At 51.7% G+C, this 138,997-nt stretch overlaps 12 protein-coding genes and 1 pseudogene across 13 annotated transcripts; 6 read left to right on the top strand and 7 right to left on the bottom strand.

Annotated features, from left to right (window-relative positions):
• Positions 1–2,322: 2,322 nt before the first annotated feature.
• Positions 2,323–3,586, bottom strand: LOC310890542 (olfactory receptor 14A16-like; the record flags this gene model as incomplete). The annotated part of the gene is made up of 1 exon (XM_083852870.1): positions 2,323–3,586. The coding sequence occupies exon 1, from the start codon at positions 3,283–3,285 to the stop codon at positions 2,323–2,325; it is 963 nt and encodes a 320-aa protein (XP_083708996.1). The 5' UTR covers positions 3,286–3,586.
• Positions 3,587–13,125: 9,539 nt separating this feature from the next.
• Positions 13,126–14,124, top strand: LOC310890541 (olfactory receptor 14C36-like; the record flags this gene model as incomplete). The annotated part of the gene is made up of 1 exon (XM_083852869.1): positions 13,126–14,124. The coding sequence occupies exon 1, from the start codon at positions 13,240–13,242 to the stop codon at positions 14,122–14,124; it is 885 nt and encodes a 294-aa protein (XP_083708995.1). The 5' UTR covers positions 13,126–13,239.
• Positions 14,125–35,589: 21,465 nt separating this feature from the next.
• On the bottom strand, positions 35,590–50,373 carry LOC310890540 (olfactory receptor 14C36-like; the record flags this gene model as incomplete). The annotated part of the gene is made up of 2 exons (XM_083852868.1): positions 49,626–50,373; positions 35,590–36,258 (listed from the first exon to the last, which is right to left on the bottom strand). The coding sequence occupies exons 1-2, from the start codon at positions 49,917–49,919 to the stop codon at positions 35,590–35,592; spliced, it is 963 nt and encodes a 320-aa protein (XP_083708994.1). The 5' UTR covers positions 49,920–50,373.
• On the top strand, positions 41,223–43,567 carry LOC310890566 (olfactory receptor 14C36-like; annotated as a pseudogene). The gene has a single exon. The product of its transcript is annotated as an olfactory receptor 14C36-like (transcript).
• Positions 50,374–65,429: 15,056 nt separating the features above from the next.
• LOC310890503 (olfactory receptor 14C36-like) lies at positions 65,430–67,027 on the top strand. Its single transcript, XM_083852839.1, has one exon. It carries the CDS (start codon positions 65,444–65,446, stop codon positions 66,377–66,379), a length of 936 nt encoding a protein of 311 aa, XP_083708965.1. The 5' UTR covers positions 65,430–65,443; the 3' UTR covers positions 66,380–67,027.
• Positions 67,028–71,893: 4,866 nt separating this feature from the next.
• On the bottom strand, positions 71,894–74,917 carry LOC310890662 (olfactory receptor 14J1-like). The gene has a single exon (XM_083852974.1). The coding sequence runs from the start codon at positions 73,224–73,226 to the stop codon at positions 72,297–72,299; it is 930 nt and encodes a 309-aa protein (XP_083709100.1). The 5' UTR covers positions 73,227–74,917; the 3' UTR covers positions 71,894–72,296.
• A 6,489-nt stretch (positions 74,918–81,406) lies between these two features.
• Positions 81,407–83,118, top strand: LOC310890641 (olfactory receptor 14C36-like). Its single transcript, XM_083852953.1, has one exon. It carries the CDS (start codon positions 81,488–81,490, stop codon positions 82,424–82,426), a length of 939 nt encoding a protein of 312 aa, XP_083709079.1. The 5' UTR covers positions 81,407–81,487; the 3' UTR covers positions 82,427–83,118.
• Positions 83,119–89,937: 6,819 nt separating this feature from the next.
• LOC310890638 (olfactory receptor 14J1-like) lies at positions 89,938–91,916 on the bottom strand. Its single transcript, XM_083852950.1, has one exon. The coding sequence runs from the start codon at positions 91,769–91,771 to the stop codon at positions 90,821–90,823; it is 951 nt and encodes a 316-aa protein (XP_083709076.1). The 5' UTR covers positions 91,772–91,916; the 3' UTR covers positions 89,938–90,820.
• Positions 91,917–97,537: 5,621 nt separating this feature from the next.
• Positions 97,538–99,265, top strand: LOC310890642 (olfactory receptor 14J1-like). Its single transcript, XM_083852954.1, has one exon. It carries the CDS (start codon positions 98,328–98,330, stop codon positions 99,258–99,260), a length of 933 nt encoding a protein of 310 aa, XP_083709080.1. The 5' UTR covers positions 97,538–98,327; the 3' UTR covers positions 99,261–99,265.
• Positions 99,266–104,668: 5,403 nt separating this feature from the next.
• On the bottom strand, positions 104,669–108,664 carry LOC310890645 (olfactory receptor 14C36-like). The gene is made up of 2 exons (XM_083852957.1): positions 107,755–108,664; positions 104,669–107,035 (listed from the first exon to the last, which is right to left on the bottom strand). The coding sequence occupies exons 1-2, from the start codon at positions 108,468–108,470 to the stop codon at positions 106,792–106,794; spliced, it is 960 nt and encodes a 319-aa protein (XP_083709083.1). The 5' UTR covers positions 108,471–108,664; the 3' UTR covers positions 104,669–106,791.
• Positions 108,665–113,959: 5,295 nt separating this feature from the next.
• LOC310890640 (olfactory receptor 14C36-like) lies at positions 113,960–117,220 on the bottom strand. Its single transcript, XM_083852952.1, has one exon. The coding sequence runs from the start codon at positions 115,470–115,472 to the stop codon at positions 114,534–114,536; it is 939 nt and encodes a 312-aa protein (XP_083709078.1). The 5' UTR covers positions 115,473–117,220; the 3' UTR covers positions 113,960–114,533.
• A 3,470-nt stretch (positions 117,221–120,690) lies between these two features.
• On the top strand, positions 120,691–123,960 carry LOC310890643 (olfactory receptor 14C36-like; the record flags this gene model as incomplete). Its single annotated transcript, XM_083852955.1, has 1 exon — positions 120,691–123,960. The coding sequence occupies exon 1, from the start codon at positions 123,055–123,057 to the stop codon at positions 123,958–123,960; it is 906 nt and encodes a 301-aa protein (XP_083709081.1). The 5' UTR covers positions 120,691–123,054.
• Positions 123,961–130,730: 6,770 nt separating this feature from the next.
• LOC310890639 (olfactory receptor 14C36-like) lies at positions 130,731–133,491 on the bottom strand. The gene has a single exon (XM_083852951.1). It carries the CDS (start codon positions 132,901–132,903, stop codon positions 131,965–131,967), a length of 939 nt encoding a protein of 312 aa, XP_083709077.1. The 5' UTR covers positions 132,904–133,491; the 3' UTR covers positions 130,731–131,964.
• Between the last annotated feature and the right edge of the window lie 5,506 nt (positions 133,492–138,997).

Here is a 138,997-nt window from a genome sequence, read left to right as displayed (position 1 = left end):
GGGATCCCACAGGCAGCATGCCAAGCAGGGGCCTTCTGCTGGCCTAGCAGGGCCACTGGCAGATGTCAGCCCCAAAGTGCACATCCCAGGGAGAAGCCAGGGCTGACCTGCCACCTCCAGACACAAGGGACCTCACAGTCCCTTTGCGTGACACGTTCCTGCTGCTGCCCTATCAGCTGCAGAGACAGAAGTGACCTCCCCGTCACTGCCCCAGTCCCATTCGTCCTGCTGGGGCAGGAGATCCTGAGGCAGAGCTGAGCTCAGCAGAGCATTCCCACCCATCTCCTCCTTGTGGCCCAAAAGCTGATTGGATCCATGGCCCCTCACATCCATCTCTGAATGCCATGGGACTGCACGGCAACCTCATGTTTCCTGCCTTGCTTCAAGGGAACAATAACCTAAAGTTAAGGGCTAGGAGAGGGCTTGAAGTTGAGGAGGTTAATGCAAAGGAACTAGGGTTTGGATGTTAGTTCTTCGTGTATGGCATTAGGGACTGCGGTGAACGTTTCTGGGTGAAAGCTTAAGCAACTATTGAGTGGGAGGGTTTGGTGTTGTGCTTGGGGTGTCAGGTCTGTGGTTAGGGTATAGGCAAGCTCTTTGGTTTAGCATTTTCTTTATGTCTTCAAGAATATTAGAGTTTATGAGAGCATTTAAATACTAGTGTTAAGGTCAGGGATCAGGGTGAGCAATAGAGTAAAGGTAATGGAAAAGATGTGATGGACTAGTCTTTGCTTGAAGGGATATTGTGGTCAAAAATTAGAGCAGTGGATTCCTGTCAGGGTGTGGAGTGGCATTTAGATTTAGGTAGTAATGTTACAGGTTAGACAAGGGCCTCATATGACTGCTTTAAGTCTGCGTTGTGGTGGGATCGACATTACCTGAGCATTCTTACCTCTCCAAAATCATTAGCTTCGGCTGGCCAAGCTCCTCTTCCCTCCCCCAGATCTCACATCTCTCCTGGCCAGGCTTCTCCTGACTTCCCCTTATCAGTCATCTTCTCAGGGGCAGCTTTCTGATGGCTTTCATGAACTCAGAGTATCTGTCTCACCTCTGTTGGCTACTCTTTTTCTGGGAAAGAAGCAGCTCCTAAGCCAGCGTGGAGAAGGACACAAAGGCTGTAGGAGCACCCTGCACAATGTGCCCAGCAGCTCTGCACCACCACAAAAGCAGCCCTGAAGGATGAGTTCAGGCAAAAGCTCAAAACTTTGACATGACAACCCCAATCCAAGACCCCTTCCTCTATGGGGCTTACCCAATACTTAGGAAGAGAGGATCTCACAAACTGTGTGCAGAGCAGATGCATCTGGTGTCCTATCATGGAGACCAGCAGATGTGAGCCTAAAGGCACAGATCCCAGCCAGGAGTCCAAGGATGACCTGTCAGCTGCTTCAGAAAGAAGTCACCTCACAGGCCACTTAACAGCCATTAGCTTCCTACTGGACTTGGAGCTTCGGAGGCACTACTGAGCTCATAATACCACACCTACAAAACACCCCCTTTTTGGCCCAGAATCTGCCCAGGTAGAAGTGATCTGGTTGTGATCCTTCCAGCCCATGGCACACCTCCTGGGCTCCCAGCCTCTCTGACACACAGGAGCCAGTGCCGTGCCAGTTCTGGGAGGTGCTAGGGCATGAGGGACCTTGCAGTGAAATCACTTGCCAGACTCCTTGGCTGGGGCTGCTGCGTGCCCTGGGGCTGCAGAGCTCTCCTCTGCCTGCTCACAGCAGACTGAGCCCTTGAGCTGTGCTCAGCCCACCTTGGAGGAGATCCCCCCTTAGGAGGGAAGTGCTGCAGCGCAGGCCGGCTGTGCCACTGCCGTGCCCACTGCCTGTCCCTGCCTGCAGTCCCAGCACAGCCCCACAGCAGCACTGGCACCAAGCTACAGGAGCAGCCGGGCCTGACCCCACCAGCAGGGCTCAGCACCAGAGGGTGGCAGTGGCAAGAGAGCAGCTCGGCATGCCCCAAGCGCTGGTGCTCCCTGCCCGTGCTGCTGGGATGGGACTCTTTTCCTCTGCAGCCCTGCACATGGCACTGCCCCTGCAGAGCCAGAGCAGCTCTCAGAGGAAGGACGTCACACAAGGTAGGCAGTGCAGGCTCCTTCACTTTGTTTATGTTCACAGAGAGACGGGCTCCTCGTGTACAGAGTCTCTGAGCTATACTCGACAGGTACATACTGTAAAAGAAATGAGATGAATCATGTAATATTAGGGGACAACTTTAGCCGTAATAAAACAAAGTCCTGTAATGGAAACACTCATGAATACACAAACACAAAAATAATCATATATATAATATTAGTTGTTCTTGCAGTCATTGACATTATTAGTCATCTGCAGAGGTAGAATGAAAATTTATTGCTTTCAAAACACATCCAGTCATCAATTTCCACAGAGCATGCTTGAGCTCCTTGCTCTTCATGCTGTAGATGAGGGGGTTCACTGCTGGAGGCACCACCGAGTACAGAACTGCCACCAGCAGGTCCAGGGATGGGGAAGAGATGGAGGGGGGTTTCAGGTAGGCAACCACGGCAGTGCTGACAAACAGGGAGACCACGGCCAGGTGAGGGAGGCATGTGGAAAAGGCTTTGTGCTGGCCCTGCTCAGAGGGCATCTTCAGCACTGCCCTGAATATCTGAATATAGGAAAAAACAATGAAAACAAAACATCCAAAGACTAAAGAAACATTAAACACAAGTGCCTCAACTTCCCTGAGGTAGGCATCTGAGCAGGAGAGCTTGAGGATCTGGGGGATTTCACAGAAGAACTGGTCCATGGCATTGCCTTGGCAGAGGGGCAGGGAAAATGTAGTGGCCGTGTGCAGGACAGCATTGAGAAAGCCACTGGCCCAGGCAGCTGCTGCCATCTGGGCACAAGCTCTGCTGCCCACGAGGCTCCCGTAGTGCAGGGGCTTGCAGGTGGCAATGTAGCGGTCGTAGGACATGACAGTGAGAAGGGAATACTCTGCTCCAAGCAAGAAGGCAAAGAAAAAGACCTGTGCAGCACATCCTTGATAGGAGATGGCCCTGGTGTCCCAGAGGGCATTGGCCATGGCTTTGGGGAGAGTGGTGGAGATGGATCCCAGGTCGAGGAGGGCGAGGTTGAGGAGGAAGAAGTCCATGGGGGTGTGGAGGCGGTGGTCGCAGGCTATGGCGGTGAGGATGAGGCCGTTGCCCAGGAGGGCAGCCAGGTAGATGCCCAGGAAGAGCCCAAAGTGCAGGAGCTGCAGCTCGCGCGTGTCTGCGAATGCCAGCAGGAGGAACTCGCTCACAGAGCTGCTGTTGGACATTTCCTGCTTCTGGGCATGGGGTCCTGCCAAAGGAACAGAAATACAGTAATAATATAGCAAAGTGATCTGAGAAAACTATTTCCATTTCTAAATTGATCCCCTCAAAGCACTTGCCCAATTACACGCAAACAACTGGGAGATCCCTTTCCTGCAATGGATTCAGCTGCTCTGTGCTGGCATCTCTTTGACTGCAGGACAATTCCACTAAGGAGGTTCTCCTCAGAAGAGCTTGAACACTGCTGAGAGCAGGGGAAGCCAGGCTCCAAGTGCCCATCTCCAGACCCCTCACCCTGTCCCCATACTCCCCTTCCCCCAAGCACCCCGAGGGCTCACTCCATGGGCACATGAAACCCCCATCCCCAGGCAGCCTGGGAACAAGAGCAGCAGCAGCACGGCCAGGTGGAGAAGCCAGGAGGAATGGCAGCGTGCTGCTGCTAGGGGAGGCAAGGCCAGGGAGGGACAGACGGACACTCAGCACACCCTCCTGTGCTGCAGCTCTGCCTGCAGAGGAGGCAGCTCCTGCTCATTGCAAACGATCTGTGCTCACCTCAAGCCTGCAGAGACCTCCCAAAGGCAGGGCATTGGGCTTCAGAGAGTTTGTAGCTCCGAAAGATCAGCTAGGATAAAACCTGAGACGACAATGATGACGTTGGTGCAGTGTGTGGGCTGAGGTGTGGGAAGGGACTTTATGAAGTTCATTGATGACATACTGGTCCCTCACCGCAATGCTCTAAGAGTCTCAGTCTCCAGTACAATCCTGACCACTCGTTACCCTGTAACCTGCCTCCCTTCCACTGCAGGAATCTGAAAGCACAGCCTACAGAAAAAGGCTTGCCTTTCTGGTAGCCCCTGCCTTGGTCTTTCTCTTGAAAAATCCAACCATAAATGCCATTCTCTAAAGCATCTTATACTCCTCGCTGCAGAAAGAGAGAGACCCGTCCCAACAGATGCTATCAGGAATCGGATGTGCCAGCTGTAGAAGACCCCTCTGGCAACCCCACCTGCATGGCCCTGCAGCCAGAGACTCACGGTGCCAAGAGCCTGCAGATCTGTCCTGCCACACGCTGCCCTCGGTTGCTGCGCTCCTCACTGCCTCCAAGCCCTCTCTCCTTCTCTCCTCTCCCTGTGCCACCTGTGGTCAGAGCCCCCAGCCCTGCTGCGCTGTGCACAGGAGCTGTTCCTGAGCAGAGCTGTCTCTCTGCACCAGGGCCCTCTTGCCACGAGCTCTCTCTGTCCCACGAGCCCGGCCCAGCTCAGCACCAGACGCCCAGCCCAAGGCATTGGAATCCCCCCTCGGGGGGCTCTGCTGAGGAGCCCACGAGCCTCAGGCACTGAGAGACAATTGAAGACATCTCTCAACAAGTCCAAGCCAGAGGCAAGTTTCCTGCAGTGTCCCCCTGAGGGCCAGCACTGACACAGCCTCCCTTGGAGCTCGTTAGAGCAGAGCATTGGAGGCAGTGAGGACAAGGAAACAAAGGCAATGTGAAGGTGACCCTGATGTGTAGGATAACTGGATGTGTGTCACCAAGCACAAGGGTCAGGCCTTGTCCCCCAGCCCCTGCGAAGGGAGATCCTTTCCCTTCACACACTGCTCAGGGCTCTTCGTGGGGCAGGAGGAGATGTGGATGTGCATGGCCAAGTGCAGGGAATGGTACGAGCCCTGCCTGGTTCATGGGTGGGGGCGAGGAGGCAATGAGGCCCTGGTGCTTTACCGATAAGCTGTCTCCTCCTAGGCCTCAGGGGCAGAGACAACAGCCAGAGCCATGGACACAAAGACCTGGGTCCTGATGGGGTTCTCCGCCTTGGTAGAACCCTTGCTCCTCTCCACACGAGACGGTGCTAGCGACTCCCAGACCTACAGATCTTTGCCTGCTGGCTGTAGACCCTCATCTGTGTGGTATCTCACAGGATCTGAGCTGAGTCTGGTAAATCAGATCTTCTTGGTGGCCATGCTCCTCGTATGGCAGCTCTGTAGGGAGCTTGCCTGGTTCCTGGGGAGCAGCACCACTGCTCGTATGGCATCCCTCATGGGGGATGTTCACAAGTCTATGGAGCTAGATGGGATCCCCCTCTTGGTACTGAGGGATCTGGCAGAAGTGCTCACCAAGCCACTTTCCATCATTTATCAGTGTTATAAGTTATTCTTTTAGCCAGAAAGAATTAGTTTATTGAGTAAGCGATCAGCAAGCAAAACAGCACTGGGCGGCCGGGGAGTCCGTTCACCTCAAACGGTGCGCACTCCCCCCCCGCTTCACAGTCCCCTTTTATCATCGAGTTCTTCCGGGGTTACGTAGCCCCCCTTCCTGCTACTGCGGCTGCGTCGACTGTTGCTAGGCGGTCGTCTCCGGTCCCTCTGGTGGTCGCACGGATGAAGGCCGTAGTCTTTCTCCGCTTGGTATGTGGTGTTTTCCCCTCCTTAACCGGTCATGCTGTTTTGTCTTCAGATAGGACAGTGGGTTATCAATTTTGCAGTTATAGTATTTACACAAAGTTCTCTCAACTCTCCGTCCGAGACAGCAACAGGCAGGGAGCCTCAAGGTCCTTACAGCCACCTGGCAACTCCCTTTGTTCCTTCTTAATATAGCCATGGGAAATAATGAACAAACATGCTTCATACACCACAATCAGCAGTCCTGGCTATCAGGGGTGTTCCCAGCCAACTGGTGACTAGGAAATATTATGCCCACCTACCAAATGGCTGGAAGGAGGATCTGGGGAACTACAGGCCTGTCAGTCTGACCAGTGACGGGGAAGTTCATGGAGCAGATTATCTTGAGTACCATCATGCAACACTTAGAAGACAACCAGGTAATCAGGAGCAGTCAGGAGGGCTTTATCAAAGTCAGGTCCTACTTGACAAATCTAAACTCCTTCTATGACAAAGTGATGCACTCAGTGGATGACATAGTGGCCGTGGATGTGGTTTATCTAGACCTCAGTAAGGATTCTGAAACTGTTTCCTACAGGGTTCTCCCAGAGAAACTGGCTGCTCGAGGCTTGGACGGGTATCTGCTTCCTTGGATTAAAAAGTGTCTGGGTGGCTGGGCCCAAAGAGTTGTGGGACATGGAGCTAAATGGAGTTGGAGGCCGTTCTGTAGTGGTGACCCCCAGGGCTCAGTTCTGGGGCCTGTTCCCTGGAATATTCTCATCAATGATCTGGACAAGGGGATTAAGTGCACCCTCAGTATGTTTGCAGACAACGCCAACTTAGAAGAGAGTGTTGGTCTGCTGGACGGAGGTGGGCTCTGCAGAGGGTCCTAGATAGGCTGGACTCATGGGCCAAGGCCAAATCTATGAAGTTCAACAAGGCCAAGTGCTGGGTCCTGCACTTGGGGCACGACAACCCCATGCAATGCTGGGGAATGGCGGGTGGAATGCTGCCCATTGGAAAGGGACTTGGTGGATAGTCGGCTGAATAGGAGCCAGCAGGGTGCTCAGGTGGCCAAGCAGGCCAACAGCATCCGGGCTTGTACCAGGAATTCTGTGGTCAGCAGGAGTAGGGAAGTGATTGTGCCTCTCCACTCAGCCCTGGTGACGCCACACGTCAGGTATTGTGTTTAGCTGTGGGGCCCCCAGCATAAGGACACGGATCTATTTGAATGAATCCAGAGGAGGGCCACGAGGATATCAAGGGGCTAGAGCACCTCTCCTCTGAAGACAGGCTGTGGGATTTGGTGTTGTTCAGCCTCGAGAAAAGAAGGCTCTGGTGAGACCTTATGGCGGCCTTCTAATACCTAAAGGGGGCTGTAGGAAAGCTGGGGAGGGACTCTTCATCAACTAGCGTAGTGATAGGACTAGGGGAAATGGTTTTCAATTGAAAGAGGGTAGGTTTAGATTAGATATTAGAAAGAAGTTCTTTACTCAGAGGGTGGTGAGGCACTGGAACAGGCTGCCCAGAGATGTTGTGGATCCCCCCTCCCTGGAAGTTTTGAAGGCCAGCTTGGATGGGGCTTTCAGCAACCTGGTCTAGTGGAAGGTGTCTCTGCCCACGGCAGAGGGGTTGGAATTTTAGGATCTTTAAGGTCCTTTCCTACCCAAACTACTCTGTGATTCGCTGATTCTGTAAATCCAAGGCACAGCACCACAGCAGCTCCTAGGAAGAAAAATTCAGTCTATCCCAGCTAAAACTCGGACTATATCCACCCCTTACTCCATACCTTTGTTCCTATGTCATACTCAGGTCTGACACTTTCTAAATAACTATCACCACTTCTCCTCTCTTTTGATATACACACAGAGATATCTTGCCCTTAGTCTATTTGTGTCCTGGTTTTGGTTAGGATTGAGTTAATTTTCATCCTAGTATCATAGAATCGTAGAATGGCTTGGGTTGGAAGGGACCTTAAAGATCATCTGACTGAACTCCCCCCAGATTCCACCCACTAGATCAGGTTGGCCAAGGCCTCATCCAGCCTGGCCTTGAACACCTCCAGGGATGGGGCATCCACAACTTCTCTGGGCAACCTGTTCCAGTACCTCACTACCCTTACAGCGAAGATTTTCCTCCTGATGTGTAGTGTAGATCTCCCCTCTTTTAGTTTAAGACAATTCCCACATCCTCCTGTCATTACCTACCCGAATAAAGAGTCCTTCTCCATTGTTTTTAAAAGACCCCTTTAAGGATTGAAAAGCTGCAAGGAGGTCTCCCTGGAGCCTTCTCTTCTCCAGGCTGAACAAACCTAACTCCTTCAGCCTGTCTTCACAGGCGAGGTGCTCCAGCCCTCCGATCGTCTTTGTAGCCCTTCTCTAAATTTTGCTGTGAGACGTTTACATCTTTCTTGTGCTTGTGGCCCCAAACCTGGACACAGTACTCCAGGTGAGGCCTCACAAGGGCAGAGCAGAGGGGGACAATCACCAGCCTCCACCTGCTGCCCACTTCTCTCTTGATGCAGCCCAGGATGCAGTTGGCCTTCTGGGCTAGAAGCGCTGACTGCTGGCTCTTGTTGAGCATTTCATGCAGCAGAACCCCCAAGTCCTTCTCTGCAGGGCTGCTCTCAATGAGTTCTTCTCCCAGCCTATCCCCATGTCTGGGATTTCCCCGGCCCACGTGCAGCACCTTGCACTTGGACCTGTTGACCCTCCTTAAGTTAACATGGGCCCAAATTTCAAGCTTGTCCAGGACCCTTTGGATGGCATCCCTTCCTCTGTTGCATCAACTACACCTCTCGGCTTGGTGTCATCTGCACACTTGCTGAGGGTACACTCTACCCCACTGTCTGTGTCACTGATAAAGATATTAAACAGTACCGGTCTCAGGATAGACCCCTGAGGGACACCACTCATCACCAGCCTCCATTTGGACATAGAGCCATTGACCATCGCTCTCTGGGTGTGACCTTCAAGCCAACTCCTTATCCACTCAATGGTCCACCCATCAAAGGTGTATCTCTCTAATTTGGAGACCAGGATGTCATGTGAGACCATGTCAGAGGTCTTACAGAAGTCCAAGTAGACGACATCGGTCGGTCTTCCCTTGTCGTCTGATGTGGTCACTCCATTGTAGAAAGCCACCAGACTGGTCCGGCACAACCTACCCTTTGGTGAAGCCATGCTGGCTGTCTTGGATCACCTCCTTGTCTTCCATGTGCCTTAACATTGATTCCAGGAGGACCTTTTCCATGGTCTTGCCAGGCACAGAGGTGAGGCTCACCATTCTGTAGTTCCCTGGGTCCTCCTTTATACCCTTAATCAAAAGGGGAGTGATGTTTCCATTTTTCCAGTCACCAGGGACTTTACCCGACTGCCAGGACTCTTCAAATATGATGGAGAGAGGTTTGGCAACTACATCAGCCAGTTCCCTCAGGACCCTGGGATGCAAGTCATCATGCCCCATAGTCTTGTACTTGTTGAGTTTCATCAGGTGGTCCCGAACCTGCTCTTCACTTACAGCAGGTGGCACTTTGACCCCCAGCCTCCATCTCTGGGTTCAGGGAAATGAAAGACTTGGGAAGCCTGACTGTCAGTGAAGACTGAGGAGAAGACGTTGCTGGGTCCCTCAGCCTTCTCCATGTCTGTCATTACCAGTTCACCCTTCTCATCCATCAGAAGGGGAACACTCTCCTTGGCCTTTCTTTTCTGAGCAATGTATCTGTAGAATCTCTTCCTGTTATTCTTTGCTTCACTTGATAAGCTCAGTTCCATCTGTGCCTTGACTTTCATTATTCCATCTATGCACATCCAAAACTGAAGCATGCATGAGGGCCTGGGAAAAGGAACCCTGGATCCACAGAAGCCATTTGGGAAACAAAAGTTTTAGGTAGGAAGTGTGATTCTGTGGAGGTGCAGAGCTGATGGGCCCATTGTTCAGGATGATCCTAAAGACCTTTGTGTCTTTTTTGCTCCTGGCAACAACACCACTCCTTCTTAGGAATAAAGTAGACAAAAGAGGTGAGACAGATACTCTGAGATCAGGAATGTCACCCGAAAGCTGATCCCAGTAAGATATGGGGAGGTCAGGAGCAGCCTGGACAAGAGAGATGTGAGATTTTGGGGTGGGAAGAAGAGCTTGGCCAGCAGAAATTAATGATTTCATAGAGGTATGAGGGTTCATGTAATGTTGATGCTGCGGTAACACTGACTTAAAACAGTCGTGTATGGCCCTTACCTTACTTGAACCAGGAATTTTAATCCCTAAACATAAATGCTACTACAACACTCTGAACGGAATCCATTTTCTCTCTTGCTAACCCTAATGCCTTCCCTTAACACTAACATTAAAACGGTCTATTTAACCCTAGACTCCTTGGCAGGCCTAAAAAAACCCTAAACCACAGATCTTGCCCATACCTTAACCACAGACCTGACACCACAAGCAGGACACCAAACACTCCCAATAAAACTTTGCTTAATCTCTAACCCAGAAAGTGAAAAACAGGTACCGAGGGGGCTAGAGAGAGGTCAGCTCTGCCTCAGGATCTCCTGCCCCAGCAGGAGGAATGTGACTGGGGCAGTGACTGGGAGGTCACTTCTGTCTCTGCAGCTGATAGGGCAGCAGCAGGAACGTGTCACGCAAAGGGACTGTGAGGTCCCTTGTGTCTGGAGGTGGCAGGTCACCCTTGGCTTCTCCCTGGGGTCTGCACTTTGGGGCTGACATCTGCCAGTGGCCCTGCTAGGCCAGCAGAAGGCCCCTGCTTGGCATGCTGCCTGTGGGATCCCCTCTGCCTCCATCCCCAGGACGACCCAGACAGAAAGAAGGCCCGCACAGGGCTTGTCCTGTCCCTTCTGCTTGAGGCCAGGACTGGACAGCAGGAGGCCCAAGGCTTGGCTGTGTCTAGCCAAGAAGCTGCAAGGCCAGCAGCAGGCCCAGGCCTTGGGAGATGCTGGTGAGGTGACTTCTGTCTGCTTGGCTGACAGGCCACAAGGAGCCTGATGGGTTGGGATGCCTGCTTCAGGAGTAGTTTCCACCCTGATGGAGCTTTGTTTTGTTGTGGAGATGAGCAGGAGAGAAAAAACTGCCACAAAGTGCACCTTGGAAGGTTGGCACTGGCCATGAGGAGGAAGAAATGTCCAGGGGAACAACTGGTCTTGCTGCTAGAGCCTGAGGCAAAGAAAGCATTAAGTGCCTCAGCCTTCACCTCATCTCTTGTCACCAGGTTTCCTCCCACAGACAATAAAAGATGATGAAGCTCCTGAATCCTCCATTATTAGAGTGTTTCTATAAAGATTTTTTATTGTCTTTGACAGTAATAGATGGATTGACATCCACCTGGGCTTTAACCCATCTGTATACTTCCCTGCACAGCTCCATAACTTTTAGGACACAGCTCCAGACAAAAGAAGAGCACAGCACAGAAGAGGTGCACAGCACAGAAGAGGTGGAACCTGGCAGCCTTCCATCCCCTGCCCTTCTGTGACTCTGTGCTGCAATTCCATTCAGCTGGTTACTCCTGTATTATCCAAACTTCCCTGCAGCTCCTGATGCTGCTGTCTTGTCAAATATAGCACAAACACAGAAAGGTGGAACTGTCTGCCTGCAGACATGAACACCTGACAGAATGGAGCATCAGAGTGGGGGAACCTTGAGAAACTGCAGGATTTTGCCTACAGAAACCTCTTGACCTTTACAAGGAGAAGAGCCCAGTCCTGCAGCAGAGGAAGAGGAACCCCACACATCAGGGCAGACTGGGACCCTGCTGAGTGAGCAGTGCCCAGGAGAAGGAGGGCCTGGGCACCACGAGTGGTCTCACACGAGCTACTCAGCTAAGACACCATATGACAGCACATGGACAAGGGTCTACAGCCAGCAGCGAAAGAGGTGCATGTCTGGGAGACGCTACGATACTCTGGTAATCAGAGGAGCAAGGAAATAGGCAAGGCTGAAAGTCCCAACAAACCGAGATCTTTGTGTCCAAGGCTATGGCTTTTGTCTCTGTCATGAGGCCTATGAAGAGACAGCGTATTGCTAAAGAACCAGGACCTCCTCATCCCCACTGATTAACCAGGCAGGGCTCGTACCATTCTCCTGCACTTCACCATGCACATCCCCATCTCGTCCTGCCCCGCGAAGAGCTCTGAGCAGTGCGTGAAGGGAAAGGATCTCCCTTCCCAGGGGCTGGGGGTCAAGGCCTGGCCCTTGTGCTTGATGACACACATCCAGTTTTCCTACACATCAGTGTCACCTTCACACTGCCTTTGTCTCCTTGTCCTCCCTGCCTCCAACGCTCTGCTCTAACGAGCTCCAAGGGAGGCTGTGTCAGTGCTGGCCCTCAGGGGGACTCTGCAGGAAACTTGCCTCTGACTTGGACTTGTTGAGAGATGTCTTCAATTGTCTCTCAGTGCCTGAGGTTCGTGGGCTCCTCAGCAGAGTCCCCCGAGGGGGGATTCCAATGCCTTGGGCTGGGCGTGTGGTGCTGAGCTGGGCCGGGCTCGTGGGACAGAGAGAGCTCGTGGCAAGAGGGCCCTGGTGCAGAGAGACAGCTCTGCCCAGGAGCAGCTCCTGTGCACAGCGCAGCAGGGCTGGGGGCTCTGACCGCAGCTGGCACGGGGACAGGAGAGAAGGAGAGAGGGCTTGGAGGCAGTTGGCACTGGGAGGATGCTGGGAGGTGCCTGCAGGAGAAATCTGCACAGCCCTTGACAAGGTACGTCTCTGGCTGCAGGGCCATGCAGCTGCACGTCCTGGAAGGGTCTCCTGCTGGGTCTTGTTTCTGGGAGGGCAGTGGGCAATGCAGTAGGCTTTGGGAGTCCTGCTGGATTGCACTGTGAGGTGAGGAAGTCTGGCAGAAGTGCCTCGGAGTGCCCTAAGCCAGGTGTCCCCGGTCAGCCCAGAACACCGTGCCCTGCTTGGCCATGCCGGGCTGTCTGCCAGCTGCCCTGGAGCTCCTGCAGCCATGGAAAAAAGAGAAGCTCCCAAGCTCCGTCTGGCTTGCTGTGGCCCTTCTTCCTCAGCAGCATTCTCCTGTTTCTTCTCAGGGAAACACCTGAATGGGATGACAGTGCAGCTCAGAGAGGGGTGACACAAGGCAGCTGAGAACAGGACTGGTGGACAGAAGTGCTCTTCTCAGTCTTCACTAATGGACACTCCCATAAAATATCAGCAGGAGTGTCCAGGAAATGCGAGGGCATTCAACCATCCAATACCTATCCTAAGCATTACAGGGGCTACTGGGATAAAATAAAGCAAACAAAATCCCTACAGCTCAGCTCTGCGTTCAGATGACTTGTTTGCAACAACTGATAAGTTGAAAGGAGTTGAGTTTCCCCCATGTTCCTGCTTCCCTCCTGTTGCGCAGCAGGAAGGACTCCTCTTTGATCCCACAGGAGCCCCTGCCCCCAGCGCCACTCTGAGCCAGCACGAGCTACAGCTCAAGCAGGGGAGATGCAGAAAGGTTCTCCTGCAAAGAGAGAGGCTGTTGCTAGGGGTGCTGTAAGAATGCAACAGGTTTTCCTCAGAGAAGTCTGCTCTAACTATTTTCTGCCTTTTCCTCTCCAACAGACAGCAGTGTCCAAAGTCAGGAAATGGCCAACAGCAGCTCCATCACCGAGTTCCTCCTGCTGGCATTCGCAGACACACGGGAGCTGCAGCTCCTGCACTTCGCGCTCTTCCTGGGCATCTACCTGGCTGCCCTCCTGGGCAACGGCCTCATCCTCACCGCCGTAGCCTGCGACCACCGCCTCCACACCCCCATGTACTTCTTCCTCCTCAACCTCGCCCTCCTCGACCTGGGCTGCATCTCCACCACTCTCCCCAAAGCCATGGTCAATGCCCTCTGGGACACCAGGGCCATCTCCTATCAAGGATGTGCTGCACAGGTCTTCTTTTTTGTTTTCTTAGTTGGAGCAGAGTACTTCCTTCTCACCATCATGGCCTACGACCGCTACGTTGCCATCTGCAAGCCCCTGCACTACGGGAGCCTCGTGGGCAGCAGAGCTTGTGCCCAGATGGCAGCAGCTGCCTGGGGCAGTGGCTTTCTCAATGCTGTCCTGCACACAGCCACTACATTTTTGCTGCCCCTCTGCCAAGGCAATGCTGTGGACCAGTTCTTCTGTGAAATCCCCCAGATCCTCAAGCTCTCCTGCTCAGACACCTGCCTCAGGGAAGTTGGGGCACTTGTGTTTAGTGTTTCTTTAGTCTTTGGTTGTTTTGTCTTCATAGTGTTGTCCTATGTGCAGATCCTCAGGGCTGTGCTGAGGATGCCCTCTGAGCAGGGCCGGCACAAAGCCTTTTCCACGTGCCTCCCTCACCTGGCCGTGGTCTCCCTGTTTGTCAGCACTATCATGTTTGCACACCTAAAGCCCCCCTCCATCTCTTCCCCATCCCTGGACCTGGTGGTGGCAGTCTTTTATGTGGTAGTACCTCCAGCAGTGAACCCCCTCATCTACAGCATGAGGAACAGGACCTGAAAGCTACGCTGAAGGAAATGATTCTAGTGGTAACATTTACTTAGCAATGATTTGGCTATCTCAGTTTTCTAGTTTTATTCAAATTAATCTGAGACATTTTTTGACCTTTATGTGTAGTATTGTTTGTAATTCTGTCTGCAGTTAAATGTTTGCTTTCATTCCTCTTTTCCAAATGAGCAACCCTCTGTTTGACCGAGAGGTTTTCTGTAAACATGTTTATTCCTAAATGACACCTGGCCTCCATTGTGGCATCTCAGTACTAAAAGTGAAGTTGCTCAGTGCTCATGGCTCTTCTTCCCAAACTGGAGTGCAGAAGACGCTCAGGGAATGCCAGGCTCAAGGCCTCACTCTTGTGCTTGGGTGCCACCTGGACACAGGGGCATGAGGGCACGGGGTGCTGGGTGAGGGAGTCAGGGCTGGACTGAGTCGTCACTGGCGGATTCCCAGTGCCCCTGGAGGCCCTGACTGGTCAAGAAGCGTATTCCTGGGATTGAAACGTGACAGGGCTGGCGGCATCAGGGAGGTATCGGGAACCACCAGGATATCCTACGGGTTCTCCTGGGATGCCGTGTGCCTGGTGTTGGGTGGGCAGTGAGTGGGTCCTCACAGTAAAGCTAAGCCAAAGGATGCCCGGGCTGATGGGAGCTCTGCAATGCCAGGGCACACAGCGAGGCCACAGCACAAAAGTCTCAGAGGCCTTCAGTGAACAGTAGGAAAGGGCCAAGACTGGGTGACCAGGCAAGGTCCGGGGGGTGGGGAGAGGTGGGCAGGGGCTGGACTGGGCTGGGCAGTTCCCGGCAGAGGGCACCAGCAGCGTCAGGGAGCGGTGGCAGCATGCAGGGGAGGGCTCCCAGCAGGGCTTGGTGCTGCAGAGCCAGGGCTGGGGAAGGGAGCCCCGAGCTGCAGGGGCAGGGGACACGAGGCCGCTCGGGGCCCTTGCTGGCCTGGGCAGAGCAGGAAGGGGGCCCAGGGCATTCGTCCCCTCACCGCAGCCTGCCACGACCTGCACGGCGCTCACGCAGTGTCCAGGGCCAGGCTCTTCCCCGTGGTGCGCAGGGAGAGGGCAAAGCCTCTCTGAAAAAGAGGCTGAAAGTGAAAAAGTTCCCTCCACTGCCCCGTGGTGTGACAGGGACAGGGTGGGACAGCTTACCTTTATTTGATGTATTTTTTGTGTAATTTGTATTTGTGATGGCACAAAAAAGAGAGTTCCTTCAGCAGTGATGTACATCCTTCTTCATGTTAGGGCACAACTCAACGTCCTTCACTCTGCTTTATCTCACAGATGAACTGGATTAGGTCTCCTTGGTTACTCTGAGGCACAGTGCAGTGGTTTTTGCCTTCTGACACTCCAGCACAATGCCCATGCCTTTCCCTTACTCTGCGCATTGACCTGACGGGTCATTTCACACTTTTCACTTTCATATCCCTAGTTGGAAGGGGATGATTCCCCAAAGTGGGGCAAGCTGATGGGTTCTGCCTCAGCCCTTTGAAGTGTCCTGCTCTTGAGTCTTTCAGCCTGAGTTTTCCACACATGACCCACGATTGTAAATGGATATTTAGGTGTCTCCTAGGAAGAAGGGAGAGTGTCTTGGGATCCCAATGGCCATTTCAAATTTAGGTCTATCTCAAGAAACGGCTGACGAAGGAATTTGCCTTGAAGGGGTTTCCTGTGCTGGGCTGGGCTGGGCTGCAGTTTCAAGGAGAAAGAGCACTGCTGGCAGTGGAGGTGCCCGGGAAACATCATCTGTCTCCACCTTATCCACCAACGGGCTCTGGTCTCCTGCAGGTCCTTTCAGACAGCTTCCATTCCAGGGAATTACTCTAAATGCACCAGAGCCTCTGGAGGCCTAATGATTTCATTGAAAGCAGAACCAGGAAATGGGATTTCAAGGAAATATTTCAAATGTGAGTAAACTACTCTGAAGACCTTGGCACTGGTTGCTTATGGTCAGACAGCAAAGCTCTGCCTCAGTACCCAGTATTTTCTTCAGGACTTAAGTCATAAAGCAACTACTCATTACCTCAAATGATTCAATCCCTTCCGTAAAATGTCGCACAGCGTAGTTTCTCTCATGAAGAAATAGGCATTTTCAGGATGTATTTTCATCACAGGAAAAGAAATACTGGTGTTCACCTGTACTTGCATTGTCATCGCTTTGTCTATCATGGTGTGCTCCCTCATCTCCCAGGTACATCCACCCATCTTGATTTAACAGTCCAAGTTGAATGTCCCCTTTCCAGCTGCCTGTCTGGACCTATGCACTTCCCATGGTTCTCCTGGCTTACCCTCTCCTTCCTCCTGGATCGCTCAGACCGCCCTCACCAACCCAGGTGCTGCTTTGAGCTTCAGGGAGTTGAAGCTTGCCCATCAATCTGCAGTCTGTCTAATTGTGTCCTTAGAAAGCTCTTCATCATTTATCATTGAATTAATATCATATGGATTAATTCTAATCTTAACACTTATAATTTCCCGTCTATCAGTATAAAAGTCTTCTGGTCCAGTCATCCTTTTGGGAACATAAACCTCACAGGAGGCATACAGGATGAGGAGCTTGCTTTGCTTTTGGAAGATTGCTGCATGTTTTCCTGTTGTTTGGTTTGAAATAAGGAGAAACCCTTCTGCGCCTGTGTGCATCCAGGTCTCTAAGGCAAGCAGGAGGGAGCTGGTGCAAAAGAGCTGTAACACCCAGCTGCAGACTTCTCGGCCGAAGTCTGGTGGAAGGAAAAGTGATGCAAGCGCCAAAGAGAGAAATGTCAGGGCTGGGGTGGTGAGGAGCAAGGTTCTCCATGCAGTGTCAGAGCTCAAGAGTCTGCTTTTCCTTCCTATGCAGGTCTCCAAAGGATACACCCTGGATCAATATCAATTAGAGAATAATGCTCCAAACCGAAATTCAACTCAACGCATCCTTTAAGATGAGAAAAGATTTTTTTTTTCAGGTGCTTCTTGAAATCTTCCTCCTTAACTACACCATGAAAGCTCTCCAATTAGCTGAACAAGTCTTGAAGACTTGAAGAAAATTATGGGAGAGATATGGCTGCTTAAGGAAGTTCCGCATTTTAATGAGTTCCATGGTGTATTTTGGTGCTCAGTCTATGAAGCTCAGGTACTGAGAGGTGAATGATGTAACCGCTTGAGAAAGTAAAGTCAGAAGGAAAAGTTGAAGTGACTTGGAGTATTAATGGGCCCCACTGAGGGCTGTTACTAACAAAGCCTCCCCAGGGACTTGTTAGGGCAGATCATTGGAGGCCATGATTGCAGAGAGGCAAAGCGCTGTGATGAGAAAAGTCTTGGTTGGTTTTGGTGAAGCAGAAGGGCCAAGGCCTGACCCCAGCCACTGGGAGGGGAGATCCTGCACCCCCACGTCTGGCTCAGGGCTCTTCTTGGGGTCTGTATGATGTGGTGGGCAGTGTGATGCCACGAGAAGAACTTCATTAGGACACCTCCCCACCCCTGCACAGGGTATCAAGGAAGCAGTGAGGCCCCATTGCAATGACTCTATCTCGTCTCCTCAGAAGCTCTAGCCAAAGGGACAAAAACATCAGGTCTGTTGGGGCCTTCCATTCCGTCAGCACCCTCTGCCTTGTCCTCTGCAGGCTTTCCTATGCTGTTCCACATTTTATCCTATTTCCTTGAAGTCTGCAGACACCCATCTCTGTTCACCACCTTGCTGTCATCCCGGCATTTCCATCATTTCACCAGTGTCTCATCAACCCTCACCAGCTGTTCCTTGAAACACAAAGCTAGAGTCTCATCATAGATACTCACCAGCATCTGCCAAGGCCTGGGCCTGCTGCTGGTCTTGCAGCTTCTTGGCAAGACACAGCCAAGCCTTGGGCCTCCTGCTGTCCAGTCCTGGCTTCAAGCAGAAGGGACAGGACAAGCCCTCTGCGGGCCTTCTTTCTGTCTGGGTCGTCCTGGGGATGGAGGCAGAGGGGATCCCACAGGCAGCATGCCAAGCAGGGGCCTTCTGCTGGCCTAGCAGGGCCACTGGCAGATGTCAGCCCCAAAGTGCCGATCCCAGGGAGAAGCCAAGGGTGACCTGCCACCTCCAGACACAAGGCACCTCACAGTCCCTTTGCGTGACACGTTCCTGCTGCTGCCCTATCAGCTGCAGAGACAGAAGTGACCTCCCAGTCACTGCCCCAGTCACATTCGTCCTGCTGGGGCAGGAGATCCTGAGGCAGAGCTGACCTCTCTCTAGTCCCCTGGGGACTTGGTTTTCAATTTCTGGGTTAGAGTTTCAGCAAAGTTATACTGGCAGGGTTCCCAAGCAACTAGGGCTCACCTTTCTGGGTTAGAGAGTGAACAAAACTTTACTGGGAAGTTTTGGTGTTCTTCTGTGGGTATCAGGTCTGTTTTTAAGTAAGTTCTGTTATTTATGTTTTTTTTTTGTTGTTGTTGTTGTTTTTCAGGTCTGCCAGGAAGTGTAGGGTTAATCAGAGCATTTTAATACTGGTATTAAGGGAAGGGATCAGTGTGAGCAAGAGAGTAAAGGTAAGGGAAAGGGGTATGGCCTGAGTTTTCCTTTAAGTGATACTTTGAGTTCAAGCATTAGAGAAATGGATTCCTGTCAGAGTGTTGGAGTAGCATTTAGGTTTAGGGATTAAAATTATTGGTTCAATTAAGGTAAGGGCCATACATGACTGTTTTAAGTCAGTGTTACCGCAGCATCTACATTACATGAACCCTCTTAGCTCTACGAAATCATTAATTTCAGCTGGCCAAGCTCTTCTTCCCACCCCAAAATCTCGCATCTCTCTTGTCCAGGCTGCTCCTGACCTCCCCATATCTTACTGGGATCAGCTTTCTGATGACGTTCCTGATCTCAGAGCATCTGTCTCACCTTTGTTGGCTACTCCATTCCTGAGAAGGAAGTGGTATTGTAGTCAGGAGGGAAAAGGACACAAAGGTCTTTAGGAGCATAATGTACAATGTGCCCATCATCTCTGCACCTCCACACAATCACACTTCCTACCTAAAACTTTTGTTTCCCAAATGGCTTCTATGGATGCAGGGTCCTTTTCCCAGCCCCTCACGCATGCTTCTGTTTTGGATGTGCAGGGATGGGATAAGGCAAATGACATGCTTAGTGGATGAGGGAAAGGCTGTGGATGTGGTCTACCTTGAATTCAGTAAGGCTTTTGACATCGTTTCCAACAACATTCTCCTCAAGAAACTGGCTGCTCGTGGCTTGGACTGGCGTAAGCTTCGTTGGGTTAAAAACTGGCTGGATAGCCGGGCCCAAAGAGTTGTGGTGAATGGAGTCAAATCCAGTTGGAGGCCGGTCACCAGTGGAGTCCCCCAGTTCTCAGTACTGGGGCCAGTCCACTGTAATATCTTTATCGATGAGGTGGATGAGGAGATTGAGTGCACCCTCAGTAAGTTTGCAGATGACACCAAGTTAGGTGCGTGTGTCGATCTGCTCGAGGGTAGGAAGGCTCTGCAGGAGGGTCTGGATAGGCTGGAGCGATGGGCTGAGGTCAACTGTATGAAGTTCAACAGGGCCAAGTGCTGGGTCCTACACCTGGGGCACAACAACCCCAAGCAGAGCTACAGGCTGGGAGATGAGTGGCTGGAAAGCTGCCTGGCAGAGAAGGACCTGGGAGTACTGGTTGATAGTCGGCGGAATATGAGCCAGCGGTGTGCTCAGGTGGCCAAGAAGGCCAACAGCATCCTGGCTTGTATAAGAAGCAGCGTGGCCAGCAGGTCTAGGGAGGTGATTGTCCCCTGTACTTGGCTCTGGTGAGGCCGCACCTTGAGTACTGTGTTCAATTTTGGGCCCCTCACTACAAGAAGGACATGGAGGTGCTCGAGAGAGTCCAGAGAAGGGCAAAGAAGCTGGTGAGGGGTCTGGAGAACAAGTCTTATGAGGAGCAGCTGAGGGAGCTGGGCTTGTTCAGCCTGGAGAAGAGGAGGCTCAGGGACGACCTCATCGCTCTCTATAGGTACCTTAAAGGAGGCTGTAGAGAGGTGGGGGTTGGTCTATTCTCCCATGTGCCTGGTGACAGGACGAGGGGGAATGGGCTAAAGTTGCACCAGGGGAGGTTTAGGTTGGATGTTAGGAGGAACTTCTTTACTGAAAGGGTTGTTAGGCATTGGAGTGGACTGCCCAGGGAAGTGGTTGAGTCACCATCCCTGGAGGTCTTTAAGAGAGATTTAGATGTTGAGCTTAGTGATATGGTTTAGTGGAGGACTTGTTAGTGTTAGGTCAGAGGTTGGACTAGGTGATATTGGAGGTCTCTTCCAACCTAGATGATTCTGTGATTCTGTGATTCTGTGAAAGCCAAGGCACAGGTGGAATTGAGCTTATCAAGTGAAGCAAAGAGTAACAGAAAGAGATTCTATAGATACATGGCTCAGAAAAGAAAGGCCAGGGATAGTGTACCCCCTCTGATGGATGAGAAGGCTGAACTGGTAATGACATCCATGGAGAAGGCTGAGGGACTCAGCAACGTCTTTGCCTCACTCTTCACTGCCAGTCAGGCTTCCCAAATCTCTCATTTCCCTGAACCCACAGATGGAGGCTGGGGGGCAAAATCCCACCCACTGTGAGTGAAGAGCAGGTTTGGGAACACCTGATGAAACTAAACAAGTACAAGTCTATGGGGCCTGATGACATGCACCCCAGGTCCAGAGGGAACTGGTTGATGTAGTTGCCAAGCCTCTCTCCATCATATTTGAAGAGTCCTGGCAGTCGGGTGAAGTCCCTGGTGACTGGAAAATGAAAACATCACTCCCATTTCTAAAAAGGGTAGAAAGGAGGACCGAAGGAACTACAGAACAGTGAGCCTCGCCTCTGTGCCTGGCAAGACCATGGAAAAGATCCTCCTGGAATCAATGTCAGGCACATGAAAGAGAAAGAGGTGATCCAAGACAGCCAGCATGGCTTCACCAAAGGGTAAGTTGTGCTGGACCAATCTGGTAGCTTTCTACAATGGAGCGACCACATCAGACGACAAGGGAAGACCGACCGATGTCATCTACTTGGACTTCTCTAAGACCTTTGACACGATCCCACATGACATCCTGGTCTCCAAATTGGAGAGATACTTATTAGATGCTGTCCTGGTTCCAGTTAAGACAGAGTTAATTTTCCTCCTAGTAGCTGGTAGGGTGCTATGTTTTGGATTAGGATGAGAAGAGCGCTGATAACATGCTGATGTTTTAATTGTTGCAGAGCAGTGTTTACACCAGGCCAAGGACTTTTCGGCTTCTCGCTCTGTCCTGCCAGCGAGTAGGCTAGGGGTGCAGCAGGAGCTGGGAGGGGACAGACCCAGGACAGCTGACCCAAACTGGCCAAAGGGGTATTCCATACCCTCTGGCGTCATGCTGAACAATATATATAGGGGTGGCAGGCCGGGGTGGGGGGCCGGCTGCTCGGGGATAGGCTGGGCATCGGTCAGCGGGTGGTGAGCAATTGCATTGTGCATCACTTTTTTTTTTACACATTATTATTATTAATACTATTATCATTATCACTATTATTATTATTGTTATTATTATTTTCCTGTCTTAATAAACTGTCTTTATCTCAACTCACCGGCTTCACTTTCCCGTTTCTGTCCCTGATCCCAGAGAGGGAGGGGGGAGGGCGAGCGAACGGCTGTGTGGTGTTTAGCTGCCAGCCGGGTTAAACCACAACAGTCCTTTTTGGCGCCCAACGTGGGGCTCGAAGGGTTGAGATATCGACAAATTTGACCAGAGTGTGTTAAACTAAAATTGGTATAAGTATTGGACCTGCTTAATAGTTGCTAGTCACGATGTTGATTGCCTTAATCTCCAGTCTGCTGTGCCTGTTTTCCAAATTGAGTTTTATGGCGCGTTACTTTCTGTATTTGCTCCCTGTAACGCTGTTTATCCTTTCCGAGCCCTGGTTTAAGATTGTTATGGTACTGTGCGGTGTAACAATGGCTTATGAAATGATGAAATACCTGGTCACGACTCTAACCTGGTATTTGTACTCAGCACTGACGTCGACTCTATACTTTGGAACCCATATCTCGGAAACTATTAGCAATTACACCTATTGCCTGTTTTCGTTAGGGAGCCAATCTGTGAAGGGGACAGGGGAAGACATGTTTCCCTCCCTGTTCACTCTCCCTTTCTCCTTCACCATCCTCTTATCCCCCAGGCTAGTTACGGTGGTTCTCCGAGATGTTGAATATCCTTGGGATACTCAGACCAGCATGTTCTTGTTGTTATGTCTCCTGAATGCGCTTCAGGTTTTGTTGAGGGTTAAACAACTACTTAGGAATCTCATCCGGAGATCTGTCTTGAGGCGGGATAGTTGCGAGTGGCAGGGAGTGTGGGAGGATATGGGCAGGTTTCTAGAGCAGTGGGCACCTCCAGTGTTTTGGACGTTCACCCCTGAACAACTGCAAAATCCTAAAAAGCTGGCAGAATGCTTGAAAAAACGGTGTCATGACTCTGGCAGTTCCAAAGTGACACAAATCACTGTAGCGTGCTGGGGTCTGGCTTGTGCCTATCGAGCTGCAATTGATGCTACTAGCAACCTAGCTCCAGCTCCTGCAGCCGCTCCAGCTCCAGCTCCTGCAGCCGCTCCAGCTCCTGCAGCTGCTCCAGCTCCAGCCCCTGCAGCAGCTACAGCTCCTGCAGCTGCTCCCACTCCTGTGGCTGGGTCAGAGAAACGAGCTGTAGCAGTGCAAGTTGACCCCGCAGAGGGTATTCCAACCCCTGTGGCAGACCCTGTGTCTGGGTCAGAGAAACGAGCTGTAGCAGTGCAAGTTGACCCCGCAGAGGGTATTCCAACCCCTGTGGCAGACCCTGTGGCTGGGTCAGAGAAACGAGCTGTAGCAGTGCAAGTTGCCCCCGCAGAGGGTATTCCAACCCCTGTGGCAGACCCTGTGTCTGGGTCAGAGAAACGAGCTGTAGCAGTGCAAGTTGCCCCCGCAGAGGGTATTCCAACCCCTGTGGCAGACCCTGTGGCTGGGTCAGAGAAACGAGCTGTAGCAGTGCAAGTTGCCCCTGTAGACAAGGTGAAAAAATGGTATAGAGGCTCAGGTCGTTTAGAACGCAGACAGTCTTCTGCTAAGTCTGGGCATAGTGAAGACGAGGCTGGGCCATCAAAGGTGCAGGAGACTGAAGATGAGGATGGGGATGTCGAAAAATCAACAGCAACTACCAGGACTCTATACCAGCGTGAGCTATGAGATGTGCGAAAAGATTTTGGTCGCTGTATAGGTGAGCAGCTTGTCACCTGGCTGCTCCGGTGCTGGGACACGGGAGCCAACTATGTGGAATTAGAGGGCAAGGAAGCCAGGTGGCTGGGATCCCTTGCTAGGGACGCATGCATTGACAAAGCAATTGGAGATGGAGCACGATCTCGCAGCCTCTGGAGGCGTCTCCTGTCAGCTGTGAAGGAAAGGTATCCCTTCAAGGAAGAACTTGTATGTCTACCAGGCAAATGGACCACCACGGAGAAGGGAATTCAGTACCTGAGGGAATTAGCCGTACGGGAAGTAATTTATAAGGACCTAGACGACGCACAAACATCCGCAGATCCAGATGCAGTCCGGTGTACATGACCCATGTGGCGGAAGTTTGTACGGAGTGCACCATCATCATATGCCAGCTCATTGGCAATACTAACCTGGAAAGAGGAGGAGAATCCCCCAGTGAATGAAGTGACTAAAATACTCCGGCAGTACGAAGGAAATCTCTCCTCTTCCCTACAGGCCTGTGGAGAAACTCTCTGAAGAGGTCCACCAACTTGAAGAAAGATTATTTTCCCCTCCACCTGAACGAACCAGTGTCCACCAGCTAAAAGAATATTTTGGAGAAACTTTCTGAAAAGATCCACCAACTTGAAGAGAGATTATTTTCCTCCCCACCTGTACAAACCGCTGTCTCAGCTATTAGGGGTAAACGTTCATCTATGCAAGGAAGACAATATGGTGGGCACACACACCGCGCCACCCTGTGGTTTTACCTACGTGACCATGGAGAGGACATGAGAAAATGGGATGGAAAATCTACTGCGACCCTAGCGGCATGGGTACGTGAATTGCAAAGGAAAACAATTGGGAAAAAGGGGTTCTCTGAAAAGTTTGCTGCTCCAACTTCCAGCAGGCAGTCCTTTAAACACAGAAACGAAGATTCTGACCAGGACTAGAGGGGCCCTGCCTCCAGCCAGGGGGAGGAAAGGGACAATCGAGTTTATTGGACTGTGTGGATTCGATGGCCTGGCACGTCAGACGCACAGAAGTATAAGGCTTTAGTAGACACCGGTACACAATGTACTCTAATGCCATCAAGCTATAAAGGACCAGAGCCCATCTGCATTTATGGTGTGACGGGGGGATCCCAGCAGTTAACTGTATTGGAGGCTGAAGTGAGTCTAACCGGGAATGAGTGGCAAAAGCACCGTATTGTGACTGGCCCGGATGCTCCGTGCATCCTTGGCATAGACTGTCTTAGAAGAGGATATTTCAAGGACCCAAAAGGGTTCCGCTGGGCTTTTGGCATAGCTGCCTTGGAGACAGAGGACATTAACCAGTTGTCTACCTTGCCCGGTCTCTCAGAGGACCCTTTTGTTGTGGGGTTGCTGAGGGTTGAAGAACAGCAAGTGCCGATCGCTACCACAACTGTGCACCGGCGGCAATATCGCACCAACCGGGACTCCCTGAGTCCCATCCATAAGCTAATTCGTCAACTGGAGAGCCAAGGAGTGATCAGCAAGACTCATTCACCTTTTAATAGTCCCATATGGCCAGTGCGAAAGTCTAATGGTGAGTGGAGACTAACAGTGGACTATCGTGGCCTGAACGAAGTCACGCCACCACTGAGTGCTGCAGTGCCGGACATGCTAGAACTCCAGTATGAACTGGAATCAAAGGCAGCCAAGTGGTGTGCCACAATTGATATCGCTAATGCATTTTTCTCCATCCCTCTAGCAGCACAGTGCAGGCCACAGTTTGCTTTCACTTAGAGGGGAGTCCAAAATGCTTGGAATCGGCTGCCCCAGGGGTGGAAACATAGCCCTACCATTTGCCATGGACTGATCCAGTCTGCGCTGGAGCAGGGGGAAGCTCCTGAACACTTGCAGTACATCGATGACATCATTGTGTGGGGTGACACTGCAGAAGAAGTTTTCGAGAAAGGGAAGAAAATAGTCCAAATCCTTCTGAAGGCCGGTTTTGCCATAAAACAGAATAAAGTTAAAGGACCTGCACGAGAGATCCAGTTTTTAGGAATAAAATGGCAAGATGGAGGTCGTCAAATCCCAATGGATGTGATCAACAAAATAACAGCTATGTCTCCACCAACTAGCAAAAAGGAAACACAAACTTTCCTAGGTGTCGTGGGGTTTTGGAGAATGCATATTCCAAATTACAGTGATTGTAAACCCGCTCTACCAAGTAACCCATAAGAAGAATGCTTTTGAATGGGGCCCTGAGCAACGACAAGCCTTTGAACAAATTAAGCAGGAAATAGTTCATGCAGTAGCTCTCGGGCCAGTCCGAACAGGACCAGATGTAAAGAATGTGCTCTACACCGCAGCCGGGGAGAATGGTCCCACCTGGAGCCTCTGGCAGAAAGAACCTGGGGAAACTCGAGGTCGACCCCTGGGGTTTTGGAGTCGGGGATACAGAGGATCTGAGGCCCGCTATACTCCAGCCGAAAACGAGATATTGGCAGCATATGAAGGAGTTCGATCTGCTTCGGAAGTGGTCGGTACTGAAGCACAGCTACTCCTGGCACCCCGACTGCTGGTACTAGGCTGGATGTTCAAAGGAAGGGTCCCCTCTACACATCATGCAACTGATGCTACATGGAGCAAGTGGGTTGCACTGATTACTCAGCGGGCTCGAATAGGAAACCCCAGTCGCCCAGGAATCTTGGAAGTGATTATGGACTGGCCAGAAGGCAAATACTTTGGGATATCATCAGAGGAGGAGGTGGTTCGTGCTGAAGAAGCCCCACTGTACAACAAGCTACCGGAAAATGAGAAGAAATATGCCTTGTTTACTGACGGGTCCTGTCGTATTGTGGGAAAGCATCGGAGATGGAAAGCTGCTGTATGGAGTCCTACACGACGAGTTGCAGAAGCTGCTGAGGGAGAAGGTGAATCGAGTCAGTTTACAGAAGTAAAAGCCATTCAGCTGGCTTTAGATATTGCTGAACGAGAAAAGTGGCCAGTTCTCTATCTCTATACTGATTCATGGATGGTAGCAAATGCCCTGTGGGGGTGGTTACAGCAATGGAAGCAGAACAACTGGCAGCGCAGGGGCAAGCCCATCTGGGCTGCGGCATTGTGGCAAGATATTGCTGCCCGGGTAGAGAACCTGGTTGTAAAGGTACGCCATGTAGATGCTCATGTGCCCAAGAATCGGGCTACTGAAGAACATCAAAACAACCAGCAGGTGGATCAGGCTGCTAAGATTGAAGTGGCTCAGGTGGACCTGGACTGGCAACATAAAGGTGAATTATTTATAGCCCGATGGGCCCATGACACCTCAGGCCATCAAGGTAGAGATGCAACCTACAGATGGGCTCGTGATCGAGGGGTGGACCTGACCATGGACACTATAGCACAGGTTATTCATGATCGTGAAACGTGCTGCAATCAAGCAAGCCAAACGGTCAAAACCTCTTTGGTATGGAGGACGATGGCTGAAATATAAATATGGAGAGGCCTGGCAGATTGATTACATCACACTCCCTCAAACCCGCAACGGCAAGCGCCACGTACTTACAATGGTGGAAGCAACCACCGGATGGCTGGAAACATATCCTGTGCCCCATGCCACCGCCCGGAACACTCTCCTGGGCCTTGAAAAGCAAGTCTTATGGCAACATGGCACCCCAGAGAGAATTGAGTCAGACAACGGGACTCATTTCCGAAACAACCTTATAGACACTTGGGCCAAAGAACATGGTATTGAGTGGGTGTATCACATCCCCTATCATGCACCAGCCTCTGGAAAAGTTGAACGATACAATGGACTGTTGAAGACTACACCGAAAGCAATGGGTGCTGGGACATTCAAAAATTGGGATACACATTTGGCAAAGGCCACCTGGTTAGTCAATACCAGGGGATCTGCCAACCGAGCTGGCCCTGCCCAATCAAACCTGTTACGCACTGTAGAAGGGGATAAAGTTCCTGTAGTGCACGTAAGAAACATGCTGGGTAAAACAGTCTGGGCTACTCCTGCCTCAGGAAAAGGCAAACCCATTCGTGGAATTGCTTTTGCTCAGGGACCTGGATGCACTTGGTGAATAATGGGGAGGTCCGGTGTGTACCTCAAGGGGATTTGATACTGGGTGAGAATAGCCCATGAGTTGAATTGTAGTATGTTAATTATTATATAATACTGTATGTCATCACTACCATGATTGCTATATATCATAGATGAAAACGGTGATTAATTAGAATGTATTGGACAGAGCGTAACCTGAGCATGACATAAATGGTATGGAATAAGGGGTGGATATCTGTCCTGGTTCCAGTTAGGACATAGTTAAGTAGCTCATAGTAGCTGGTAGGGTGCTATGTTTTGGATTAGGATGAGAAGAGCGCTGATAACATGCTGATGTTTTAATTGTTGCAGAGCAGTGTTTACACCAGGCCAAGGACTTTTCGGCTTCTTGCTCTGTCCTGCCAGCGAGCAGGCTGGGGGTGCAGCAGGAGCTGGGAGGGGACAGACCCAGGACAGCTGACCCAAACTGGCCAAAGGGGTATTCCATACCATCTGGCGTCATGCTAAACAATATATAGGGGTGGCTAGCCGGGGTGGGGGGGCCGGCTGCTTGGGGATAGGCTGGGCATCGGTCAGCGGGTGGTGAGCAAGGCAGCATGCCAAGCAGGGGCCTTCTGCTGGCCTAGCAGGGCCACTGGCAGGTGGCAGCCCCAAAGTGCCGATCCCAGGGAGAAGCCAAGGCTGACCTGCCACCTCCAGACACAAGGGACCTCACAGTCCCTTTGCGTGACACGTTCCTGCTGCTGCCCTATCAGCTGCAGAGACAGAAGTGACCTTCCAGTCACTGCCCCAGTCACATTCCTCCTGCTGGGGCAGGAGATCCTGAGGCAGAGCTGACCTCTCTCTAGTTCCCTGGGGACTTGGTTTTCAAGTTCTGGGTTAGAGTTTAAGCAAAGTTATACTGGCAGGGTTCCCAAGCAACTAGGGCTCACCTTTCTGGGTAAGAGAGTGAAGAAACTTTACTGGGAAGGTTTGTTGTTCTTCTGTGGGTGTCAGGTCTGTGGTTAGGTAAGCTGTGTTGTTTATGTTTTTGTTGTTGTTGTTTTTGTTGTTTTTTCAGGTCTGCCACAAAGTCTAGGGTTAAAGAGAGCATTTTAATACTAGTATTAAGGGAAGTGATCATGGTGAACAAGAGAGTAAAGGTAAGGGAAAGAGGTATGGCCTGAGTTTTCCTTTAAGTGATACTTTGAGTTCAAGCATTAGAGAAATGAATTCCTGTCAGAGTGTTGGAGTAGCATTTAGGTTTAGGGATTAAAATTATTGGTTCAATTAAGGTAAGGGCCATACATGACTGTTTTAAGTCAGTGTTACCGCAGCATCTACATTACATGAACCCTCTTAGCTCTACGAAATCATTAATTTCAGCTGGCCAAGCTCTTCTTCCCACCCCAAAATCTCACATCTCTCTTGTCCAGGCTGCTCCTCACCTCCCCATATCTTATTGGGATCAGCTTTCTGATGACATTCATTGTCTCAGAGTATCTGTCTTACCTCTTTTGTCTACTCTGCTCATGAGAAGGAAGTGGCATTATGGCCAAGAGAGAAAAGGACACAAAGGTCTTTAGGATCATCCTCCACAATGTGCCCATCAGCTCTGCACCTCCACACAATCACACTTCCTACCTAAAACTTTTGTTTCCCAAATGGCTTCTATGGATGCAGGGTCCTTTTCCCAGCCCCTCACGCATGCTTCAGTTTTGGATGTACAGGGATGGGATAAAGAAAGTGACACGCTTAGTGGATGAGGGAAAGGCTGTAGATGTGGTCTACCTTCACTTCAGTAAGGCTTTTGACATCGTTTCCAACAACATTCTCCTCAAGAAACTGGCTGCTCGTGGCTTGGACTGGCGTAAGCTTCGTTGAGTTAAAAACTGGCTGGATGGCTGGGCCCAAAGAGTTGTGGTGAATGGAGTCAAATCCAGTTGGAGGCTGGTCACTAGTGGAGTCCCCCAGGACTCCGTACTGGGGCCAGTCCTCTTTAATATCTTTATCGATGAGGTGGATGAGGATATTGAGTGCACCCTCAGTAAGTTTGCAGATGACACCAAGTTAGGTGCGTGTGTCGATCTGCTCGAGGGAAGGAAGGCTCTGCAGGAGGATCTGGATAGGCTGGACCGATGGGCTGAGGTCAACTGTATGAAGTTCAGCAAGGCCAAGTGCCGGGTCCTGCACCTGGGGCGCAACAACCCCAAGCAGCGCTACAGGCTGGGAGATGAGTGGTTGGAAAGCTGTCTGGCAGAAGAGGGACCTGGGAATACTGGTTGACAGTTGGCTGAATATGAGCCAGCGGTGTGCTCACATGGCCAAGAAGGCCAACAGCATCCTGGCTTGTATAAGAAACAGCGTGGCCAGCAGGTCTAGGGAAGTGATTGTCCCCCTGCACTCAGCTCTGGTGAGGCCACACCTCGAGTACTGTGTTCAGTTTTGGGCCCCTCCCTACAAGAAGGACATGGAGGTGCTCAAGAGAGTCCAGAGAAGGGTGATGAATCTAGTGACCGGTCTGGAGAACAAGTCTTACGAGGAGCAGCTGAGGGAGCTGGGATTGTTCAGCCTGAAAAAGAGGAGGCTCAGGGGCGACCTTGTCGTTCTCTATAGGTACCTTAAAGGAGGCTGTAGCAAGGTCTATTCTCCCACGTGCCTGGTGACAGGATGAGGGGGAATGGGCTAAAGTTGCGCCAGGGGAGGTTAAGGTTGGATATTAGGAAGAACTTTACTGAAAGGGTTGTTAGGCATTGGAATGCAGGTTTGGGAACACCTGATGAAACTCAGCAAGTACACGTCTATGGGGCTTGATGACTTGGACCCCAGGTCCTGAGGGAACTGGCTGATATAGTCGCCAAACCTCTCCACATCATATTTGAAATGTCCTGGCAGTTGGGTGAAGTTCCTAGTGACTGGAAAAAGGAAAATATCACTCCCATTTGTAAAAAGGGTAGAAAGGAGGATCCAAGGAACTTGGTAAGCCTCACCTCTGTGCCTGGCAAGACCATGGAAAGATCGTCCTGGAATCAATATCAGGCACATGCAAGAGAAAGAGGTGATCCGAGACAGTCAGCATGGCTTCACCAAAGATAAATTGTGCCAGACCAATCTGGTGGTTTCTACAATGGAGTGACCACATCAGACAACAAGGGAAGACCGACCGATGTCATCTACTTGGACTTCTGTAAGACCTTTGACATGGTCCCACATGACATCCTGGTCTCCACATTGGAGGGATACGCATTTGATGGGCGCACCATTGAGTGGATAAGGAGTTGGCTTGAAGGTCACACCCAGAGAGCGATGGTCAACGGCTCTATGTCCAAGTGGAGGCTACTGATGAGTGGTGTCCCTCAGGGGTCTATCTTGGGACCGGTACTGTTTAATATCTTTATCAATGACAGGGACAGTGGGGTCGATTGCACCCTCAGCAAGTGTGCAGATGACACCAAGCTGAGGGGAGTAGTTGATGCAACAGAGGAAGGGATGCCATCCAAAGGGTCCTGGACAAGCTTGAAATTTGGGTCCATGTTAACCTAAGGAGGGTCAACAAGTCCAAGTGCAAGGTGCTGCACCTGGGCCAGGTCCCAACAGGACCCAGGTCTTTGTGTCCATGGCTCTGGCTGTGTGAAGGGAAAGGATCTCCCTTCCCAGGGGCTGGGGGTCAAGGCCTGCTCCTTTTCATTCGTGAAAGACATCCAGTTTTCCTACACATCAGGGTCACCTTCACATTGCCTTTGTCTCCCTGCCCTCACTGCCTCCAATGCTCTGTTCTAACGAGCTCCAAGGGAGGCTGTGTCAGTGCTGGCCCTCAGGAGGACTCTGCAGGAAACTTGCCTCTGACTTGGACTTGTTGAGAGATGTCTTCAATTGTCTCTCAGTGCCTGAGGTTCGTGGGCTCCTCAGCAGAGTCCCCCGAGGGGGGATTCCAATGCCTTGGGCTGGGCGTGTGGTGCTGAGCTGGGCCGGGCTCGTGGGACAGAGAGAGCTCGTGGCAAGAGGGCCGTGGTGCAGAGAGACAGCTGTGCCCAGGAGCAGCTCCTGTGCACAGCGCAGCAGGGCTGGGGGCTCTGACCGCAGCTGGCACGGGGACAGGAGAGAAGGAGAGAGGGCTTGGAGGCAGTTGGCAGTGGGAGGATGCTGAGAGCTGCCTGCAGGAGAAATCTGCACAGCCCTTGACAAGGTACGTCTCTGGCTGCAGGGCCATGCAGCTGCACGTCCTGGAAGGGTCTCCTGCTGGGTCTTGTTTCTGGGAGGGCAGTGGGCAATGCAGTAGGCTTTGGGAATCCTGCTGGATGGCACTGCGAGGTGAGGAAGTCTGGCAGAAGCCCCTTGGAGTGTCATAACCCAGCTGCCCCTCGTCAGCCAAGAGTGGGGTGGCCAAGCCTCCTCCAGAAACTGCAGGGGATGCAGACTGGATATTGGGACACCCCAGCTTGTGGATATCTAGCTCTGTCTGTGGGGCATCCTCCTGGTCTGCAGGCTGCTATCCAACAGGATGCAGATCTCTCGTGGCATCCTTGTGTTATCCAGGTGCCCTAAGGAGGAGACACCTCCATGCTAAGGCCATGCCCATGCTGCTGGATGGCTGTCTGTGGGCAGCTGGAGTGAGGCCTCTGCAGCCCTGGTGAAGAGGGAAAAGCTGAGATCCTGCTCAGGCACCAAGAGACAAGGTGAGGATTCTGTCCAGCTGCACTTGGTCTGGGGCTTCTCTGCTCTCAGCTGTCTCCAGTTTCTTCTCAGGGAAACACCTGAGCAGGACAGTCCTGCAGCTCACAGAGGGTGACACAGGGCAGCTGAGAACAGGAGTGTTCAGCAGTGGCATCTGCAGCTCTGTTGTTGTTGTGGTTTAACCCGGCTGGCAGCTAAACACCACACAGCCGTTCGCTCACCCTCCCCCCTCCCTCTCTGGGATGGGGGAGAGAAACGGGAAAGTGAAGCTGGTGAGTTGAGATAAAGACAGTTATTAAGACAGGAATATAATAATAACAATAATAATAATAATAGTGATAATGATAATAGTATTAATAATAATAATGTGTAAGAAAACAAGTGATGCACAATGCAATTGCTCACCACCCGCTGACCGATGCCCAGCCTATCCCCGAGCAGCCGGCCCCCCACCCCGGCCAGCCACCCCTATATATTTTTTAGCATGACGCCAGATGGTATGGAATACCCCTTTGGCCAGTTGGGGTCAGCTGTCCTGGGTCTGTCCCCTCCCAGCTCCTGCTGCACCCCCAGCCTGCTCGCTGGCAGGACAGAGCGAGAAGCCGAAAAGTCCTTGGCCTGGTGTAAACACTGCTCTGCAACAATTAAAACATCAGCATGTTATCAGCGCTCTTCTCATCCTAATCCAAAACATAGCACCCTACCAGCTACTCTGAGGGAAAATTAACTCTGTCCTAACTGGAACCAGGACAGGTGTGATCACAGATACTCTTTGGGTGACCTCTGTCACTACAGCACTGCCCTTTGAGGGATATTTTTTCCTCCCCGTCCCTAGTGCGAACATTCCAAGGTGCACTTTGTGGCAGTTTTTTCTCTCCTGCTCTTTCCTACTACCAAAGAAAGCTCCATCAGGGTGGAAACTACTCCTGAGGGATGCATCCCAACCCACCAGGCTCCTTGTGGCCTGTCAGCCAAGCAGACAGAAGTCACCTCAGCAGCATCTTCCAAGGCCTGGGCCTGCTGCTGGCCTTGCAGCTTCTTGGCTAGACACAGCCAAGCCTTGTGCCTCCTGCTGTCCAGTCCTGGACTCAAGCAGAAGGGACAGGACAAGCCCTCTGCGGGCCTTCTTTGTGTCTGGGTCCTCCTGGGCATGGAGGCAGAGGGGATCCCACAGGCAGCATGCCAAGCAGGGGCCTTCTGCTGGCCTAGCAGGGCCACTGGCAGGTGTCAGCCCCAAAGTGCACATCCCAGGGAGAAGCCAAGGGTGACCTGCCACCTCCAGACACAAGGGACCTCACAGTCCCTTTGCGTGACACGTTCCTGCTGCTGCCCTATCAGCTGCAGAGACAGAAGTGACCTCCCAGTCACTGCCCCAGTCCCATTCCTCCTGCTGGGGCAGGAGATCCTGAGGCAGAGCTGAGCTCAGCAGAGCATTCCCACCCATCTCCTCCTTGTGGCCCACAAGCTGATCAGATCCATGGCCCCTCACACTCATCTCTGAATGTCATGGGACTGCAGAGCAACCTCAGTGTTCCTGCCCTACTCCAAGGGAAGAGGAACCTAACGTTAAGGGTTAGGAGAGGGTTTGAAGGTGAGGAGGTTAATGCACAGGAGGACAGGGTTTGGATGTTAGTTGTTCATGTATGGCATTAGGACTGTGGCGAACCTTTCTGGGTGAGAGCTTAATCAAATATTGAATGGGAGGGTTTGGTGTTGCGCTTGGGGTGTCAGGTCTGTAGGTAGGGTATGGGCAAGCTCTTTGGTTTAGCGTTTTGTTTAGGTCTGCAAGAAGACTTGGGTTAAATAGAGCATGTTAATGCTTGTGTTAAAGGCAGGGATCAGGGTGAGCAAGTGTGTAAAGGTAAGGCAAAGGTGTTATGGACTTATTTTGGCTTCAAGGGATATTGTGGTCAAAACTTAGAGCAGTGGATTCCTGTCAGGGTGTGGAGTGGCATTTAGATTTAGGTATTAATGTTACAGGTTAAAATAGGGCAAGGGCCTCACATGACTGCTCTAAGTCAGCTTTACTGCAGGATCAACATTACCTAAGCATTTTTACCTCTCCAAAATCATTAGCTTCTACTGGCCAAGCTCCTCTTCCCTCCCCCAAATCTCACATCTCTCCTGGCCAGCCTTCTCCTGACTTCCCCTTATCAGTCATCTTCTCAGGGGCAGCTTTCTGATGGCCTTCATGAACTCAGAGTATCTGTCTCACCTCTGTTGGCTACTCTGCTCCTGAGAAAGAATCAGCTTTCAAGCCAGCGTGGAGAAGCACACAAAGGCTGTAGGAGCACCCTGCACAATGTGCCCAGCAGCTCTGCACCACCACAAAAGCAGCCCTGAAAGATGAGTTCAGACAAAAGCTCAAAACTTTGACATGACAACCCATGTTCAAGACCTCATCCTCTATGGGGCCTACCAGCTACTTAGGAAGAGAGGATCTCACAAACTGTGTGCAGAGCAGATGCATCTGCTGGCCTATCATGGAGACCAGCAGATGTGGGCCTAAAGGCACAGATCCCAGCCAGGAGTCAAGGGTGACCTTTCAGCTGCTTCAGAAAGAGCTCAACTCACAATCTGCTTTAGAGACATTGACTTAGGAACAGATTAGGAATTTCTGAGGCACCACTGAGCTCCTAATACCACACCTTGAACACGCCCGCTCTTTGGGCCTGAATCTGCCCAGGTAGAAGTGATCTGGTTGTGATCCTTCCAGCCCATGGCACAGCTCCTGGGCTCCCAGCCTCTCTGACACACAGGAGCCAGTGCCGTGCCAGTTCTGGGAGGTGCTAGGGCAGGAGGGACCTTGCAGTGAAATCACTCGCCAGACTCCTTGGCTGGGGCTGCTGCGTGCCCTGGGGCTGCAGAGCTCTCCTCTGCCTGCTCACAGCAGATTGAGCCCTTGAGCTGTGGTCAGCCCACCTTGGAGGAGCTCCCCCCTTAGGAGGGAAGTGCTGCAGCGCAGGCCGGCTGTGCCACTGCCGTGCCCACTGCCTGTCCCTGCCTGCAGTCCCAGCACAGCCCCACAGCAGCACTGGCACCAAGCTACAGGAGCAGCCGGGCCTGACCCCACCAGCAGGGCTCAGCACCAGAGGGGGGCAGTGGCAAGAGAGCAGCTCTGCATGCCCCAAGCGCTGGTGCTCCCTGGCCGTGCTGCTGGGATGGGACTCTTTTCCTCTGCAGCCCTGCACATGGCACTGCCCCTGCAGAGCCAGAGCAGCTCTCAGAGGAAGGACGTCACACAAGGAAGGCAGTGCAGGCTCCTTCACTTTGTTTAAGTTCACAGAGAGATAGGCTCCTCATTTATAGAGTCTCAGTATATGCATTCATCACGTACATACTGAAATGGAAGTGGAACAACGGGCTCCTTTCTTTTATTTAAATTCACAGAGGGCCTGGCTCCTCATATACAGAATCTCTGAGCTATACTTGACAGGTACATAGCGTAAAAGAAATGAGATGAATCATATCATTTTAATGGGCAACTTTAGCCGTATTAGTCCTGTAACGAAAACACTCATCAATATACAAACATACAAAAAAAAATCATATCTATAATATTACTTGTTCTTGTAGTCCTTGACATTATTAGTCATCTGCAGAGGTAGAATGGAAATTTATTGCTTCCGAAAAACATCTAGTCATCAATATCCAGAGCACATGCTTGAGTTCCTGGTTCCTCATGCTGTAGATGAGGGGGTTCAGTGCTGGAGGCACCACCGAGTACAGAACTGCCACCACCAGGTCCAGGGATGGGGAAGAGATGGAGGGGGGCTTCAGGTAGGCAAACATGACAGTGCTGAGAAACAGGGAGACCACGGCCAGGTGAGGGAGGCACGTGGAAAAGGCTTTGTGCCGGCCCTGCTCAGAGGGGATACTCAGCACGGCCCTGAAGATCTGCACATAGGAAAAAACAATGAAAACAAAACAGCCAAAAGCTAAAGAAACACTACACACAAGTGCCCCATGTTCCCTGAGGTAGGCATCTGAGCAGGAGAGCTTGAGGATCTGGGGGATTTCACAGAAGAACTGGTCCACAGCATTGCCTTGGCAGAGGGGCAGGGAAAATGTAGTGGTCGTGTGCAGGACAGCATTGAGAAAGCCACTGCCCCAGGCAGCTGCTGCCATCTGGGCACAAGCTCTGCTACCCACGAGGCTCCCGTAGTGCAGGGGCTTGCAGATGGCAACGTAGCGGTCGTAGGCCATGATGGTGAGAAACCAGTACTCCGCTCCAACTAAGAAGACAGAAAAGAAGACCTGTGCGGCACACCCTTGATAGGAGATGGCCCTGGTGTCCCAGAGGGCATTGGCCATGGCTTTGGGGAGAGTGGTGGAGATGCAGCCCAGGTCGAGGAGGGCGAGGTTGAGGAGGAAGAAGTCCATGGGGGTGTGGAGGCGGTGGTCACAGGCTACGGCGGTGAGGATGAGGCCGTTGCCCAGGAGGGCAGCCAGGTAGATGCCCAGGAAGAGCCCGAAGTGCAGGAGCTGCAGCTCCCGCGTGTCTGCGAATGCCAGCAGGAGGAACTCGCTCACAGAGCTGCTGTTGGGCATTTCCTGCCTCCGGGCATGGCGTCCTGCCCGAGGAACAGAAATACACTAATAATACGGCAGAGTGACCTGAGAAAACCATTCCCGTTTCTTAATTAAGCCCCTCAAAGCACTTGCCCAATTGCACACAGACAGTTGGCAGAGCCCTTTCCTGCATTGGATTCAGCTGCTCTGTGCGGGCATCTCTTTGACTGCAGGACAATTGCACTAAGGAGGTTCTCCTGTGAAGAGCTTGAACACTGCTGAGAGCAAAAGAAGCCAGGTTCCAAGTGCCCATCTCCAGACCCCTCACCCTGTCCCCGTACTCCCCTTCCCCCAAGCACCCCGAGGGCTCACTCCATGGGCACGTGAAACCCCCATCCCCAGGCAGCCTGGGAACAAGAGCAGCAGCAGCACGGCCAGGTGGAGAAGCCAGGAGGAATGGCAGCGTGCTGCTGCCAGGGGAGGCAAGGCCAGGGAGGGACAGACGGACACTCAGCACACCCTCCTGTGCTGCAGCTCTGCCTGCAGAGGAGGCAGCTCCTGCTGGGGACAGCGGGGGCTTGAGGGCAGAGGCTGTGCTGGTGGCAGAGGAGAGCAGGGGGTGTCCCAGGGAAGGCGCCTGCCCTGCAGGGGCTGGCAGGGAGGTGCCTGAGCCCTCCCTCGCACAGCATTTCTGGCAGCAGCTCCCTCTCACCGCCTGCCCATGTCCCTGCTGCCTGTCCATGTCCTTGCTGGGAGATGGTTCTGTGTCCCCACATCTCCTCCCTGTCCATGCTCACAGACTTATCCCACAAGCTGTGTGCTCAGATTCACTCAGATTCCCCTCAAGAACAGGAATCTGAAAGCACAGAATCCAAAAAAAAAAGCCTTTCCCAAAAGATAAACCAAGCCTCAGTCTACCTCTGGAAATTTCCTCTTATAAATGCCATTCTCTACAGCATCTTCTACACTTTGCTGGAGAAACAGAGAGACAAGAATCCCGACAGATGCTATCAGCCATCGGATGTGCCAGCTGTAGAAGACCCCTCTGGCAACCCCACCTGCATGGCCCTGCAGCCAGTGACGTACCTTCTCAAGGGCTGTGCAGATTTCTCCTGCAGGCAGCTCTCAGCATCCTCCCACTGCCAACTGCCTCCAAGCCCTCTCTCCTTCTCTCCTGTCCCCGTGCCAGCTGCCGTCAGAGCCCCCAGCCCTGCTGCGCTGTGCACAGGAGCTGCTCCTGGGCACAGCTGTCTCTCTGCACCAGGGCCCTCTTGCCACGAGCTCTCTCTGTCCCACGAGCCCGGCCCAGCTCAGCACCACACGCCCAGCCCAAGGCATTGGAATCCCCCCTCGGGGGGCTTTGGTGAGGAGCCCACGAACCTCAGGCACTGAGAGACAATTGAAGACATCTCTCCAGAAGTCCAAGTCAGAGGCAAGTTTCCTGCAGTGTCCCCCTGAGGGCCAGCACTGACACAGCCTCCCTTGGAGCTCGTTAGAGCAGAACATTGGAGGCAGCGAGGACAGGGAGACAAAGGCAACGTGAAGGTGACCCTGATGTGTAGACAAAGTGTATTTGTTTCACTAAGCACAAGGGCCCAGACAATAGTGAATGATTTAAAATTTGAAAAGACAGAAAAGAAAGTTAAAATAGCAATAACAACAATATTAATAATAACAATAGCAATAATAATAATATGTACAAAGCAAGTGATGCACCATGCAATTGCTGAGAAGCCCCTCATGGATGCTCAACCTGTCCCTGGGCATTGGTCTCCCTGACCCTGGCCAGCCTGCAGCAGGATCTCTTGTGCACATCCCTTGATCTTCATTTCTTTTAGTGCAAAATCAGCTTTCAGAGGAATTTGGAGTATTTTCTTCCCTTTCTCAAACACTTCCTCTGCTGTGTCACCCCACACGATGATGCCATCCATGTACTGCAGGTGTTCAGGAGCTTCCTCCTCTTCCAGGGCACTCTGGATCAGTCCATGGCAAATGGTAGGGCTGAGTTTCCTGCCCTGGGGCAGTCGATGCCAGGTTGAAAGCAAGCTGTGGCCTTCACACTGCTGGCAAATACATGGAGAAAAATGCATTAGCGATATCAGTTGTGGCAAAACACTTGGGTGCCTTTGATCCCAGTTTGCAGGGAAGCTCTACCGTGTCCGGCATGGCAGCACTCAGCACTGCATGACTTCCTTCAGGCCACGACAATCCTCTGTCCGCGGACTCGGTTGGTGCTCTACTGACTGAGGTGCACGGCTGTGGCAGTGATTGGCACCAGCTGTCCTTCAGCCCTCATCAACCCCACAACAGAAGGGTCCTGTGAGAGACCAAGGCAAGGCAGACAACAGCATCATGTCCTCCGTCTCCAAGGCAGCTGTGCCAAAAGCCCACCCATACCCTTTTGGGTCCTTGAAATGTCTCTGCTCTCCTGAAGCAGTCTCTTCCAAGGATGCACAGAGTCCGGGGCCAGTCCCAGTGGGGTGCTTTTGCCACTCCTTCCCACTTAGACTCACTTCAGCCTCCAGTACAGGTCAGTGTTGGCATCCCCCTGTCACTCCAGACACACAAATGGGTTCACCCCTCCACAGCTTGATGGCACTAGGGTACACTGTGCAGTGGTGTCCACTGGAGCCTGAGACTTCTGGGGGCCTGATGTGCAAGGCCATCGAATCCACACAGTCCAATACAGCCGATGGTCCCCTTCCTCCCCCTGGCTGGAGGCAGGGCCCCTCTAGTCCTGCCCATAGTATTCCTTACTGTGTCTGCAGGACTGCCCGCTGGAAAGTGGAGCAGCAGTTCTCTAAGAACCCCTTTTAGGGATTGTTTTTCCTTGCCACTCACATACCCGTGCCTCTAGGGTTGAGACAGATTTTCCATCCCACTTTCTCATGTCCTCTCCATGGTCACACAGGTAAAACCACAGGGTGACACATCGTGTGTACCCACCATCTCTCCTTTCCTGCCCTCTGAGTCCAGGGATGGGCCCCGCTTCTCCCAGCACCAGAGCAGCATAGGGATAGGGATCGCGTGATTACTGATGCTCTTAGGACCTCTTCCTCTTCGTCCTCCTACTCACATGATGGCCCAGCTTTTCTGAAGCCTGCCTCATCTTCTTTCTCCTCCTTTCTTGTCTGGGTGGGAGTTTCTTTCCTTTCTTAAAAAGAAAAACAAACAAACAAACAAACAAAAAAACTGACTTTCATATCCACTGTTTTATCTTCCATATAGGAGCAACTGATACAGACAAAAGATTGGTTTTCTAGCCCAGACACAGGGCCCACAAAAGGAGCTGGAGTTGCTGCAGGGCATTTTGCAGATGCTGTAGTGGCTGCAGGGTCTGTCAGAGGGGTTGGAGTGGCTGCAGGGCTTGTCACAGAGGTTGGAGTGGCATTGATTGTGGCTCTGTAAGCAGAGGCCGAGACCCAGCACACTGCAGAGGTATGTGTCTCTTTGGAAATGCCAGGGTGATAACACCACTTTTTCAAGCATTTCACAGTTTTTTAGGACTCTGCACTTGCTCAGAGGTGAAGTTCCAAAGCACTGGAGGTGCCCCCTGCTCTAGGTGCCTGCCCAGATCCTCCCACACTCCCTGCCACTCCTCACTCTCCTGCCTCTGGACACATCTCTGGATGGCATGCTTAAGTAGTTCTATGACATTAAACAAAAGCTGAAACACATCCAGGAGACATAACAATAGGAACATGCTGGTTTGACGATCCCAAGGATATTCAAAACTTTGAAGAGCTACTGTAATTGGCCTGCGGGAAAAGGGGGAGGTGAAGGAGAAAGGGAGAGGGAACCAGTGGGGAAAAGTGTCCTCCCCTTGTCTCCCCCATGGCTTGGTTTCCTGAGGAGAAAAGGTCAAGAGTGTAATTCTTAATAGTTTCTGAGAGATGGCTCCCAAGGTGTGGAGGTAATGGCAATGCTGAGTACAAGTACCAGATTAGTTTCATGACCAGGAATTTTATCATATCACAAGCCAGTGTTACACGATACAGCAAAAGAATAAACTTGAAGGAGCCATCAGAAAAGATAAACAGCATGACAGGGGAGACATACAGGAAGTCATGTGCTATACAGCACAGTTCTGAAATAAACTTTTTTATCAGCAAATATTAAAATTATCTAATGGTTGTAATAGCTTCCTATTATTTTATTATTATTATTATTATTTATTTAACATGCTGTGGTGAGATCTGTCATTGGCTCAAACTTTGTGCTCCATGTTGGGCACCAAAAAGAGCGTGGTTTAACCCGGCAGGCAGCTCAGCACCACACAGCCATTCCCTCACACACACACCCTGCTACACCCCCAGCGGATGCAGGAGAGAATGAGGAGGGGGAAAAAAATAAATAAGAATAATCATGGGTTGAGATAAAGACAGCTTAATAGGCCATAAAGGGAAGACAAATAATACGAACAATGATGACGATGATCATGACGGTGATTGCCTGTCCCGCAGCAGTGGTACCCCCTACCCTGGCCAGCCACCCCATATTGATTGTTCAGCATGACAGCTGCGGTATGGAACATCCCTTTGGCCACTTGGGGTCAGCTGTCCTGCTTCTGTCCCCCCCAGCTCCTCAGGCACCCCCAGCCCTCCACTGCTGGGCAACAACCAAGCCATCATTGTGTGATCATCATTCTTCTCATGCTAAATGCAAAACACAACATCATACCAGCTACTAGGAGGAAAATTAACTCCATCCTAGCCAACACCAGGACACCCACAGACCAAGGGCATGATATCTCTGTGTGTATATCAAAAGAGAAAAGGTCGTGGAGATTAATTAGAAAGTCTGTGAGCATGGACAGGGGGGAGATGTGGGGACATAGAAGGAGCTCCCAGCAGAAGCACAGGCAGGCAGCAGGGACATGGGCAGGCGGTGAGAGGGAGCTGCTGCCAGAAATGCTGTGCGAGGGAGGGCTCAGGCACCGCCCTGTCATCCCCTGCAGGGCAGGCGCCTTCCCTGGGACACCCCCTGCTCTCCTCTGCCACCAGCACAGCCTCTGCCCTCAAGCCCCCGCTGTCCCCAGCAGGAGCTGCCTCCTCTGCAGGCAGAGCTGCAGCACAGGAGGGTGTGCTGAGTGTCCGTCTGTCCCTCCCTGGCCTTGCCTCCCCTGGCAGCAGCACGCTGCCATTCCTCCTGGCTTCTCCACCTGGCCGTGCTGCTGCTGCTCTTGTTCCCAGGCTGCCTGGGGATGGGGGTTTCACATGCCCATGGAGTGAGCCCTCGGGGTGCTTGGGGGAAGGGGAGTACGGGGATAGGGTGAGGGGTCTGGAGATGGGCCCTTGGAGCCTGGATTCCTCTGCCCTCAGCAGCGTTCAAGCTCTTCTCAGGACAACGTCCTTAGTGCAATTGTCCTGCAGTCAAAGAGATGCCAGCACAGAGCAACTGAATCCAATGTAGGAAAGGTCTCTGCCAACTGTCTGTGTGCAACTGGGCAAGTGCATCGAGGGGCTTAATTAAGAAATTGAAATGGTTTTTCTCAGATAACTTTGATACGTTATTACTGTATTTCTGTTCCTTTGGCAGGACCCCATGCCCAAAAGCAGGAAATGCCCAACAGCAGCTCTGTGAGCGAGTTCCTCCTGCTGGCATTCGCAGACACACGGGAGCTGCAGCTCCTGCACTTCGGGCTCTTCCTGGGCATCTACCTGGCTGCCCTCCTGGGCAACGGCCTCATCCTCACCGCCGTAGCCTGCGACCACCGCCTCCACACCCCCATGTACTTCTTCCTCCTCAACCTCGCCCTCCTCGACCTGGGCTGCATCTCCACCACTCTGCCCAAAGCCATGGCCAATGCCCTCTGGGACACCAGGGCCATCTCCTATCAAGGGTGTGCTGCCCAGGTCTTTTTCTTTGCCTTTTTGATTGGAGCAGAATTTTATGTTCTCACCATCATGTCCTACGACCGCTACGTTGCCATCTGCAAGCCCCTGCACTACGGGAGCCTCGTGGGCAGCAGAGCTTGTGCCCAGATGGCAGCAGCTGCCTGGGGCAGTGGCTTTCTCAGTGCTGTCCTGCACACGGCCACTACATTTTCCCTGCCCCTCTGCCAAGGCAATGCTGTGGACCAGTTCTTCTGTGAAATCCCCCAGATCCTCAAGCTCTCCTGCTCAGGTTCAGACTACCTAAAGGAAGTTGTACTTCTGGTTGTTAGTGCATGTTTAGCATTTGGCTGTTTTGTTTTCATTGTTTTTTCCTATGTGCAGATCTTCAGGGCTGTGCTGAGGATGCCCTCTGAGCAGGGCCGGCACAAAGCCTTTTCCACGTGCCTCCCTCACCTGGCCGTGGTCTCCCTCTTTGTCAGCACCATCCTGTTTGCCTGCCTGAAGCCCCCCATTCATCTCTTCCCAATCCATGGACCTGCTCGTGTCATTTCTGTACTCGGTGGTGCCTCCAGCACTGAACCCCCTCCTCTGCAGCATGAGGAACCAGGACCTCAAGGAGGCAGTGAAGAAACTCTTTGCACATATGCTTTTGTGAACCATTAATGTTCACTTGATTTCGAGGTTTATTTCAGAAACAGGAAAATATTTTTTATTATTTGTCTTTATGAATATTTTCTCCAACTTGTGGTTTTCGTTTAAATAATGTTATTCTTATCATTCTGCCCGTTATATTTTCTAACTTACTTTAACCGAATAGTCTCATGTACTTATAAAACTGGGCATCACGTGTAGATAAATACAGTAAAGAAAACAGGAGAAATTCATTGTTATCAGCTGCCGTCTCTTCCCATCTCCTGTGCAGCTGGGGGAGCAGCCCCAGCACGCAGGAGGGGCTCAGGGCCCAGAGCCCAGCTGCCACAGGGAGGAGCAGCCCCGCTGGCCCTCGCGGCTGCCCCTCACTGCCCGCTGGGCTCTGCCTCTCTGCTGCCTTTGGGTTGGGGCTGCTGCTTCCCTGGAGCCATGGCCATGGCCAGCAGCAGGACGTGGCCTTTTCACCGCTGCTCTCTTCTGGCTTCCACATTGTGCTTCTTGTATTTGGATAAGCCCTGAGATCTCATGTATGTTGGTGACAGTCCTCTTATCCCTACATTGGCATCTCTTCAATGTCTCTGCACGCCTCTTGCAAACCTGGTTTCAGGAATACACCCAAGGAGCTGCTTCCTGAACAGGCCTCTTGCTTTTCTGGGCCTCACAATGGATCAGAACCCCAGAGTGATCAGTGAAGGACCAAGGGCTGCACTGGGAGCTGCCTTCTTGCTTGCCTATGGCCCAGCAAACAGTAACTGGCCTTGACTGGATAGGGACTGTCCCAGTGGTGCTGGGTCTGATGGCAAATGGCATCCTGGAGAGGAACCTGGAGCTGCTCTGTGCGTGGGCCAGGCCTCTTGTGCTGGCCTGGGGAGCGGGGCTGGCCCTGCGGGGCACAGGCACTCTGTGCTGGGGATGTCCCAGGCAGGAGAGCAGGGCTCCTGCAGCTTCACGGCCCTCCATCTCCTGAGCCGTGGCTGGCCCCAGCGCGGGGGCTGCTGGGGAGGCCCAGAGCCGCCTTTGTGCCAGCAGCTGCGGTGCCTTGCGAGGGGCTGGGGCTGTGCTGGCCGTGCCCAGAGCCCTGCAGCAGGCTGCGGTGGGCACTGGCCTGGGGCCAGCCCAGCCTGGGCTGCTGGGCTGGGGAGAGGTCCGGGAGGTGGGGAGAGGTGGGCAGGGGCTGGGCTGGGCTGGGCAGTGCCCGGCAGAGGGCACCAGCAGCGTCAGGGAGCGGTGGCAGCATGCAGGGGAGGGCTCCCAGCAGGGCTTGGTGCTGCAGAGCCAGGGCTGGGGAAAGGAGCCCCGAGCTGCAGGGGCAGGGGACACGAGGCCGCTCGGGGCCCTTGCTGGCCTGGGCAGAGCAGGAAGGGGGCCCAGGGCATTCGTTCCCTCACCGCAGCCTGCCACGACCTGCACGGCGCTCACGGAGCATCCAGGGCCAGGCTCTGCCCCGTGGTGCGCAGGGAGAGGGCAAAGCCTCTCTGAAGAAGAGGCTGAAACTGAAAAAGGTCCCTCTGCTGCCCCGTGGGGTGACAGGGCCAGGGTGGGACAGGTTACCTTTATTTGATGTAGTTCTTGTGTAATTTGCATTGGTGATGGCACAAAAAGACAGGTCCTTCACCAGTGACGTACATCCTTCTTCATGTTAGGACACAACTCAACGTCCTTCACTCTGCTTTATCTCACAGATGAACTGGATTAGGTCTCCTTGATTACTCTGAGGCACAATGCAATGCTTTTTGCCTTCTGACACTCCAGCACAATATGTGTGACTTTCCCTTACTCTGCGCATTGACCTGACGGGTCATTTCACATTTTTCTCTTTCATATCCCTAGTTGGAAGGGGATGATTCCCCAAAGTGGGGCAAGCTAATGGGTTCTGCCTCAGCCATTTGAAGTGTCCTGCTCTTGAGTCTTTCAGCCTGAGTTTTCCACAGATGACCTAGGATGGTAAATGGATGTTTAGGTGCCTACTAGGAAGGAGGGAGAGTGTCTTGGGATCCCAATGGCCATTTGAAATTTAGGTCTAATCCCAAGAAACCGCTGAAGAAGGAATTTGCCTTGAAGGGGTTTCCTGTGCTGGGCTGGGCTGTAGTTTCAAGGAGAAAGAGCACTGCTGGCAGTGGAGGTGCCCGGGAAACATCACCTGTCCCCACCTTATCCACCAACGGGCTCTGGTCTCCTGCAGGTCCTTTCAGACAGCTTCCATTCCAGGGAATTACTCTAAATGCACCAGAGCCGCTGGAGACCGAATGATTTCATTGAAAGCATAACCAGGAAATGGGATTTCAAGGAAATATTTCAAATGTGAGTAAACTAATCTGAAGACCTTGGCAATGGTTGCTTATGGTCAGACAGCAAAGCTCTGCCTGAATACTCATTATTTTTTTTAGTACTTTTATTGTATTTTTTAGTTCTTTAGTACTAATCAAGCACCTACTCATCAGCTCAAATGATTCAATCCCTTCCGTAAAAAGTCATGAAATGTCATGAAAAGACGTGAAATGTAATTTCTATCATGAAGAAATGTGAATTTCCATGATCTATATTCATCGGAGGAGAAGAAATACTGATTATCTCCTTTACTTGCATTGTCATCGCTTTCTTTATCATGGTGTGCTCCCTCATCTTCCAGGCTCAAAACACATCCTGGTTACACAGACCCTGCTGAATGTCCCCTTTCCAGCTGCCTGTCTGGACCTATGCACTTCCCATGGTTCTCCTGCTTTGCCCTCCCCTTACTCTTGGATCATTCAGACCGCTCTCACCAACCCAGTTGCTGCTTTGAGTTTCAGTGAGTTCCAGCTCGCCCATCTCTCAGCACTCTGTCTAATGGTTTCCTTAGCAAGAAACCCATCATTTATCATTGAATTAGTATGATATGGATTAATATTAAAACTACTATTTTAAATTTCCTATTACTTCGTGTAAAACAGATCATGTACAGTCATCCTTTTGGGAAGGTAAACATCACTGGAGGCAACAAAATGAGGAACTTGAACTTTGTATTTTTTTTTTTGTTTGAAAATTGCAGCATGGTTTCCTATTCTTTGTTTTTACATAGGAAAAACCCTGCTTTTCCTACACTAGGCAGGGATCCAAAGGAGAAACCCTAGACCAGTATCTATAGTAAAATGATGCTCTAAACTGAAATGCAACAAAATTCAGCCTTTAAAATGAGGAAAGATTTCTATTAGATGCTCTTTGAAATCTTCCTCCTTAACTGCACCATGAAACCTCTCCAATTAGCTCTACAAGTCTTGAAGATTTGAAGAAAATTATGGGAGAGATATGTCTGCTTAGGACATTCTGCATTTTAATGAGTTCCATGCTGTATTTTGGTGCCTAGTCTATGAAGCTCAGGTACTGAGAAGAGAATGATGCAACTGCTTGAGAAAGTAAAGTCAGAAGGAAAAGTTGAAGTGACTTGGAGTATTAATGGGCCCCACTGAGGGCTGTTCCTAACAAAGCCTCCCCAGGGACTTGTTAGGGCAGATCATTGGAGGCCATGATTTGCCAGACAGGCAAAGCGCTGTGCTGAGAAAAGTCTTGGTTGGTTTTGGTGAAGCAGAAGGGCCAAGGCCTGACCCCAGCCCCTGCGAGGGGAGATCCTGCACCCCCCCGTCTGGCTCAGGGCTCTTCTTGGGGTCTGTATGATGTGGTGGGCAGTGTGATGCCACGAGAAGAACTTCATTAGGACACCTCCCCACCCCTGCACAGGGTATCAAGGAAGCAGTGAGGCCCCATTGCAATGACTATATCTCGTCTCCTCAGAAGCTCTAGCCAAAGGGACAAAAACTTCAGGGCTGTTGGGGCCTTCCATTCTTGCCAGCACCCTCTGCCTTCTCCTCTGCAGCCTTTCCTATGCTGTTCCACACCTTGCCCTATTTCCTTGAAGTCTGCAGACACCCATCTCTGTTCACCACCTTGCTCTCATCTCGGCATTTCCATTATTCCACCAGTGTCTCATCAACACTCACCAGCTGTTCCTTGAAAGATAAAACCATCGTGTGATCACAGACACCCTTTCAGTGACCTATGGCACCAAAACCTCACCATTTGAGGAATATTTCTTCCTCCTCCTAAATTAAAGGCCATTTAAAGCCTTCAAACGGACACTTTGTGGCACTTTTTTCTCTCCTGCTCTTTCCTACTACCAAAGAAAGCTCCATCAGGGTGGAAACCACTCCTGAAGTAGGCATCCCAACCCATCAGGCTCCTTGCGGCCTGTCAGCCAAGCAGACAGAAGTCACCTCAGCAGCATCTTCCAAGGCCTGGGCCTGCTGCTGGCCTTGCAGCTTCTTGGCTAGACACAGCCAAGCCTTGGGCCTCCTGCTGTCCAGTCCTGGACTCAGGCAAATGGGACAGGACAACCCCTGTGCGGGCCTTCTTTCTGTCTGGGTCGTCCTGGGGATGGAGGCAGAGGGGATCCCACAGGCAGCATGCCAAGCAGGGGCCTTCTGCTGGCCTCGCAGGGCCACTGGCAGATGTCAGCCCCAAAGTGCCGATCCCAGGGAGAAGCCAAGGCTGACCTGCCACCTCCAGACACAAGGGACCTCACAGTCCCTTTGCGTGACACGTTCCTGCTGCTGCCCTATCGCCTGCAGAGACAGAAGTGACCTCCCAGTCACTGCCCCAGTCCCATTCCTCCTGCTGGGGCAGGAGATCCTGAGGCAGAGCTCACCTAGGGGAAACGTAGCTGACCTCCAGAGCCCCCTCGGTACCTGTTTTTCACTTTCTGGTTTAGAGATTAAGCAGAGTTTTAGTGGCAGTCTTTGGTGTTCTGCTTGTGGTGTCAGGTCTGCTGTTAAGGTATGGAGAAGCTCTGTGTTTTAGGTTTTTGTTTAGGTCTGCCAAGAAGTCTACGGTATATAGAAGATTTTAATGCTGGTGTTAAGGGAAGGCATTAGGGTTAGCAAGAGAGAAAGTGGATTCCTGTCAGAGTGTTGGAGTAGCATTTAGGTTTAGGGATTAAAATTATTGGTTCAAGTAAGGTAAGGGCCATACATGACTGTTTTAAGTCAGTGTTACCGCAGCATCTACATTACATGAACCCTCTTACCTGTACGAAATCATAAGTTTCTGCTAGCCAAGCTCTGCTTCCTACCCCAAAATCTCACATCTCTCTTGTTCAGGCTGCTCCTGACCTCCCCATATCTTATTGGGATCAGCTTTCTGATGACATTCATGATCCCAGAGTATCTGTCTCACCTCTGTTGGCGACTCTTGAGAAGGAAGTGGCGTTGCTGTCAGGAGGGAAAAGGGCACAAAGGTCACTAGGATCATCCTGCTCAACATGCCCATCAGCTCTGCAACTCCACCAAATTACGCTTGTTGTGGTTTAACCCGGCCGGCAGCTAAACACCACACAGCCGATCGCTCACCCTCCCCCCTCCCTCTCTAGGGTGGGGGAGAGAAACGGGAAAGTGAAGCCTGTGAGTTGAGATAAAGACAGTTTATTAAGACAGGAAAATAATAACAACAACAACAACAATAATAATAATAATAATAATAATATTACTAATAATAATGTGTACAAAACAAGTGATGCACAATGCAATTGCTCACCACCCGCTGACCGATGCCCAGCCTATCCCCGAGCAGCCGGCCCCTCACCCCGGCCAGCCACCCCTATATATTGTTCAGCATGACGCCAGATGGTATGGAATACCCCTTTGGCCAGTTGGGGTCAGCTGTCCTGGGTCTGTCCCCTCCCAGCGCCTGCTGCACCCCCAGCCTGCTCACTGGCAGGACAGAGCGAGAAGCCGAAAAGTCCTTGGCCTGGTGTAAGCACTGCTCTGCAACAATTAAAACATCAGCATGTTATCAGCGCTCTTCTCATCCTAATCCAAAACATAGCAGCCTACCAGCTACTAGGAGGAAAATTAACTCTGTCTTAACTGAAAACAGGACAAATGCTACACCTAACGGTCACAACCTGCCTGAGATTAACTTGAGTTAAACTAGAAAAGAGAGACAGACAGTTCCTTACTAAGTAAATACTACAACTAGAATCAGTTTCTTCAGTGTGGCTTTCAGCTCCTGGTTTCTCATGCTGTAGATGAGGGGGTTCACTGCTGGAGGCACCACCGAGTACAGAACTGCCACCACCAGGTCCAAGGGTGGGGAGGAGATGGAGGGGGGCTTCAGGTAGGCAAATATGGCAGTGCTGATAAACAGGAAGACCACGGCCAGGTGAGGGACGCAAGTGGAAAAGGCTTTGTGCCGGCCCTGCTCAGAGGGCATCCTCAGCACGGCTCTGAGGATCTGCACATAGGACAACACAATGAAAACAAAACAGCCAAATGCTAAACATGCACTAACCACCAGAATTCTAACTTCCTTTAGGTAGTCTGAACCTGAGCAGGAGAGCTTGAGGATCTGGGGGATTTCACAGAAGAACTGGTCCACAGCATTGCCTTGGCAGAGGGGCAGGGAAAATGTAATGGTAGTCTGCAGAAGAGCATCAAGAAAGCCACTGCCCCAGGCAGCTGCTGCCATCTGGGCACAAGCTCTGCTGCTCAGGAGGCTCCCATAGTGCAGGGGCTTGCAGATGGCAACGTAGCGGTCATAGGACATGACAGTAAGAGTAAAATATTCTGCTGATATAAAGAAGAGAAAGAAAAAGACCTGTGCAGCACACCCCTGATAGGAGATGGCCCTGGTGTCCCAGAGGGCATTGGCCATGGCTTTGGGCAGAGTGGTGGAGATGCAGCCCAGGTCGAGGAGGGCGAGGTTGAGGAGGAAGAAGTACATGGGGGTGTGGAGGCGGTGGTCGCAGGCTACGGCGGTGAGGATGAGGCCGTTGCCCAGGAGGGCAGCCAGGTAGATGCCCAGGAAGAGCCCGAAGTGCAGGAGCTGCAGCTCGCGCGTGTCTGCGAATGCCAGCAGGAGGAACTCGCTCACAGAGCTGCTGTTGGCCATTTCCTGACTTTGGACACAGCTGTCTGTTGGAGAAGAGAAGGCAGAAAAAGGTTAGAGCAGACTTCTCTGAGGAAAACCTATTGTAACTGTTTGAGCACTCTCATCCCTTCATCCCTACAATCCCTCTCATCCCTACAAAGCTTCTCTCTTTGTAGGAGAACCTTTCTGCAGCTCTATCACTTGAATCCCGGCTGATGCTCTCTGAGAGTGGCACTGGGAGTAGGGGCTGCTGTGTGCTGCAGAGGAGTCTTTCCTTCTGTGAAGCAGGAGGGAAGCAGGAACAAGGGGGAAACTCAAGTTGTCCACTTATGAAATCCATAAACTTTGCAGTGTTGTTGCAAAGAACTCATCCAACCACAGTGTAGAGCAAGGTAAATATCCTTATGCTTAGGACAGTGATCACACTTTTGTGTTTCCAAATAAGTGGCAACAGCTTAAAGCAGAAAAGCTTCAGTCCAAGTGCATTGGCATAGAATCCTCACCTGGTCTTGCATGAGCAGGATCTCAGCTTTTCCCTCCTATCCAGGGCTGCAGAGGCCTCACTCCAGCTGCCCACAGGCAGCCATCCAGCAGCACGGACATGGCCTTAGCATGGAGGTGTCTCCTCCTTGGGGCACCTGGATGACGCAAGGATGCCACGAGAGAGCTACATCCTGCTGGAGAGCAGCCTGCAGACCAGAAGAACACCCCACAGACAGACATGAATATCCGCAAGCTGTGGTATCCCAATATCCCATTTGCATCACCTGCAGTGCCTTATGGAGGCTGGGCCACCCCGCTCTTGGCTGACTGGGGGCACCTGGCTTAGGGCACTCCGAGGGGCTTCTGCCAGACGTCCTCACCTCGCAGTGTAACCCAGCAGGACTCCCAAAGCCTACTGCACTGCCCACTGCCCACCCAGCAACAAGACCCAGCAGGAGACCCTTCCAGGACGTGCAGCTGCATGGCCCTGCAAGCCAGAGACGTACCTTGTCAAGGGCTGTGCAGATTTCTCCTGCAGGCAGCTCTCAGCATCCTCCCACTGCCAACTGCCTCCAAGCCCTCTCTCCTTCTCTCCTGTCCCCGTGCCAGCTGCGGTCAGAGCCCCCAGCCCTGCTGCGCTGGGCACACGAGCTGCTCCTGGGCACAGCTGTCTCTCTGCACCAGGGCCCTCTTGCCACGAGCTCTCTCTGTCCCACGAGCCCGGCCCAGCTCAGCACCACACGCCCAGCCCAAGGCATTGGAATCCCCCCTCGGGGGGCTTTGGGGAGGAGCCCACAAACCTCAGGCACTGAGAGACAATTGAAGCCATCTCTCAACAAGTCCAAGTCAGAGGCAAGTTTCCTGCAGTGTCCCCCTGAGGGCCAGCACTGACACAGCCTCCCTTGGAGCTCATTAGAGCAGAGCATTGGAGGCAGTGAGGACAAGGAGACAAAGGCGCTGTGAAGGTGGCTCTGATGTGTAGGAAAAATGGATGTGTTTCACCAAGCACAACGGTCAGGCCTTGACCCCTAGCCCCTGGGAGATAAGCTGTCTCCACGTAGGTCTCAGTGGCACAGACAACAGCCAGAGCCATGGACACAAAGACCTGGGTCCTGTTGGGACTCTCAGCCTTGCCACAGCCCTTGCTCCTCTCCACACCAGACTGTCCTAGGGACTCCCACACCTGCACATCTTTCCCTGCTGGCTGTAGACCCTTACATGTGTGGTGTCTCAGCGGATCTGAGCTGAGTCTGATAATTCAGATCTTCTTGGTGGCCATGCTCCCCGTAAGGCAGCTCTGTAGGAAGCTGGCCTGGTTCCTGGGGAGCAGCACCACTGCTCGTATGGCATCCCTCATGGGGGATGTTCACGAGTCTATGGAGCTAGATGGGATTCCCCTCTTGGTACTGAGGGAGCTGGCAGAAGTGCTCACCAAGCCGCTTTCCATCATTTCTCAGCAGTCCTGGCTATCAGGGGTGTTCCCAGTCAACTGGTGACAAGGAAATATGATGCCCACCTCCCAAATGGCTGGAAGGAGGATCTGGGGAACTACAGGCCTGTCAGTCTGACCAGTGAGGGGGGAGTTCATGGAGCACATTATCTTGAGTACCATCATGCAACACTTAGAAGACAACCAGGTGATCAGGCGCAGTCAGGAGGGCTTTATCAAAGTCAGGTCCTACTTGACAAGTCTAAACTCCTTCTATGACAAAGTGATGCACTCAGTGGATGACGTAATGGCCATCGATGTGGTTTATCTAGACCTCAGTAAGGATTCTGAAACTGTTTCCTACAACGTTCTCCCAGAGAAACTGGCTGCTCGAGGCTTGGACGGGTATCTGCTTCCTTGGATTAAAAGCTGTCTGGGTGGCTGGGCCCAAAGAGTTGTGGTACATGGACCTAAATGGAGTTGGAGGCCGTTCTGTAGTGGTGACCCCCAGGGCTCAGTTCTGGGGCCAGTTCCCTTGAATATTTTCATCAATGATCTGGACAAGGGGATTAAGTGCACCCTCAGTAAGTTTGCAGACAACACCAAGTTAGAAGCGAGTGTTGGTCTGCTTGACGGTAGGTGGGCTCTGCAGAGGGTCCTAGATAGGCTGGACTCATGGGCCAAGGCCAAATCTATGAAGTTCAACAAGGCCAAGTGCTGGGTCCTGCACTTGGGGCACGACAACCCCATGCAATGCTGAGGAATGGCGCATGGAATGCTGCCCATGGGAAAGGGACTTGGGGGTATTGGTGGAGAGTCGGCTGAATAGGAGCCAGCAGGGTGCTCAGGTGGCCAAGCAGACCAACAGCATCCGGGCTTGTACCAGGAATGCTGTGGTCAGCAGGAGTAGGGAAGTGATTGTGCCTCTCTACTCAGCCCTGGTGAGGCTACACGTCAGGTATTGTGTTTAGCTGTGGGGCCCCTGGCATAAGAAGCACCCGGATCTATTCGAATGAATCCAGAGGAGGGCCACGAGGATGATCAAGGGGCTGGAGCACCTCTCCTCTGAAGACAGGCTGTGGGATTTGGTGTTGTTCAGCCTCGAGAAAAGAAGGCTCTGGGGAGACCTTATGGCGGCCTTCTAATACCTAAAGGGGGCTGTAGGAAAGCTGGGGAGGGACTCTTCATCAACTAGCTTAGTGACAGGACTAGGGGAAATGGTTTACATTGAAAGAGGGTAGGTTTAGATTAGATATTCGAAAGAAGTTCTTTACTCAGAGGGTGGTGAGGCACTGGAACAGGCTGCCCAGAGATGTTGTGGATCCCCCCTCCCTGGAAGTTTTGAAGGCCAGGTTGGATGGGGCTTTCAGCAAGCTGGTCTAGTGGAAGGTGTCTCTGCCCACGGCAGAGGGGTTGGAATTTTAGAATCTTTAAGGTCCTTTCCTCTGTTGCTGTGCTCCTCACTGCCTCCAAGCCTTCTCTCCTTCTCTCCTGTCCCCGTGCCAGCTGCGGTCAGAGCCCCCAGGCCTGCTGCGCTGTGCAGAGGAGCTGCTCCTGGGCAGAGCTGTCTCTCTGCAGCACTGCCCGCTTGCCACGAGCTCCCCTTGGGCCCAGGAGCCCAGGCCAGCTCAGCAGCAGAGCACCCGACCATGGCATCGCTTGCTCTGTGCCATTGGGCTCCCTTGAGGTGTCCCCAAGGCCTCAGGGCTGACAGCTCCCGAAGGCAGCAGGGTCTCTGCTGGGCTGTGGTGTCTGAAGCAGACTGAAGGCATCACCGACTGCTCCTCTCCGAACATGGGAGAGGCTGGTTTTAGAAATGTGATTTGTGCTATTAGAGTGTGGTTGTCAAACATGAGAAGAAATGATTCCCTCCCTTAACACCTATTCCCTTCCCACTTCAGGGCAGGACACTGCAGCCATGACAGCCAGGGATCATTTTATCCCTCTGAACACCCTTCACCGGTTCTTTTAGGAACTGAGAAAGAAACATCTTGCTCATTGGTGTCCTAACAGGAGAGGGGGGACCAGAATGCTCTAAAAGGGTTTCCATAAGTGGAACGGGACAATAAGATAGCATTGGTTGAGTTTCAACTACTGTGAATGTGCAGGTCTCCTACCCATACACAAATCTCTTCTTCCTCTTTCTCATGACCAGCATGGTGACTGGGACGTGGAACCCCCTCATCATTGTGCTGGTGGCTACAAGCAAGCACCTGCAGATGCCCCTGGCCTTCTTCCTTGGGGATTTGTCCAACTCACAGACCTTGTAGAGCTCCACCACCCTGCACCAGATGCTGGCCAGCTTCCTGGCTGGGGACAGCACCCCCTTTGCTCACAGAGGTGGGAGCACTGTCAGCTGCACCTTCTGCATGACCGGAGTGCTTCCTGCTGGGGGCCATGTCCTACGGTCAGTCCTGGGCTGTACGCCATCCCTGTTCTCTGCAAGGCTTGTGAAGTGGAAGGTCTGACTCCAGAAGGCAGCTGTACCTGAACCAGGGGAATTTCTCTCATGTACAGTAATTATTTCTCCTCCTCCCAGCTACAGTGCTTTGGCCCCAGTGTTGTGGACACCTTCTGTGGTTTTGCCCCATTACTGGAGCTTTCTTGCAGTGCCATGGTGGTACTCAAAGTTTTTGCTTTCATAATCTACATTTTGGATCCAATCTTCCTCTTCCCTCCCATGCAGTTTTCATGTGTGTGCACCCTGTGTTGCCAGGCCCAAGGCCTTATCCACCTGCTCTTCTGTCCTCACGAGTGTCACTGTTTCCTACGACACCATCATCACTGTGCGAAGCGCAGAACAGCCCTCCTCAGAGATTTTAACCAAGCCCTTTCCCAAACCTTCATCATCCTCCTGGTCAGTCCTCATGTTGCTTAGAGGTGGTTTTGGAAGGGTGAGAGAGGTGTTGGTGGAGCTGCAGACATCGTCATAAGACCTATCTCAAAGACCTTGGAAAGGACAGATTGATCAAAGACGTTCCCCGAGACTTGGAAAAGGCAGATATTAAACCCATTTTCTACTAGAAGAGCAAGCAGAAGGATGATTATGTCTAGCCAGCTTAATCCCAGCCTTAACCCTAGCCCTCAACCCAGAACTAAACTATAAGACTCAAAGCTTGCCCTTATCCTAAACCTTGAGCAGGATCCTTGAGCAGGACACCAATCCCTCCCTTAAAGCCCTTGCCATTCCCTTAACCCCGGAGGGTGGCCTTTAATCCCTAATCTTTGTCCTGAACACCTAATCCCCAAAGCCCTCCACCATGCACACAGCACATCTCAGATTCAACCCCACTCCTACCCCTAACTTCAGCTCTTTGTCCCCTTGGGGCAGGGCAGGGGCTGTGAGGTCCTGCAGCAGTCACATGGCATTGGAAGAGGCATGTGAGGTGACAGGTATGTGATCAGAGCAGAGGCCACGAGGAACAGCTGGCTGGGAATGCTGTGATGGGATCAGGTGTGCCTCAGGATCTGCTAGGCCTGCAGGAGGCACGTGGCAGGGAAGGAGGCTGGGAGGTCACTTCTGTCTCTGGAGCTGACGGACCAGCAGCAGGAATGTGGCACAGACAGGGACCGTAAAGGGCAGAGGCATGCACATGGCACTGAAGATGATGGCAAGGCACCTTCTGTTCTGGTCAGGTGAGAGACCACAGGAAGGCTGATGGGATGGGAGTCATGCTTGTGGTATAGTTTGTGAGACCATCGAATCACAGAACGGCCCATGCTGGAAGGGACGTTAAAGATCATCTTGATCATCTGAAGTTGAGTAGATGATATCAGTCAGCTTCCCCTGTCGTCTGATGTGGTCACTCCATTGTAGAAAGCCACCAGATTGGTCCGGCACAACTTACCCTTTGGTGAAGCCAAGCTGGCTCTCTTGGATCACCTCTTTCTCTTGCATGTGTCTGACATTGATTCCAGGAGGATCTTTTCCATGATCTTGCCAGGCACTGAGGTGAGGTTCACGGTTATGGAGTTCCCTGGGTCCTCCTTTCTACGCTTTTTAGAAATGGGAGTGATGTTTCCCTTTTTCCAGTCACCAGGGACTTCACCCGACTGCCAGGACTCTTCAGATATGATGGAGAGAGGCTTGGCAACTATATCAGCCAGTTCCCTTAGGACCCTGAGGTGCAAGTCATCAGGCCCCATAGACTTGTACTTGTTGAGTTTCATCAGGTGTTCCCAAACCTGCTCTTCACTTACAGCAGGTGGGACTTTGACCCCAGCTTCCATCTGTGGGTTCAGGGAAATGAAAGACTTGGGAAGCCTGACTGGCACTGAAGACTGAGGAGAAGACATTGTTGGGTTCCTCAGCCTTCTCCATGTCTGTCATTACCAGTTCACCCTTCTCATCCATCAGAGGGGGTACACTCTCCTTGCCCTTTCTTTTCTGAGCAATGTATCTACAAAATCTCTTCCTGTTATTCCTTGCTTCACTCGATAAGTTCAGTTCCATCTGTGCCTTGGCTTTCCTTATTCCATCCCTGCACATCCAAAACTGAAACATGCATGAGAAAAAAGTAACCCTGGATCCATAGAAGCCATTTGGGAAACAAATTTATAGGTAGGAAGTGTGATTCTGTGGAGGTGCAGAGCTGATGGGCACATTGTGCAGGATGTTCCTAAAGACCTTTGTGTCCTTTTCCCTCCTGACAGCAACGCCACTTCCTTCTCAGGAATGGAGTAGCCAACAGAGGTGAGACAGATACTCTGAGGTCAGGAATGTCATCAGAAAGCTGATCCCAGTAAGATATGGGGAGGTAAGGAGTAGCCTGGACAAGAGAGATGGGAAATTTTGGGGTGGGAAGAGGAGCATGGCCAGCTGAAATAAGAGGGTTCATGTAATGTCGAAGCTGTGGAAAGAGTAACTTAAAACAGTCATGTGTGGCCCTTACCTCATTTTAACCAGTAGTTTTATTCCCTAAAACTAAATGCTACTCCAAGACTCTGACAGGAATCCCCTACTCTAATGCTTGAACTCAAAGTATCCCTTGAAGTAAAACTCACCCATAGCCCCTTTCCCTTCCCGTTACTCTCTTGCTCACCCTAATCCCTTCCCTTGACACTAGCATTAAAATGCTATATTGAGGCCTAGACAAGTTCTTGGCAGACCTAAAAAGACCCTAAACCACAGAGCTTTCCCATACCCTAACCACAGAAGAAGACCAAACCTTCCCATTAAACCTTTGTTTACTCTCTGACCCACAAAGGTGAGCCCTATTCCCGTGGGGACAAGAAAGTGGTCAGCTCTGCCTCAAGATCTCCTGCCCCAGCAGGAGGAATGGGACTGGGGCAGTGACTGGGAGGTCACTTCTGTCTCTGCAGCTGATAGGGCAGCAGCAGGAACAAGTCATGCAAAGGGACTGTGAGGTCCCTTGTGTCTGGAGGTGGCAGGTCAGCCTTGGCTTCTCCCTGGGATGGGCACTTTGGGGCTGCCATCTGCCAGTGGCCCTGCTAGGCCAGCAGAAGGCCCCTGCTTGGCATGTTGCCTGTGGGATCCCCTCTGCCTCCATCCCCAGGAGGACCCAGACAGAAAGAAGGCCCGCACAGGGGTTGTCCTGTCCCTTCTGCTTGAGTCCAGGACTGGACAGCAGGAGGCACAAGGCTTGGCTGTGTCTAGCCAAGAAGCTGCAAGGCCAGCAGCAGGCCCAGGCCTTGGGAGATGCTAGTGAGGTGACTTCTGTCTGCTTGGCTGACAGGCCGCAAGGAGCCTGATGGGTTGGGATGCCTGCTTCAGGAGTGGTTTCCACCCTGATGGAGCTTTCTTTGGTAGTTGGAAAGAGCAGGAGAGAAAAAACTGCCACAAAGTGCACCTTGGAAGTGTGGCACTGGCCATGAAGAGGAAGAAATGTCCCTCAAAGGGTCGTGCTGTGGTGAAAGAGGTCACCCAAAGAGTGTCTATGATCAAACCCACGCTTTTTGTTCATCAAGGAACAGCTGATGAGGGTTGATGAGACATGGGGGAAGTGATGGAAAGTCCTGGATGAGAGCAAGGCAGTGGACAGAGATGGGTGTCTGCAGACATCAAGGAAATAGGGCAAAGTGTGGGACAGCAGAGGAAAGCCTACAGAGGAGAAGGCAGAGGGTGCATGCAGGAATGGAATGCCCCAACAGCCCTGATGTTTTTGTCCCTTTGGGTAGAGCTTCTGAGGAGACGAGATAGAGTCATTGCAATGGGGCCTCACTGCTTCCTTGATACCCTGTGCAGGGGTGGGGAGGTGTCCTAATGAAGTTCTTCTCGTGGCATCACACTGCCCACCACATCATACAGACCCCAAGAAGAGCACCAAAGTACACCACAGAACTCATTAAAACAGAGAAAGTCCTAAGCAGACATATCTCTCCCACAGTTTTCTTCACGTCTTCAAGACTTGTGCAGCTAATTGGAGAGCTTTCATGGTGTAGTTAAGGAGGAAGATTTCAAAGAGCATCTAATAGAAATCTTTCCTCATTTTAAAGGCTGAATTTTGTTGCATTTCAGTTTGGAGCATCATTTTCCTACAGATATTGGTCTACAGTTACTCTTTGAAGCCCTGCTTAGGTAGGAAGTGCAAGGTTTTTCCTATTTAAAAAGAAACAACAGGAAATCATGCTGCAATTTAAAAAAAAAAAAAAAAAGTTCAAGTTCCTTATTTTTTAGCCTCCAGTGAAGTTTACGTTCCAGAAAGGATGACTTTTCAAGATGTATTTTACAGTGATTAATAGGAAATTTAAAATCATAGTGTTAATATTAATCCGTATCATACTAATTCAATGATAAATGATGAGTTTCTTGCTAAGGAAACCATTAGACAGACTGCTGAGAGATGGGCGAGCTGGAACTCACTAAAACTCAAAGCAGCAACTGGGTTGGTGAGAGCGGTCTGAATGATCCAAGAGTAAGGGGAGGGCAAAGCAGGAGAACCATGGGAAGTGCATAGGTCCAGACAGGCAGCTGGAAAGGGGACATTCAGCAGGGTCTGTGTAATCAAGATGGGTTTTGTGCCTGGAAGATGAGGAAGCACACCATGATAGACAAAGGGATGACAAAGCAAGTACAGGTGAACACCAGGATTTCTTCTCCTCCGATGAATATACATCCTGAAAATTCACATTTCTTCATGATCTTCTTCGTGAGACATTTAACTGAAGGGGTTGAATCATTTGAGCTGAAGAGTAGTTGCTTTATTAGTTAAGTACTAAAAAAATTACTGGGTATTGAGGCAGAGCTTTCCTGTCTCACCATAAGTATAACCAGGGAAAACCTCCTGTGGCCCCGTTGTGTTTAAGGCACTTCCCTGGACCGGCAGATGTCAGAAAAGACCTGCAGGAGACCGGAGCCCTTTGGGAAAATCAGGTGGAGCCAGGTGGAGTTCCCAGGGCACCTCCACTGCCAGCAGTGGTCTTTGTCCCTGAACTGCAGCCCAGCCCAGCACAGGAAACCCCTTCAAAGACAACACCCTAGTTCAGTGGGTTCCTGGGACTGACCTAGATTTGAAATGGCCATTGGAAACCCATGATATTCTCATTCTTACTTACCCATGATACCCCTTATTCCTACGAGACACTTGAACATGCATTTACCTTCCTGGGTCATCTGTGGAAAACTCAGGCTGAGAAACTCAAATACAGCACGCTTCAAATGGCTGAGGCAGAACCCATCAGCTTGCCCCACTTTGGAAATGGTCCCCGTCCAACTAGGGATATGAAAGTGAAAAATGTGAAATGACCCGTCAGGTCAATGCGCAGAGTAAGGGAAAGTCACACATATTGTGCTGGAGTGTCAGAAGGCAAAAAGCACTGCACTGTGCCTCAGAGTAATCAAGGAGACCTAATCCAGTTCATCTGTGAGATAAAGCAGAGTGAAGGACGTTGAGTTGTGTCCTAACATGAAGAAGGATGTACATCACTGGTGAAGGACCTGTCTTTTTGTGCCATCACCAATGCAAATTATACAAGAACTACATCAAATAAAGGTAAGCTGTCCCACCCTGGCCCTGTCACACCACGGGACAGTGGAGGGACCTTTCTCAGTTTCAGCCTCTTCTTCAGAGAGGCTTTGCCCTCTCCCTGTACACCACGGGGCAGAGCCTGGCCCTGGACGCTGACTGAGCGCCGTGCAGGTCGTGGCAGGCTGCGGTGAGGGGACGAATGCCCTGGGCCCCCTTCCTGCTCTGCCCAGGCCAGCAAGGGCCCCGAGCGGCCTCGTGTCCCCTGCCCCTGCAGCTCGGGGCTCCCTTCCCCAGCCCTGGCTCTGCAGCACCAAGCCCTGCTGGGAGCCCTCCCCTGCATGCTGCCACCGCTCCCTGACGCTGCTGGTGCCCTCTGCCGGGCACTGCCCAGCCCAGCCCAGACCCTGCCCACCTCTCCCCACCCCCCTGCCCTTCCTTGGTCACCCAGTCTTGGCCCTTTCCGCTTGTTCACTGAAGGCCTCTGAGACCTTTGTGCTGTGGCCTTGCTGTGTGTCCTGGCATTGCAGAGCTCCCATCAGCCCGTGCATCCTTTGGCTTCGCTTTACTGTGAAGACCCACTCGCTGCCCACCCAACACAAGGCACACGGCATCCCAGGAGAACCCTTAGGGTATCCTGGTGGCTCCCGATACCTCCCTGATGCCGCCAGCCCTGTCACGTTTCAATCCCAGGAAGCTGCTTCTTGACCAGTCAGGGCTTCCAGGGGCACTGGGAATCCGCCAGTGACGACTCAGTCCAGCCCTGACTCCTTCACCCCCCACCCCGTGCCCTCCATCCCCTGTGTCCCGGTGGCACCCAAGCACAAGAGTGAGGCCTTGAGCCTGGCATTCCCTGAGCGTCTTCTGCACTCCAGTTTGGGAAGAGGAGCCCTGAGTACTGAGCAACTTCACTTTTAGTACCGAGATGCCACAAAGGAGCCCAGGTGTCATTTAGGAATAAACACATTTAGAGCAAGCGTCTGGGTCACACAGAGGGTTGGTCATTTGGAAAAGAGGAACGAAAGCAAACATTTTAGGGACAGTCCTCTTGAATGTGTTTATAAATGATTTGGATGCAGGACTAGAAGGTGTTTTGAGCAAATTTGCCGATGACACCAAACTTGGAGGAGTTGTGGACTCGGATGAGGGTGGAAAGGCCTTGCAGAGAGATCTGGACAGATTGGAGAGCTGGGCGACCACCAACCACATGAAGTTTAACAAGAGCAAGTGCTGGGTCCTGCACCTGGGAAGGGGCATCCCTGGCTATGTGTACAGACTGGGCAACAAGACGCTGGAGAGCAGCCCTGCAGAGAGGGATCTGGGGGTTTTGGCTGACAGCAAGTTGAACATAAGCCAGCAGTGTGCCCTGGCAGCCAGGAGGGCCAACTGTATCCTGGGGTGCCTTAAGCATGGCATTGCTATTCAGTCGAGGGCAGTGATTGTCCCGCTCTACTCTGTGCTGGTGCGGCCTCACCTCGAGTACTGTGTGCAGTTCTGGGCACCACAGTATAAAAAGGACATTAAACTGTTGGAGAGTGTCCAGAGGAGGGCAACAAAGATGGTGAAGGGCTTAGAGGGGAAGACATATGAGGAGCTCCTGAGGTCGCTGGACCTGTTCAGCCTGGAGAAGAGGAGGCTGAGGGGGGACCTCATCGCAGTCTACAACTTCCTCGCGAGGGAGAGTGGAGAGGCAGGTGACCTATTCTCCGTTATCACCAGTGACAGGACCTGTGGGAATGGTGTGAAGCTGAGGCAGGGGAGGTTTAGGCTGGACATCAGGAAGAGGTTCTTCACCGAGAGGGTGGTTGCCCACTGGAACAGGCTCCCCAGGGAAGGAGTCACTGCACCAAGCCTGTCTGAATTTAAGAAGAGATTGGACTGTGCACTTAGTCACATGGTCTAAACTTTTGGGCAGACCTGTGCGGTGCCAGGAGTTGGACTTGATGATCCTTATGGGTCCCTTCCAACTCGGGATATTCTATGATTCTATGATTCTATGATCATCCTCATGGCCCTCCTTTGCACTCATTCTAATAGATCCATGTCCTTCTTGTGCTGGGGGTCCCAGAGCTGAATGCAGTACTCAAGGTGTGGCCTCACCAGGGTCGAGTACAGAGGGACAATCACTTCCCTATTCCTGCTGACCACAGTATTCCTGGTACAAGCCCGGATGCTGTTGGCCTGCTTGGCCACCTGTGCACCCTGCTGGCTCATATTCAGCTGACTATCCACCAATATCCCCAGATCCTTTTCCCCTGGGCCCAGACGCCTGGGTCCAGACGCCCTTCCCCCAGCATTATACTGGGCTGTTGTGCCCCAAGTACAGGACCCGACACTTGGCCTTGTTGAACTTCATACAGTTGACCTCAGCCCATGGGTGCAGCCTATCCAGATCCCTCTGCAGAGCCCTCCTACCCTTGAGTCGATCTACACTTGCATTTAACTTGGTGTCATCTGCAAACTTACTGAGGGTGCACTCGATCCCTTCATCCAGATCACTGATGAAATTATTGAAAAAGAAGATACAGCCAATTTTTAACCCAAGAAAGCATACATCCCTCCTGGCCTTGAGCAGCCAGTTTTCCCAGGAATGCTGGGGGAAACAGTTTCAAAATCCTTACTGAGGTCTAGGTAGACCACATCCACAACCTTTCTCTTCTCCACTGAGCACATCACCTTGACTTAGAAGGAGATCAGATTTGCCAAGCAGGACCTGGCTTTGGTAAACTCATGCTGACTGGGCCTGGTCACCCGGTGGTCCTGGAAGTGTTACGTGATGCTACTCAAGATAATCTGCTCCATGAGCTTCACCAGCATCGAGGTCAGACTGACAGGCCTGTAGTTCCCCAGATCCTCCTTCTGCCCCTTCTTGTAGATGGCCGTCACATTGGCTAGTCGCCAGTCACCTGGGACCTTGCCTGATAGCCAGGTCTGCTGATAAATGATGGAAAGTGGCCTGGTGAGCACTTCTGCCAGCTCCCTCAGTACCAACACGTGGATCCCACCTGGCCCCATAGACTTGCGTACATCTAAGTGGAGTAGCAGGTCTCAAAACTTTTCCTCATGGATTATGAGGGCTTCATGCCACTCGCTGTCCCTATCTACCAGTTCAGGAGTCTGAGTACCAGGGGAACCACTGCTCTTGCTGCTGGAGACTGAGGCAAAGGAAGCAATAAAAACCTCAGCATTTTCCTCATAAACTTTACCTATGTTTCCCCCCACAACCAGTAGAGGATGAAGACTCATTACTCCTTTTTTTTTTTTTTTTAATATTATGAATTAAAAAAATATATATATAAATTATCCTTAATAGATAGATTGGGCTCCAGTTGGTCTTTCGACCTTCAAATTTTTTCCCTGCACAGCCTCACAACATTTAGAATGCGGTTCCAAGCAAAATGACAACACGTATGAGAAGGAAGCAGAGAAAAGGTAGAATCCAGTGGAATTCAATCCCTTATAATTCCGTGATAGTATGCTGCAGTTTTATTCCACTAAATCCTGTATTGTCCAAATTGTCCTGCAATTGTTGATGCAGTTATCTTGTAATAGACAGCGTAACCAGGGTGAGCCATCCACCTGCAGAAATTAACAGCTGACAGAATGGAACATCTGTCCAGGGGAAATTTGAGAAACTGCAGGATTTTGCCTACAGAAACCTCTTGACAGTTACAAGAAGCAGAGCCCAGTCCTGCACCGGAGGAAGAGGAACCCCACACATCAGGGCAGACTGGGACCCTGCTGAGTGAGCAGTGCCCAGGAGGAGGAGGGCCTGGGCACCACGAGGGATGCCATACGAGCAGTGGTGCTGCTCCCCAGGAACCAGGCCAGCTTCGTACAGAGCTGCCTTACGAGGAGCATGGCCACCAAGGATATCTGAGTTATCAGACTCAGCTCAGATCCGGTGTGACACCACACGGACAAGGGTCTAGAGCCAGCAGGAAAAGAGGTACAGGTCTGGGAGTCCCTAGGACAGTCTGGTGTGGAGAGGATCAAGGGTTCTATCAAGGCTGTAAGTCCCAACAGGACCCAGGGATTTTTCTCCATGGCTCTGGCTGTTGTCTCTGCCACTGAGGCCTACAAGGAGACAGCTTATCGGTAAAGCACCAGGGCCTCATTGCCTCCTCACCCCCACCCATGAACCAGGCAGGGCTCGTACCATTCTCCTGCACTTGGCCATGCATATCCCCATCTCCACTGCCCTGAGCAGTGTGTGAAGGGAAAGGATCTCCCTTCCCAGGGGCTGGCGGTCAAGGCCTGACCTTTGAGCTTGGTGAAACACATCCAGTTTTCCTACACATCAGGGTCACCTTCACAGTGGTTTTGTCTGCTTGTCCTCACTGCCTCCAATTCTCTGCTCTAACGAGCTCCAAGGGAGGCTGTGTCAGTGCTGGCCCTCAGGGGGACACTGCAGGAAACTTGCCTCTGACTTGGACTTGTTGAGAGATGTCTTCCATTGTCTCTCAGTGCCTGAGGTTCGTGGGCTCCTCAGCAAAGCCCCCCGAGGGGGGATTCCAATGCCTTGGTCTGGGCGTCTGGTGCTGAGCTGGGCCGGGCTCCTGGGACAGAGAGAGCTCGTGGCAAGAGGGCCGTGGTGCAGAGAGACAGCTCTGCCCAGGAGCAGCTCCTGTGCACAGCGCAGAAGGGCTGGGGGCTCTGACCGCAGCTGGCACGGGGACAGGAGAGAAGGAGAGAGGGCTTGGAGGCAGTTGGCAGTGGGAGAATGCTGAGAGCTGCCTGCAGGAGAAATCTGCACAGCCCCTGACAAGGTACGTCTCTGGCTGCAGGGCCATGCAGCTGCACGTCCTGGAAGGGTCTCCTGCTGGGTCTTGTTGCTGGGACGGCAGTGGGCAATGCAGTAGGCTTTGGGAGTCCTGCTGGATGACACTGCGAGGTGAGGACGTCTGGCAGAAGCCCCTCGGAGTGCTCTAAGCCAGGTGCCTCCAGTCAGCCAAGAGCGGGGTGGCCCAGCCTCTTTCAGGCACTACAGGGGATGCAGATGGGATATTTGGATACCGCAGCTTGCGGATATTCATGGCTGTCTGTGGGGTGTTCTTCTGGTCTGCAGGCTGCTCTCCAGCAGGATGCAGCTCTCTCGTGGCATCCTTGTGTTATCCAGGTGCCCCAAGGAGGAGACACCTCCATGCTAAGGCCATGTCCGTGCTGCTGGATGGCGTTCAGTGGGCAGCTGGAGTGAGGCCTCTGCAGCCCTGGATAGGAGGGAAAAGGTGAGATCCTGCTCATTCAAGACAAGGTGAGGATTCTGTCCATCTACACGTGGACTGGGGCTTCTCTGCTTTAAGCTGTAGCCACTTCTTTTGAAACACAAGAGTGTGATCACTGTCCTAAGCATAAGAATATTTGCCTTTCTCTACACTGTGGTTGGATGAGTTTTTTGCAAAAACACTGCAAAGTTTATGGATCTCATAATTGGACTGAACTTGAGTTTCCCCCGTGTTCCTGATTCCCTCCTGCTGCACAGCAGGAAGAACTCCTCTGGAACCCACAGCAGCCCCTGCTCCCAGTGCCACTATCAGACAGCACCAGCCGCAGCTCAAGCAGGAGAGCTGCAGAAAGGTTCTCCTACAAAGAGACAGGCTTGCGATGAGAGTCCTCAAACAGCTGCAACAGGTTTTCCTCAGAGAATTCTGTTCTAACTGTTTTCTGCCTTATCTTCTCCAACAGACAGCTGTGTCCAAAGTCAGAAAATGCCCAACAGCAGCTCTGTGAGCGAGTTCCTCCTGCTGGCATTCGCAGACACGCGGGAGCTGCAGCTCCTGCACTTCGGGCTCTTCCTGGGCATCTACCTGGCTGCCCTCCTGGGCAACGGCCTCATCCTCACCGCCGTAGCCTGCGACCACCGCCTCCACACCCCCATGTACTTCTTCCTCCTCAACCTCGCCCTCCTCGACCTGGGCTGCATCTCCACCACTCTCCCCAAAGCCATGGCCAATGCCCTCTGGGACACCAGGGCCATCTCCTATCAAGGGTGTGCTGCCCAGCTCTTCTTTTCTGTCTTCTTGGTTGGAGCAGAGTATTCCCTTCTCACCATCATGGCCTACGACTGCTACGCTGCCATCTGCAAGCCCCTGCACTACGGGAGCCTCGCGGGGAGCAGAGCTTGTGCCCAGATGGCAGCAGCTGCCTGGGGCTGTGGCTTTCTGCATGCAGTGCTGCACACGGCCACTACATTTTCCCTGCCCCTCTGCCAAGGCAATGTTGTGGACCAGTTCTTCTGTGAAATTCCCAAGATCCTGAAGCTCTCCTGTTCAGATGCCTATGTCAAGGAAGTTGGAGTACTTGTTTTTAGTGTTTTTTTAGGTTTTTGTTATTTTCTTTTCATTGTGGTGTCCTATGTGCAGATCTTCAGGGCAGTGCTGAGGATGCCCTCTTCTCAGGGCCAGCACATAGCCTTTTCCACGTGCCTCCCTCACCCGGCCGTGGTCTCCCTGTTTGTCAGCACTGCCATGTTTGCCTACCTGAAGCCCCCCTCCATGTCTTTTCCATCCCTGGACCTGGTGGTGGCAGTTCTGTACTCAGTAGTGCCTCCAGCACTGAACCCCCTCATCTACAGCATGAGGAACCATGACCTCAAGGAGGCAGTGAAGAAACTCTTTGGATACATGCTTGTTTTGAACCATTAATGTGCACTTGAGTTCCAGGTTTATTTCAGAAACAGGAAAATATTTTTATTATTTTTCTTTATTAATATTTTCTCCAAGTTTTTTTTTTTTTGCTTAAATAATGTTATTCTTAACATTCTGCCTGTTATTTTTTCTAACTTACTTTGACCCACTAGTCTCATGTAAAACTGGGCTTCACATGTAGATAAATACAGTAAAGCCAGGAGAAATTCATTGTTATCAGCTGCCGTCACTTCCCATCTCCTGTGCAGCTGGGGGAGCAGCCCCAGCACGCAGGAGGGGCTCAGGGCCCAGAGCCCAGCTGCCACAGGGAGGAGCAGCCCCGCTGGCCCTCGCGGCTGCCCCTCACTGCCCGCTGGGCTCTGCCTCTCTGCTGCCTTCGGGTCGGGGCTGCTGCTTCCCTGGAGCCATGGCCATGGCCAGCAGCAGGACGTGGTCTTTCCACTGCTGCTCTCTTTTGCTTCCACATTGTGCTTCTTGTATTTGGATAAGCCCTGAGATCTCATGTATGTTGGTGCTAGTCCTGCTGTCTCTGCAGTGAGATCCCTGTGGCTGCAGGCAGCAGCAGGCGCTGTGCAGCCCTGGGTCACAGCTGGCCTCCCTGCTAGCACCACAATATCAAAAGGGGCTGCTCGGGGCAAACCCAGAAGCCTGAGCACCTCTTCCAACTGTGCTATCAGGAATAGAGCCAAGGCGTTGCTCCCTGCTCTTCTGTTTTCTGGGCTTCTTCATGGAGTGAAGGACACAGGCTGAAAGTCCCAGGGTGGTCCCTGAGGGACCCAGGGCAGGACTAAGAGCTCCCATTATGGCGGCACTTGCCTAAGGAGATGACAACTGGTCTTGGACTCACTGGCATGGGACCGTGCCCCCTGCAGTGGGGCTGATGGCCAATGCCAGCCTGGAGAGGAATCTGGAGCTGCCAGGAGATGTCAGGGGATCTCCAGGGACAAGGAGCTCAGTGGGTTTGTGAATAGAAAACTTCATAAAATGAGTGACCATCCAAAGAAAAGTCTGGTAAAGGGAAAAGTCAAATCTGAGGGGACCATGTGATAAGGGGGATGCACAGAGCTCCTCCAGTGAGATGCCACTACTGCAGGGGAAGAGGGGAAGGTTGGAGAGCCACGTGGGACCTGCGGGCAAGAGTAGTGTGTGCAAAGCATTTGGGGATATTTGCAGGGGCAGCGTGAGCCTGGGAGACAGCAGTGAATGAAGCCCGCAGAGCGTGAGCCTGTCCCATGTGGACTGACCAGAGCTCAAGTGCTCAATCTGCTGTGAGCAGGCAGAGGAGAGCTCTGCAGCCCCAGGGCACGCAGCAGCCCCAGCCAAGGAGTCTGGCGAGAGATTCCTTGCAGCTCTGGGGCAACGGCAGTGACCCCATGAGCTGGGTCTGCCTCCCAGCCTGCCCAGCACGGCCCTGCAGAGTGCCCCCGTGCCCCGGGCACCACAGCCCCCTCGCTCTGCAGAGCAACACCGCCAGCTGGGGCTGGGGCTGGGGCTGGGAGGGTGCTTCCCCTGAGTGTCTTCTAGGCCAGCTTCAGGCACATGGCTTCTGGATGTGAGCGTGTTCTTTGCTGTGTGCAAGAAGCTGAGAGACCGCCAACAGGCATGGGGATAGAACATTGCCTGCAAGGTCCCTCCTGCCCTAGCACCTCCCAGGACCGGCACGGAACTGGCTCCCATGCATCAGAAGGTCTGGGAGTCCAGCAGCAGTGCCACGGGCTTGACAGGTCACAACCAGATCACTTTTACCTGGGCAGATTCTGGGCCAAAAAGGGGGTGTTTTGTAGGTGTGGTATTATGAGGTAAGTGTTGCCTCAGAAATTCCTAATCTGTTCCTAAGTCAATGTCTCTAAAGCGGATTGTGAGTTGAGCTCTTTCTGAAACAGCCGACAGGTCATCCCTTGAGTCCTGGCTGGGATCAGTGCCTTTAGGCTCACATCTGCCAGGCTCCATGATAGGCCAGCAGATGCATCTGCTTTGCACACAGTTTGTGAGATCCTCTCTTCCTAAGTATTGGGTAGGCCCCATAGAGGAAGAGGTCTTGGACAGGGGTCGTCATGTCAGAGGTGTTGGCTTTTGCCTAAAGTCATCCTTCAGGACTGCTTTCAGGTCTCTACAAAGAAGTGGCCACTGCCTCCAAGATGCCAGGGGCAAACTGAAGCATGCATGACGACCTGGGAGAAGTTAACCTGAATCCATATGAGCCATTCTAGATCCAAAAGGTGGAGGCAGGAAGCACAATTTCAGGGTGGTGCAGAGCTGCTGGGCACATTGTGCAGGGTACTCCTACAGCCTTTGTGTGCTTCTCCATGCTGGCTTAGGAGCTGCTTCTTTCTCAGGAGCAGAGTAGCCAACAGAGGTGAGACAGATACTCTGAGTTCATGAAAGCCATCAGAAAGCTGCCCCTTAGAAGATGACTGATATGGGGAAGTCAGGAGAAGCCTGCCCAGGAGAGATGTGAGATCTGGGGGAGGGAAGAGGAGCTTGGCCAGCAGAAGCTAATGATTTTGGAGAGGTAAGAATGCTCAGGTAATGTTGATCCTGCAGTAAAGCTGACTTAAAGCAGTCATGTGAGGCCCTTGCCCTATTTTAACCTGTAACATTAATACCTAAATCTAAATGCCACTCCACACCCTGACAGGAATCCACTGCTCTAATTTTTGACCACAATATCCCTTGAAGCCAAAATTAGTCCATAACACCTTTGCCTTACCTTTACTCTCTTGCTCACCCTGATCCCTGCCTTTAACACAAGCATTAAAACGCTCTATTTAACCCAAGCCTTCTTGCAGACCTAAACAAAATGCTAAACCAAAGAGCTTGCACATACCCTAACCACAGACCTGAAACCCAAAGCCCAACACCAAACCCTCCCACTCAATATTTGCTTAAGCTCACACCCAGAAATCTTCGCCGTAGTACCTAATGCCATACATGAACAACTAACATCCAAACCCTGAACTCCTGTGCATTGTTTAATCTCTAACCCAGAAATATGAGACCTAGTCCCTAATTCCATTCAAGAAAATCTAACACATAAAGCCCCTGTCCCTGTGCATTAACCTCCTCACCTTCAGCCCCTCTCCTAACCCTTAACTTAAGGTGCTTGGCCCCTTGGGGCAAGGCAGGAACTGTGAGACTTCTCCGCAGCCACATGGCATTCAGAGATGGATGTGAGGGGCCATGGATCTGATCAGGTTGTGGGCCACAAGGAGGAGATGGGTGGCAATGCTCTGCTGAGCTCAGCTCTGCCTCAGGATCTCCTGCCCCAGCAGGAGGAATGTGACTGGGGCAGTGACTGGGAGGTCACTTCTGTCTCTGCAGCTGATAGGGCAGCAGCAGGAACGTGTCACGCAAAGGGACTGTGAGGTCCCTTGTGTCTGGAGGTGGCAGGTCAGCCTTGGCTTCTCCCTGGGATGTGCACTTTGGGGCTGACATCTGCCAGTGGCCCTGCTAGGCCAGCAGAAGGCCCCTGCTTGGCATGCTGCCTGTGGGATCCCCTCTGCCTCCATCCCCAGGAGGACCCAGACAGAAAGAAGGCCCACACAGGGGTTGTCCTGTCCCTTCTGCTTGAGTCCAGCACTGGACAGCAGGAGGCACAAGGCTTGGCTGTGTCTAGCCAAGAAGCTGCAAGGCCAGCAGCAGGCCCAGGGCTTGGAAGATGCTGGTGAGTATCTAAGATCAGACCCTAGCTTTGTGTTTCAAGGAACAGCTGGTGAGGGTTGATGAGACATTGGTGAAATGATGGAAATGCTGGGATGAGAGCAAGGTGGTGGACAGAGATGGGTGTCTGCAGACTTCAAGGAAATAGGGCAAAGTGTGGGACAGCAGAGGAAAGCCTGCAGAGGAGAAGGCAGAGGGTGCTGGCAGGAATGGAAGGCCCCAACAGCCCTGACGTTTTTGTCCCTTTGGCTAGAGCTTCTGACGAGACGAGACAGAGTCATTGCAATTGAGCCTCTTTGCTTCCTTGATACCCTGTGCAGGGGTGGGGAGGTGTCCTAATGAAGTTCTTCTCGTGGCATCACACTGCCCACCACATCATACAGACCCCAAGAAGAGCCCTGAGCCAGACGGGGGGGTGCAGGATCTCCCCTCGCAGGGGCTGGGGTCAGGCCTTGGCCCTTCTGCTTCACCAAAACCAACCAAGACTTTTCTCAGCACAGCGCTTTGCCTGTCTGCAATCATGGCCTCCAATTATCTGCCCTAACAAGTCCCTGGGGAGGCTTTGTTAGTAACAGCCCTCAGTGGGGCCCATTAATACTCCAAGTCACTTCAACTTTTCCTTCTGACTTTACTTTCTCAAGCAGTTGCATCATTCTCCTCTCAGTACCTGAGATCCATAGACTCAGCACCAAAATACACCATGGAACTCATTAAAATGCAGAACGTCCTAACCAGACATATCTCTCCTGCAATTTTCTTCAAGTGTTCAGGACTTGTGCAGGTAATTGGAGAGCTTTCATGGTGTAGTTAAGGAGGAAGATACCAAGAAGCACCTGAAAAAAATCTTTTCTCATCTTAAAGGATGCGTTTAGTTGAATTTCAGTTTGGAGCATTATTCTCTAACTGATATTGATCCAGGGTGTCTCCTTTGGAGACCTGCATAGGGAGGAAAAGCAGACTCTTGAGGTCTGACACTGCATGGAGAACCTTGCTCCTCACCACCCCAGCCCTGACATCTCTCTCTTTGGCGCTTGCATCACTTTTCCTTGCACCAGACTTTGGCACAGAAGTCTGCAGCTGGATGTTACAGCTCCTTTGCACCAGCTCCCTCCTGCTTGCCTTAGAGACCTGGATGCACACAGGCGCAGAAGGGTTTCTCCTTATTTCAAACCAAACAACAGGAAAACATGCAGCAATCTTCCAAAAGCAAAGCAAGCTCCTCATCCTGTGTGCCTCCTGTGAGGTTTATGTTCCCAAAAGGATGACTGTACAAGAAGTCTTTTATACTGATAGACCAGAAATTATAAGTGTTAAGATTAGAATTAATCCATATGATATTAATTCAATGATAAATGATGATGAGCTTTCTAAGGACACAGTTAGACAGACTGCAGATAGATGGGCAAGCTTCAACTCCCTGAAACTCAAAGCAGCACCTGGGTTGGTGAGGGCGGTCTGAGTGATCCAGGAGGAAGGGGAGGGCAAGTCAGGAGAACCATGGGAAGTGCATAGGTCCAGACAGGCAGCTGGAAAGGGGACATTCAACATGGACTGTTTAATCAAGACAGGTGGATGTACCTGGAAGATGAGGGAGCACACCATGATAGACAAAGCGAAGACAATGCAAGTACAGGTGAACACCAGTATTTCTTTTTATGTGATGAATATACATCCTGAAAATGCCTATTTCTTCATGAGAGAAACTACACTGTGTGACATTTTACGGAAGGGATTGAATCATTTGAGTTAAGGAGTAGTTGCTTTATGACTTAAGTCCTGAAGAAAATACTGGGTACTGAGGCAGAGCTTTGCTGTCTGACCATAAGCAACCAGTGCCAAGGTCTTCAGAGTAGTTTACTGACATTTGAAATATTTCCTTGAAATCCCATTTCCTGGTTCTGCTTTCAATGAAATCATTAGGCCTCCAGAGGCTCTGGTACATTTAGAGTAATTCCCTGGAATGGAAGCTGTGTGAAAGGACCTGCAGGAGACCAGAGCCCGTTGGTGGATAAGGTGGGGACAGGTAATGTTTCCCGGGCACCTCCACTGCCACAATGGAGGCCAGGTGTCATTTAGGCATAAACACGTTTAGAGAATACCTATTGGTCAAAGAGAGGGTTGGTCATCTGGAAAAGAGGAATGAAAGCAAACATTTAACTGAAAACAGAATTGCAAACAATACTACACATAAAGGTCAAAAATTGTCTCAGATTAACTTGAATAAACCTAGAAAAGTGAGACAGCCAAATCATTGTTAAGTAAATATTTCCACTAGAATCATTTTCTTCAGTATGGCTTTCAGGTCCTGTTTCCTCATGCTGTAGATGAGGGGGTTCACTGCTGGAGGTACCACCACATATAAAACTGCCACCACCAGGTCCAGGGATGGGGAAGAAATGGAGGGGGGCTTCAGGTGTGCAAACATGATAGTGCTGATAAACAGGAAGACCACGGCCAGGTGAGGGAGGCACGTGGAAAAGGTTTTGTGCCGGCCCTGCTCAGAGGGGATCCTCAACACTGCCCTGAAGATCTGCACATAGGACACCACAATGAAGACAAAACAGCCAAAGACTAAACAAACACTAAACACAAGTGCCCCAACTTCCCTGAGGTAGGCATCTGAGCAGGAGAGCTTGAGGATCTGGGGGATTTCACAGAAGAACTGGTCCACAGCATTGCCTTGGCAGAGGGGCAGGGAAAATGTAGTGGCCGTGTGCAGGACAGCATTGAGAAAGCCACTGCCCCAGGCAGCTGCTGCCATCTGGGCACAAGCTCTGCTGCCCACGAGGCTCCCGTAGTGCAGGGGCTTGCAGATGGCAGCGTAGCAGTCGTAGGCCATGATGGTGAGAAGGGAATACTCTGCTCCAATGAAGAAGACAGCAAAGAAGACCTGTGCAGCACACCCTTGATAGGAGATGGCCCTGGTGTCCCAGAGGGCATTGGCCATGGCTTTGGGGAGAGTGGTGGAGATGCAGCCCAGGTCGAGGAGGGCAAGGTTGAGGAGGAAGAAGTACATGGGGGTGTGGAGGCGGTGGTCGCAGGCTACGGCGGTGAGGATGAGGCCGTTGCCCAGGAGGGCAGCCAGGTAGATGCCCAGGAAGAGCCCGAAGTGCAGGAGCTGCAGCTCGCGCGTGTCTGCGAATGCCAGCAGGAGGAACTCGCTCACAGAGCTGCTGTTGGCCATTAGCTGGCTCTGGGCATGGGGTCCTGTCCAAGGAGCAAAAGCGCAGTAAGATAGTACAGAATTACCTGATAATAACTAATTCTGTTTTGTCCTCTCAAGCAGACATCGGTCAGGTCCCTTTCATGAGTTTTAACTGACACTGACTGAGGGTGTCCCTGGAATAAGGGGACTTTGCTGTGGTCAATGTAGTAATCAGTCCTCACCTGTAATAATAAGGAAAGGGGAACATGTGGTAATCCCTGATTAAATTCACTCCTGATATCATGTGATTATCCATATTGCTCTTCCAAATTCACCCAACTGCATAGCAGGGCTGTGAGAATTTCTGTTTCTTTTTATATTTTCATTCCTTCTGCACTCTAAGTGAAATGTTGTCGATCCTCAGATAGAAGGGACTGTCCCTTTAGTGCAGACTGACCTTCCGAGGGGACAGCCAGTCTGTCAAAAAAGGATGGTGTCTTCTGCTGGCATGTCTATGAGCTGCAGGATAACTACATGTTCACCTGAAAAGAACCAGGACACTGCTGAATCAGGGCTCAACGTGCCCATCTCCAGACCCCTCACACTGTCCCGGTACTCCCCTTCCCCTAAGCACCCCGAGGGCTCACACCATGGGCATGTGAAACCCCCATCCCCAGGCAGCCTGGGAACAAGACCAGCAGCAGCACGGCCAGTAGGAGAAGCCAGGAGGAATGGCAGCGTCTACCTCATATTGGAGAAACAGAGAGATCTATCCTCTAAGATGTAATCCACCATGAGCTGTGTTGGCTTCAGAAAAACTCTTTGGAAATCCCATTTACATGTTCTGCTGCCAGAGCCTCACGGTGCCAAGAGCCTGCAGATCTGTCCTGCCACATGCTGCCCTCTGTTGCTCCGCTCCTCACTGCCTCCAAGCCCTCCCTCCTTCTCTCCTCTCCCCGTGCCACCTGCGGTCAGAGCCCCCAGCCCTGCTGCGCTGTGCAGAGGAGCTGCTCCTGGGCACAGCTGTCTCTCTGCACCAGGGCCCTCTTGCCACGAGCTCGCCTTGGGCCCAGGAGCCCGGCCCAGCTCAGCAGCACAGCACCCGACCATGGCATCGCTTGCTCTGTGCCATTGGGCTCCCTCGAGGTGTCCCCAAGGCCTCAGGGCTGACAGCTCCCGAAGGCAGCAGGGTCTCTGCTGGGCTGTGGTGTTTGAAGCAGACTGAAGGCATCTCCGACTGCTCCTCTCTGAACAGGGGAGAGACTGGTTTTAGAAATGTGATTTGTACTATTAGAGTGTGGTTGTCAAACGAGAAGAAATGATTCCCTCCCTTAACACCTATTCCCTTCCCACTTCAGGGCAGGACACTGCAGCCATGGCAGCCAGGGATCATTTTATCCCTCTGAACACCCTTCACCAGTTCTTTTAGGAACTGGGAAAGAAACATCTTGCTCCTTGGTGTCCTAACAAGAGAGGGGGGACCAGAATGCTCTAAAAGGGTTTCCATAAGTGGAACGGGACAATAAGATAGCATTGGTTGAGTTTCAACTACTGTAAATGTGGCAGGTCTCCTACCCATACACAAATCTCTCCTTCCTCTTTCTCATGACCAGCACGGTGACTGGGATGTGGAACCCCCTCATCATTGTGCTGGTGGCTACAAGCAAGCACCTGCAGATGCCTGTGGCCTTCTTCCTTGGGGATTTGTCCAACTCACAGACCTTGTAGAGCTCCACCACCCTGCACCAGATGCTGGCCAGCTTCCTGGCTGGGGACAGCACCCCCTTTGCTCACAGAGGTGGGAGCACTGTCAGCTGCACCTTCTGCATGACCGGAGTGCTTCCTGCTGGGGGCCATGTCCTACAGTCAGCCCTGGGCTGTACGCCATCCCTGTTCTCTGCAAGGCTTGTGAAGTGGAAGGTCTGACTCCAAAAGGCAGCTGTACCTGAACCAGGGGAATTTCTCTCATGTACAGTAATTATTTCTCCTCCTCCCAGCTACAGTGCTTTGGCCCCAGTGTTGTGGACACCTTCTGTGGTTTTGCCCCATTGCTGGAGCTTTCTTGCAGTGCCATGGTGGTACTCAAAGTTTTTGCTTTCATAATCTACATTTTGGATCCAATCTTCCTCTTCCCTCCCATGCAGTTTTCAAGTGTGTGCATCCTGTGTTGCCAGGCCCAAGGCCTTATCCACCTGCTCTTCTGTCCTCACGAGTGTCACTGTTTCCTACGACACCATCATCACTGTGCGAAGTGCAGAACAGCCCTCCTCAGAGATCTTAATCAAGGCCTTTCCCAAACCTTCATCATCCTCCTGGTCAGTCCTCAGGTTGCTTAGAGGTGGTTTCGGAAGGGTGAGAGAGGTGTTGGTGGAGCTGCAGACATCGTCATAAGACACATCTCAAAGACCTTGGAAAGGACAGATTGATCAAAGACGTTCCCCGAGACTTGGAAAAGGCAGATATTAAACCCATTTTCTACTAGAAGAGCAAGCAGAAGGATGATTACGTCTAACCAGCTTAATCCCAGACTTAACCCTAGCCCTCAACCAAGAACTAAACTATAAGACTCAAAGCTTGCCCTTATCCTAAACCTTGAGCAGGATCCTTGAGCAGGACACCAATCCCTCCCTTAAAGCCCTTGCCATTCCCTTAACCCCGGAAGGTGACCTCTAATCCCTAATCTTTGTCCTGAACACCTAACCCCCAAAGCCCTCCACCATGCACACAGCACATCTCAGATTCAACCCCACTCCTACCTCTAACTTCAGCTGTTTGTCCCCTTGTGGCAGGGCAGGGGTTGTGAGGTCCTGCAGCACTGGCATGGCATTGGAAGAGGCATGTGAGGTGACAGGTATGTGATCAGACTAGAGGCCACAAGGAGGAGCTGGCTGGGAATGCTGTGATGGGATCAGTTGTGCCTCAGGATCTGCTAGGCCTGCAGGAAGCACGTGGCTGGGAAGGAGGCTGGGAGGTCACTTCTGTCTCTGGAGCTGACGGACCAGCAGCAGGAATGTGGCACAGACAGGGACCGTAAAGGGCAGAGGCATGCACATGGCACTGAAGATGATGGCGAGGCACCTTCTGTTCTGGTCAGGTGAGAGACCACAGGAAGGCTGAGGGGATGGGAGTCATGCTTGAGATATAGTTTGTGAGACCATCGAATCACAGAATGGCCCATGCTGGAAGGGACGTTAAAGATCATCTTGATCATCTGAAGTCGAAGTAGATGACATTGGTCAGTCTTCCCTTGTCGTCTGATGTGGTCACTCCATTGTAGAAAGCCACCAGATTGGTCCGGCACAGCCTACCCTTTGGTGAAGCCATGCTGGCTGTCTCGGATCACATCTTTCTCCTGCATGTGCCTGACATTGATTCCGGGAGGATCTTTTCCATGGTCTTGCCAGACACAGAGGTGAGGTTCACCGTTCTGTAGTTCCTTGGGTCTTTCTTTCTACCCTTAATCAAAAGGGGAGTGATGTTTCCCTTTTCCCAGTCACCAGGGACTTCACCTGACTGCCAGAACTCTTCAAATATGATGGAGAGAGGCTTGGCAACTACATCGGCCAGTTCCTTCAGGACCTGGGGTGCAAGTTATCATGCCCCATAGACTTGTACTCGTTAAGTTTCATCAGGTGGTTTCGAACCTGCTCTTCATTTACAGAAGGTGGGACTTTGCCCCCCCCCCCCAGCCTCCATCTCTGGGTTCAGGGAAATGAAAGACTTGGGAAGCCTGACTGGCAGTGAAGACTGAGGCAAAGACGCTGTTGAGGCAAAGACATTATTGAGTCTCTCAGCCTTCTCCATGGCTGTCATTACCAGTTCACCCTTCTCATCCATCAGAGGGGGTACACTCTCCTTGCCCTTTCTTTTCTGAGCAATGTATCTGTAGAATCTCCTCCTGTTATTCTTTGCATTCCCTCTGAAGCTCAGTTCCATCCGTGCCTTGGCTTTCCTTATCCCATCCCTGTACATCCGAAAAAAACCATGCATGAGGGAATGGAAAAAGGAACCCTGGACCAGAGAAGCCATTCTGAAAACAAAAATTGTAGGTAGGAAACGCAGTTTTGTGGAGGTGCAGAGCTGATGGGCATGTTGAGCAGGATGATCCTAGAGACCTTTGTGCCCTTTCCCTCCTGACAACAATGCCACTTCCTTCTCAAGACTAGAGTAGCCAACAGAGGCGAGACAGATACTCTAGGATCAAGAATGTCATCAGAAAGCTGATCCCAATAAGATATGGGGAGGTCAGGAGCAGCCTGAACAAGAGAGATGTGAGATTTCAGGGTGGGAAGAAGAGCTTGGACAGCAGGAAATTATGATTTCATAGAGGTAAGAGGGTTCATGTAATGTAGATGCTGCTTTAACACTGACTTAAAACAGTCATGTATGGCCCTTACCTTACTTGAACCAGGAATTTTAATCTCTAAACCTAAATGCTACCACAACACTCTGAAAGGAATCCATTTTCGCTCTTCATCCCTTTCCTTTACACTAGCATTAAAATGCTCTATTTAACCCTGGACTTCTTGGGAGACCTAAAAAACCCTAAACCACAGAGCTTCTCCATACCTTAACTGGACACCTGACACCACAAGCAGAATACCAAACACTCCCACTAAAACTTTCCTAAATCTCTAACACAAAATGTGAAAAATAGGTACCGAGGGGGCTAGAGAGAGGTCAGCTCTGCCTCAGGATCTCCTGCCCCAGCAGGAGGAATGTGACTGGGGCAGTGACTGGGAGGTCACTTCTGTCTCTGCAGCTGATAGGGCAGCAGCAGGAACGTGTCACGCAAAGGGACTGTGAGGTCCCTTGTGTCTGGAGGTGGCAGGTCAGCCTTGGCTTCTCCCTGGGATCGGCACTTTGGGGCTGACATCTGCCAGTGGCCCTGCTAGGCCAGCAGAAGGCCCCTGCTTGGCATGTTGCCTGTGGGATCCCCTCTGCCTCCATCCCCAGGAGGACGCAGACAGAAAGAAGGCCCGCAGAGGGGTTGTCCTGTCCCTTCTGCTTGAGGCCAGGACTGGACAGCAGGAGGCCCAAGGCTTGGCTGTGTCTAGCCAAGAAGCTGCAAGGCCAGCAGCAGGACCAGGCCTTAGGAGATGCTGGTGAGGTGACTTCTGTCTGCTTGGCTGACAGGCCGCAAGGAGCCTGATGGGTTGGGATGCCTGCTTCAGGAGTGGTTTCCACCCTGATGGAGCTTTCTTTGGTAGTGTGAAAGAGCAGGAAAGAAAAACTGCCACAAAGTGCACCTTGGAAGGGTGGCAATGGCCATGAGGAGGTAGAAATATCCAGGGGAACAACTGGTCTAGCTCCTAGAGCCTGAGGCAAAGGCAGCATTAAGTGCCTCAGCCTTTACCTCATCTCTTGTCACCAGGTTTCCTCCCCCATCCAATAACGGATGACGATTCTCCTTAACCCCCTTTTTTAAAAATTATCTCTATAAAGAGTTGCTTATTTTCTTTGACAGTGATATACGGATTGAGCTCTAGCAGGGCTTTGGCACTTCTAATTTTGACCTGCACAGCCCCATAAGATTCAGGACACAGCTGCAGACAAACTGACAGCATGCTTGAGAAGGAAGCACAGAGGAGGTGGAACCTGGCAGCCTTCCATCCCCTACCCTTCTATGACTCTGTGCTGTTCATCCAAACAAACTCTGTGCTGTTTTATCCAAACATTCCTGCAGCTCCTGATGCTGCTTGTCAGAGATAGCACAATCACACAAAGGTTGAACTGTCTTCCTGCAGATGTTAACAGCTGACAGAAGGGAGCATCTGTCCAGGGAAACTTGAGAAACTGCAGGATTTTGCCTACAAAAACATCTTGACATTTAAAAGAAGGAGAGCCCAGTCCTGCACCAGAGGAAGAGGAACCCCACACATCAGGGCAGTCTGGGACCCTGCTGAGTGAGCAGTGTCCAGGAGGAGGAGGGCCCGGGTACCACGAGTGGTCTCATATGAGCTACTCAGCTAAGACCCTGTATGACAGCTCATGGACAAGGATCTACAGCCAGCAGAGAAAGATGTACAGGTCTGGGAGATGGTAGGATACACTGGTCATCAGAGGACCAAGGAAATAGGCAAGGCTGAGAGTCCCAACAGGACCCAGGGATTTTTCTCCATGGCTCTGGCTGTTGTCTCTGCCACTGAGGCCTAGGAGGAGACAGCTTATCGGTAAAGCACCAGGGCCTCATTGCCTCCTCGCCCCCACCCATGAACCAGGCAGGGCTCGTACCATTCTCCTGCACTTGCCCATGCACATCCCCATCTCCTCCTGCCCCACGAAGAGCCCTGAGCAGTGTGTGAAGGGAAAGGATCTCCCTTCCCAGGGGCTGGGGGTCAAGGCCTGGCCCTTGTGCTTGGTGAAACACATCCAGTTTTCCTACACATCAGTGCCGCCTTCACAGTGCCTTTGACTCCTTGCCCTCACTGCCTCCAATGCTCTGTTCTAACGAGCTCCAAGGGAGGCTGTGTCAGTGCTGGCCCTCAGGGGGACACTGCAGGAAACTTGCCTCTGACTTGGACTTGTTGAGAGATGTCTTCAATTGTCTCTCAGTGCCTGAGGTTCGTGGGCTCCTCAGCAGAGCCCCCCGAGGGGGGATTCCAATGCCTTGGGCTGGGCGTCTGGTGCTGAGCTGGGCCGGGCTCGTGGGACAGAGAGAGCTCGTGGCAAGAGGGCCCTGGTGCAGAGAGACAGCTGTGCCCAGGAGCAGCTCCTGTGCACAGCGCAGCAGGGCTGGGGGCTCTGACCGCAGCTGGCACGGGGACAGGAGAGAAGGAGAGAGGGCTTGGAGGCAGTTGGCAGTGGGAGGATGCTGAGAGCTGCCTGCAGGAGAAATCTGCACAGCCCTTGAGAAGGTACGTCTCTGGCTGCAGGGACATGCAGGTGGGGTTGCCAGAGGGGTCTTCTACAGCTGGCACATCCGATGCCTGATAGCATCTGTCGGGATGGGTCTCTCTCTTTCTCCAGCAAAGTGTAGAAGAAGCTGTAGAGTGGCATTTATTAGAGGAAATTTCGAAGGGAAGACAGAGGCTTGGTTTATCTGAAGGGAAGAGATTTTTTGGACTCTGTGCTTTCAGATTCATGCAGTGGAGGGGAATCTGAGTGAATCCGAGTACACATCTTGTGGGATGGCTCTGTGAGCATGGACAGGGAGGAGACATGGGGACACAGAAGCGGCTCCCAGCAGGGACACGGGCAGGCAGCAGGGACACGGGCAGGCAGCAGGGACATGGGCAGGTGGTGAGAGGGAGCTGCTGCCAGAAATGTTATGTGAGGGCTCAGGCACCTCCCTGCCATCCCCTGCAGGGCAGGCGCCTTCCCTGGGACACCCCCTGCTCTCCTCTGCCACCAGCACAGCCTCTGCCCTCAAGCCCCCGCTGTCCCCAGCAGGAGCTGCCTCCTCTGCAGGCAGAGCTGCAGCACAGGAGGGTGTGCTGAGTGTCCGTCTGTCCCTCCCTGGCCTTGCCTCCCCTGGCAGCAGCACGCTGCCATTCCTCCTGGCTTCTCCACCTGGCCGTGCTGCTGCTGCTCTTGTTCCCAGGCTGCCTGGGGATGGGGGTTTCACCTGCCCATGGAGTGAGCCCTTGGGGTGCTTGGGGGAAGGGGAGTACGGGGACAGGGTGAGGGGTTTGGAGATGGGCACTTGGAGCCTGGCTTCTTCTGCTCTCAGCAGTACCCAGGTTCCTCTCAGGAGAACCTCCTTAGTGCAATTGTCCTGTAGCTCAAAGAGATGTCGGCACAGCTGAGACCAGCACTGATGGACAGACTGGCTGTCGTCTCTGTGGGACGCTCTGCACTAAAGGGACAGTCTCTTTGCCTCTGAGGATCCACAAGGTTTTACTTGGAGTGCAGCAGAACGCCCAGGATTTATGCCTTAGAATCACTCCTCAGGTGTGGTGGGGCAGCTAGAACCAAAAATAGAAAACAAATAATTAACTAAATCTCCGCACCCTGCTCTGCAGTTGGGTGAACTGGGAGCAAAACTGGGGAAACCTCTTTGATATCAGCAGTAAAGTGAATCTGAGACTACCCCATGTTCCTACCATGTTCCTACCATGCTACTACCTCTGGCTGTAGTGCAGGACTGATTCTTGCATTGCCCACAGATGAGTCCCCTGCTCCCAGAAACACTCTCAGGCAGAATCAATGAAAGAGACCTTCAAAATATGTGCCTGGAAATGGGCAATTTTTGGTGATTTTAAATGAGAAAATGGAAAGAGTTTTCCTCTGATATGCCTGTGGTACATTATCACTGCCTTTGTCCTCCTTGTACAGGACCTGATGACCAGAATTAGCAGATGTCCAACAGCAGCTCCATCAGTGATTTCCTCCTGCTGGCATTCGCAGACACGCGGGAGCTGCAGCTCCTGCACTTCAGGCTCTTCCTGGGCATCTACCTGTCTGCCCTCCTGGGCAACGGCCTCATCCCCACCGCCGTCGCCTGCGACCACCGCCTCCACACCCCCATGTACTTCTTCCTCCTCAACCTCGCCCTCCTCGACCTGGGCTGCATCTCCACCACTCTCCCCAAAGCCATGGCCAATGCCCTCCGGAACACCAGGGCCATCTCCTATCAAGGGTGTGCTGCACAGGTCTTTTTCTTTCTCTTCTTCATATCAGCAGAATATTATACTCTTACTGTCATGTCCTACGACCGCTACGTTGCCATCTGCAAGCCCCTGCACTACGGGAGCCTCATGGGCAGCAGAGCTTGTGCCCAGATGGCAGCAGCTGCCTGGGGCAGTGGCTTTCTCAATGCTGTCCTGCACACGGCCACTACCTTTTCCCTGCCCCTCTGCCAAGGCAATGCTGTGGACCAGTTCTTCTGTGAAATCCCCCAGATCCTCAAGCTCTCCTGCTCAGATGCCTACCTCAGGGAAGTTGGGCTTACTGCAGTCACCTTTGATTTAGGTGTCGGTTGTTTTTTTTTTGTTGTGCTGTCCTATGTGCAGATCTTCAGGGCAGTGCTGAGTATGCCCTCTTCTCAGGGCCGGCACAAAGCCTTTTCCACATGCCTCCCTCACCTGGCCGTGGTCTCCCTGTTTGTCAGCACTGTCCTGTTTGCTTACCTGAAGCCCCCCTCAATCTCTTCCCCACCCAGGGACCTGGTGGTGGCAGTTCTGTACTCGGTGGTGCCTGCAGCACTGAACCCCCTCATCTACAGCATGAGGAACCAGGAGCTCAAAGATGCAGTGAGGAAACTATTTCTATACATGCTTCTTCATCATCAAGAATGACTTCATTATTGAGATTATTATCATATCATTTTTGTCATTATACTTATTATCAAAATGTAATATTAGAAATAATCCTAACAGGACTACCTGGTTATTTGGGAAACTGAGAGAATGATTTCCTTAAGTATATTTTTATTAATATTTTAACAACATTTTATATTGATAGAAATAATGTTATTCTTATCCTTCTGCGTAACAAGTTTTAAAAATATTTTTAACCAGTCATAGAATCGCGGAATCACAGAATGGCCTGGGCTGGAAAGGACCTCAAAGATCATCTAGTTCCAACCCCCATAAAACGGGCAGTGACACCTCCCAGTAGAACATAGTTGCTCAGGACTTCATCTACCTTGCTCTTGAAGACCTGCAGGGATGGGGCATCCAATACCTCTGTGGAAAACCTGTTCCAGTGCCTCACTATCCTGAGTGAAAGCTTTCCTGGTAACCTCTAATAGGAATTTCCCCTTTCTTTTAATTTAAAACCATTTCCCCTTGTCCTATCATTATCTACCTGAGTAAAGAGTCCTTCTCCATCCACTTTATAAGACCACTTTAAGTATTGAAAATCTGCAATGACATCACCCCAGAGCCTTCTCTTCTCCAGGCTGAACAGCCCCAGCTCTCTCAGCCTTTCTTCATAGGAGAGGTGCTCCAGCCCCTTGATCATCTTTGTGGCCTCCCTTTGGACCCACTCTAACAGCCCAGATCCTTCTTGTGCTGGGGGCTCCAGACCTGGACGCAGGACTCCAAGTGGGGCCTCACAAGTGCAGAGCAGAGGGGGACAGTCACCAGCCTCCACCTGCTGCCCACTCCTCTCTTGATGCAGCCCAGGATGTAGTTGGCCTTCTGGGCTACAACCACGCACTGCTGGCTCATGTGGAGCATTTCAGGCAGCAGAACCCCCAAGTCCTTCTCTGCAGGGCTGCTCTCAATGAGTTCTTCTCCCAGCCTATCCCCATGTCTGGGATTTCCCCGGCCCACGTGCAGCACCTCGCACTTGGACTTGTTGACCCTCCTTAGGTTCACATGGGCCCACTTCTCAAATCTGTCCAGGACCCTTTGGATGGCATCCCTTCCTCTGTTGCAATAAACTACACCACTCAGCTTGGTGTCATCTGCACACTTGCTGAGGGTGCGCTCTACCCCACTGTCCCTGTCATTGATAAAGTTATTAAACAGTACTGGTCCCAGGATAGACCCCTGAGGGATGCCACTCATCACCAGCCTCCACTTGGACATAGAGCCACTGACCATCGCTCTCTAGGTGTGACCTTCAAGCCAACTCCCTATCCACTCAATGGTGCACCCATCAAACGCGTATCTCTCCAATTTGGAGACCAGGATATCATGGCTGACTGTGACAACACAATTCCAAGTAGATGACATCGGTCGGTCTTCCCTTGCTGTCTGATGTGGTCACTCCATTGTAGAAAGCCACCAGATTGGGCCAACATGATTTACCCTTTAGTGAAGCCATGCTGGCTGTCTCTGATCACCTCTTTCTCTTGCATGTGACTTGACATTGATTCCAGGAGGATCTTTTCCATGATCTTGCCAGGCACAGAGGTGAGGCTCACCATTCTGTAGATCCCTGGGTCCTCCTTTCTACCCTTAATCAAAAGGGGAGTGACGTTTCCCTTTTCCCAGTCACTAGGGACTTCACCCGACATCCAGGACTCTTCAAATATGATGGAGAGTGGCTTGGCAACTACATCAGCCAGTTCCCTCAGGACCCTGGGGTGCAAATCGTCAGGCCCCATAGGCATGTATGTGTTGAGTTTCATCAGGTGGTCTCAAGCCTGCTCTTCACTTCCAGCATTTGGGACTTTGACCCCCAGCCTCCATCTCTGGGTTCAGGGAAATGAAAGACTTGGGAAGCCTGACTGGCAGTGAAGACTGAGGAGAAGATGTTGTTGAGTCCCTCAGCCTTCTCCATGGCTGTCATTACCAGTTCACCCTTCTCATCCATCAGAGGGGGAACACCTTGGCCTTTCTATTCTGAGCCATGTATCTGTAGAATCTCTTCCTGTTATTCTTTGCATCCCGTCCCAAGCTCAGTTCCATCCGTGCCTTGGCTTTCCTTATCCCATCCCTGCACATCCTTAACAAAACCATGCGTGAGGGCCTGGAAAAAGGAACCCTGGACCATAGAAGTCAATCTGGAAACAGAACTTAATAAATTTAAACTTAATTCCTAAAGCTAAATATTACTCCACACAATGACAGCAATCTACTACCCTAATGCTTGACCTCAAAGAAACTCTTGAAGCCAAAATTCTTTACCTTACACTTACACTTTTCCTTACCTTGATCCCTCCCCTTAACACTAGATTTAAATGCTTTATTTGACCCTAGACTTCTTGGCAGACCTAAACAAAATCCTAAACCACAAAGCATGGTCACACCCTAACCACAGACCTTGACACCGTAAGCAGAACACCAAACCTGCCCATGAAATAACTGATTAAATTGTAACCCAGAAAAGTGAGTCCAGGTCCCTAATCAAAACCTGAACACCAAACAGAGAAAGCACTTGTTCCTGTGCATTAACCCCCCCACCTTCAGACACTTTTTAACCCTTAACTTTAGGTGCTTGGCCCCTTGGGGCAAGGCAGGAACCTCGAGGTTGCTGTGCAGTCCCATGGCATTCAGAGATGAGTGTGAGGGGCCATGGATCTGATCAGCTTGTGGGCCACAAGGAGGAAATGGGTGGCAATGCTCTGCTGCGCTCAGCTCTGCCTCAGGATCTCCTGTCCCAGCAGGAGGAATGGGACTGGGGCAGTGACTGGGAGGTCACTTCTGTCTCTGCAGCTGATAGGGCAGCAGCAGGAACGTGTCACGCAAAGGGACTGTGAGGTGCCTTGTGTCTGGAGGTGGCAGGTCACCCTTGGCTTCCCCCTGGGATCTGCACTTTGGGGCTGACACCTGCCAGTGGCCCTGCTAGGCCAGCAGAAGGCCCCTGCTTGGCATGCTGACTGTGGGATCCCCTCTGCCTCCATCCCCAGGAGGACCCAGACAGAAAGAAGACCCGCACAGGGGTTGTCCTGTCCCTTCTGCTTGAGTCCAGCACTGGACAGCAGGAGGCCCAAGGCTTGGCTGTGTCTAGCCAAGAAGCTGCAAGGCCAGCAGCAGGCCCCTGGCTTGGAAGATGCTGGTGAGTATCTATGATCAGACCCTAGCTTTGTGTTTCAAGGAACAGCTGGTGAGGGTTGATGAAACATGGGTGAAATGATGGAAATGCCGGGATGAGATCAAGGTGGTGAACAGAGATGGGTGTCTGCAGACTTCAAGGAAATAGGATAAAATGTGGAACAGCACAGGAAAGCCTGCAGAGGAAAAGGCAGAGGGTGCTGGCAGGAATGGAAGGCCCCAACAGCCCTGACGTTTTTGTCCCTTTGGCTAGAGCTTCTGACGAGACGAGACAGAGTCATTGCAATTGAGCCTCTTTGCTTCCTTGATACCCTGTGCAGGGTGTGCAAGAAGAACAATGAAGTTCTTCTCGTGGCATCACACTGCCCACCACATCATACAGACCCCAAGAAGAACCCTGAGCCAGATGTGGGGGTGCAGGATCTCCCCTCCCAGTGGCTGGGGTCAGGCCTTGGCCCTTCTGCTTCACCAAAACCAACCAAGACTTTTCTCAGCACAGCGCTTTGCCTGTCTGCAATCATGGCCTCCAATGATCTGCCCTAACAAGTCCCTGGGGAGGCTTTGTTAGGAACAGCCCTCAGTGGGGCCCATTAATACTCCAAGTCACTTCAACTTTTCCTTCTGACTTTACCTTCTCAAGCGGTTACATCATTCTCCTCTCAGTACCTGAGCTTCATAGACTGAGCACCAAAATACACCATGGAAATCATTAAAATGCATAATGTCCTAAGCAGACATACCTCTCCCATAATTTTCTTCAAGACTTGTGCAGCTAATGGGAGAGCTTTCATGGTGTAGTTAAGGAGGAAGATTTCAAGAAGCACCTGAAAAAAATCTTTTCTCTTTTTTAAGGATGCCTTTAGTTGAATTTCGTTTTGGAGCATTATTCTCCAACTGATATTGATCCAGGGTGTCTCCTTTGGAGACCTGCATAGGGAGGAAAAGCAGACTCTTGAGCTCTGACACTGCATGGAGAACCTTGCTCCTCACCATCCCAGCCCTGACATTTCTCTCTTTGGCAATGTGGCACTTGCTTCTCATTTCCTTACACCAGACTTCACTCAAGGCTGCAGCTGGATGTTACAGCCCTTTTGCACTAGCTGCTGCCTGCTTTCCTAAGACACTTAGCTGCACACAGGTACAGAGGGGTTTTTCCTATTTCCAAACAAAGAACATGAAAAAAATGTAGAAATTTTCAGTAAATAAATAAATAAATATTTTTTAAAATGACTGTACAAGAAGTATTTTATACTGATAGGCAGGAAACTATAAACAATAGTCTTAGTATTCATCCATACCATATGAATTCAATGATAAATGATGAGGTTCTTGCTAAGGAAAAAAATTATATACTGTTGATAGATGGGCAAGCTGGGCTGCTTCTACCTGAAGCCCAAAGCAGCAACTGGATCGGTGAGAGCGGTCTGCATGATCAAAGACTAAGGGGAGGGCAAACCAGAAGAATGGGAAGTGCATAAGTCCAGAGAGGCAGATGGAAAAGAGACATTCAACATGGACTGCTTAATCAAGACAGGTGGATGTACCTGGGAGATGAGGGAACACACCATGATAGACAAAGCGATGACAATGCAAGTACAGGTGAACACCAGTATTTCTTTTTATGTGATGAATATACATCCTGAAAATGCCTATTTCTTCATGAGAGAAACTACACTGTGTGACATTTTACGGAAGGGATTGAATCAGTTGAGGTAATGAGTAGTTGCTTTATGACTTAGGTACTGAAGAAAATACTGGGTACTGAGGCAGAGCTTTGCTGTCTGACCATAAGCAACCAGTGCCAAGGTCTTCAGAGTAGTTTACTCACATTTGAAATATTTCCTTGAAATCCCATTTCCTGGTTATGCTTTCAATGAAATCATTAGGCCTCCAGAGGCTCTGGTGCATTTAGAGTAATTCCCTGGAATGGAAGCTGTCTGAACGGACCTGCAGGAGACCAGAGTCCATTGGTGGATAAGGTGGGGACGGGTGATGTTTCCCAGGCACCTCCACTGCCAGCAGTGCTCTTTCTCCTTGAAACTGCAGCCCAGCCCAGCACAGGAAACCCCTTCAAGGCAAATTCCTTCTTCAGCCATTTCTTGGGATAGACCTAAATTTGAAATGGCCATTGGGATCCCAAGACACTCTCCCTCCTTCCTAGGAGACACCTAAACGTTCATTTACCGTCCTAGGTCACCTGTGTTATAAATGACTGAGTCCCAAATAGGATAACAATCAAAGTTTACAATTTATTAAAGGAATAGAGGCAAGCAAACAGCGCTGGGTGCACCGGGAGTCTCTGCTCCACCAGGACGCACACCTGTTACGTAAGGCGGCTGTTTTTTATGCTCCTAGGCTAATACATATTCATTACTACTTCTAGAAGAAGCAGGGTTATTATAATTGGTTTCCCGAATCCAAAGTCCTCCCAGGTGTGCCTGCTTATCAGTTTCTGTTAGTCTCTTGGGGGCTGCTCGGACGGGGAGGCTCATATTCTTCCTCCTTATCTAGTGGTCTCTTGGCCAGTTGTCAGAAGTTACTGAACGTCCGTGCAGAGTCAGCAGTTTTTCTCTGAAGAAATCCCTTTCTTCTCTTATCACCTAAACTCAGGCCTCAATGTTAACCCTTCAAATCCCTTACTGGCACGAATTGCTGGACCATTCCTTACATGCGGAAAACTCAGGCTGAAAGACTCAAGAGCAGGACACTTCAAATGCCTGAGAAGGAACCCATCAGCTTGCCCCACTTTGGGGAATCATCCCCTTCCAACTAGGGATATGAAAGTGAAAAATGTGAAATGACCCGTCAGGTCAATGCACAAAGTAAGGGAAAGTCACACATATTGTGCTGGAGTGTCAGAAGGCAAAAAGCACTGCACTGTGCCTCAGAGTAACCAGGAAGACCTAATCCAGTTCATCTGTGAGATAAAGCAGAGTGAAGGATGTTGAGTTGTGTCCTAACATGAAGAAGGATGTACATCACTGGTGAAGGAGCTGTCTTTTTGTGCCATCACCAATGCAAATTACACAAGAACTACATCAAATAAAGGTAACTTGTCCCACCCTGGCCCTGTCACACCATGGGTTAGTGGAGAGGCCTTTTCCGGTTTCAGTCTCTTCTTCAGAGAGGCTTTGCCCTCTCCCTGCGCACCATGGGGCAGAGCCTGGCCCTGGACACTCCGTGAACACCTTGGAGGTCGTGGCAGGCTGCGGTGAGGGGACGGATGCCCTGGGCCCCCTTCCTGCTCTGCCCAGGCCAGCAAGGGCCCCGAGCGGCCTCGTGTCCCCTGCCCCTGCAGCTCTGGGCTCCCTTCCCCAGCCCTGGCTCTGCAGCACCAAGCCCTGCTGGGAGCCCTCCCCTGCATGCTGCCACCGCTCCCTGACGCTGCTGGTGCCCTCTGCCGGGCACTGCCCTGCCCAGCCCAGCCCATCCCCTGCCCACCTCTCCCCACCTCCCGGACCTCTCCCAGCCCAGCAGCCCAGGCTGGGCTGGCCCCAGGCCAGTGCCCACCGCAGCCTGCTGCAGGGCTCTGGGCACGGCCAGCACAGCCCCAGCCCCTCGCAAGGCACCGCAGCTGCTGGCACAAAGGCGGCTCTGGGCCTCCCCAGCAGCCCCCGCGCTGGGGCCAGCCACGGCTCAGGAGATGGAGGGCCGTGAAGCTGCAGGAGCCCTGCTCTCCTGCCTGGGACATCCCCAGCACAGAGTGCCTGTGCCCCGCAGGGCCAGCCCCGCTCCCCAGCCCAGCACAAGAGGCCTGGCCCACGCACAGAGCAGCCCGCCCCATTCAGGTGTCTGCACAAAGAGCTTTCCCTTTCTCCTTTACCCATCTGTGCAGGCCCAGAAATGCTGCCCTGCTCTTCCCCAGGGCCATCCCTGCTCCCGGAGAGCCTTGCCCAGGGCAGTGTGTCCATGCTGGCCTGGCCAGCCATTGGTGCTTCCCTCCCTGTGCTCCCCACAGAGCCCCGAGCTTGTCTTCAGAGCCAGGGGTCTGTGTTGCCCTGGGACCCCCAGGGGATTCCCCAATGTCCGTGCTGCTCAGGGTGGGCAGCAGACCCAAGTCAGTGGGGCTCTCTGCTGCTGAGCCCCTTTCCATCTGCCCTGGTGTCTCAGTAGCAGAGGGCAGTGCTTTGCAGGGCCCTGGGGGGTCTCTAAGAGCTGAACGGGCAGGCAAGTGCTGTACTAGATCCAGCTCATGAGCTTTCAAAGAAGCTGTCCTGAACCACGGTTGACTCTTGGGTAACTTTGCCTGCTGGCTCCTCACAACCCCTGCGGGCATGGCAGAGCCCTCCTTAAACCATCGGCTCCTCATGTTTAGCTTTTGGTTGTAACGAAATGCTCTAACTTGTATCATCAGTCATTAGATGAGGAACTCACTGCCAACCCATGCTTGCACACTGTCCCTGGAGATCAACTGACATCTCTTGGCACATCCAGATTCCTCTCCAAGATGCCATTTCCCATCATCCCCAGCACCACTGGGACAGTCCCAAGCAGATAATTCAAGGGCCAGTTGTTGTTTGCTGGGCCATAGGCAAGAAAGAAGGCAGCTCCCAGTCCAGCCCTTGGTCCTTCACTGATCACTCTGGGGTTCTGATCCATTGTGAGGCCCAGAAAAGCAAGAGGTCTGTTCAGGAAGCAGCTCCTGGGGTGGATTCCTGAAACCAGCTTTGCAAGAGGCGTACAGAGATATTGAAGAGATGCCAATGTAGAGATAAGAGGACTGTCACCAACATACATGAGATCTCAGGGCTTATCCAAATACAAGAAGCACAATGTGGAAGCCAGAAGAGAGCAGCAGTGAAAAGGCCACGTCCTGCTGCTGGCCATGACCACGGCTCCAGGGAAGCAGCAGCCCCGATCCAAAGGCAGCAGAGAGGCAGAGCCCAGCAGGCAGTGAGGGGCAGCCGCGAGGGCCAGCGGGGCTGCTCCTCCCTGTGGCAGCTGGGCTCTGGGCCCTGAGCCCCTCCTGCATGCTGGGGCTGCTCCCCCAGCTCCAGAAAAGATGGGAAGGGATCGAAGCTGAGACCAATGAATTTCTGCTCAACTCTTTTTTGTCTTTATCTAAACGGGAAGCCCACTTCCATACGTACATGAGATACTTGGTTCAAAACTAAAATAGAATGATAAACACATAGGATAGTAAGTAGATCATTTCTGAATGAAAATCACAAGGTTCAGAAAATAGTATAAAAGTGAAGTAAGACTCTTCCAACATATTAAGAAAAAAGAAAAAATAGTGTCCTGTTAGGACTTTGCCCCGATTCTTAATGATGAATAAATGTATCCAAAGAGTTTCCTCAATGCATCCTTGAGCTCCTTGTTTCTCATGCTGTAGATGAGGGGATTCATGGCAGCAGGAACCACAGAGTACAGAACTGCCACAACCAGGTCCAGGGCTGGGGAGGAGATGGAGGGGGGCTTCAGGTAGGCAAACATGCCAGTACTGATAAATAGGGAGACCACGGGCAGGTGAGGGAGGCACGTGGAAAAGGCTTTGTGCCGGCCCTGCTCAGAGGGGATCCTCAGCACTGCCCTGAAAATCTGCACATAGGACAGCACAATGAAAACAAAGCAACCAAATGCTAAACACACACTAAATACAATAAGCCCAACCTCCCTGAGGAATGACACTGAGCAGGAGAGCTTGAGGATTTGAGGAAGCTCGCAGAAGAACAGATCAAGCTCATTTCCTTGGCAGAGGGGCAGGGAAAATGTATTAGCTGTGTGCAGGACAGCATTGAGAAAGCCACTGCCCCAGGCAGCTGCTGCCATCTGGGCACAAGCTCTGCTGCCCACGAGGCTCCCGTAGTGCAGGGGCTTGCAGATGGCAGCGTAGCAGTCGTAGGACATGAGAGTAAGAACAGAATATTCTGCTGCTATAAAGAAGAGAAAGAAAAAGACCTGAACAGCACATCCTTGATAGGAGATGGCCCTGGTGTCCCAGAGGGCATTGGCCATGGCTTTGGGCAGAGTGGTGGAGATGCAGCCCAGGTCAAGGAGGGCGAGGTTGAGGAGGAAGAAGTACATGGGGGTATGAAGGCGGTGGTCACAGGCTACGGCGGTGAGGATGAGGCCGTTGCCCAGGAGGGCAGCCAGGTAGATGCCCAGGAAGAGCGCGAAGTGCAGGAGCTGCAGCTCCCGCGTGTCTGCGAATGCCAGCAGGAGGAACTCGCTCACAGAGCTGCTGTTGGCCATTTCCTGAGTCTGGACGCAGTGGTCTGTTGAAGAGGATAAAGCAGAAAAATGTTAGAACAGACTTCTCTGAGGAAAACCTGTTGCAGTCTTAGAGCACCCCTAGCAAGAGGCTCTCTCTTTGCAGGAGAACCTTTCTGCAGCTCTCCTGCTTGAGCTGCGGCTGGTGCTGGCTCAGAGTGGCACTGGGAGCAGGGGCTGCTGTGGGCTCCAGAGGAGTCCTTCCTGCTGTGCAGCAAGAGGGAAGCAGGAACATGGGGGAAACTCAACTCCATTTGACTTGTCGGTTGTTGCAAACAAGTCATCTGAACGCAGAGCTGAGCTGTAGGGATTTTGTTTGCTTCATTTTGTTCCAGTAGCCCCCGTAATGCTTAGGATAGGTATTGGGTGGTTGAATGCCCTCACATTTCCAGGACACTCCTGCTGAGTTTTTATGGGAGTGTCCATTAGTGAAGACCGAGAAGAGCCCCTCTCTCCACCAGTCCTGTTCTCAGCTGCCTTGTGGCACCCCTCTCTGAGTTACACTATCATCGCATTGAGGTGTTTCCCTGAGAAGAAACAGGAGAATTCTGCTGAGGAAGAAGGGCCACAGCAAGCCAGATGGAGCTTGGGAGCTTCTCTTCTTTCCATGGCTGCAGGAGCTCTGGGGCAGCTGGCAGAGAGCCCAGCCTGGCCAGCCAGGGCAGGGTGTTCTGGGCTGACCAGGGGCACCTGGCTTAGGGCACTCCTAGGGGCTTCTGCCAGACTTCCTCACCTTGCAATGCAACCCATCAGGACTCCCAAGGCCTACTGCATTGCCCACTGCCCTCCCACAAACAAGACCCAGCAGGAGACCCTTCCAGGACGTGCAGCTGCGTGGCCCTGCAGCCAGAGACGTACCTTGTCAGGGGCTGTGCAGATTTCTCCTGCAGGCAGCTCTCAGCATCCTCCCACTGCCAACTGCCTCCAAGCCCTCTCTCCTTCTCTCCTGTCCCCATGCCAGCTGCGGTCAGAGCCCCCAGCCCTGCTGCGCTGTGCACAGGAGCTGCTCATGGGCAGAGCTGTCTCTCTGTACCAGGGCCCTCTTGCCACGAGCTCTCTCTGTCCCACGAGCCCGGCCCAGCTCAGCACCAGACGCCCAGCCCAAGGCATTGGAATCCCCCCTCGGGGGGCTTCGGGGAGGAGCCCACGAACCTCAGGCACTGAGAGACAATCGAAGACATCTCTCAAGACATCCAAGTCAGAGGCAAGTTTCCTGCAGTGTCCCCCTGAGGGCCAGCACTGACACAGCCTCCCTTGGAGCTTGTTAGAGCAGAGCATTGGAGGCAGGGAGGACAAGGAGACAAAGGCAATGTGAAGGTGACCCTGATGTGTAGGAAAAATGGATGTGTTTCAACAAGTACAAGGGCCAGGCCTTGTCCCCTGGAACACAGGAAGGGAGATCTGTTCATGTCACACCTTGCTCAGAGCTCTTCCTGGGGCAGGAGGAGATGGGGATGTGCATGGCCAAGTGCAGGAGAATGGTACGAGCCCTGCCTGGTTCATGGCTGGGGGCGAGGAGGCAATGAGGCCCTGGTGCTTTCACGATAAGCTGTCTCCTCCTAGGCCTCAGTGGCAGAGACAACAGCCAGAGCCATGGACACAAAGCCCTGGGTCCTGTTGGGACTCTCAGCCTATTCAGAGGCCTCTGTCCTCTCCACACCAGGCTGTCCTAAGGACTCCCAGACCTGCACATCTTTCCCTGCTGGCTGTAGACCCTTATCTGTGTGGTGTCACACTGGATCTGAGCTGAGTCTGATAACTCAGATCTTCTTGGTGGCCATGCTCCTCGTAAGGCAGCTCTGTAGGAAGCTGGCCTGGTTCCTGGTGAGCAGCACCATTGTTCGTATGGCATCCCTCGTGGTGCCCAGGCCCTCCTCCTCCTGGGCACTGCTCACTCAGCAGGGTCCCAGTCTGCCCTGATGTGTGGGGTTCCTCTTCCTCTGGTGCAGGACTGGGCTCTTCACCTTGTAAATGTCAACAAGTTCCTTTATTCAAACTCCTGCAGTTTCTCAAGGCTCCCCTGGACCAATGCTGCATTCTGTCAGCTGTTAATGTCTGCAGGCGGATGGCTCACCATGATTATGCTGTCTCTCACAAGGTAACAGCAGCAGGAATTTGCAGGACAGTTTGGACAATACAGCAGTAACCAGTTGAATGGAATTGCAGCACAAACTCATATAAGGGTACGGGATAGAAGGCTGCCAAATTCCACTTTTTCTCTTCTTCCTTCTCATGCATGCTGTTATTTTGTCTGGAACTGTGTCCTATAAACAAACACTGCACCATACCAGCTAATAGGAAGAAAATTAAGTCTATCCCAGCCACAACGAGGACAATATCCACCCCATATTCCACACCATCTGCATCGTGCTCAGCTCCAGTACTTTCTAATTAATCACCAGCACATTTCTCTTTTGATATACACACAGAGATATCATGCCCTTAGTCTGTGGGTGTCCTGGAGTTGGCTAGGATGGAGTTAATTTTCCTCCTAGTAGCTGGTATGATGCTGTGTTTTGCATTTAGCATGAGAATAATGATTATCACACACTGATGGCTTAGTTGTTGCCCAGCAGTGGAGGGCTCGGGGTGCCTGAGGAGCTGGGGGGGACAGAAGCAGGACGGCTGACCCCAAGTGGCCAAAGGGATGTTCCATACCGCAGCCGTCATGCTGAACAATCAATATGGGGTGGCTGGCCAGGGTAGGGGGTACCACTGCTGCGGGACAGGCAATCACCATCACAATCATCATCATCATTGTCCGTATTATTTGTCTTCCCTTTCTGTCCTATTAAACTGTCTTTATCTCAACCCATGACTTTTTTTTTTTTAGTTTATTTTATTTTTTTCCCCCTCCTCATTCTGTCCTGCATTCGCTGGGGGTGTAGCATGGTGTGTGTGTGAGGGAATGGCTGTGTGGTGCTGAGCTGCCTGCTGGGTTAAAACACGCTCTTTTTGGTGCCCGACATGGAGCATAAAGTTTGAGCCAATGACAGATCTCACCACAGCATGTTAAAAGTAAACCTTTATAAGCATGAGTTGATTTTAATGGTTGCTGACCACAAACTTGATTTTCTTTCTTTTTTTATTTTTTTTTTTAATCTCAGGTCTGTTGTGCTCAATTTCAGAACTGTGTTGTATAGCACATGACTTCCTGTATGTCTCCCCTGTCATGCTGTTTATCTTTTCTGATGGCTGCTTCAAGTTTATTCTTTTGTTGTATCGTGTAACACTGGCTTATGATATGACTCAGAAACTATTAAGAACTACACTCTTGACCTTTTCTCCTCAGGAAACCAAGCCACTGGGGGGAGACAAGGGGAGGACACTTTTCCCCGCTGGTTCACTCTCCCTTTCTCCTGCACCTCCCCCTTCTCCTCCAGCCTAATTACACTAGCTCTTCAAAGCTCTGAATATCCTTGGGATGGTCAAACCAGCATGTTCCTATTGTTATGTCTCCTGCATATTTTTCAGCTTTTGTTTATGTTTAAGCAACTACTTAATGCATGCCATCCAGAGATCTGTCCAGAGGCAGGAGAGTGAGGAGTGGCAGGGACTGTGGGAGGATCTGGGCAGGCACCTAGAGCAGGGGGCACCTCCAAAGCTTTGGAACTTCATCCCTGAGCAAGTGTAGAATCCTGAAACCTGTGAAATGCTTTGAAAAGTGGTGTTATCACCCTGGCATTTCCAAAGAGACACATACCACTGCAGTGTGTTTGGTCTCGGCCTGTGCTTACAGAGCCACAATCAATGATCAATGCCACTCCAACCTCTGTGACAAGCCCTGCAGCCACTCCAACCCCTCTGACAGACCCTGCAGCCACTACAGCATCTGCAAAATGCCCTGCAGCAACTCCAGCTCCTTTTATGGGCCCTGTGTCTGCGCCAGAAAACCAATCTTTTGTCTGTATCAGTTGCTCCTATATGGAAGAAAAAACAGTGGATATGGAAGTCAGTTTTTCTTTATTTATTTTCATTTGTTTATTTTTTTTTAAGAAAGGAAAGGAACTCCTACCCAGACAAGAAAGGATGAGAAAGAAGATGAGGCAGGCTTCAGAAAAGCTGGGCCATCATGTGAGTAGGAGGACCAAGAGGAAGAGGTCCTAAGAGCATCAGTAATCACGCGATCCCTATCCCTGTGCTGCTCTGGTGCTGGGAGAAACGGGGCCCCTCCCTGGACTCAGGGGGCAGGAAAGGAGAGATGGTTGGTACACATTGTGTGTCACCCTGTGGTTTCACCTGTGTGACCATGGAGAGGACATGAGAAAGTGGGATGGAAAATCTGCCTCAACGCTAGAGGCACGGGTACGTGAGTGGCAAGGAACAACAATCCCTAAAAGGGGTTCTTAGAGAACTGCTGCTCCACTTTCCAGCGGGCAGTCCTACAGACACAGTAAGGAATACTATGAGCAGGACGAGAGGGGCCCTGCCTCCAGCCAGGGGGAGGAAGGGGACCATCGGCTGTATTGGACTGTGTGGATTCGATGGCCTTGCACATCAGGCCCCCAGAAGTCTCAGGCTCCAGTGGACACCACTGCACAGCGTACCCTAGTGCCATCAAGCTGTGGAGGGGTGAACCCATTTGTATGTCTGGAGTGACAGGGGGATGCCAACACTGACCTGTACTGGAGGCTGAAGTGAGTCTAAGTGGGAAGGAGTGGCAAAAGCACCCCACTGGGACTGGCCCCGGACTCTGTGCATCCTTGGAAGAGACTGCTTCAGGAGAGGAGAGATATTTCAGGGACCCAAAAGGGTATGGGTGGGCTTTTGGCACAGCTGCCTTGGAGACGGAGGACATGATGCTGTTGTCTGCCTTGCCTTGGTCTCTCACAGGACCCTTCTGTTGTGGGGTTGATGAGGGCTGAAGGACAGCTGGTGCCAATCACTGCCGCAGCCGTGCACCGGAGTCAGAGGAGCACCAACCGAGTCTGCTGACAGAGGATTGTCGTGGCCTGAAGGAAGTCATGCAGTGCTGAGTGCTGCCATGCCGGACACGGTAGAGCTTCCATGCACACTGGGATCAAAGGCACCCAAGCGTTTTGCCACAACTGATATCCCTAATGCATTTTTCTCCATGCGTTTGCCAGCAGTGTGAAGGCCACAGCTTGCTTTCAACCTGGCATCGACTGCCCCAGGGCAGGAAACTCAGCCCTACCATTTGCCATGGGCTGATCCAGAGTGCTCTGGAAGAGGAGGAAGCTCCTGAACACCTGCAGTACATCGATGGCATCGTTGTGTGGGGTGACAGAGCAGAGGAAGTGTTTGAGAAAGGGAAGAAAATACTCCAAATTCCTCTGAAAGCTGATTTTGCACTAAAAGAAATGAAGGTGAAGGGACGTGCACAAGAGATCCTGCTGCAGGCTGCCCAGGGTCAGGGGGACCAATGCTCAGGGACAGGCTGAGCATCGGTGAGGGGCTTCTCAGTGATTGCATGGTGCATCACTTGCTTTGTACATATTAATATTATTACTGTTATTGTTATTATTGTTATTGTTACTATTTTAACTTCCTTTTCTGTCTTTTCAAATTTTAAATCATTCGTTATTGTCTGGGCCCTTGTGCTAGTTGAAACAAATACACTTTGTCTACACATCAGGGTCACCTTCACATTACCTTTGTCTCCTTGTCTTCACTGCCTCCAATGCTCTGCTCTAACGAGCTCCAAGGGAGGCTGTGTCAGGGCTGGCCCTCAGGGGGACACTGCAGGAAACTTGCCTCTGACATGGACTTGTATAGAGATGTCTTCAGTTGTCTCTTAGTGCCTGAGGTTTGTGGGCTCCTCCCCAAAGCCCCCCGAGGGGGGATTCCAATGCCTTGGGCTGGGCGTGTGGTGCTGAGCTGGGCCGGGCTCCTGGGCCCAAGGGGAGCTCATGGCAAGAGGGCCCTGGTGCAGAGAGACAGCTGTGCCCAGGAGCAGCTCCTGTGCACAGCGCAGCAGGGCTGGGGGCTCTGACCGCAGGTGGCACGGGGACAGGAGAGAAGGAGAGAGGGCTTGGAGGCAGTGAGGAGCGCAGGAACAGAGGGCAGCGTGTGACAGGACAGATCTGCAGGCTCTTGGCACCATGAGTCTCTGGCTGCAGGGCCATGCAGGTGGGGTTGCCAGAGGGGTCTTCTACAGCTGGCACATCCGATGGCTGACAGCATCTGTCCGGATGGGTCTCTGTTTCTCCAGCAAGAAGTAGAATACGTTGTAGAGAACGGCATTTAGAAGCGGTCATTTCGAGAAGAAGACTGAGGCTTGGTTTATCTGAAGGAGAAGGCTTTTTTTTGGATTCTGTGCTTTCTGATTCCTGCATTGCAAGGGAGGCAAGTTTGATGGCAATGTGTTCTCAGGATTGTACAGGAGACTGAGAATCCCACAGCATTGCACTGAGAGATCGGTATGGAAGCAATGAGATTCATACAGGTTCTTCTGCCAAGAGAGAGGATCGTCTGGGGGGTGTTCTAAGACATGGAATAGGTTTTCCTCATTGAAGCCTCTTCTAACTTTGTTATGCATTCTTTCTCTTCAACAGACAGCTGTGTTTAATGTTAGCAAATGCCCAACATCAGCTGTGTGAGCGAGTTCCTCCTGCTGGCATTCGCAGACACGCGGGAGCTGCAGCTCCTGCACTTCGGGCTCTTCCTGGGCATCTACCTGGCTGCCCTCCTGGGCAACGGCCTCATCCTCACCGCCGTAGCCTGCGACCGCCGCCTCCACACCCCCATGTACTTCTTCCTCCTCAACCTCGCCCTCCTCGACCTGGGCTGCATCTCCACCACTCTGCCCAAAGCCATGGCCAATGCCCTCTGGGACACCAGGGCCATCTCCTATCAAGGGTGTGTTGCACAGATCTTTTTGTTTTCCTTCTTTATATCAGCAGAGTATTCCCTTCTCACCATCATGTCCTACGACCGCTACGTTGCCATCTGCAAGCCCCTGCACTACGGGAGCCTCGTGGGCAGCAGAGCTTGTGCCCAGATGGCAGCAGCTGCCTGGGGCAGTGGCTTTCTCACTGCTGTCCTGCACACGACCACTACCTTTTCCCTGCCCCTCTGCCAAGGCAATGCTGTGGACCAGTTCTTCTGTGAAATCCCCCAGATCCTCAAGCTCTCCTGTTCAGATGCCTACCTCAGGGAAGTTGGGGCACTTGTGTTTAGTGTTTCTTTAGTATTTGTTTGTTTTGTTTTCATTGTGCTGTCCTATGTGCAGATCTTCAGGGCAGTCCTGAGGATACCCTCTGAGCAGGGCCGGCACAAAACCTTTTCCACGTGCCTCCCTCACCTGGCCATCGTCTCCTTGTTTGTCAGTACTGGCATGTTTGCCTACCTGAAGCCCCCCTCCATCTCCTCCCCATCCCTGGATCTGGTTGTGGCAGTTCTGTACTCTGTGGTTCCTGCTGCCATGAATCCCCTCATCTACAGCATGAAAAACAAGGAGCTCAGGGATGCATTGAGGAAAGTCTTTGGATACATGCTTGTTCATCATTAATAATGGGCGCAAAGCCCTCGCGGCTGCCCCTCACTGCCCGCTGGGCTCTGCCTCTCTGCTGCCTTCGGGTCGGGGCTGCTGCTTCCCTGGAGCCATGGCCATGGCCAGCAGCAGGACGTGGCCTTTTCACTGCTGCTCTCTTTTGCTTCCACATTGTGCTTCTTGTATTTGGATAAGCCCTGAGATCTCATGTATGTTGGTGACAGTCCTGTTACCTCTACATTGCCATCTCTTCAATCTCTCTGCACGCCTCTTGCAAACCTGGTTTCAGGAATACACCCAAGGAGCTGCTTCCTGAACAGACCTCTTGCTTTTCTGGGCCTCACAATGGATCAGAACCCCAGAGTGATCGGTGAAGGACCAAGGGCTGGACTGGGAGCTGCCTTCTTGCTTGCCTATGGCCCAGCAAACAGTAACTGGCCTTGACTGGCCTGGGACTGTCCCAGTGGTGCTGGGTCTGATGGCAAATGGCATCCTGGAGAGGAACCTGGAGCTGCTCTGTGCCTGGGCCAGGCCTCTTGTGCCCGGGGCTGCTGGGGAGGCCCAGAGCCGCCTTTGTGCCAGCAGCTGCGGTGCCTTGCGAGGGGCTGGGGTTGTGCTGGCTGTGCCCAGAGCCCTGCAGCAGCCTGCAGTGGGCACTGGCCTGGGGCCAGCCCAGCCTGGGCTGCTGGGCTGGGGAGAGGTCCGGGAGGTGGGGAGAGGTGGGCAGGGGCTGGGCTGGGCAGGGCAGTGCCCGGCAGAGGGCACCAGCAGCGTCAGGGAGCGGTGGCAGCATGCAGGGGAGGGCTCCCAGCAGGGCTTGGTGCTGCAGAGCCAGGGCTGGGGAAGGGAGCCCAGAGCTGCAGGGGCAGGGGACACGAGGCCGCTTGGGGCCCTTGCTGGCCTAGGCAGAGCAGGAAGGGGACCCAGGGCATTCGTCCCCTCACCGCAGTCTGCCAGGACCCGTACGTCGCTCATGGAGCGTCCAGGGCCAGGCTCTGCCCCGTGTCCACAAGCCCTGCATGCCCTCCTCCTGCCACGCCGCGTGTGGTGGTTGCAGCAGAGGGGACCCCCAGCCAGCCCCTGCATGGGGCTCTGCCACCCGCCTCGCCCCAGCCCTCTCCAGCGCCCCCCTTGCTGCTCTCTGATGCACGCCAGCACCTCCCCGTGCGTGCCGGCCAGCACATCTGCTGAGGGCCAGTGCGGCTGCTGCAGGGGCAGGGAGCTCAGCATGGCCCTTGCAGCCCCCTGCCCTGCGCCTGCCCCTCCCCTTGCCCTCGGCCGCGGCCTTGTCTCTGCTGGTAGGAGCGCTCTTGGCATGTGCTTCCTGGCCTCCCCTCGCCTGCGCACAGCTGCTGCCCACTCAGGCTGCTGGCACAAACGTGTCCTCACAAGCAGCACCACCCCTTGGGCTGCTTCTCCTGGCCTCCCCCAGCTCCTGCCTTGGCTCCTTGTCTCTGCAGGGCCCCACCTTCCACACCCAAATGCGTCCCTTGGCTGTCAGCTCCCTCTCCCCTGCCCTGTGGGGTGACAGGGACAGCTTACCTTTATTTGATATAGTTTTGTGTATTTGCATTAGTGATGGCACAAAAAGACAGCTCCTTCAGCAGTGATGTACATCCTTCTTCATGTTAGGACACAACTCAACGTCCTTCACTCTGCTTTATCTCACGGATGAATTGGATTAGGTCTCCTTGATTACTCTGAGGCACAGTGCAGTGCTTTTTGCCTTCTGCTACTCCAGCACAATATGTGTGACTTTCCCTTACTCTGCGCATTGACCTGACGGGTCCTTTCACATTTTTCACTTTAAAAAACATAGTTGGACAGGGACCATTTCCAAAGTGGGGCAAGCTGATGGGTTCTGGCTCAGCCATTTGAAGCGTGCTATATTTGAGTTTTTCAGCCTGAGTTTGCTAAAGTTGACCCAGGAAGGTAAATGGATGTTCATGTGTCTAGTAGGAATAAGGGAAAGTATCATGGGTTTCCAATGGCCATTTGAAATCTAGGTCAATCCCAGAAACCCACTGAACTAGGGTGTTGTCTTTGAAGGGGTTTCCTGTGCTGGTCTGGGCTGCAGTTACAGGGACAAAGACCACTGCTGGCAGTGGAGGTGCCCTGGGAACTCCACCTGGCTCCACCTGATTTTCCCAAGGGGCTCCGGTCTCCTGCAGGTCTTTTCTGACATCTGCCAGTCCAGCGAAGTGCCTCAAACACAACGGGGCCATAGGAGGTTTTCCCTGGTTATACTTATTTTCACACAGCAAAGTTCTGCCTCAAAGCCCAGTAATTTTTTAATACTAAACTAATAAAGCAACTACTCATCAGCTCAAATGATTCAACTCCTTCCATTAAATGTCTCACGTGAAGTATAATTTCTGTCATGAAGAAATGAGAATTTTCAGGATGTATATTCAGCACAGGAGAAGAAATACTGGTGTTCACCTGTACTTGCATTGTCATTGCTTTCTCTGTCGTGGTGTGCTCCCTCATCTTCCAGGCACAAAACCCATCTTGATTATACAGACCCTGCTGAATGTCCCCTTTCCAGCTGCCTGTCTGGACCTATGCACTTCCCATAGGTCTCCTGCTTTGCCCTCCCCTTACTCTTGGATCATTCAGACCGCTCTCACCAACCCAGTTGCTGCTTTGAGTTTCAGTCAGTTCCAGCTTGCTCATCTCTCAGCAGTCTGTCTAATGGTTTCCTTAGCAAGAGACTCATCATTTATCATTGAATTAGTATGATATGGGTTAATATTAACACTACTATTTAAAATTTCCTATTAATCAGTGTAAAATACATCATGTACAGTCATCCTTTTGGGAAGGTAAACATCACTGGAGGCAAAAAAAATGAGGAACATATTTTTTTTTTTTTAATTGCAGCATGATTTCCTGTTGTTTGTTTTTAAATAGGAAAAACCCTGCTCTTCCTACCTAAGCAGGGCTTCAAAGGAGTATCCCTAGACCAATATCTATGGGAAAATGATGCTCCAAACTGAAATGCAACAAAATTCAGCCTTTAAAATGAGGAAAGATTTTTGTTAGATGCTCTTTGAAATCCGTCTCCTTTACTACACCATGAAAGCTCTCCAATTAGCTGCAAGTCTTGAAGACTTGAAGAAAACTGTGGGAGAGATATGGCTGCTTAGGACGTTCTGCATTTTAATGAGTTCCATGGTGTATTTTGGTGCTCAGTCTATGAAACTCAGGTACTGAGAGGAGAATGATGCAACTGCTTGAGAAGGTAAAGTCAGAAGGAAAAGTTGAAGTGACTTGGAGTATTAATGGGCCCCACTGAGGGCTGTTCCTAACAAAGCCTCCCCAGGGACTTGTTAGGGCAGATCATTGGAGGCCATGATTGCAGACAGGCAAAGCGCTGTGCTGAGAAAAGTCTTGGTTGGTTTTGGTGAAGCAGAAGGGCCAAGGCCTGACCCCAGCCACTAGGAGGGGAGATCCTGCACCCCCCCGTCTGGCTCAGGGCTCTTCTTGGGGTCTGTATGATGTGGTGGGCAGTGTGATGCCACGAGAAGAACTTCATTATGACACCTCCCCACCCCTGCACAGGGTATCAAGGAAGCAGTGAGGCCCCATTGCAATGACTATATCTCGTCTCCTCTGAAGCTCTAGGCAAAGGGACAAAAACGTCAGGGCTGTTGGGGCCCTTCTTGCCAGCATCCTCTGCCTTCTCCTCTGCAGGCTTTCCTATGCTGTCCCACACTTTCCCCTATTTCCTTGAAGTCTGCAGACACCAATCCCTGTTCACCACCTTGCTCTCATCCCAGCATTTCCATCATCTCACCCATGTCTCGTCAAACCTCATCAGCTGTTCCTTGATGAACAAAAAGCGTGGGTCTGATCATAGGCTCTCTTTAGGTGACCTCTGTCAGCACAGCACGACCCTTTGAGGGACATTGCTTCTTCCTTATTGCCAGTGCCACCCTTCCAAGGTACACTTTGTGACAGTTTTTTTTCTCCTGCTCTTTCCTACTACCAAAGAAAGCTCCATCACAGTGGAAACCACTCCTGAAGTAGGCATCCCAACCCATCAGGCTCCTTGCGGCCTGTCAGCCAAGCAGACAGAAGTCACCTCAGCAGCATCTTCCAAGGCCTGGTCCTGCTGCTGGCCTTGCAGCTTCTTGGCTAGACACAGCCAAGCCTTGTGCCTCCTGCTGTCCAGTCCTGGACTCAAGCAGAAGGGACAGGACAACCCCTCTGCGGGCCTTCTTTGTGTCTGGGTCCTCCTGGGGATGGAGGCAGAGGGGATCCCACAGGCAGCATGCCAAGCAGGGGCCTTCTGCTGGCCTAGCAGGGCCACTGGCAGATATCACCCCAAAGTGCACATCCCAGGGAGAAGCCAAGGCTGACCTGCCACCTCCAGACACAAGGGACCTCACAGTCCCTTTGCGTGACACGTTCCTGCTGCTGCCCTATCAGCTGCAGAGACAGAAGTGACCTCCCAGTCACTGCCCCAGTCACATTCCTCCTGCTGGGGCAGGAGATCCTGAGGTAGAGCTGAGCTCAGCAGAGCATTCCCACCCATCTCCTTGTGGCCCACAAGCTGATCAGATCCATGGCCCCTCACATCCATCTCTGAATGCCATGTGACTGCACGACATCCTCATGGTTCCTGTCTTGCCCCAAGGGAAAAAGAACCTATAGTTAAATGTTAGGAGAGGGATTGAAGGTGGGGAGGTTAATGCACAGGAGGACAGGGTTTGGATGTTAGTTGTTCATGTACGGCATTAGGGACTACTGCGAACCTTTCTGGGTGAGATCTTAAGCAAATGATTAGTGGGAGGGTTTGGTGTTGGGATTGGGGTGTCAGATCTGTGGTTAGGGTATGTGCAAGCTCATTTGTTTAGCGTTTTGTTTAGGTCTGCAAGAATACTAGAGTTTATTAGAGCATTTTAATACTTTTGTTAAAGGCATGGATCAGGGTGCGCAGGAGAGTAAAGATAAGGGAAAGGTGTTATGGACTAATTTTGGCTCAAGGAATATTGTGGTCAAAACTTAGAGCAGTGGATTCCTGTCAGGGTGTGGAGTGGCATTTAGATTTAGGTATTAATGTTACAGGTTAAAATAAGGTAAGGGCCTCACATGACTGCTTTAAGTCAGCTTTATGGTGGGATCAACATTACCTGAGCATCCTTACCTCTCCAAAATCTTTAGATTCTGCTGGCCAAGTTCTTCTTCCCTCCCCCAGATCTTACATCTCTCCTGGTCAGCCTTGTCCTGACTTCCCCATATCAGTCATCTTCTTTGGGGCAGCTTTTCTGATGGCTTTCATGAACTCAGAGTATCTGTCTCACCTCGGTTGGCTACTGTGCTCCTCGGAAAGAAGCAGCTCCCAAGCCAGCACGGAGAAGGACACAAAGGCTGTAGGAGCACCCTGCACAATGTGCCCAGCAGCTCTGCACCACCACAAAAGCAGCCCTGAAGGATGAGTTCAGGCAAAAGTGAATACCTCTAACATGTCAATACCTATTCAAGACCTCTTCCTCTATGGGGCCTACCAGCTACTTAGGAAGAGAGGATCTCACAAACTGTGTGCAGAGCAGATGCATCTGCTGGCCTATCATGGAGACCAGCAGATGTGAGCCTAAAGGCACAGATCCCACCCAGGAGTCAAGGGGGGACCTGTCAGCTGCTTCACAAAGAGCTCAACTCACAATCCGCTTTAGAGACATTGACTTAGGAAAAGATTAGGAATTTCTGAGGCAGCACTTACCTCATAATACCACACCTACAAAACACCCCCTTTTTGGCTCAGAATCTGCCCGGGTAGAAGTGATCTGGTTGTGACCCTTCAAGCCCGTGGCACTGCTGCTGGGCTCCCAGCCTCTCTGACGCACAGGAGCCAGTGCCGTGCCGGTCCTGGGAGGTGCTAGGGCAGGAGGGACCTTGCAGGCAATGTTCCATCCCCGTGCCTGTTGGCGGTCTCTCAGCTTCTTGCACACAGCAAAGAACACGCTCACATCCAGAAGCCATGTGCCTGAAGCTGGCCTAGAAGACACTCAGGGGAAGCGCCCTCCCAGCCCCAGCCCCAGCTCCAGCCCCAGCCCCAGCTGGCGGTTCTGTTCTGCAGAGCGAGGGGGCTGTGGTGCCCGGGGCACAGGGGCACTCTGCAGGGCCGTGCTGGGCAGGCTGGGAGGCAGACCCAGCTCATGGGGTCACTGCTGTTGCCCCAGGGCTGCAAGGAATCGCTCGCCAGACTCCTTTGCTGGGGCTGCTGCATGCCCTGGGGCTGCAGAGCTCTCCTCTGCCTGCTCACACCAGATTGAGCACTTGAGCTCTGGTCAGTCCACATGGGACAGGCTCACACTCTGCGGGCTTCATTCACTGCTGTCTCCCAGGCTCACGCTGCCCCTGCAAATATCCCCAAATGCTTTGCACGCACTACTCTTGCCCGCAGGTCCCACGTGGCTCTCCAACCTTCCCCTCTTCCCCTGCAGTAGTGGCATCTCACTGGAGGAGGTTTGTGCATCCCCCTCAGCACATGGTCCCCTCAGATTTGACTTTTCCTTTACCAGACTTTTCTTTGGATGGTCACTCATTTTATGAAGTTTTCTATTCACAACCCACTGAGCTCCTTGTCCCTGGAGATCCCCTGACATCTCCTGGCAGCTCCAGATTCCTCTCCAGGCTTGCATCGGCCATCAGACCCACCGCGGGAGGCACAGTCCCGTGCTGATAAGTCCAAGACCAGTTGTATGCTTGGGGAAGTGCCACCACAAATTGAGCTCTTGGTCCATCACTTTGTTCCTTCACAGACCACCCTGGAACTTTCAGCCTGTGTCCTTCCCTCCATGAAGAAGCCCAGAAAACAGAAGAGCAGGGAGCAACCCCTTGGCTCTATTCCTGATAGCACATTTGGAAGAGGTGCCCAGGCTTCTGGGTTTGCCCTGAGCAGCCCCTTTTGTTACTGTGGTGCTAGAAGGGAGGCCAGCTGTGACCCAGGGCTGCACAGTGCCTGCTGCTGCCTGCAGGGACAGGGATGTCACTGCAGAGACAACAGGACTGCCACCAAGGTACATGAGACCTCAAGACTAACACAGATACAAGAGCACAGGAGGAACACACGGGAAAGCAAATGAGAGCAGCAGTGAAAAGGCCACGTCCTGCTGCTGGCCATGGCCATGGCTCCAGGGAAGCAGCAGCCCCGACCCGAAGGCAGCAGAGAGGCAGAGCCCATCGGGCAGTGAGGGGCAGCCGCGAGGGCCAGCGGGGCTGCTCCTCCCTGTGGCAGCTGGGCTCTGGGCCCTGAGCCCCTCCTGCGTGCTGGGGTTGCTCCCCCAGCTGCACAGGAGATGGGAAGAGACGGCAGCTGATAACAATGAATTTCTCCTGGCTTCTTTACTGTATTTATCTACATGTGAAGCCCAGTTTTACATGAGACTATTGGGTCAAAGTAAGTTAGAAAAAATAACAGGCAGAATGTTAAGAATAACTTTATTTAAATGAAAACCACAACTTGGAGAAAATATTCATAAAGACAAATAATAAAAAATATTTTCCTGTTTCTGAAATAAACCTGGAACTCAAGTGAACATTAATGGTCCAAAAAAAGCATGTATCCAAAGAGGTTCTTCATGGCCTCCTTGAGGTCCTGGTTCCTCATGCTGTAGATGAGGGGGTTCAGTGCTGGAGGCACCACCGAGTACAGAACTGCCACCACCAAGTCCGGGGTTGGGGAAGAGATGGAGGGGGGCTTCAGGTAGGCAAACATGGCAGTGCTGACAAAGAGGGAGACCACGGCCAGGTGAGGGAGGCACGTGGAAAAGGCTTTGTGCCGACTATGCATATTAATAATAATAATAATAGTAATAATAATAATGTGTACAAACAAGTGATGCACAATGCAATTGCTCACCACCCGCTGACCGATGCCCAGCCTATCCCCAAGCAGCCGGCCACCCTATCGTGGCCAGTACCCCCATATAAATTGTTCAGCATGACGCCAGATGATATGGAATACCCCTTTGGCCAGTTTGGGTCAGCTGTCCTGGGTCTGTCCCCTCCCAGCACCTGCTGCACCCCGAGCCTACCTGCTGGCAGGACAGAGCGAGAAGCTGAAAAGTCCTTGGCTTGGTGTAAGCACTGCTCTGCATCAATTAAAACATCAGCATGTTATCAGCGCTCTTCTCATCCTAATCCAAAACACAGCACCCTACCAGCTACTAGGAGGAAAATTAACTCTGTCCTAACTGAAACCAGGACAAATGCTACACCTAAGGGTCACAACTTGCCTGAGATTAACTTGAGTTAAACTAGAAAGGAGAGATAGACAGTTCCTTAGTAAGTAAATAATACAACTAGAATCAGTTTCTTCAGTGTGGCTTTCAGCTCCTGGTTCCTCATGCTGTAGATGAGGGGGTTCACTGCTGGAGGTACTACTACATATAAAACTGCCACCACCAGGTCCAAGGATGGGGACGAGATAGAGGGGGGCTTCAGGTAGGCAAACAGGGCAGTGCTGAGAAAGAGGGAGACCACAGCCAGGTGAGGGAGGCACGTGGAAAAGGCTTTGTGTTGGCCCTGCTCAGAGGGCATCCTCAGCACGGCTCTGAGGATCTGCACATAGGACAGCACAATGAAAACAAAACAGCCAAATGCTAAACATGCACTAACAACCAGAAGTACAACTTCCTTTAGGTAGTCTGAACCTGAGCAGGAGAGCTTGAGGATCTGGGGGATTTCACAGAAGAACTGGTCCACAGCATTGCCTTGGCAGAGGGGCAGGGAAAAGGTAGTGGTCGTGTGCAGGACAGCAGTGAGAAAGCCACTGCCCCAGGCAGCTGCTGCCATCTGGGCACAAGCTCTGCTGCCCACGAGGCTCCCGTAGTGCAGGGGCTTGCAGATGGCAACGTAGCGGTCGTAGGACATGACGGTGAGAACATAAAATTCTGCTCCAATCAAAAAGGCAAAGAAAAAGACCTGGGCAGCACACCCTTGATAGGAGATGGCCCTGGTGTCCCAGAGGGCATTGGCCATGGCTTTGGGGAGAGTGGTGGAGATGCAGCCCAGGTCGAGGAGGGCGAGGTTGAGGAGGAAGAAGTACATGGGGGTGTGGAGGCGGTGGTCGCAGGCTACGGCGGTGAGGATGAGGCCGTTGCCCAGGAGGGCAGCCAGGTAGATGCCCAGGAAGAGCCCGAAGTGCAGGAGCTGCAGCTCGCGCGTGTCTGCCAATGCCAGCAGGAGGAACTCGCTCACAGAGCTGCTGTTGGCCATTTGCTGTCTTTAGAGACAGTTCTCTGTTGAAGAGAGAAGGCAGAACAGTGTTAGAAGAGGCTTCTCTGAGGAAAACCTACTGCAAGCCTTAGAGCACCCCCAGCCCAAGCCTCTCTCTATGCAGGAGAACCTTTCTGCAGCTCTCTTGCTTCAGCTGCAGCTGGTGCTGGCTGAGAGTGGCCCTGGGAGCCGGAGCTGCTGTGGGCTCCAGAGGAGTCCTTCCTGCTGTGCAGCAGGAGGAAGGCAGGAACATGGGGGAAACTCAAGTTCAGTCCACTGGTCCGACCAGAAGATTTGCAGTGTTGCTTCAAGGAAAGTATCCAATGATTGTGTAGAACAAGGGACATTTATTTGTTTCATTTTCTGGTAGCTACGCCTGTAATGTTTAGGAAGAACCATCTATTCGGTTTTCCCCTGAGAAGAAACTACCGACAGCTGAGAGCAGAGAAGCCCCAGACCAAGTGCATATGGGCAGGATCCTCACCTGGTCTTGCATGAGCAGGATCTCAGCTTTTCCCTCTTTGCCAGGGCTGCAGAGGCCTCACTCCAGCTGCCCACAGACAGCCATCCAGCAGCACGGACATGGTCTTAGCACGGAGGTGTCTCCTCCTTGGGGCACCTGGATAACACAAGGATGCCACGAGAGAGCTGCATCGTGCTGGAGAGCAGCCTGCAGACCAGAAGAACACCCCACAGACAGACATGAATATCTGCAGTCCGGGCTGTTCCAATATCCCATCTGCATCCCCTGCAGTATCTGGAGGAGGATTGGCCACTCCAATCTTGGCTGACCAGGGGCAGCTGGGTTATGACACTCCAAGGGGCTTCTGCCAGACGTCCTCACCTCGCAGTGCCATCCAGCAGGACTCCCAAAGCCTACTGCATTGCCCACTGCCCTCCCAGGAACAAGACCCAGCAGGAGACCCTTCCAGGACGTGCAGCTGCATGGCCCTGCAGCCAGAGACGTACCTTGTCAAGGGCTGTGCAGATTTCTCCTGCAGGCAGCTCTCAGCATCCTCCCACTGCCAACTGCCTCCAAGCCCTCTCTCCTTCTCTCCTGTCCCCGTGCCACCTGCGGTCAGAGCCCCCAGCCCTGCTGCGCTGTGCACAGGAGCTGCTCCTGGGCAGAGCTGTCTCTCTGCACCAGGGCCCCCTTGCCACGAGCTCTCTCTGTCCCACGAGCCCGGCCCAGCTCAGCACCACACGCCCAGCCCAAGGCATTGGAATCCCCCCTCGGGGGGCTTTGGTGAGGAGCCCACGAACCTCAGGCACTGAGAGACAATGGAAGACATCTCTCAACAAGTCCAAGTCAGAGGCAAGTTTCCTGCAGTGTCCCCCTGAGGGCCAGCACTGACACAGCCTCCCTTGGAGCTCGTTAGAGCAGAGCATTGGAGGCAGTGAGGACAAGCAGACAAAGGCAATGTGAAGGTGACCCTGATGTGTAGGAAAACTGGATGTGTGTCACAAAGACCAAGGGCCAGGCCTTAACCCTTGGCCTCTGGGAAGGGAGATGATTTCCCTTCACACACTGCTCAGGGCTCTTCGTGGGGCAGGAGGAGATGGGGATGTGCATGGGCAAGTGCAGAAGAAGGCTACGAGCCCTGCCTGGTTCATGGGTGGGGGCGAGGAGGCAATGAGGCCCTGGTGTTTTACCGATAAGCTGTCTCCTCCTAGGCCTCAGTGGCAGAGACAACAGCCAGAGCCATGGACACAAAGCCCTGGGTCCTGTTGGGACTTTCAGCCTTGTCACAGCCCTTGCTGCTCTCCACACTAGGCTGTCCTAGGGACTTCCAGACCTGTACCTGTTTTCTTGCTGGCTGTACACCCTTGTCCGTGTGGTATCTCACAGGATCTGAGCTGAGTCTGATAACTCAGATTTTCTTGGTGGCCATGCTCCTCGTAAGGCAGCTCTGTAGGAAGCTGGCCTGGTTCCTGGGGAGCAGCACCACTGCTCGTATGGCATCCCTCGTGGTGCCCAGGCCCTCCTCCTCCTGGGCAGTGCTCACTCAGCAGGGTCCCAGTCTGCCCTGATGTGTGGGGTTATTGTTCTTCTGGTGCAGGACTGGGCTCTTCTCCTTGTAAATGCCACGATGTTTCTGTAGGCAACATCCTGCAGTTTCTCAAGGTTCTCCCACATGGATGCTGCATTCTGTCAGCTGTTAACATCTGCAGGCAGACAGTTCAACCTTCGTGTGATTGTGCTTTCTCTGACAAGACAGCGGCATGAGGAGCTGCAGGAAGGTTTGGATAACACAGGAGTAACCAGCTGAATGGAATCGCAGCACAGAGTCACAGAAGGGCAGGGGATGGAAGGCTGCCAGATTCCACCTCCTCTGTGCTTCCTTCTCATGCATGCTGTCAGTTTGTCTGGAGCTGTGTCCTGAATGTTATGGGGCTGTGCAGGTCAAAGTTAGAAGGGCCAAAGCGCTGGTAGAGCTCAATCTGTCTATTACTGTCAAAGACAATAAAAACCGTTTATATAAACACTTTAATAAAGGACGATTAAGAAGACTCATCATCCTTTAATGGATGTGGGGGTAAACCTGGTGACAAGAGATGAGGTAAAGGCTGAGGCACTTAATGTCTTCTTTGCCTCAGGCTCTAGCAGCAAGACCAGTTGTTCCCCTAGACATTTCTTCCTCCTCCTTGCCAGTGCCACCCTTCCTAAGTGATTCTGTGGCAGTTTTTTTCTCTCCTGCTCTTTCCTACTACCAAAGAAAGCTCCATCAGGGTGGAAACAACTCCTGAAGTAGGCATCTCAACCCATCAGGCTCCTTGCGGCCTGTCAGCCAAGCAGACAGAAGTCACCTCACCAGCATCTCCCAAGGCCTGGGCCTGCTGCTGGCCTTGCAGCTTCTTGGCTAGACACAGCCAAGTCTTGTGCCTCCTGCTGTGCAGTCCTGGCCTCAAGCAGAAGGGACAGGACAAGCCCTGTGCGGGCCTTCTTTCTGTCTGGGTCCTCCTGGGGATGGAGGCAGAGGGGATCCCACAGTCGGCATGCCAAGCAGGGGCCTTCTGCTGGCCTAGCAGGGCCACTGGCAGATGGCAGCCCCAAAGTGCAGATCCCAGGGAGAAGCCAAGGGTGACCTGCCACCTCCAGACACAAGGGACCTCACAGTCCCTTTGCGTGACACGTTCCTGCTGCTGCCCTATCAGCTGCAGAGACAGAAGTGACCTCCCTGTCACTGCTACAGCCACATTCTTCCTGCTGGGGCAGGAGATCCTGAGGTAGATCTGAGCTCTCTCTAGACCTCTCGGTACCTGTTTTTTCTTTCTGGGGTAGACATTAAGCAAAGTTTTAGTGGGAGTGTTTGCTGATCTGCTTGTGGTGTCAGATCTGTGTTTAAAGTATGGACAAGCTCTATGCTTTAGGTTTTTGTTTAGGTCTCCCAAAAAGTCTAGGTTTAAATAGAACATTTTAATGCTAGTGTTAAGGGAAGGCATTAGGATTAGCAAGAGAGAAAACTGATTCCTGTCGGAGTGTTGGAGTAGCATTTAGGTTTAGGGATTAAAATTCCTCGTTCAAGTAAGATAAGGGCCATACGTGACTGTTTTAAGCCAGTGTTACCGCAGCATCAACATTATATGACCCCTCTTACCTCTGCGAAATCATTAATTTCTGCTGGCCAAGCTCTTCTTCCCACCCCGAAATCTCACATCTCTCTCGTCCAGGCTGCTCCTGACCTCCCCATATCTTATTGGGATCAGCTTTCTGATGACATTCTTGATCCCCGAGTATCTGTCTCACCTCTGTTGGCTACTCTAGTCTTGAGACAGAAGAGGCATTGTAGTCAGGATGGAAAAGGACACAAAGTCTTTAGGAACATCCTCCACAACGTGCCCATCGGCTCTGCACCTCCACAAAACTGCGCTTCCTACCTACAAGTTTTGTTTCCAGAATGGCTTCGATGGTCCAGGGTTCCTTTTTCCCAGGCCCTTATGCATGGATTTGTTTTGGATGTGCAGGGATGGGATAAGAAAATCCAAGGCACGGATGGAACTGAGCTTATCAAGTGAAGCAAAGAATAACAGGAAGCGATTCTACAGATACATGGCTCAGAAAAGAAAGGCCAAGGAGAGTGTTCCCCCTCTGGTGGATGAGAAGGGTGAACTGGTAATGACAGACATGGAGAAGGCTGAGGGACTCAGCAACGTCTTTGCCTCAGTTTTCACTGCCACTCAGGCTTCCAGGGTCTTTCATTTCCCTGAACCCAGAGATGGAGACTGGGGGTCAAAGTCCCACCCAGTGTAAGTGAAGAGCAGGTTTGGGAACACCTTGTGAAACTAAACACGTACAAGTCTATGGGGCCTTATGACATGCACCCCAGGTCCTGAGGGAACTGGCTGATGTAGTTGCCAAGCCTCTCTCCATCATATCTGAAGAGTCCTGGCAGTCGGGTGAAGTCCCTGGTGACTGGAAAAAAGGGAAACATCACTCCCCTTTTGATGAACGGTAGAAAGGAGGACCCAGGGAGCTACAGAATGGTGAACCTCACCTCTGTGTCTGGCAAACCATGGAAAAGATCCTCCTGGAATCAGTGTCAGGCACATGCAAGACAAAGAAGTGATCCGAGACACCCAGCATGGCTTCACCAAAAAGTAAATCGTGCCATATCGAATTGGTGGCTTTCTACAATGGAGTGACCACATCAGACGGCAAGGGAAGACCGACCGATGTCATCTACTGATACTTCTGTAAGACCTTTGACACGGTCCCACATGACATCCTGGTCTCCAAATTGGAGAGAGACGCATTTGATGGGTGCACCATTCAGTGGCTAAAGGTCAAAACCACAGAGTGGCAATCAATGGATCTATATCCAAGTGGAGGGTCGTGACAAGTGCTTTACCTCAGGGGTCTGTCCTGGGACCAGTACTGTTTAATGTCTTCATCAATGACATAGACAGCGACATTGAGTGCAGATGCCACCAAGCTGAGTGGTGGATACTATAGATACTATAGTGATATACTAGTGATACTATAGAAGGAAGGGATGGCATCCAAGGGGTCCTGGACAGGCTTGAGCACTGGGCCCATGTGATCCTTATGACGTTTAGGAAGTCCAAGTGCAAGGTGCTGCACCTGGGCCAGGGAAATCCCAGACATGGGGATAGGCTGGGAGAAGAACTCATTGAGAGCAGCCCTGCAGAGAAGGACTTGGGGGTTCTGCTGCATGAAATGCTCAACATGAGCCAGCAGTGAGCACATACAGCCCAGAAGGCCAAGTGCATCCTGGGCTGCATCAAGAGAGGAGTGGCCAGCAGGTGGAGGCAGGTGATTGTCCCCCTCTGCTCTGCCCTTGTGAGGCCCCACTTGGAGTCCTGCATCCAGGTCTGGGTACCCCAGCACAAGAAGGATGTTGGCTGTTAGAGTGGATCCAAAGGAGGGCCACGAAGATGATCAAGGGGCTGGAGCACCTCTCCTATGAAGAAAGGCTGAGAGAGCTGGGGCTGTTCAGCCTACCAGGTGAGAAGGCTCCGGGGTGATGTCATTGCAGATTTTCAATACTTAGAGTGGTCTTATAAAGTGGATGCAGAAGGACTCTTCACTCAGGTAGACAGTGATAGGACAAGGGGAAGTGGTTTTAAATTAAAAGGGGAGATTCCTATTAGAGGTTAGAAAGAAAGTTTTCACTCAGAGGATAGTGAGGCACTGGAACAGGTTTTCCACAGAGGTATTGGATGCCCCATCCCTGCAGGTCTTCAAGAGCAAGGTAGATGAAGTCTTGAGCAACCACGATCTCTTGGGAGGTGTCACTGCCCATGGTAGGGGGATTGGAACTAGATGATCTTTGAGGTCCTTTCCAGCCCAGGCCATTCTGTGATTCCATGATTCTATGACCGGATGAAAATAATTTTATAACTTGTTATGTAGAAAGATAAGAATAACATTATTTCTATCAATATAAAATATTGTAAAAATATTAATAAAAATAGACTTAACGAAATCATTCTCTCATTTTCCCAAATAAACAGGTAGTCCTGTTAGGATTATTTCTAATATTATATTTTGAAAATAAGTATAATGACAAAAATGATATGATAATAATCACAATAATGAAGTCATTCTTGATGATGAAGAAGCATGTATAGAAATATTTTCCTCACTGCATCTTTGAGCTCCTTGTTCCTCATGCTGCAGATGAGGGGGTTCACTGCCGGAGGCACCACTGAGTACAGAAATGACACCACCAGGTCCAGGGATGGGGAGGAGATGGAAGGGGGCTTCAGGTAGGCAAACAAGCCAGTGCTAACAGTCATAGAGACCACGGCCAGGTGAGGGAGGCACGTGGAAAAGGCTTTGTGCCGGCCCTGCTCAGAGGGGATCCTCAGCACTGCCCTGAAGATCTGCACATAGGACACCACAATGAAAACAAAACAACCAACACCTATACAGAAGCTGACAGCAGTAAGCCCAACTTCCCTGAGGTAGGCATCTGAGCAGGAGAGCTTGAGGATCTGGGGGATCTCACAGAAGAACTGGTCCACAGCATTGCCTTGGCAGAGGGGGAGGGAAAATGTAGTGGCCGTGTGCAGGACAGCATTGAGAAAGCCACTGCCCCAGGCAGCTGCTGCCATCTGGGCACAAGCTCTGCTGCCCACGAGGCTCCCGTAGTGCAGGGGCTTGCAGATGGCAATATAGCGGTCATAGGACATGATGGTGAGAACATAAAATTCTGACAAAATCAAGAAGACAAACAGAAAGACCTCTGCAGCACATCCTTGATAGGAGATGGCCCTGGTGTCCCAGAGGGCATTGGCCATGGCTTTGGGGAGAGTGGTGGAGATGGATCCCAGGTCGAGGAGGGCAAGGTTGAGGAGGAAGAAGTACATGGGGGTGTGGAGGCGGTGGTCACAGGCTACGGCGGTGAGGATGAGGCCGTTGCCCAGGAGGGCAGCCAGGTAGATGCCCAGGAAGAGCCCGAAGTGCAGGAGCTGCAGCTCGCGCGTGTCTGCGAATGCCAGCAGGAGGAACTCGGTGATGGAACTTCTGTTGGACATCTGCTGTTTAGAGGCATTGGGTTCTGCTCAAAGAATAGAAAGACATTCATAATGTACAACCGACTTAGCAGAGGAAAACTCCTACCATTTCTCATTTAAACCTCCCCAAATGATTCTCCACATCCAGGCAGGCATATGGCAGGTCCCTTTCCTGAGTTCTACTTGGTCCTGCCTTAGGGTGTCCCTGGGAGCAGGAGACTTTGTTGTGGGCAATGGAAGAGTCAGTCCTGTCCTACAGCCAGACATAAAGAGGAATTTGGTTTTATCTCAGCTTTACTTTACTCCTAATACCAAAGACTTTTGCCGCAGTTTGGCTCACATTCAAACCAACTGTTGAGGAGTGCTGTTGGGATTTTTTATTTTTATTTTGTATTTTTTATTCTAGCTGCCCCAAGACACCTGAAGGCTGCTTCTAAGTCCGAGTTAAGGCCCGAAGTCCATCAGTCCTGCTATCAGCTGCCCTCTGTGGGCATTTCTTTGATCTACAAGACAGCTGCACTCAGAAGAACATCTCAAAAAAAACATGGACGCTGCTCAGAGCAGAGGAAACCAGGCTCCCAGTGCCCATCTCCAGACCCCTCACCCTGTCCCCGTACTCCCCTTCCCCCAGGCACCCTGAGGGCTCACTCCATGGGCATATGAAACCCCCATCCCCAGGCAGCCTGGGAACAAGAGCAGCAGCAGCACGGCCAGGTGGAGAAGCCAGGAGGAATGGCAGCGTGCTGCTGCCAGGGGAGGCAAGGCCAGGGAGGGACAGACGGACACTCAGCACACCCTCCTGTGCTGCAGCTCTGCCTGCAGAGGAGGCAGCTCCTGCTGGGGACAGCGGGGGCTTGAGGGCACAGGCTGTGCTGGTGGCAGAGGAGAGCAGGGGGTGTCCCAGGGAAGGCGTCTGCCCTGCAGGGGCTGGCGGGCTGGCAGGGAGGTGCCTGAGCCCTCCCTCGCACAGCATTTCTGGCAGCAGCTCCCTCTCACCGCCTGCCCATGTCCCTGCTGCCTGCCCGTGTTCCTGCTGGGAGCCGCTTCTGTGTCCCCACATCTCTTCCCTGTCCATGCTCACAGACCCATCCCACAAGCTGTGTACTCAGATTCACTCAGATTGCCTTCCACTGCAGGAATCTGAAAGTACAGAATTCAAAAAAAGCTCAGATAAACTGATGCTCAGTCTTCCTCTTGAAATGCCCCCTTATAAATGACATTCTCTACAGCATCTTCTACACTTTTCTGGAAAAACAGAGATACAACTATCCCGACAGATGCTGTCAGGCATCGGATTTGCCAGCTGTAGAAGACCCCTCTGGCAACCCCACCTGCATGGCCCTGCTGCCAGAGACTCACGGTGCCAAGAGCCTGCAGATCTGTCCTGCCACATGCTGCCCTCTGTTGTTGGCTCCTCACTGCCTCCAAGCCCTCTCTCCTTCTCTCCTGTCCCCGTGCCAGCTGCGGTCAGAGCCCCCAGCCCTGCTGCGCTGTGCACAGGAGCTGCTCCTGGGCAGAGCTGTCTCTCTGCACCAGGGCCCTCTTGCCACGAGCTCTCTCTGTCCCACGAGCCCGGCCCAGCTCAGCAGCACACGCCCAGCCCCAGGCCTTGGAATCCCCCCTCGGGGGGCTTTGCTGAGGAGCCCACAAACCTCAGGCACTGAGAGACAATGGAAGACATCTCTCAACAAGTCCAAGTCAGAGGCAAGTTTCCTGCAGTGTCCCCCTGAGGGCCAGCCCTGACACAGCCTCCCTTGGAGCTCGTTAGAGCAGAGAATTGGAGGCAGGGAGGAAAAGGAGATAAAGGCAATGTGAAGGTGGCACTGATATGTAGGAAAACTGGATGTGTTTCACCAAGCAGAAGGGCCAGGCCTTGACTCCCAGCCCCTGGGAAGGGAGATCCTTTCCCTTCACACACTGCTCAGGGCTCTTCGTGGGGCAGGAGGAGATGGGGATGTGCATGGGCAAGTGCAGGAGAATGGTACGAGCCCTGCCTGGTTCATGGGTGGGGGCGAGGAGGCAATGAGGCCCTGGTGTTTTCACGATAAGCTGTCTCCTCCTAGGCCTCAGTGGCACAGACAACAGCCAGAGCCATGGACACAAAGCCCTGGGTCCTGTTGGGCCTCTCAGCCTTGTCACAGCCCTCTGTCCTGTCTACACCAGACTGTCCTAGGGACTCGCAGACCTGCACATCTTTTCCTGCTGGCTCTCAGCCCTTGTCCGTGTGGTGTCACACCGGATCTGAGCTGAGTCTGATACCTCAGATCTTCTTGGTGGCCATGCTCCTCGTAAGGCAGCTCTGTAGGAAGCTGGCCTGGTTCCTGGGGAGCAGCACCACTGCTCGTATGGCATCCCTCGTGGTGCCCAGGCCCTCCTCCTCCTGGGCACTGCTCACTCAGCAGGGTCCCAGTCTGCCCTGATGTGGGGGGTTCCTCTTCCTCCGGTGCAGGACTGGGCTCTTCTTCTTGTAAAGATCAAGTGGTTCATTTAGGCCAAATCCTGCAGTTTCTCTAGGTTCCCCTGGACAGATGCTTCTTTCTGTCAGCTGTTAATGTCTGCAGGCAGATGGCTCACCCTGATTATGCCGTCCCTCACAAGGTAACAGCAGCAGGAATTTGCAGGACAGTTTGGACAATACGGCAGCAACCAGTTGAATGGAATTACAGCACAGAATCATTTAAGGGTACGGGATAGAAGGCTGCCAAATTCCACTTTTTCTCTTCTTCCTTCTCATGCATGCTGTTATTTTGTCTGGAGCTGTGTCCTATAAACAAACACTGCACCATACCAGCTAATAGGAAGAAAATAAAGTCTATCCCAGCCCCAACGAGGACAATATCCACCCCATATTCCACACCATCTGCATCGTGCTCAGCTCCAGTACTTTCTAATTAATCACCAGCACATTTCTCTTTTGATATACACACAGAGATATCATGCCCTTAGTCTGTGGGTGTCCTGGAGTTGGCTAGGATGGAGTTAATTTTCCTCCTAGTAGCTGGTATGATGCTGTGTTTTGCATTTAGCATGAGAATAATGATTATCACACACTGATGGCTTAGTTGTTGCCCAGCAGTGGAGGGCTCGGGGTGCCTGAGGAGCTGGGGGGGACAGAAGCAGGACGGCTGACCCCAAGTGGCCAAAGGGATGTTCCATACCGCAGCCGTCATGCTGAACAATCAATATGGGGTGGCTGGCCAGGGTAGGGGGTACCACTGCTGCGGGACAGGCAATCACCATCACAATCATCATCATCATTGTCCGTATTATTTGTCTTCCCTTTCTGTCCTATTAAACTGTCTTTATCTCAACCCATGACTTTTTTTTTTTTAGTTTATTTTATTTTTTTCCCCCTCCTCATTCTGTCCTGCATTCGCTGGGGGTGTAGCATGGTGTGTGTGTGAGGGAATGGCTGTGTGGTGCTGAGCTGCCTGCTGGGTTAAAACACGCTCTTTTTGGTGCCCGACATGGAGCATAAAGTTTGAGCCAATGACAGATCTCACCACAGCATGTTCAAAGTAAACCTTTATAAGCATGAGTTGATTTTAATGGTTGCTGATCAAAAACTTGATTTTCTTTCTTTTTTTATTTTTTTTTTTTAATCTCAGGTCTGTTGTGCTCAATTTCAAAACTGTGTTGTATAGCACATGACTTCCTGTATGTCTCCCCTGTCATGCTGTTTATCTTTTCTGATGGCTGCTTCAAGTTTATTCTTTTGTTGTATCGTGTAACACTGGCTTATGATATGACTCAGAAACTATTAAGAATTACACTCTTGACCTTTTCTCCTCAGGAAACCAAGCCATGGGGGAGACAAGGGGAGGACACTTTTCCCCGCTGGTTCACTCTCCCTTTCTCCTTCACCTCCCCCTTCTCCTCCAGCCTAATTACAGTAGCTCTTCAAAGCTCTGAATATCCTTGGGATGGTCAAACCAGCATGTTCCTATTGTTATGTCTCCTGCATATTTTTCAGCTTTTGTTTATGTTTAAGCAACTACTTAATGCATGCCATCCAGAGATCTGTCCAGAGGCAGGAGAGTGAGGAGTGGCAGGGACTGTGGGACGATCTGGGCAGGCACCTAGAGCAGGGGGCACCTCCAAAGCTTTGGAACTTCATCCCTGAGAAAGTACAGAATCCTAAAAAACTGCGAAATGCTTGAAAAAGTTGTGTTATCACCCTGGCATTTCCAAAGAGACACATACCACTGCAGTGTGTTTGGTCTCGGCCTGTGCTTACAGAGCCACAATCAATGATCAATGCCACTCCAACCTCTGTGACAAGCCCTGCAGCCACTCCAACCCCTCTGACAGACCCTGCAGCCACTACAGCATCTGCAAAATGCCCTGCAGCAACTCCAGCTCCTTTTATGGGCCCTGTGTCTGCGCCAGAAAACCAATCTTTTGTCTGTATCAGTTGCTCCTATATGGAAGAAAAAACAGTGGATATGGAAGTCAGTTTTTCTTTATTTATTTTCATTTATTTATTTTTTTTTAAGAAAGGAAAGGAACTCCTACCCAGACAAGAAAGGAGGAGAAAGAAGATGAGGCAGGCTTCAGAAAAGCTGGGACATCATGTGAGTAGGAGGAGCAAGAGGAAGAGGTCCTAAGAGCATCAGTAATCACGCGATCCCTATCCCTGTGCTGCTCTGGTGCTGGGAGAAACGGGGCCCCTCCCTGGACTCAGGGGGCAGGAAAGGAAAGATGGTTGGTACACACTGTGTGTCACCCTAAGGTTTCATATGTGTGACCATGGAGAGGACATGAGAAAGTGGGATGGAAAATCTGCCTCAACCCTAGAGGCACGGGTACGTGAGTGGCAAGGAAAAACAACCCCTAAAAGGGGTTCTTAGAGAACTGCTGCTCCACTTTCCAGCGGGCAGTCCTGCAGACACAGTAAGGAATACTATGAGCAGGACTAGAGGGGCCCTGCCTCCAGCCAGGGGGAGGAAGGGGACGATCGGCTGTATTGGACTGTGTGGATTCGATGGCCTTGCACATCAGGCCCCCAGAAGTCTCAGGCTCCAGTGGACACCACTGCACAGCGTACCCTAGTGCCATCAGGCTGTGGAGGGGTGAACCCATTTGTATGTCTGGAGTGACAGGGGGATGCCAACACTGACCTGTACTGGAGGCTGAAGTGAGTCTAAGTGGGAAGGAGTGGCAAAAGCACCCCACTGGGACTGGCCCCCGACTCTGTGCATCCTTGGAAGAGACTGCTTCAGGAGAGGACAGATATTTCAGGGACCCAAAAGGGTATGGGTGGGCTTTTGGCACAGCTGCCTTGGAGACGGAGGACATGATGCTGTTGTCTGCCTTGCCTTGGTCTCTCACAGGACCCTTCTGTTGTGGGGTTGATGAGGGCTGAAGGACAGCTGGTGCCAATCACTGCCACAGCCGTGCACCTCAGTCAGTAGAGCACCAACCGAGTCCGCTGACAGAGGATTGTCGTGGCCTGAAGGAAGTCATGCAGTGCTGAGTGCTGCCATGCCGGACACGGTAGAGCTTCCATGCACACTGGGATCAAAGGCACCCAAGCGTTTTGCCACAACTGATATCGCTAATGCATTTTTCTCCATGCGTTTGCCAGCAGTGTGAAGGCCACAGCTTGCTTTCAACCTGGCATCGACTGCCCCAGGGCAGGAAACTCAGCCCTACCATTTGCCATGGACTGATCCAGAGTGCCCTGGAAGAGGAGGAAGCTCCTGAACACCTGCAGTACATCGATGGCATCGTTGTGTGGGGTGACAGAGCAGAGGAAGTGTTTGAGAAAGGGAAGAAAATACTCCAAATTCCTCTGAAAGCTGATTTTGCACTAAAAGAAATGAAGGTGAAGGGACGTGCACAAGAGATCCTGCTGCAGGCTGGCCAGGGTCAGGGGGACCAATGTTCAGGGACAGGCTGAGCATTGGTGAGGGGCTTCTCAGGAATTGCATGGTGCATCACTTGCTTTGTACATATTATTCTTATTAATGTTATTATTATTATTGTTATTATTACTATTTTAACTTCCTTTTCTCTCTTCTCAAATTTGAAATCATTCACTATTGTCTGGGCCCTTGTGCTAGTTGAAACAAATACACTGTCTACACATCAGGGTCACCTTCACACTGCCTTTGTCCAATTGTCCTCACTGCCTCCAATGCTCTGCTCTAACGAGCTCCAAGGGAGGCTGTGTCAGTGCTGGCCCTCAGGGGGACACTGCAGGAAACTTGCCTCTGACTTGGACTTGTTGAGAGATGTCTTCAGTTGTCTCTCAGTGCCTGAGGTTCGTGGGCGCTTCACCAGAACCCCCCCAGGGGGGATTCCAATGCCTCGGGCTGGGCGTGTGGTGCTGAGCTGGGCCGGGCTCGTGGGACAGAGAGAGCTCGTGGCAAGAGGACCCTGGTGCAGAGAGACAGCTGTGCCCAGGAGCAGCTCCTGTGCACAGCGCAGCAGGGCTGGGGGCTCTGACCGCAGCTGGCACGGGGAGAGGAGAGAAGGAGAGAGGGCTTGGAGGCAGTGAGGAGCGCAGCAACAGAGGGCAGCGTGTGGCAGGACAGATCTGCAGGCTCTTGGCACCGTGAGTCTCTGGCAGCAGGGCCATGCAGGTGGGGTTGCCAGAGGGGTCTTTTGCAGCTGGCACATCCGATTCCTGATAGCATCTGTCGGGATTCTTGTCTCTCTGTTTCTCCAGCAAAGTGTATAAGATGCTGTAGAGAATGTCATTTATATGAGGAAATTTCCAGAAGAAGACTGAGGCTTGGTTTATCTTTTGGGAAAGGCTTTTTTTTTTGGATTCTGTGCTTTCAGATTCCTGCAGTGGAGGGGAATCTGAGTGAATCTGAGCACACAGCTTGTGGGATAAGTCTGTGAGCATGGACAGGGAGGAGACGTGGGGACACAGAAGCGGCTCCCAGCAGGAACACGGGCAGGCAGCAGGGACATGGGCAGGCGGTGAGAGGGAGCTGCTGCCAGAAATGCTGTGCGAGGGAGGGCTCAGGCACCTCCCTGCCAGCCCCTGCAGGGCAGGCGCCTTCCCTGGGACACCCCCTGCTCTCCTCTGCCACCAGCACAGCCTCTGCCCTCAAGCCCCCACTGTCCCCAGCAGGAGCTGCCTCCTCTGCAGGCAGAGCTGCAGCACAGGAGGGTGTGCTGAGTGTCCGTCTGTCCCTCCCTGGCCTTGCCTCCCCTGGCAGCAGCACGCTGCCATTCCTCCTGGCTTCTCCACCTGGCCGTGCTGCTGCTGCTCTTGTTCCCAGGCTGCCTGGGGATGGGGGTTTCACCTGCCCATGGAGTGAGCCCTCGGGGTGCTTGGGGGAAGGGGAGTACGGGCACAGGGTGAGGGGTTTGGAGATGGGCACTTGGAGCCTGGCTTCTGCTCTCAGCAGTGTTCAAACTCTTCTCAGGAGAACCTCCTTAGTGCAATTGTCCTGCAGTCAAAGAGATGCCCGCACAGAGCAGCTGAATCCAATGCAGGAAAGGGATCTGCCAACTACCTGTGTGCAATTGGGCAAGTGCTATGAGGGACTTAACTGTGAAATGGGAATGGTTTTCTCAGGTCACTCTGCCGTATTATTAGTGTATTTCTGTTCCTTGGGCAGGACACCATGCCCGGAGGCAGGAAATGCCCAATAGCAGCTCTGTGAGTGAGTTCCTCCTGCTGGCATTCGCAGACACGCGGGAGCTGCAGCTCCTGCACTTCGGGCTCTTCCTGGGCATCTACCTGGCTGCCCTCCTGGGCAACGGCCTCATCCTCATCGCCGTAGCCTGCGACCACCGCCTCCACACCCCCATGTACTTCTTCCTCCTCAACCTCGCCCTCCTCGACCTGGGCTGCATCTCCACCACTCTGCCCAAAGCCATGGCCAATTCCCTCTGGGACACCAGGGCCATCTCCTATCAAGGGTGTGCTGCACAGATCTTCTTTTCTGTCTTCTTAGTTGGAGCGGAGTACTGGTTTCTCACCATTATGGCCTACGACCGCTACGTTGCCATCTGCAAGCCCCTGCACTACGGGAGCCTCGTGGGCAGCAGAGCTTGTGCCCAGATGGCAGCAGCTGCCTGGGGCAGTGGCTTTCTTAATGCTGTCCTGCACACGGCCACTACCTTTTCCCTGCCCCTCTGCCAAGGTAATGAGCTTGATCAGTTCTTCTGTGAAATCCCCCAGATCCTCAAGCTCTCCTGCTCAGATGCCTACCTCAGGGAAGTTGGGGCCCTTGTGTTTAGTGTTTCTTTATTATTTGGCTGTTTTGTTTTCATTGTGCTGTCCTATGTGCAGATCTTCAGGGCTGTGCTTAGGATCCCCTCTGAGCAGGGCCGGCACAAAGCCTTTTCCACGTGCCTCCCTCACCTGGCCGTGGTCTCCCTGTTTGTCAGCACTGGTGTGGTTGCCTACCTGAAGCCCCCCTCCATCTCCTCACCATCCCTGGACCTGGTGGTGGCAGTTCTGTACTCGGTGGTGCCTCCAGCACTGAACCCCCTCATCTACAGCATGAGGAACAAGGAGCTTAAGCAAGCGCTGTGGAAATAAATGACTAGATGTGTTTCAGAAGCAATAAATTTCCGTTCTACATCTGCAGATGACTAGTAATATCAATGACTAGAAGAACAACTAATATTATATATATAATTATTTTTGTGTGTTTGTTTATTTATGAGTGTTTTCATTACAGAACTTTCTTTGTTTCAATGTCTAAAGTTGCCCATTAAAATGATATGATTCTTCTCATTCAATCTCAGAGAGTCTGTATATGAGGAGCCAGGCCCTCTGTGAATTTAAATAAAAGAAAGGAGCCCGTTGTTCCACTTCCATTTCAGTATGTACGTGATGAATGCATATACTGACTCTATAAACGAGGAGCCTATCTCTCTGTGAACTTAAACAAAGTGAAGGAGCCTGCACTGCCTTCCTTGTGTGACGTCCTTCCTCTGAGAGCTGCTCTGGCTCTGCAGGGGCAGTGCCACGTGCAGGGCTGCAGAGGAAAAGAGTCCCTTCCCAGCAGCACGGGCAGGGAGCACCAGCGCTTGGGGCATGCAGAGCTGCTCTCTTGCCACTGCCCCCCTCTGGTGCTGAGCCCTGCTGGTGGGGTCAGGCCCGGCTGCTCCTGTAGCTTGGTGCCAGTGCTGCTGTGGGGCTGTGCTGGGACTGCAGGCAGGGACAGGCAGTGGGCACGGCAGTGGCACAGCCGGCCTCCAGAGAAGCATTTCAGTACTCAGAAAGAATCTCCTCAGGGCACTGCTTGAAGGCTGACGACTTCTTAAAAAACTGTGGTCAAGAACATTTCCAAGGAATAGACAACGAAGAGGATCTTTGCCTTTCGTGTTCCTCCACTAGATCCATGTGCTGAAATCAGGGTCACAGCACGGTCTTGTAGGGACTGAGGGCTCGGCAAGGACTCACCTGCTGTTGGTTGCACCTGGCAGGCAGCGAAAACCACAGAGCCGTTAGCTCACTGCCACCACGTGAATCGAAAACAGAAGAAGTACAAGAACTCATCAGTTGAGGTAAAGTCAGTCTAATAAGAAAACAAACAAACAACAACAAAAAAAGAAAAAAATTTAAAAAATAAAAAATATAAAAATAATAAAAACAATAATAAATAAAAATAAAAATAAAAATAAAAATAAAAATAAAAATAAAAATAAAAATAAAAATAAAAATAAAAATAAAAATAAAAAATAAAAATAAAAATAAATATAAAAATAAAAATAAAAAATAAAAATAAAAATAAAAATAAAAAAAATAAAAAAGTGCTCCCTGTTTGTCAGCAATGCCATGTTTGCCTACCTGAAGCCCCCCTCCATCTCCTCACCATCCCTGGGCCTGGTGGTTTCATTTCTGTACTTGGCAGTACCTCCAGCAGTGAACCCCCTCATCTACAGCATGAGGAACCAGGACCTGAAAGACACAATGAAGAAAATGATTCTAGTGGTAATATTTACTTAGCAATGAATTGGCTATCTCCCTTTTCTAGTTTATCTCCAGTTAATTTTTGACCTTTAGGTACGTATTCTTTAAAATTATGTTTGCAGATAAATATTTGCTTTCATTCCTCTTTTCCAGATGACCAACCCTCTGTGTGACCCACACGCTTTCTCTGAATGTGTTTATTCCTAAATGACATCTGGCCTCTGTTGTGGCATCTTGTTAGTAAAATGAAGTTGCTTAGTGCTCAGGGCTCTTCTTCCCAAACTGGAGTGCAGAAGACACTCAGGGAATGCCAGGCTCAAGGCCTCACTCTTGTGCTTGGGTGCCACCTGGACACAGGGGCAGGAGGGCACAGGGTGGGGGGTGAGGGAGTCAGGGCTGGACTGAGTCGTCACTGGCGGATGCCCAGTGCCCCTGGAGGCCTTGACTGGTCAAGAAGCAGCTTCCTGGGATTGAAACGTGACAGGGCTGGTGGCATCAGGGAGGTATCGGGAGCCACCAGGATACCCTAAGGGTTCTCCTGGGATGTTGTGTGCCTTGTGTTGGGTGGGCAGCGAGTGGGTCTTCACAGTAGAGCTAAGCCAAAGGATGCACGGGCTGATGGGAGCTCTGCAATGCCAGGACACACAGCGAGGCCACAGCACAAAGGTCTCAGAGGCCTTCAGTGAACAGTAGGAAAGGGCCAAGACTGGGTGACCAGGCAAGGTCCGGGGGCTGGGGAGAGGTGGGCAGGGGCTGGGCTGGGCTGGGCAGTGCCCGTCAGAGGGCAGCAGCAGCGTCAGGGAGCGGTGGCAGCATGCAGGGGAGGGCTCCCAGCAGGGCTTGTTGCTGCAGAGCCAGGGCTGGGGAAGGGAGCTCAGAGCTGCAGGGGCAGGGGACACGAGGCCGCTCGGGGCCCTTGCTGGCCTGGGCAGAGCAGGAAGGGGGCCCAGGGCATTCGTCCCCTCACCGCAGCCTGCCACGACCTGCACGGTGCTCACGCAGCGCCCAGGGCCAGGCTCTGCCCCCTGGTGCGCAGGGAGAGGGCAAAACCTCTCTGAAGAAGAGGCTGAAACTGAAAAAGGTCCCTCTGCTGCCCCGTGGTGTGACAGGGCCAGGGTGGGACAAGTTACCTTTATTTGATGTAGTTCTTGTGTAATTTGCATTGGTGATGGCACAAAAAGACAGTTCCTTCACCAGTGATGTACATCCTTCTTCATGTTAGGACACAACTCAACGTCCTTCACTCTGCTTTATCTCACAGATGAACTGGATTAGGTCTCCTTGATTACTCTGAGGCACAGTGCAGTGCTTTTTGCCTTCTGACACTCCAGCACAATATGTGTGACTTTCCCTTACTCTGTGCATTGACGGGTCATTTCACATTTTTCACTTTCATATCCCTAGTTGGAAGGGGATGATTCCCCAAAGTGGGGCAGCTGATGGGTTCTGGCTCAGCCATTTGAAGCATGCTATAGTTGAGTTTTTCATCCTGAGTTTGCTAAAGATGACCCAGGACGGTAAATGGATGTTTAGGTGTCTAGTACGAATAAGGGAAAGTATCTCAGGTTTCCAAAGGCCATTTCAAATCTAGGTCAGTCCCAGGAACCCACTGAAGAAGGGGTTTGTCTTTGAAGGGGTTTCCTGTGCTGGGCTGGGCTGCAGTTACAGGGACAAAGACCACTGCTGACAGTGGAGGTGCCTTGGGAATTCCACCTGGCTCCACCTGATTTTCCCAAAGGGCTCCGGTCTCCTGCAGGTCTTTTCTGACATCTGCTGGTCCAGGGAAGTGCCTCAAACACAACGGGGCCACAGGAGGTTTTCCCTGGTTATGCTTATGGTCAGACAACAAAGCTCTGCCTCAATACCCAGTAATTTTTTTAGTACTTAACTAATAAAGCAACTACTCTTCAGCTCAAATGATTCAATCCATTCCATTAAATGTCTCACGTGAATGATAATTTCTATCATGATGAAATGTTAATTTTCAGGATGTGTATTCATTACAGGAGGTGAAATACTGGTGTTCACCTGTACTTCCATTATCATCGCTTTGTCTATCATGGTGTGCTCCCTCATCTTCCAGGCTCAAAAGCCGTCTTCATTACAAAGACCCTGCTGAATGCCGCCTTTCCAGCTGCCTGTCTGGACCCATGCACTTCCCATGGTTCTCCTGCTTTGCCCTCCCCTTACTCTTTGATCATTCAGACCGCCCTCACCAACCCAGTTGCTGCTTTGAGTTTCAGTGAGTTCCAGCTCGCCCATCTGTCAGCAGTCTGTCTAATGGTTTCCTTAGCAAGAAACTCATCATTTATCATTGAATTAGTAAGATATGGATTAATACTAACACTATGATTTTAAATTTTCTATTAATCAGTGTAAAATACATCAAGTACCATCATCCTTTTGGGAAGGTAAACGTCACTGGAGGCAACAAAATGAAGAACTTGAACTTTGTTCTTTTGTTCTTTTTTTTTTTTTTTTAAATTGCAACATGATTTCCTGTGTTGGTTTTTTTTTTGTTTCTTTGTTTTTTTTTTAATAGAAAAAACCCTACTCTTCCTACCTAAGCAGGGCTTCGAAGGAGTAACCTTAGACCACTATCTTTAGGAAAATGATGCTCCAAAGTGAAATGCAACAAAATTCAGCCTTTAAAATGAGGAAAGATTTCTATTAGATGCTCTTTGAAATCTTCCTCCTTAACTACACCATGAAAGCTCTCCAATTAGCTCTACAAGTCTTGAAGACGTGAAGAAAATTATGGGAGAGATATGGCTGCTTAGGACGTTCTGCATTTTAATGAGTTCCATGGTGTATTTTTGTGCTCAGTCTATGAAGGAGAATGATGTAACCGCTTGAGAAGGTAAAGTCAGAAGGAAAAGTTGAAGTGACTTGGAGTATTAATGGGCCCCACTGAGGGCTGTTCCTAACAAAGCCTCCCCAGGGACTTGTTAGGGCAGATAATTGGAGGCCATGATTGCAGACAGGCAAAGCGCTGTGCTGAGAAAAGTCTTGGTTGGTTTTGGTGAAGCAGAAGGGCCAAGGCCTGACCCCAGCGCCTGGGAGGGGAGATCCTGCACCTCCACGTCTGGCTCAGGGCTCTTCTTGGGGTCTGTATGATGTGGTGGGCAGTGTGATGCCACGAGAAGAACTTCATTAGGACAGCTCCCCACCCCTGCACAGGGTATCAAGGAAGCAGTGAGGCCCCATTGCAATGACTATATCTCGTCTCCTCAGAAGCTCTAGCCAAAGGGACAAAAAGGTCAGGGCTATTGGGGCCTCCCATTCCTGCCAGCACCCTCTGCCTTCTCCTCTGCAGGCTTTCCTATGCTGTCCCACACTTTATCCTATTTCCTTGAAGTCTGCAGACACCCATCTCTGTTCACTGCCTTGCTCTCATCCCGGCATTTCCATAATCTCACCCATGTCTCGTCAACCCTCAGCTTTCCTTGAAACACAAAGCTAGGGTCTAATCTTTCGGTGACCTCTGGCACCACAGCACTACTCTTTGAGGGACATTTCTTCCTCCTCGTGGCCAGTGACACCCTTCCAAGGTGCACTTTGTGGCGGTTTCTCTCTCCTGCTCTTTCCTACTACCAAAGAAAGCTCCATCAGGGTGGAAACCACTCCTGAAGCAGGCATCCCAACCCATCAGGCTCCTTGCGGCCTGTCAGCCAAGCACACAGAAGTCACCTCAGCAGCATCTTCCAAGGCCTGGGCCTGCTGCTGGCCTTGCAGCCGCTTGGCTAGACACAGCCAAGCCTTGTGCCTCCTGCTGTCCAGGCCTGGCCTCAAGCAGAAGGGACAGCACAACCCCTGTGCGGGCCTTCTTTGTGTCTGGGTCCTCCTGGGGATGGAGGCAGAGGGGATCCCACAGGCAGCATGCCAAGCAGGGGCCTTCTGCAGGCCTAGCAGGGCCACTGGCAGATGTCAGCCCCAAAGTGCACATCCCAGGGAGAAGCCAAGGGTGACCTGCCACCTCCAGACACAAGGGACCTCACAGTCCCTTTGCGTGACACGTTCCTGCTGCTGCCCTATCAGCTGCAGAGACAGAAGTGACCTCCCAGTCACTGCCCCAGTCACATTCCTCCTGCTGGGGCAGGAGATCCTGAGGCACAGCTGACCTCTCTCTAGCCCCCTCGGTACCTGTTTTTCACTTTCTGGGTTAGAGATTAAGGAAAGTTTTAGTCGGAGTGTTTGGTGTTCTGCTTGTGGTGTCAGGTCTGTGGTTAAGGTATGGACAAGCTATGTGTTTTAGGTTTTTTTAGGTCTGCCAAGAAGTCTAAAGTTACATAGAAAATTTTAATTTTAATGTTAAGGGAAAGGATTAACTGTGAACAAGAGAGATAATGGATTCCTTTCAGAGTCCTTTCAGGATTCCTTTCAAACATCTGTAGGATCATCCTGCACAATGTGCCCATCAGCTCTGCACCTCCACAAAACTGCGCTTCCTACCTACAAGTTTTGTTTCCAGAATGGCTTTTATGGTCCAGGGCTCCTTTTTCCAGGCCCTCACGCATGGTTTTGTTTCGGATGAGCAGGGATGGGATAAGGAAAGCAAAGGCACAGATGGAACTGTGCTTGTCAAGGGATGCAAAGAATAACAGGAAGAGATTCTATAGATACATGGCTCAGAATAGAAAGGCCAAGGTGTTCCCCCTCTGATGGATGAGAAGGGTGAACTGGTAATGACAGACATGGAGAAGGCTGAGGGACTCAGCAAGTCTTCTCCTCAGTCTTCCCTGCCAGTCAGGCTTCCCAAGTCTTTCATTTCCCTGAACAAACAGATGGAGGCTGGGGGTCAAAGTCCCACCTGCTGGAAGTGAAGAGCAGGTTTGGGAACACCTGATGAACCTAAACACGTACAAGTCTATGGGGCCTGATGACTTGCACCCCAGGTCCTGAGGGAACTGGCTGATGTAGTTGCCAAGCCTCTCTCCATCCTATTTGAAGAGTCCTGGCAGTCGGGTGAAGTCCCTGGTGACTGGGAAAATGGAAACATCATTCCCCTTTTGATGAAGGGTAGAAAGGAGCACCCAGGGAACTTCAGAACGTTGAACCTCACCTCTGTGCCTGGCAAGATCATGGAAAAGATCCTCCTGGAATCAATGTCAAGGCACATGCAAGAGAAAGAAGTTTATCTGACACAGCCAGCTTGACTTCACCAAAGGGTAAATTGTGCCGGACCAATCTGGTGGCTTTCTACAATGGAGTGACCACATCAGACAACAAGGGAAAACCGACCGATGTCATCTAGTTGGAATTGTGTTGTCACAGTCCCCCATGACATCCTGGTCTCCAAATTGGAGAGATACGCATTAGATGTTTGGACCATTGAGTGGATAAGGAGTTGGCTTGAAGGTCACACCCAGGAGCGATGGTCCATGGCTCTATGTCCAAGTGGAGGCTGGTGATGAGTGGTGTCCCTCAAGGGTCTATCCTGAGACCAGTACTGTTTAATATCTTTATCAATGACAGGGACAGGGGGGTTGAGTGCACCCTCAGCAAGTGTGCAGATGACACCAAGCTCAGGGGAGTAGTTGATGCAACAGAGGAAGGGATGCCATCCAAAGGGTCCTGGACAAGCTTGAAATTTGGGCCCATGTGAACCTAAGGAGGGTCAACACGTCCAAGTGCAAGGTGCTGTACGTGGGCCAGGGAAATCCCAGACATGGGGAAAGGCTGGGAGAAGAACTCATTGAGAGTAGCCCTGCAGAGAAGGACTTGGGGGTTCTGCTGCATGAAAAGCTCAACATGAGCCAGCACTGAGTGCTTCTAGCCCAGAAGGCCAACTGCATCCTGGGCTGCATCAAGAGAGGGGTGGCCAGCAGATAGAGGCAGGTGACTGTCCCCCTGTGCTCTGCACTTGTGAGGCCCCACTTGAAGTACTGTGTCCAGGTCTGGAGCCCCCAGCACAAGAAGGATGTGGGCTGTTAGAGTGGGTCCAGAGGGAGGCCACAAAGATAATCAAGGGTCTGGAGCACCTCTCCTATGAAGAAAGGCTGAGAATGTTGGGGCTGTTCAGCCTACCAGAGGAGAAGGCTCTGGGGTGATGTGGTTGCAGACTTTCAATACTTAAAGAGCCTTATAAAAGGGATGGAGAAGGACTCTTTACTCAGGTAGATAATGATAGGACAAGGGGAAGTGGTTTTAAATTAAAAGGGGAAATTCCTATTAAATGTTAGCAAGAAATTTTTCACTCAGAGGGTAGTGAGGCACTGGAACAGGTTTTCCACAGAGGTATTGGATGCCCCGTCTCTGCAGGTCTTCAAGAGCAAATTAAATGAAGTCCTGAGCAACCATGATCTCCTGGGAGTTGTCACTGCCCATGGTAGGGGGGTTGGAACTAGATGATCTTTGAGGTCCTGTCCAGCCCAGGCCATGCAATGATTCCATGATTCTATGACTGGTTAAAAATAATTTTGAAACTTGTTATGCAGAAGGACAAGAATAACAGTATTTCTCTATCAATATAAAATGTTGAATTATTAATAAAAATACACTTAAGGAAATCATTCTCTCAGTTTCCCAAATAACCAGGTAGTCCTGTTAGGATTATTTCTAATATTACATTTTGAAAATAAGTTTAATGACAAAAATCGTATGATAATAATCACAATAATGAAGTCAATCTTGGTGATGAAGAAGCATGTATAGAAATAGTTTCCTCACTGCATCTTTGAGCTCCTGGTTCCTCATGCTGTAGATGAGGGGGTTCATGGCTGGAGGCACCACCGAGTACAGAGAAGACAACACCAGGTCCAGAGACTGGGAGGTGATGGACGGAGGTTTCAGGTAGGCAAACAAGCCAGTGCTAACAGCCATAGAGACCACGGCCAGGTGAGGGAGGCACGTGGAAAAGGCTTTGTGCCTGCGCTGCTCAGAGGGGATCCTCAGCACTGCCCTGAAAATCTGCACATAGGACAGCACAATGTAAAGAAAACAAAAAAATACTAAAGAAAGAGTAAAGACAAGTGCCCCAACTTCCCTGAGGTAGGTGTCTGAGCAGGAGAGCTTGAGGATCTGGGGGATTTCACAGAAGAACTGGTCCACAGCATTGCCATGGCAGAGGGGCAGGGAAAATGTAGTGGCCGTGTGCAGGACAGCATTGAGAAAGCCACTGCCCCAGGCAGCTGCTGCCATCTGGGCACAAGCTCTGCTGCCCACGAGGCTCCCGTAGTGCAGGGGCTTGCAGATGGCAACGTAGCGGTCGTAGGCCATGATGGTGAGAAGGGAAAACTCTGCTCCAATGAAGAAGACTAAAAAGAAGACCTGTGCAGCACATCCTTGATAGGAGATGGCCCTGGTGTCCCAGAGGGAATTGGCCATGGCTTTGGGCAGAGTGGTGGAGATGCAGCCCAGGTCGAGGAGGGCGAGGTTGAGGAGGAAGAAGTACATGGGGGTGTGGAGGTGGTGGTCGCAGGCTACGGCGGTGAGGATGAGGCCGTTGCCCAGGAGGGCAGCCAGGTAGATGCCCAGGAAGAGCCCGAAGTGCAGGAGCTGCAGCTCCCGCGTGTCTGCGAATGCCAGCAGGAGGAACTCGCTCACAGAGCTGCTGTTGGGCATTTCCTGCTTCTGGGCATGGGGTCCTGCCCAAGGAGCAAAAGCACATTAAGATAGTACAGAATTACCTGATAATAACTAATTCTGTTTCGTCCTCTCAAGCAGACATCGGTCAGGTCCCTTTCATGAGTTTTAACTGACACTGACTGAGGGTGTCCCTGGAAAAAGGGGACTTTGCTGTGGTTAAAGTAGTAATCAGTCCTCACCTATAACAATAAGGAAAGGGGAACATGTGTTAATCCCTGATTAAATTCACTCCTGATATCAAGTGATTATCCACATTGCTGTTCCAAATTCACCCAACTGCATAGCAGGGCTGTTAGAATTTCTGTTTCTTTTTTCTTTTATATTTTCTTTCCTTCTGCACTCCAAGTGAAACCTTGTCGATCCTCAGATACAAAGGGACTGTCCCTTTAGTGCAGACTGCCCTTCCGAGGGGACAGCCAGTCTGTCAAAAAAGGCCGGTCTCTTCTGCTGGCATGTCTATGAGCGGCGGGATAACTACATGTTCACCTGCAAAGAACCAGGACACTGCTGAATCAGGGCTCAAATTGCCCATCTCCAGACCCCTCACCCTGTCCCCGTACTCCCCGTCCCCCAAGCACCCCGAGGACTCACTCCATGGGCAGGTGAAACCCCCATCCCCAGGCAGCCTGGGAACAAGAGCAGCAGCAGCACGGCCAGGTGGAGAAGCCAGCAGGAATGGCAGCGTCTACCTCATACTGGAGAAACAGAGAGATCTATCGTCTAAGATGTAATCTGCCATGAGATGTTTTGGCTTCAGAAAAACTCTTTGGAAATCCCATTTACCTGTTCTGCTGCCAGAGACTCATGGTGCCAAGGGCCTGCAGATCTGTCCTGCCACACGCTGCCCTCTGTTGCTGTGCTCCTCACTGCCTCCAAGCCCTCTCTCCTTCTCTCCTGTCCCCGTGCCAGCTGCGATCAGAGCCCCCAGCCCTGCTGCGCTGTGCACAGGAGCTGCTCCTGGGCACAGCTGTCTCTCTGCACCAGGGCCCTCTTGCCACGAGCTCTCTCTGTCCCACGAGCCCGGCCCAGCTCAGCACCAGACGCCCAGCCCAAGGCATTGGAATCCCCCCTCGGGGGGCTTTGGGGAGGAGCCCACGAACCTCAGGCACTGAGAGACAATTGAAGACATCTCTCAACAAGTCCAAGTCAGAGGCAAGTTTCCTGCAGTGTCCCCCTGAGGGCCAGCACTGACACAGCCTCCCTTGGAGCTCGTTAGAGCAGAGCATTGGAGGCAGTGAGGACAAGGAGACAAAGGCACTGTGAAGGTGACCCTGATGTGTAGGAAAACTGGATGTCTGTCACCAAGCACAAGGGCCAGGCCTTGACCGCCAGCCCCTGGGAAGGGAGATCCTTTCCCTTCACACACTGCTCAGGGCTCTTCCTGGGGCAGGAGGAGATGGGGATGTGCATGGCCAAGTGCAGGAGAATGGTACGAGCCCTGCCTGGTTCATGGGTGGGGGCGAGGAGGCAATGAGGCCCTGGTGCTTTACTGATAAACTGTCTCCTCCTCGGCCTCAGTGGCAGAGACAACAGCCAGAGCCATGGACACAAAGCCCTGGGTCCTGTTGGGACTTTCAGCCTTGGTAGAACCCTTGATCCTCTCCACACCAGGCTGTCTTAGGGACTCCCACACCTGTACCTCTTTTCCTGCTGGCTCTAGACCCTTGTCCATGTGGTATCTCACAGGATCTGAGCTGAGTCTGATAACTCAGATCTTCTTGGTGGCCATGCTCCTCGTAAGGCAGCTCTGTAGGAAGCTGGCCTGGTTCCTGGTGAGCAGCACCACTGCTCGTATGGCATCCCTCGTGGTGCCCAGGCCCTCCTCCTCCTGGGCACTGCTCACTCAGCAGGGTCCCAGTCTGCCCTGATGTGTGCGGTTCCTCTTCCTCTGCTGCAGCACTGGGCTCTTCTCCTTGTAAAGGTCAAGATGTTTCTGTAGGCCAATCCTGCAGTTTCTCAAGGTTCCCCTGGACAGATGCTGCATTTTGTCAGCTTTTCTTGTCTGCAGACAAACAGTTCAACCTTCCTGTGATTGTGCTATCTCTGACAAGCAGCATCAGGAGCTGCAGGGAAGTTTGGATAAGACAGGAGTAACCAGCTGAATGGAATTGCAGCACAGAGTCACAGAAAGGCCGGGGACAGAAGGCTGCCAGGTTCCACCTCTTCTGTGCGTCCTTCTCATTCATGCTGTCAGTTTGTCTCGAGCTGTGTCCTGAATGTTATGGGGCTGTGCAGGTCAAAATTAGAAGGGCCAAAGCCCTGCTAGAGCTCATTCCATCTGTTGCTGTCAAAGACAAAAATAACAACAACAACAAAAAAAAGATGTTTATATAAATATTTTAATAAAGGAGGATTACGGATATTCGTCATCCTTTACTGGATGTGGGAGAAACCTGGTGACAAGAGATGAGGTAAAGGCTGAGGCACTTAATCTCTTCTTTGCCTCAGGCTTTGGCAGCAAGACCAATTGTTCCTGTGGACTTTTCTTCTTCGTCATGGCCCGTGCTATTTTTCCTAAGTGAATTCTGTGGCACTTTTTTCTCTCCTGCTCTTTCCTACTACCAAAGAAAGCTCCATCACGGTGGAAACCACTCCTGAAGCAGGCATCACAACCCATCAGGCTCCTTGCTGCCTGTCAGCCAAGCACACAGAAGTCACCTCCCCAGCATCTCCCAAGGCCTGGGCCTGCTGCTGGCCTTGCAGCTTCTTGGCTAGACACAGCCAAGCCTTGTGCCTCCTGCTGTCCAGTCCTGGACTCAAGCAGAAGGGACAGGACAAGCCCTGTGCGGGCCTTCTTTCTGTCTGGGTCCTCCTGGGGATGGAGGCAGAGGGGATCCCACAGGCAGCATGCCAAGCAGGGGCCTTCTGCAGGCCTAGCAGGGCCACTGGCAGATGTCAGCCCCAAAGTGCACATCCCAGGGAGAAGCCAAGGGTGACCTGCCACCTCCAGACACAAGGGACCTCACAGTCCCTTTGCGTGACACGTTCCTGCTGCTGCCCTATCAGCTGCAGAGACAGAAGTGACCTCCCAGTCCCTGCCCCAGTCACATTCCTCCTGCTGGGGCAGGAGATCCTGAGGCAGAGCTGAGCTCATCAGAGCATTCCCACCCATCTCCTCCTTGTGGCCCACAAGCTGATCAGATCCATGGTCCCTCTGAATGCCATGTGACTGCACAGCGACCTCGCAGTTCCTGCCCTGCCCCAAGGGGCCAAGCACCCAAAATTAAGCTTTAGGAGAGGGTCTGAAGGTTCGGAGGTTAATGCACAGGAACGAGGGCTTTGGTCAGTGTTTACGTTTGGGATTAGGGACCAGGGCTCACCTTTCTGGGTTAGAGTTTAAGCAAATATTTTGTGGGCAGGTTTGATGTTCTGCTTGGGGTGTCATGTCTGTGATTAGGGGATGGGCAGGCTTTGTGGTTTAGGGTTTTGTTTAGGTTTTTGTTTGTTGTTTAACCCTAGAAATCTAGGGTTAAATAGAGCAATTACAAGCTAGTGTTAAGGGCAGGGATCAAGGTAAGCAAGAGAGTAAAGGTAAGGGAAAGAGGCTATGGGCTGAGTTTTGGCTTCAGTGCATACTTTGAGGTTAGGCATAAGAGGAGTGGATTTGTGTCAGGGTGTGGGGTAGCAGTTCGATTTATGAATTAAGGTTACTGATTGAACCTGGGGAAGGGCCTCACATGACTGTTTTAAGTCACTGTTACAGCAGCATCAGCATAACCTGAACCCTCTTACCTCTAGAAATTCCTTAATTTCTTCCGGCCAAGCCCCTATTCCCTCACCCAAATCTCACATCTCTCCTGTCCATCCTTCTCCTGACCTCCCCATATCAGTCATCTCATTGGGATCAGCTTTCTGATGGCTTTCATGATCTCAGAGTTAAGGTTTAGGAGAGGGTTTAAGGTGAGGAGGTTAATGCACAGGAACAGGGGCTTTGGGTTAGAGATTAAGCAACTGTTTAGTGGGAGGGTTTGGTGTTCTGCTTGGGGTGTCAGGTGTTTGGTTAGGCTATGGTAAACTTTGCGCTTTAGGGTTTCCTTTAGCACTGGTAAGAAGTTCTCTAGGATTAAAAAGAGCATTTTAATGCTAGTGTAAAGGGAAGGGATCAGGCTGAGCAAGAGAGCAAGTGTAAAGGTAAGGGGCTGAGTTTTGGCTTCACGGGATTCTTTGAGGTCAGGCATTAGAGTAGTGAATTCCTGTCAGGGTGTGGAGCAGCATTTAGGTTTAGGGATTAAGGTTACTAGTTAAAATAGGGGAAGGGCTTTACGTGACTGTTTAAGTCAGTGTTACAGCAGAATGAACATTACGTGAACCCTCTTTCCTCTTCAAAATTGTTAATTTCTTCTTGTCAAGCCCCTGTTCCCTCCTGAAATCACACACCTCTCCTGGCCAGGCTTCTCATGAACCCCCCATATCAGTTGTCTTCTAAGGGGCAGCTATCTGATGGCACTCGTGATCTCACAGTTCATGATCTCTGTCTCACCTCTGTTCTCTGGTCTCACCTCCATTCCTGAGACAGAAGTGGCGTTGTAGTCAGGAGGGCAAAGGGCACAAAGGTCTGTAGGAGCACCCTGCACAAGGTGCCCAGCAGCTCTGCACCGCCACCACAGTGAGCTTCCTGCTTACGTGTTTTGGTTCGGGAATGGCTTCTGTGGATCCAGGGTAATGTTTCCCAGCCCATCATGCAGATCTCAGATGGCCCCCTGGGCATCTGGGAGGCAGTGGCCACCTCTGTGTAGAAAGCTGCAAGCAGCCCTGAGGGATGACTTCAGGCAAAAGTTGGAATCTCTGACATGATGACCAGAGGAGCTGCTCTGCAGAGCAAGGGGTCGTGCAGAGGGAGGGCTGTGCTGGGCAGGCGGGGAGGCAGACCCACCTCATGGTGTTTAGCGATATGCACTGCTGGGCAACAACTAAGCCATCAGTGTGTGATCATCATTCTTCTCATGTTAAATCCGAAACACAGCATCATACCAGCTACTAGGAGGAAAATTAACTCAATCCTAGCCAACTCCAGGACACCCACAGACTAAGGGCATGATATCTCTGTGTATATATCAAAAGAGAAAAGGTGCTGGTGATTAATTAGGAAGTACTGGAGCTGAGCACGATGCAGATGGTGTGGAATATGGGGTGGATATTGTCCTCATTGTGGCTGGGATAGAATTAATTTTCTTCCTATTAGCTGGTATGGTGCAGTGTTTTGTACATGGGACACAGTTCCAGACAAAATAACAGCATGCATGAGAAGGAAGAAGAGAAAAAGTGGAATCTGGCAGCCTTCTATCCCGTACCCTTAAATGAGTTTGTGCTGCAATTCCATTCAACTAGTTACTGCGGTATTGTCCAAACTGTCCTGCAAATTCCTGCTGCTGTTACCTTGTGAGAGACGGCATAATCAGGGTGAGCCATCCGCCTGCAGACATTAACAGCTGACAGAATGCAGCATTTGTCCAGGGGAACCTTGAGAAATGGCAGGATTTTGCCTACAGAATCCTCTTGACCTTTACAAGGAGAAGAGCCCAGTCCTGCAGCAGAGGAAGAGGAACCCCACACATCAGGGCAGACTGGGACCCTGCTGAGTGAACAGTGCCCAGGAGGAGGGCCAGGCCTCCCTCACTTGGCCTCCCTCACTTGGCCTCCCTCACTTGGCCGTGGTCTCCCTGTTTGTCAGCACTGCCATGTTTGGCTACCTAAAGCCTCCCTCCATCTCCTCCCCATCCTTGGACTTGGTGTTTGCATTTTGTACTCGGTGGTGCCTCCAGCAGTGAACCCCCTCATCTACAGCATGAGGAACCAGGAGCTGAAAGCCACACTGAAGAAGCTGATTCTAGTTGTAGTATTTACTTAGTAAGGAACTGTCTATCTCTCTTTTCTAGTTTAACTCAAGTTAATCTCAGGCAAGTTGTGACCTTTAGGTGTAGCATTTGTCCTGGTTTCAGTCAACACAGAGTTAATTTTCCTCCTAGTAGCTGGTAGGGTGCTATGTTTTGGATTAGGATGAGAAGAGCGCTGATAACATGCTGATGTTTAATTGTTGCAGAGCAGTGTTTACACCAAGCCAAGGACTTTT

This window comes from Anser anser (assembly GCF_964211835.1).
Source record: "Anser anser genome assembly, contig: HAP1_SCAFFOLD_32, whole genome shotgun sequence".
In the NCBI taxonomy this organism is placed as follows: domain Eukaryota; kingdom Metazoa; phylum Chordata; class Aves; order Anseriformes; family Anatidae; genus Anser; species Anser anser.
This window is presented reverse-complemented; position numbering and strand designations above follow the sequence as displayed.

Coding starts and splice junctions, on each gene's coding strand:
- LOC310890503 (XM_083852839.1), top strand. CDS start 65,444: ATGCCCAACAGCAGCTCTGTGAGCGAGTTCCTCCTGCTGGCATTCGCA.
- LOC310890662 (XM_083852974.1), bottom strand. CDS start 73,226: ATGGCCAACAGCAGCTCTGTGAGCGAGTTCCTCCTGCTGGCATTCGCA.
- LOC310890641 (XM_083852953.1), top strand. CDS start 81,488: ATGTCCAACAGCAGCTCCATCAGTGATTTCCTCCTGCTGGCATTCGCA.
- LOC310890638 (XM_083852950.1), bottom strand. CDS start 91,771: ATGGCCAACAGCAGCTCTGTGAGCGAGTTCCTCCTGCTGGCATTCGCA.
- LOC310890642 (XM_083852954.1), top strand. CDS start 98,328: ATGCCCAACATCAGCTGTGTGAGCGAGTTCCTCCTGCTGGCATTCGCA.
- LOC310890645 (XM_083852957.1), bottom strand. CDS start 108,470: ATGGCCAACAGCAGCTCTGTGAGCGAGTTCCTCCTGCTGGCATTGGCA. Junction 107,036..107,754: donor CAACACAAAGCCTTTTCCAC/GTGCCTCCCTCA, acceptor TAATATGCATAG/TCGGCACAAAGCCTTTTCCA.
- LOC310890640 (XM_083852952.1), bottom strand. CDS start 115,472: ATGTCCAACAGAAGTTCCATCACCGAGTTCCTCCTGCTGGCATTCGCA.
- LOC310890639 (XM_083852951.1), bottom strand. CDS start 132,903: ATGCCCAACAGCAGCTCTGTGAGCGAGTTCCTCCTGCTGGCATTCGCA.